This window comes from Coptis chinensis, chromosome 6 (genome assembly GCF_015680905.1).
Source record: "Coptis chinensis isolate HL-2020 chromosome 6, ASM1568090v1, whole genome shotgun sequence".
Lineage (NCBI taxonomy): Eukaryota > Viridiplantae > Streptophyta > Magnoliopsida > Ranunculales > Ranunculaceae > Coptis > Coptis chinensis.
Genome location: NC_141461.1, coordinates 5,962,328 through 6,105,409, shown reverse-complemented (window position 1 = coordinate 6,105,409; position 143,082 = coordinate 5,962,328). Strand labels below are relative to the sequence as shown.

At 36.9% G+C, this 143,082-nt stretch overlaps 14 protein-coding genes, 2 long non-coding RNA genes and 1 pseudogene across 38 annotated transcripts in view; 10 read left to right on the top strand and 7 right to left on the bottom strand.

The window, feature by feature from the left end:
• The window catches only part of LOC147491073 (DNA-binding bromodomain-containing protein), a 7,476-nt gene extending 7,460 nt beyond the window's left edge, over window positions 1-16 (bottom strand). The window contains exon 1 of one of the 2 annotated variants that reach the window (XM_086565791.1): window positions 1-16. This exon is cut by the window's left edge and continues 130 nt beyond it. The gene's annotated coding sequence lies outside the window, so the exon portion shown is untranslated. The other variant, XM_086565792.1, reaches the window with a different exon arrangement.
• A 4,624-nt stretch (window positions 17-4,640) lies between these two features.
• Window positions 4,641-5,474, top strand: LOC147491072 (uncharacterized). The gene has a single exon (XM_086567178.1). It carries the CDS (start codon window positions 4,641-4,643, stop codon window positions 5,472-5,474), a length of 834 nt encoding a protein of 277 aa, XP_086423304.1.
• Window positions 5,475-27,412: 21,938 nt separating this feature from the next.
• On the top strand, window positions 27,413-30,314 carry LOC147491071 (peroxisomal fatty acid beta-oxidation multifunctional protein AIM1-like; annotated as a pseudogene).
• Window positions 30,310-36,169, top strand: LOC147491070 (uncharacterized). 3 transcript variants are annotated; one of them, XR_015198717.1, is made up of 5 exons: window positions 30,320-30,442; window positions 31,244-31,469; window positions 31,555-31,643; window positions 32,505-35,048; window positions 35,143-36,169. It is a non-coding gene; the product is annotated as an uncharacterized LOC147491070 (long non-coding RNA). The 3 variants fall into 3 exon arrangements; XR_015198718.1 differs by having other exon boundaries at window positions 30,310-30,442; window positions 31,283-31,469; window positions 32,505-36,169; XR_015198716.1 differs by having other exon boundaries at window positions 32,505-36,169.
• Window positions 34,037-36,264, bottom strand: LOC147491069 (cytochrome P450 CYP82D47-like). 2 transcript variants are annotated; one of them, XM_086566095.1, is made up of 3 exons: window positions 35,532-36,150; window positions 35,194-35,444; window positions 34,037-34,873 (listed from the first exon to the last, which is right to left on the bottom strand). In XM_086566095.1, the coding sequence occupies exons 1-3, from the start codon at window positions 36,148-36,150 to the stop codon at window positions 34,253-34,255; spliced, it is 1,491 nt and encodes a 496-aa protein (XP_086422221.1). In that variant the 3' UTR covers window positions 34,037-34,252. The 2 variants fall into 2 exon arrangements, with proteins under 2 accessions (XP_086422221.1, XP_086422220.1); XM_086566094.1 differs by having other exon boundaries at window positions 35,194-36,264.
• A 932-nt stretch (window positions 36,265-37,196) lies between these two features.
• LOC147491068 (uncharacterized) lies at window positions 37,197-46,662 on the top strand. 18 transcript variants are annotated; one of them, XR_015198725.1, is made up of 11 exons: window positions 37,197-37,573; window positions 37,669-37,726; window positions 37,849-37,909; window positions 38,483-40,522; window positions 40,865-40,996; window positions 42,890-42,984; window positions 43,138-43,194; window positions 44,441-44,683; window positions 45,185-45,247; window positions 45,351-45,626; window positions 46,281-46,662. It is a non-coding gene; the product is annotated as an uncharacterized LOC147491068 (long non-coding RNA). The 18 variants fall into 18 exon arrangements; XR_015198726.1 differs by having other exon boundaries at window positions 37,274-37,726; window positions 38,483-38,556; XR_015198728.1 differs by having other exon boundaries at window positions 37,276-37,726; window positions 38,483-38,556; window positions 40,928-40,996.
• A 4,819-nt stretch (window positions 46,663-51,481) lies between these two features.
• On the top strand, window positions 51,482-52,315 carry LOC147491067 (uncharacterized). The gene has a single exon (XM_086567176.1). It carries the CDS (start codon window positions 51,482-51,484, stop codon window positions 52,313-52,315), a length of 834 nt encoding a protein of 277 aa, XP_086423302.1.
• A 1,590-nt stretch (window positions 52,316-53,905) lies between these two features.
• Window positions 53,906-54,331, top strand: LOC147491066 (uncharacterized). Its single transcript, XM_086567175.1, has one exon. It carries the CDS (start codon window positions 53,906-53,908, stop codon window positions 54,329-54,331), a length of 426 nt encoding a protein of 141 aa, XP_086423301.1.
• Window positions 54,332-69,782: 15,451 nt separating this feature from the next.
• On the top strand, window positions 69,783-74,418 carry ATO (splicing factor-like protein). Its single transcript, XM_086564229.1, has 11 exons — window positions 69,783-70,015; window positions 70,078-70,188; window positions 70,266-70,513; window positions 70,600-70,696; window positions 71,274-71,438; window positions 72,273-72,344; window positions 72,892-73,053; window positions 73,188-73,265; window positions 73,371-73,499; window positions 73,808-73,954; window positions 74,047-74,418. Exons 1-11 carry the CDS (start codon window positions 69,842-69,844, stop codon window positions 74,191-74,193), a joined length of 1,530 nt encoding a protein of 509 aa, XP_086420355.1. The 5' UTR covers window positions 69,783-69,841; the 3' UTR covers window positions 74,194-74,418.
• Window positions 74,419-74,689: 271 nt separating this feature from the next.
• On the top strand, window positions 74,690-78,643 carry AMK2 (adenosine monophosphate kinase). Its single transcript, XM_086564230.1, has 7 exons — window positions 74,690-74,967; window positions 76,462-76,560; window positions 77,051-77,179; window positions 77,273-77,407; window positions 77,630-77,776; window positions 78,045-78,119; window positions 78,252-78,643. Exons 1-7 carry the CDS (start codon window positions 74,758-74,760, stop codon window positions 78,360-78,362), a joined length of 906 nt encoding a protein of 301 aa, XP_086420356.1. The 5' UTR covers window positions 74,690-74,757; the 3' UTR covers window positions 78,363-78,643.
• Window positions 78,644-80,390: 1,747 nt separating this feature from the next.
• Window positions 80,391-83,280, bottom strand: CCR4 (CRINKLY4 related 4). Its single transcript, XM_086566480.1, has one exon. It carries the CDS (start codon window positions 83,157-83,159, stop codon window positions 80,868-80,870), a length of 2,292 nt encoding a protein of 763 aa, XP_086422606.1. The 5' UTR covers window positions 83,160-83,280; the 3' UTR covers window positions 80,391-80,867.
• Window positions 83,281-85,278: 1,998 nt separating this feature from the next.
• Window positions 85,279-92,771, bottom strand: TIC40 (hydroxyproline-rich glycoprotein family protein). 2 transcript variants are annotated; one of them, XM_086564976.1, is made up of 13 exons: window positions 92,418-92,771; window positions 92,283-92,340; window positions 92,183-92,200; window positions 90,748-91,018; window positions 90,547-90,653; window positions 90,392-90,458; window positions 89,785-89,863; window positions 88,626-88,666; window positions 87,651-87,696; window positions 86,926-87,020; window positions 86,459-86,562; window positions 86,340-86,387; window positions 85,279-85,684 (listed from the first exon to the last, which is right to left on the bottom strand). In XM_086564976.1, the coding sequence occupies exons 1-13, from the start codon at window positions 92,690-92,692 to the stop codon at window positions 85,634-85,636; spliced, it is 1,260 nt and encodes a 419-aa protein (XP_086421102.1). In that variant the 5' UTR covers window positions 92,693-92,771; the 3' UTR covers window positions 85,279-85,633. The 2 variants fall into 2 exon arrangements, with proteins under 2 accessions (XP_086421102.1, XP_086421103.1); XM_086564977.1 differs by having other exon boundaries at window positions 92,149-92,200; window positions 92,418-92,737.
• An 840-nt stretch (window positions 92,772-93,611) lies between these two features.
• On the bottom strand, window positions 93,612-114,416 carry LOC147491061 (tRNA/rRNA methyltransferase (SpoU) family protein). Its single transcript, XM_086565399.1, is given in 36 exon segments — window positions 93,612-94,104; window positions 94,667-94,823; window positions 95,181-95,251; window positions 95,366-95,458; window positions 95,460-95,518; window positions 98,200-98,428; window positions 98,496-98,555; window positions 98,657-98,744; window positions 99,994-100,124; window positions 100,231-100,377; window positions 100,443-100,493; window positions 101,316-101,390; window positions 101,470-101,577; window positions 101,681-101,728; window positions 102,947-103,108; window positions 103,462-103,562; window positions 103,739-103,886; window positions 104,197-104,361; window positions 105,100-105,223; window positions 105,445-105,572; window positions 105,851-106,093; window positions 106,192-106,338; window positions 106,879-107,031; window positions 107,129-107,377; window positions 107,865-108,127; window positions 108,274-108,387; window positions 108,478-108,740; window positions 110,581-110,662; window positions 110,916-111,053; window positions 111,204-111,351; window positions 112,281-112,592; window positions 112,884-113,094; window positions 113,192-113,712; window positions 113,815-113,909; window positions 114,029-114,125; window positions 114,217-114,416. Coding segments are annotated over 36 exon segments (5,508 nt in total). The 5' UTR covers window positions 114,373-114,416; the 3' UTR covers window positions 93,612-93,933.
• Window positions 114,417-124,937: 10,521 nt separating this feature from the next.
• Window positions 124,938-125,930, bottom strand: LOC147491060 (agamous-like MADS-box protein AGL29). Its single transcript, XM_086566206.1, has one exon. It carries the CDS (start codon window positions 125,725-125,727, stop codon window positions 125,065-125,067), a length of 663 nt encoding a protein of 220 aa, XP_086422332.1. The 5' UTR covers window positions 125,728-125,930; the 3' UTR covers window positions 124,938-125,064.
• Window positions 125,931-126,865: 935 nt separating this feature from the next.
• Window positions 126,866-128,014, bottom strand: LOC147491059 (F-box/kelch-repeat protein At3g06240-like). Its single transcript, XM_086567174.1, has one exon. The coding sequence runs from the start codon at window positions 128,012-128,014 to the stop codon at window positions 126,866-126,868; it is 1,149 nt and encodes a 382-aa protein (XP_086423300.1).
• A 365-nt stretch (window positions 128,015-128,379) lies between these two features.
• Window positions 128,380-133,151, top strand: UGLYAH (ureidoglycine aminohydrolase). Its single transcript, XM_086565459.1, has 13 exons — window positions 128,380-128,551; window positions 128,651-128,779; window positions 129,420-129,507; window positions 129,584-129,660; window positions 130,137-130,176; window positions 130,374-130,440; window positions 130,581-130,666; window positions 131,397-131,478; window positions 131,946-132,002; window positions 132,105-132,143; window positions 132,265-132,335; window positions 132,554-132,607; window positions 132,749-133,151. The coding sequence occupies exons 1-13, from the start codon at window positions 128,440-128,442 to the stop codon at window positions 132,816-132,818; spliced, it is 972 nt and encodes a 323-aa protein (XP_086421585.1). The 5' UTR covers window positions 128,380-128,439; the 3' UTR covers window positions 132,819-133,151.
• A 352-nt stretch (window positions 133,152-133,503) lies between these two features.
• Window positions 133,504-136,653, top strand: LOC147491057 (phospho-2-dehydro-3-deoxyheptonate aldolase 2, chloroplastic-like). Its single transcript, XM_086565458.1, has 5 exons — window positions 133,504-134,312; window positions 134,818-135,095; window positions 135,229-135,505; window positions 135,789-136,034; window positions 136,182-136,653. The coding sequence occupies exons 1-5, from the start codon at window positions 133,854-133,856 to the stop codon at window positions 136,458-136,460; spliced, it is 1,539 nt and encodes a 512-aa protein (XP_086421584.1). The 5' UTR covers window positions 133,504-133,853; the 3' UTR covers window positions 136,461-136,653.
• Window positions 136,654-143,082: the final 6,429 nt, after the last annotated feature.

Genomic DNA, 143,082 nt, shown 5'->3' with positions numbered 1-143,082 from the left:
TATCTCTCTCGAGAGTGTTTTTTTAGGTAGAGGTCTCGGGTTTGGACTTTGGGCTTTGGTTTTTTAGTTGGGTTTTTCCGATATATTTCGACCGATATTTCATCTGAATAACAAAATGGACCTAGGGGTGGAATTTGGGTCGGGTTAGTTCAAACTCGATGAACTAAAATCCAATTTTTGTTATTCCCCGTTTGATTTTGTAAAATCAAAACCCGACGCGGTTTTGGATTTGATTCGAGTTAAAATATTAAAAAACCGAAAAACCGGAGCCCATGTCTCCCATCATCAATCAAGTGAGAGTTTTGAGAGTATCCACGTTTACATAAGTAATTACGATAAAATAGGGAACCAAAGCTAATTACGACTTACGAAAATACAGGCCAAAGTTTAGGAAATTATACCGACAAAACAGGTATGCAAAGAAACCAACTAATTGGTTTCGGCCCAAGCCCAACCAAAATAGAAACCGAAAAAAAAAAAAACTTGGGAGCACTCGATCCCGATTTCAGTCATCCTCACCAGCGCACCAGCCCAAGTTCTAGCCACCACCAACTCTTCTCCTCCTCCACTCTCATCCCATCGATTTTTCTCCTTAGGAAAAACCCTATGACTTTAATTAACACAAAAATTGATTTCCTTACATCACTCACTCTTCCCCCAAACTGGATTGCGCCGCCATTAACGCCTCTTTCAAGCTTCAACAACCCCACTCTCCAGCACTCAATCACCCCCACTACCACCAATCATAAGCCAACCAAAACAACAACATTATAAAAGGTTCAAATTTAAATAATATACAAGACGATTTCTTTGGGCTTGCACTGCCATTAACAGCCCATAAAGCTTCAACAGTTCACTTTCAGAGTTTCACAGTTCAGCAAATTAATATGCTAATATTTAACAGGTTTTAGCAATTCGACTGGACTGCAGAATAACTACAGAAGAATAAGCATAAAAAGTCGAAAATCTTGGATAGAAAAATATGTTTGTATACATGTAAAACTATAGGTTCGATGAAATAGCAAAATAACTACTCACCTCTCGTATTCCCGCAAAGAGTATATAAAATATGGCGCAGATAATCCGATCCCAAGCTACCTAAAAGATGTACAATCCGTCCTGTCTCCATTCTTCTTTGTTTTAGCTCGTGTGTTTAGTTTTTGTTTAAGAAAAACCTTTTTTTTTTGAGACCTTTCGAAATAACTAGCTTTCGAACCCGTCCTACGAACGGGTGCCGTTATATTAAATTATTGTAAAAAATATTACCAACTATGCATAACTATGAGATATGAAAATTATATTAATCTGTCATTCAAATTTCTTGCACCACTCTCTATAAAAATGAAGCACCAAACCTTAATAAAACTCATCAACTTCTTTTTGTTGTTAGGTTTAATAATTGAAGTTTGATTGAAGTTTTGTGAGAATGCCCAATAATAGAAGTTTGATTGAAGTTTTGTGAGAATGCCCAATGTGACGAAGATAATATTGAAGCTACTTGAATAGCATGACATTCTTAATCATAATAAAAAAAATTATGATAAACACTACTTAAAATGCAAAACTATATGTGTCGAGACATTTATTCCCTCTACATATAATACAAGCGTGTTTTAGGGTTATTAGTTCAATGCATTTGCATCAAATTTATGATTTTCCATTAATTATTCTTTGAGGTTAGTTCATATAGTACATTGCATTCAGTTTCCAATTTCTCATTAATTATTCTTTGAGGTTAATTCAATGCAGTTGCATCAAGTTTCCGATTTCCCGTTAATTATTATTTGAAGTTAGTTCATTGCAATTGCATCCACTTTATAATTTCCCGTTAGTTATTCATTAAGGTTAATTCAGTACAGTTGCATCCAGTTTTCGATGTTTCGTTAATTAGTCTTTGAGATTAGTTCAATACATTTGCATCCAGGTTCCAATCTCCCGTTAATTACTCTTTGAGATTATTTTAATACATCTGCATCTAGTTTCTGATTTCTCGTTAATTGTTTTTCTAGGTTAGTTTGATAGTTTATAATTTCTAGTTATTTATGCTTTGAGGTCAGTGCGATGCAGTTACATCTGGCTTCTGATTTCCAGTTAACTATTCTTTGAGGTTATTTCAATGCATTTGTATCCAATTTCTGATTTCCCGGTAGTTAATCTCTAATTTTAGTTTAATGCAGTTGTATCCAATTTCTGATTTTTCGTTAATTATTCTTTGAGGTTAGTTCAATGCAGTTGCATCCAATTTCCGATTTTAAGTTAATTGTTCTTTGAGGTTAGTTCAATACATTTGGATCAAGTTTCCGATTTCCTGTTAATTATTTTTTAAGGTTAGTTCAATGCAGTTACATCAAATTTATAATTTCCTGTTAATTATTCATTTAGGTTAGTTTAGTGCAGTTTTATCCATTTTTCAATGTTTCATTAATTAGTCTTTGAGATTAGTTCATTGCTTGCATCCAATTTCCGATTTTCCGTTAATAACTCTTTAAGGTTAGTTCAATACATCTGCATCTAGTTTCTGATTATTTATGCTTTGAGGTTAGTTCGATGCAATTACATCCAGTTTCTGATTTTTCGTTAACTATTCTTTGAGGTTATTTCAATGCATATTTGCATTTAGTTTCTGATTTTTCACCAATTATTCTATGAGGTTAGTTCAATGCAGTTGCATTCGGTTTTTGATTTTATGTTAATTATTTTTTGAGTTTAGTTCAATGCATTTGCATCTAGTTTCTGGTTTCTCATTAATTATTATTTGAGGGTTGTTTGATGTATTTGCATACCGTTTACGATTTTTCGTTAAATATTTTTCAAGGATCTGCACCCAATTTCTAAATTTTCATTAGTTATTCTTTAACGTTAGTTTAATGCAATTGCATCCAGTTTCCGATTTCTAGTTAATTACTTTTTGAGTTTAGTTTATTGCATTTGCATAAAGTTTCGATTTGCCATTAATTACTCTTTGAGCTCAGTTATATATTTGAATCCGGTTTTCGATTTCCTTTTAATTATCCAATGTAGTGTGTAATACCAACTGTGGTGGTAGGATAAGGGACCCTGGAAATCAGCGACGGATGCACCCAGGTTAGCATAAGGTACACAGCCGTGGTTCACAGGATCGAGAGGGGGCATTTGTCGCAGTACGGAAACCCTACACGTGGAAAGAAAAAGGTCGCGAGATGGATGGACAGGTGGAAGGCTAGGATTGAGAGAAGGAAGGATATAAAGACAAAGAGAAGGAGAGAGAAAAGGATAAGGATTCATTATTCCAAGAGAGGAGACCTAAGAAAAAGGGAGGCGACCCAAAAGAAGAGAGGAGTGAATAGTGTTGTTGTAAGAATAGTGTTGGGGATATAGCGAACTGTAGTTGTAATAGTGTGAGGGGTGAAACATTTGGCGCCGTCTGTGGGGAAAAGAGTATAGAAATGGCACCAAAGAAGACAGTGGGTATACCAAGGAAGGTAAGGGTTCAAGAACAGATGCCGGAAGCAGCGATGGAGGAAGGAGAAGATCGAGAGGAGGGCTGAGCAGTAGAAGAAACACGGCTGATGCTAGAAGAGATTGAGAGGCTGAGGGAGGAAAATGAGGAGTTAAGAAGAGAAAGAGAAAGGGTGGAGGAAGAGATCGGGGAAGAGATAAGTGAGGAGTCGGAGAGCGAGAAAGCGGAGGACGAGGAGGGACCTGGACCAACTCTGGTGGAGAACCCAGTAACCGGGTTAACAATGGAGCAAGTCCAGGAAATGATAAACAATGACCGGGAGGCAAATCTTCAACAGACAAAGACTCAAATGGGTGTGGCCAGTCAGGTGGTGGCAGGGCTGAATCGTAACCCGTTGGCAGATGCGATATGGACTTCAGAGGTATCAAAACGTTTCAATCAGCCAAGATTTGAAAGATACGATGGAACAGGAGACCCAGCATATCACATTCATCACTTCAGGCAACATATGCCTCTTTGGCAAGAGGTGAGGTACGATGGTCTGCGGTGTATGATGTTCCCGGTCAACCTGAAGGGGGGAGCTTCGAACTGGTATTATCGGTTGCCTTCAAAGAGCATAACTAATTTCCAAGAGTTGGAACAGGCGTTTGTGGATCACTTTATACATCAGAAGAGGCAGGTTGTGGACATCGCGGCCTTGTTCAATGTTAGACAAAGGTTCGCGGAGTCTGTCAGGGAGTATATGTGCCGATTCAAGGCCGAGACATTAAAGGTGGAGAATTTGGATGAAAGGACGGTAGTGATAGCGTTCAAAAGAGGTCTGCAACCTGGAACGGGGGTCCATCAGTCCGTTGCAAAGAATGAGATTGTGACCTTGCACTAGTTATATATGTGGGTAGAGAAGTATATTAGATATGAGGACACCATGCAGAAGGATTCTAATAGGGGAGCCAAGGCAGTGTCATCGGTAGAGAAAGGGGGGGACCGCAGAAAGACAGAGGCGGGGGATAAAGGCAACGAGCGGTATTACGGTCAGTCATCGCGTCCGAAAAAGAGTAGAGAAGTAGTGCGAAGAGAACAAAGGGAGAGGAAGCCATACTGCGAGCTGGAACATGCACCTTTAAAAAGGCCATTGAGTGAGATACTGCCGTTAATAAAAAATGTGCAAGGGTACTAGGGTCCGCAAACCGTCCCTGCCGAAATGCCAAATAAGTCGTATTGCGAGTACCACCAGGTGCACAATCATGAAACTAATGATTGTTATGCATTGAAATGGTTGGTCCAGAGGTTGATAGAGAAAGGAATGATGAGGGAATTTAAAGCAGAACCCCTAAATGGGGAGCCGGTGCCAGCTCCAGGGAGAATATTGGGAACCATAAATGTTATTTTCAGTGGAGAAGTTTTGAGTCACAACGCCCACAGAGATAAGGTAAGGAGGACTGCAAGTATTCAGCAGGTCAACGAGTCGCCCAGAGGACAGCGATACAGTGTAGAGGCAATGAGCGGGGAAGACAAGATTACATTCTCTAGGGCAGATCTCCGAGCCGTCGATACTCCACATGAAGATGCGTTGGTCATTACAGTGGCGATGGGTAATTACATGGTCAAAAGGGCACTGATTGATTGTGGCAGTGCGGTGGACTTGCTGTTTAGGGGAGCGTTAGAGGAGATGAGGATTGATCCGGGGCAACTAAAGCTGCCGCGATCAAGCTTGTATGGATTTAATGGGAGCGTCACGGAGCCTATGGGAGAGCTTCTATTGCCAATGACGATAAGGCCTGTGATGGTGTTCTCAAGATTTATTGTGGTCGATTCCAACTCCCAATACAACGCGATCCTAGGAAGGAGATGGATACACGAGATGAAAGCGCTGCCTTCAACCTATTATCAAGTTATTCGATTCCCCACCCCGACAGGAATGTACGAGGTCCACGGAGATCAGGTGGCATCCAAGAACAGTCACCAGGACACAGTTAAAAGGATGGTCCGTGAACTTGGAGGCGAACCAACGAACCCCAGGAAAAGGCAAGCATAGCAATTACAGTGCGGGGCAGTGGAAGGGGCGGAGGAAGCCACGGTGGGTCCAAAAATTTTGGATGAAATAGAGGTAGTGAATCTGGGAGAGGGCGAAGAAGAGAAGTTTACATCAGTAGGGTCTAATCTGATGGAGGAGTGGAAAAGTAAGTTGGTACAGTGCTTGTAGGAGAATAGAGATGTGTTTGCATGGGGGATAGAGGATATCACCGGGTTGGACCCTGATTTTGCATATCACCGACTGCATATGAGGGAGGATGCAAAACCAGTAAGACAGAAGATGAGAGGAGTGAGACCTAAGTACGCGGAAGAGATTCGGGAGGAGGTTGCTAGGCTGAAGGGAGTGGGGATCATAAGGGAGGTGGAGTTCACAGACTGGCTATCCAATACAGTCGCGGTCCCAAAGAAAAATGGCAAGGTACGAATGTGTGTTGACTTCACGGACGTAAACTTAGAGTGTCCCAAGGACAGTTATCCTATGCTGCGAGTAGATGAGTTGGTGGACATAACGGTGGGGTTTAGAATGTTCTCATTTATAGATGCATCTATGGGATACAACCAGGTTGCAATGTATGGACCTGATCAGCAAAATACGTCCTTCGTGGTGGAAGGGGGTACTTACTGCTATACAAGAATGTCGTTTGGGTTAAAAAATGCGGGAGCCACTTTCCAATGGTTGGGGGAGAAAATGTTCGAAAGTAAGATTCGAAAGGGAATTGAGATATACATAGACGACATGGTGGAGAAAAGCATGTCAGAGGCAGAGCATTTGGAGGGCTTGAGGGAAACATTGAGGATACTGCGAGCCTACAATTTGAAACTCAACCCAGAGAAGTGCACCTTCGGAGTCACCACGGGAAATTTTTTGGGGTATATTGTGACACAGCGGGGAATAGAGGCAAACCCCGAACATATAAGGTTATTGGTGGAGATGCCATCGCCTCAGACGGTGAAGGAGGTGCAGCGGGCTGGAAGAGTCGTGGCCCTTAACAGATTCATTTCAAAATCATCCGACAAGTGTAGGTTGCTGTATAGGCTGCTAAGGAATACCACATATTTCGCATGGACAGCGGAGTGTGAAAGAGCATTTCAAGAGTTAAAAAGGTATCTGGGGGAAGCACCTTTATTATCGCGGCCCGAATTAGGAGAAAAGCTATATTTGTATCTGGGGGTCACGGAGTATGCTATCAGCTCGGTCCTCGTTCGCGTTGTGGATAAAATGGAAAAACTAGTGTACTTCCAGAGTAAGACTTTGTTAGACGCGGAGACTAGATACAGCCAAGTGGAGAAGTATGCTCTTGCCTTGATATTCTCAGCCCTGAAGCTGAAGCCGTATTTCGAAGCTCACGCAGTGATCGTGGCGACGAATTTGCCCCTTAAACAAGCTCTGAGAGTGGAGAAGTCAGGAAGAATGCTTAACTGGGTCGTGATGTTGAGTTCATATGAGATCCAATATCATATTAGAATAGCAGAAAAAGCTCAGGCAGTGGCAGAGCTTTTGGCGGAGTTCCCTGCGGAGGATCCCACTTGGGGGGAGGAGATGGTTTTGGAGCTTGAGCGAGAAGAGGAACTGGGTCGCTTGAACCCATGGAATGAGAGGAATGGTTGGAGAGTATTCACAAATGGATCAGCAACGGATGCAGGCAGCGGAATAGGCGTGGTGCTGGTTACACCGGATAACAATAGACTAGAACAAACAATGAAGTTGGGATTCGCAACTTCAAATAACGAGGCAGAATATGAGGTAGTGATTGCGAGCATGAGGATGGCTGAGAGCTTGGGCGTGAAGGAACTTACCATTTACTCCGACTCAAATCTAGTAGTATACCAAGCAAATGGAGGGTTCACGGCAAGATGCCCTATAATGGCAAAGTATTTGGGAATCTTGCGCAGGTGGGCGGCGAAATTCACACAGATCCGATTCGTTCACTTGAACCGAGGGGAGAATCACCCGCGAAGATGCTCTGGCCTATGTGGCTGCAGCCATGCCAGGATCCGAGGAGAGGACCATCGAGGTGAGGAAATTGGGCAGACCGAGTACCGAGGAGCCTCCGGAGATATTGAATACCGCGGAGGAGGACGAAGGTTGGATGGAGCCTTTTAAGCAGTTCTTGTCGGGGTGTGAGGTGATTGACCCAAGAGAGAAACGAAGACTGGAACAGGCATCCCGGAGGTACACGCTAATAGGAGGGGAATTGTACATAAGGAATTTCAACAGGCCTTTACTGAAATGTTTGGGACCGAGGCTGGCGCAAGAGGTGCTCGGGGAGCTACACGGGAGAGATTGTGGGAGCCATTCAGCGGGTAGGACAACAGTACACAGACTGTTAACGCAATGATACTTTTGGCCTCACATGAAAAGAGACGCTGTGGAGTTTTCCAAAAAATGTGAGAAATTCCAGAGGTTTTCTCCACTGATATTTGCCCCAGCAGAGCCGCTACACAACGTGTCTAGTCCATGGACGTTCGCGATGTGGGCCCTCGATATAGTGGGACCGCTGCCCATGGCCAGTGGTAAAAGGAGATTCATGTTGGCCGCAACCGATCGACTACTTTACAAAGTGGATTGAGGCCGTGCCGCTGCAACAGGTGAAGGAGGTGCAAGTGGTCAAATTCTTGTGGGAAAACATTATATATTGGTTCGGGCTGCCCTATGCTATTATCACGGACAATGGAACCCAGTTCACGGGATCGAAGGTGAAGAACTTTTTGCAAGCCTATCATTTTAAGCAGGGGTTCTCGGCCCCGTACAACCCTGAGGGCAATGGACGGGCTGAGTCCTCCAACAAAACCATACTTAACAATCTCAAGAGGAAACTAGAAGACAAGAAAGGGGCCTAGGCCGACGAATTAAACCATGTGTTGTGGGCTTATCGAACTACACCGCGGACCACTACCAAGGAGACTCTCTTTTCATTAGCGTATGGCGTAGAGGCCGTGATACCGTCAGAAATGGTGGCGGCGACCACTCAAACCCGGGCTGTCGAGGATGGGTTAAACTGGGGCATCCTGTTCAGGGACATGAATTTGGCTGAAGAGAGAAGAGACACTGCGCGCATAAGACTGGAAGAGTATCATCGCCGCCTCCAAAAGCAGTACAACAAGAGGGTGAGATTGAGGAGATTGAAGGTAGGAGACCGGGTGCTTTGCGAGTGACCACCATCACAAAGAAAGTGAGCGAGGGGAAATTGGGTCCAACTTGAGAGGGACCCTACATTGTGGTTGATATTAGAGGGACAGACACCTACAGGTTACAAACCCTGGAAGGAAAAATGGTGGAGAGACCGTGGAATGTAAGATTGTTGAGAAAGCATGAGTTATTTGTATATATATAAAACCATAACACTTTTGGGATGGACATTGTTGCATGAACTTTGCTTGACCTTCAGAGTGAAGGAAATGGAGGGGAGGAGCCCTTCACGAACGAGAGGTCCGAGCTCAACTGGGGCAAATTCAGTTGCCCCATGGTGGGTATGAGGTCCCATACGAGCCGGGGCAAAATGAGTTGCCCATGGTGGATATGAGGTCCTAGGCAAGTGGAGGCGAGGGGGTTTCCACCTGCCGCGGACCCTACCTGAGTGAGGAGAAAATGATGTGCCCTGGCATAGGCAAAGGCAATCAAATCACTAAGTCAAGGGAGGGAAGGCAAATCGAGTTGCTTCCAGTAGGAGAGGTAAAGGTGTAAGCATGAGTTTCACTGCTATTGAGCCCATAAATAGATAAAGCATAGACGAAAACATATAGCGCAAAGTAAATAACACAACCATCACAAGCAAAAGGAGTCAATCAATCCTCCTCCACCATCAGGAGGGGAAATAAAACAAAATGTAGCATAACAAGTGTGGCAAAAACAGCGACAAATAGAACCAAGAAAGGGCATAACAAAACTACTTTCAAAACAAGGGACATCTAAACATCTTCACAAATCACTGCATCAGCGGTCTCCTCAATCACAGCATCTGCAGCCACGTCAATGGCCCCTACCACTAAGTTAGCTACCTCAGCTACCTCGGAAGCGGGTTCCATGGGCGCCATCGCGACCTCAGACCCAGGGGTAGAGACAGGTGCTTCCAGAATGAGGCGGCCTTCTTTGATAAGCCTGTCGTACTCCACCTTGACCTTTTTAGCCACCCTCTTGTCAGCCTGTGCCCAAAAGTGATCCTGGAGCTCATCCATGTCGGACTCGTGCTGTTTGAGTAGGGCCGCTGTATCTTCCTGGTGCTTCTGGGAGAGATGATGAGATGGCTGCATTGTGCTGTGATAATAGGGTTTCGCGCTGATGACTCAAGCGGTCATTAACCTTATCCATATAAGCCAGATGGGAGGCTTCAGCAGACTTAAGCTCGTCCTGGGCTCTGAGCTTATCTAGTTCCGCGACCCCATTCAGCTGTTCAAGACGGGCGACTTCTTTATCCAGCTGTTCAACTCTGGATCTAGCGCCAAAGAGGCCACGCGGATCATGTATGAGATATCCAAGCTCATCTGAAAGAGAGAACAAGAGTCAGGTTATTTAGAAAAGAAGAGGAAAGATACCTAGTGCGAGGAAAAGGGTACCTTCTCCCAGCTAGTATAGAACGAAGTTCTGTGATTGTCAAAGGAGCCCCCTTCAGCATACGCAAGATCCTTGGGAAGATGAGACCCATAGAACAGGGAAGAAGCCACTGCAGTCTAAGGTCGAATCATTGATATTGATGGTGCGATTTCGACCTTGAAGGCGGGTAAGAAAGCGAGGGCCGGTCGGACCCCTTTGCGGATCGAGCCGCCTCCTTCCCGGCCGCTATTAAATGGGGGGGGTAGGGAAGTAGACATATTGGCGGGATTCTCATCGATCTGAGATGTCCGGGGCGCTTAAAGCCCGTCTGAGGAGATGGCGAGTGGCGATGGTGGGGGCAACCGATGGCATCTTCATCCGAAGTCATTTGTCAAATAGCTTTAAACTTGTTAGCACCCATGTCGGAGTGGGGGGAAGTTGCAGAGGGAGAATGAGGGGATAGTTATTGATCTTCCCAAGTGGTTAGGGATTGGTAAGAGGGTTGGGCTGGGGAGTGGGAGGGGGAGTTGGAAGAGTGAGGTGGGGGACGGCGGGTAAGTACTGGGCGGTATGGAGATTTCTTGGGGTGGTGTCTTTTTCTGGGAGACGGGGAGTTCCGCGGCTTTCGCTCCTTGGGTGGAGGGGGACGAAAAAAGGGGGCACTGTACCCTCCAATAACCTTCAATTGGGGGTCTGACAGTAGTGGAGTGGCTGTGGTAGGATCAATTCCAAGAACCGCGGATTGAGAGGGTCCAAGAGCGTGGAGCTTCTGGAAAATTGTGGAGGAGATGTGGTCGTAGGGTCGCGACTTCGAATCCGGTCGCCAACTTGTAGAAAAGAGTTGCAAGATCAGATGAGGAACCAGGGAACATACACATGGAAGGATAAATAAAAGGGGTACTCACCACTGGGAAAGAAAGCCAGATGAGTAAGGTTCAGTTCGGAAGGAAGATCCGCGGATAGGAAGTTTCCGGAGATGTACAGTGGATAATGGTGCCACACCTTGTCTGATGAGGTGACACGAAGGACAAAATGTTGTTTTCTAGGGCGGACACAGAAAGAATGGTACCCCACGCTGACATCCTTTGTGCTCTTTTTGATATAAAAGTGGCGGTCATGTCGCGAACCGTTATCTTGGGGATTCCAGAGTGGTTGTAATGGTTCGCGGCATACATATAACCCTCCAGAAGTTGCCAATGCCTTGGCAAGGGGGGATGTTAAAATGGTTACACACCTCGATGTCAAGACGGGTGAGGGGTAAGTGGAGGCCGGCAACAATCTACCCTATCGTGGCCACGAGACACCCCGGTTTGTAAGGGACCAAGTGAGGAAAGTAAGTTAGGTCAGGCACGTGCTCTAATATGACATCAGCAAGTATACCGTAAGCCACCTTAATAGCCTCTAAGTTAGGTGTAACGCCCGTATTTAAAATACATATTTATTGATTAATTAATTAATTTAATTATTTATTTAATATTGGTTGGATGGGATTTGGATATGTGGGCCTGGTTTCTGGGCCCGAGTCCGTGTTGGGCTTGGGTTTCAAACCCAAGTATATAATCACATTGTTCTAGAGAGTAGGGTTTTTAGAGAATAAAAAATAATAAAAATGGAGGCGGCTGGTTTGCTCGAGCGTTGGAGCGCGACGACTCGGACTCGGAGGAATCCGTAGGAGCTGTTAATACAGGTGAGTAGTTAGTTTTTCTACTTCACCATATACAGAAACAGTTTACTGTCCCATGTTTTCACTCAATTTTTACTGTTTATTATGCGGCGTCCTATCTGTTGTTAAAACTCTTTTGAAAACTGTTGTGTTGTTAAAACTCGAACTTTGAAATTTGAGATTTGGAACTGTCGAACCTGGTTTGGGCCTGTTAATGGCGTCCCGAGCCCAAGATGGAGAGAACAACCTGCCATTTTGTTTGACCTCTTCTTTGTGGTTTTGATTTGGTTGTTTGATGTTGGGGGGAGTAAGGGTTGTAGGTTTGGCTATTGAGGTTTGATTTGGTGGGTTGTTGGAGTTCTGTTGGAGCTTGGACGGAGACGTTAATGGCGTCGACAGTTGTGAGCCTGGAGGTTCGGTTTGGGTGTTGATTACACTCCAAAGGTTTGGTTGTGAGGGGGTGTGTTTGAGTGGGTGAGGGCGGTCGAATAGGGGCTGTTAAAAGCTTGAAGAACCATTAATGGAGGTCGAAATTATTCTAGATCTAGTTTTGAAGAATATATGGATTGAATGATTTGAGGGTTTCGGTTTTGTTAATGTTGTGGGGTTTTTCCCCCTAACCAATTTCGGTTGGTTATTTTTGGGTGGTGTGTGGAGATTGTGGTGGTCGATTTTGGTGGTGGTGGAGGAGAGAACTATTGGAGAAGATGAACAGTAGGTCGGTTTGGGCTTGGGCCGAAATGTTTTAGTTTTGGTTGGGCCGAAATCTAATTTCAGTTTTTGGGGCCTTAGTTGGTTTTTGGGCCCGATTTTAGTTTGTTTTGTTTGGGCCTTTTCCAATTAGTTTTTGGGCCAGTTTCTAATATTGCTTGGGGCCAGTCCAGAGGACTTAAAAATAGAGATTCAAATGGGTCTTTCAACATGTAGACTTTTGGGTTCTAAGGTTTGGGGTTTAGGCTCGGCTAGTTGGGTCCGAATTGTTACTTTAGTCATGAGCCCATGAGCCATGCACCTTTGCCCTTAGCCATGAACCATGGCTACAACCCTGAACCTGTTGAACATGAAAATGACAGTTTGACTTCGACCATGATGTGTTGACTTTGACCATGACGTGTTGACTTTGACTTTGACCGTTGACTTTGACCGTTGACTGTGGAATGTTGACTTTTTCCAGTTTTTTTACATGTTTAAGAATATGGACAAATGTAGTAATAAAAGATTGTCGAACTTTGTATAACCTTGTTTGTCATTATCTAATTAAGATTTGACGTAAGTAGTATGTAAAACATATAAATATTGGCATGTAACTAGAGGGGAATTCTAGTAATAAGAATTTGATATATATGTTTTTATGAGTATTAAACTACATACGGACTTAGATTCATGGACTTTAGATTTTTGGGATTTGATTGTGGACTATGGATTGTTTAATTGTGCTACATTTTATGTTGTAAATTGTATGGACAAATCAAATGTTAAAATATTGTTGAAGCTTGTATAAATTTGGTTGTCATTATCTAAGAATGATTTGACATTGATATTGTGTATATTTTGACATGTGACGAGATAGAAACTTTAGGAGATATAATATTCCTAAAACGCTATAAAAATGTTATGCGATACGTTTGAAGCAATTGTGACATTATATGATATGTTGGGATATATATATTAAATGCAATAGTTTTGGAGAAATAAATGTATAAACGCTCCATTATTTTATCTGTGAGATGCTACTAGGAGGTAGTAGAGTATTTGTGGATATTTCCCACGGAGTGTGTGGCGTAGTGCAATAATAATATATTGGCACGCGTGAAAGAATGAAAGTGGTTATGAGATATAATTGAGATATTTCTAAATATTGTGGCTTAGTGCAATAAGGTATTTGACCCTTGCGTGATATAGTGGAAATTATTATGAGTCATAAATGTATGACACTGAATAAATTACATACATAAAAAATCCTAGAACCCGACTACCACAACTCATGTGATTTTGCCACTGTGTGGTATATATATGATTGATTGGCCCCTTGTGTAGGGTGTATATATCTGAGATGTTGATTGACCCATGTGTTGGGCAATCGTAGCTGAATAGTGGCTTGATTATTCCGTTAAAAATTAGAACGAGGCCGCGATATTTTATGCCGAATAATGGCGATTACTTACATAATAGCTTTAGGTGTGAGGGTTACCCGGTGTCGCGGCATCCCGCCGAGGTAGTTACGCATACGGAGTGGTTCATTATGTAAGGGGAGGCATGTGGATGTACATGTTCGGTGGGAAGCGGGAAAGCGGGTAGCCCGGGGAAACTAGGTAAGACATAGATACGACGTGATTTTAGGGACACACAAAGAAAGCCTTAATTAATATAATTATGGTAATATGTTGTTTAATGATATATATTTAGATAGATGATTGTATATGGTTTTGCAGAAATGTGGGTCAAACTAATTACTTGGGCAGAGACGACCCACTCTGTAATTGAGCATGAAATGCGGTACGAATATAATATGCTTGGTTGGTTATTTGTTTAGTTAAAACCTAAGGCGCCTCGATGGAGGGACTACATGCCTTATTTATTATGCGTATGGTTTGTTGTGTGGTTAGTGGGAAGTTAAGGCGCCTCAGTGGAGGAACTAACTGCCTTATATGTGGTATATACATTTCGATATGATTGTTTTATTATTGGAAATTTGGAAGCTAAGGCGCCTCGGTGGAGGAACTACCTGCCTTAATTATGATACTTAAGGATGTTGTATTAGTCGTTGGAAGTTAAGGCGCCTCGGTGGAGAAACTAACTGCCTTATTTATTGGGTACATATATGTATTAGTATGATTTGTATTGTAGGGCTCCTCACACCAGCATTTTTATAATGCTGACCCGATTTGCATGTTTGCTTATCGGGTGTGTTCATTAAATGAACATAGTTGATAAGTCTTGACAAGTTTAGTGTTGAAGAAGATTGGTTGCTGCTTGTGGTTTGCATTAGCGTCGCATTTCAAGATAGGCTTTGTTTTCCTTTGAGGTGATATAGATTTTCAGTTAAGATAAGGTTATTTGCATTTTCATTTGTAAATTGTTTTGTAATGAAGAGGACTTTTGTTTAAGTTAAAAAATTTTATTGGTTTTTAAGTATCAGCATATTTAAACTGTTTATGGGTTTTTGGGAGTTGAGAGTGCGTCACACCTCGAAGATCGAAGAGTTGGGAACAAATAATGTTTTTCCGCATTTTGTCGAAATTCGAGGTGTGACATTAGGTCTACTGCTGCGTGGGGGAGGCGGCGGAAGGGCAAAGGGTTGCCCGAAAGTGGATGGAGCCTTGGTCGGATCAAGGAAAGGGGGAGGGGCAACGCCGCGGGAAGGGGAGGAGGAAGAGGCGTCGGATCTGGAATCCGACATTTGGGGAAGAATTTAAAGAAGAAGACACACCGTCACGACAGGTTGGAGATGGGGAAATCTTTAGTTCAAAGGGGAAATATGCAAAATAGCAAGTAAAGGGAAATAATAAGAGAAGAAGACCAACCTGAGGAAGGGGGGAGAGCAGCTGGTATAGGAGCTTGGTCATAAGAAAATCACAAAGAACAACCGCACGCTTTATCGGAGTAGCCAAAAGAGGAGAGGGGGGTGAGTGGTGGTGAGAATAAATTTAGAGGAGAGTAAGGGGCCATTTGTTTTTGCCCCTTGAGGTCTTATAACCTCTTATAAGATGTGGCCCAGTGATTTTGGACATTTTTTTGGTTTGTTTTTTGCCTCTTATAAGAGACATTCTACTATAAATGTCTTATAAGAGGCTCCAATTCTATAAGTACCAAAATTGGATCTACTTCAATTCTATAAGTCTTATAACTTGAAAAATTACTCAAACACCCCCGTCCATATACCCCTAGCCTCATTTTTCTCTTCTTCCTTTTTCATTATCTTATTTTCCAAATAACTCTATTACCCTAGCCACCATCGACTACCACCACCACCACTGCTGTGCTATTAAAACCACCACTACCACCACCACCATCACTACCACCGTACTATTAAGACCAATATCATCACCTCCACTACCACCAACACCGTACTATTAAGACTATCACCACCACCACCGTGCTATTAAGACATCCACCACTTCTACTACTACCACCATCACCATGCTATTAAAACCAATATCATCATCTCCACTACCACCACCACCGCCAATTAAGGTAGTTTCCTAAAATCGATATTCTAATTATCAAAATTGATTTGAAACCGAAAATCAAACTATACATTTGTTTCAAATTAATATATTCAAGTTAAATGTGATGTAAAGTAGGGTTATATTTGTCAAATAACCATCTATAAGATGTCATGTATTTGTTTTTTCTATTTTTACAAGTGCTTATAAGAGGAACTTAAAATAAAAAACAAACCACTTTATAAGACCATCTTATAAGACCCTCTTATAACACATGGTCTTATAAGACCCTCTTATAACTTAACCCAAAAAAAAAAACAAATAGCCCCTAAGAGACTAAATGAGAAAGAAAGAGAATCGAGCTGGCTTTTATAAGAGGGAAGGGTAAAAACGTAATCTGAGAGGAGCTGAAATCGATGAGACAGCAAAAAGAACCAGCCAGGGGATGACGAGTGGGCACACGAGAATCGAAGGGACGCAGGCCACAGGCACGTGGGGGGCGCGTGAATCCAGCGGTGCAAGGGAGGTGGAAGGCCGCGACCAGATGATAGAACAAACTGGACTCTCGACCCCCCGATCGTGGGATGATCGTGGACTCGAGAGGGGGCATCTGTGATGGTAGGATAAGGGACCCTGGAAATCAGCGGACGGATGCACCCAGGTTAGCATAAGGTACACAGCCGCGGTTCACAGGATCGAGAGGGGGCATCTGTCGCGGTACAGAAATCCTACACGTGGAAAGAAGAAGGTCGCGAGATGGATAAACAGGTGGAAGGCTAGGATTGAGAGAAGGAAGGATATAAAGACAAAGAGGGGGAGAGAGAAAAGGAGGAGGATTCATTATTCCAATAGAGGAGACCTAAGAAAAAGGGAGGCGACCCAAAAGAAGAGAGAGTGAATAGTGTTGTAATAAGAATAGTGTTGGGGATATAGCGAACTGTAGTTGTAATAGTGTGAGGGGTGAAACACTAACTTATACTGATCCATCTGTAGTGTCCTTGCAAATATGACATAAAAAATAAATTATGTTTGATTTACTATGTGGGATCATCAAAGATTATCCAGTTTCCGATTTTTCGATAATTATATTCTTTAAATTATACATGACTCACTATGTGGAATCTGCAAAGATTATCTACGAACGAGTGTTGTAATATTAATTATTCTAAAAAATATTTGCAAATATGTAAAACTATTATATATTAATATTATATTGATCACTCATCCAAATTTCAATCTTATAATGTGAAAACCTCACTCTCCATTAAAAAAAAACTCACCTTTGATAAAACCCTTCAACTTCATTTTGTTGTTTAATAATAAAAGTTTGATTGAACTTTTGTGAGATTGCCTAATAAGACGAAATTCATATATATTGAAGCTACTTGAATAGCAAGGAGTTACCAATCATACGGAAAGAGATAAGATAAACACAATTTTAAATGCAAAACTATACTTATCGAGACATTCTCACAACATATAATCCAACTATATTTTGAGGTTAGTTCAATGCGCGTATTTGCATCCAGTTTATGATTTTTCGTTATTTATATTTTGATGTTAGTTCAATGTAGTTGAATCCAATTTTCGAATCCCGTTATTTTTTTTTTAGGTTAGTTCAATGCGGTTGCATCTAGTTTCCGATTTTTCGTTAAATATTTTTTGCAGTTAGTTCAATACATTTGCATCCAATTTCCAATTCCTTATTAATTGTTCTTTGAGGTCAGCTCAATACATCTGCATCCAGTTTCTGATTTTCCGTTAATTATTCTGTGAGATTAGTTTAATGCATTTGCATACAGTTTCCGATTTCTCGTTTATTATTTGATAAAGTTGCATTTGCATCTAGTTTCAGATTTATCGTTAATTATTGTTTAAGGTTAGTTCAATAAATTTGCATCCAGTTTCTAATTTCTCGTTATCACAAAATATATAATATAAAAAAAAAAAAAAAAAAATTAATGGCAAAGCAATAATGACAAATATTTTAAAATATATATAATACTGAATGAAACTAACGTCAAAGAACAATTAATGGGGAACCGAAAAATGGATGCAAATGCATCGAACTAACCTCAAATAATATTTAATGATAAATTAGAAACTGGATGCAAATGCAAGCATTAAACTAATCTTAAAAAGTAATTAATAGAAAATCGGAATATAGATACAACTACATTAAACTAACCTCAAAGAATAATTAACGAGAAATCAAAACTTGGATGCAAATACATCAAACTAACATAAAAAAATAATTGTCGGGAAATTAGAAATTGGATGCAAATGCATTGAACTAACCCTCAAAGATTAAATTAATGGGAAATCAAAAATTGGATGCAACTGCATTGAACTAACCTCAACAAAAAATTAATTATAAATTTGAAACATAATGCAAATGCGTGAAACTAACTTAAAGAATAATAACTGAAAATCAGAAATCGGATGCAACTACACTGAACTAATCTAAAAAATAAACTAGATGCAAATGCATTGAACTAACCTCAAGAAATAATTAACAGAAAATCAGAAACTGGATGCAAATTTATTGAACTAACCCCAAACAATAATTAACGGGAAATCGAAAACTAGATGCAAATGCAACCTTATCAAATAATAAACGAGAAATCATAAACTGGATGCAAATGTATTAAACTAATCTCACAAAATAATTAACGAAAAATCATAAACTGGATGCAAATGCATTGAACTGACCTCAAAGAACAATTAACAGAAAATCGGAAACTGGATGCAACTGCAAAATGAACTAACCTAAAAAAATAAATAATGGGAATCGAAAATTGGATGCAACTGCATTGAACTAACCTCAAAATATAAATAACGGAAAATCAGAAATTGGATGCAAATGTATTGAACTAACCTCAAAACATAGTTGAGTTATATGTTGTGGGAATGTCTAGATAAGTATAGTTTTACATTTAAAATGATGTTTATCTTATCTCTTTCCATATTATTGGAAACTTCTTGCTATTCAAGTAGCTTCAATATATATATGAACAACAAAATGAAGTCGAAGGGTTTTTATCAAAAGTGAGTTTTTTTTTTATGGAGAGTGAGATTTTCACATTATAAGAAATTTTGTATGAGTGATCAATATAATATTAATACATAATAGTTATGCATATTTACAAATGTGTTTTAGAATAATTAATATGGCAACACCCGTTCGTAGATAATCATTGAAGATTCCACATAGTAAGTTATGAATAATTTACAGAATAATTAATGGAAAATCGGGAACTAGATAATCTTCGATGATCCAACATAGTAAATCAAGCATAATTTATTTTTTATGCCATGTTTACAAGGACACTATAGATGGATCAGTAGAAGTTGGTATTATATTACACACCACATTGGATAATTAAAAGAAAATTGGAAACTGGATTCAAATGCATAACTGAGCTCAAAGAGTAATTAATGGAAAATCGGAAACTTTATGCAAATGCAATAAACTAAACTAAAAATTAATTAACTAGAAATTGAAAACTGGATGCAATTGCATTAAACTAATGTTAGAGAATAACTAATGGAAAATTAGAAATTGGATGCAAATCCTTGAAAAATACTGAACGGAAATCGGAAACGGTATGCAAATACATCAAATAAACCTCAAATAATAATTAATGGGAAACCAAAAAATGGATGCAAATGCATTGAACTAAACTCAAAAAATAATTAACAAAAAATCAAAAAACAAATGCAACTGCATTGAACTAATCTCATAAAATAATTGGTGAGAAATCAGAAACTCAATGCAAATGCCTTTTGAAATAACCTCAAAGAATAGTTAATGGGAAATAAGAAACCGGATGTAATTGCATCAAACTCTTGGAATTTAAGGTCCAGATGGAAACGAGTTACATCTAAGCTTATGCGGTGGAAGCTAACTCACACAAGTCGAGAAGCCAACTTTGGAGCGGCTGCAGCAGCAAGGAAGGCCTCAACTTTGGATAGGGATCAAGTGCTTTGGAGTACTACAAAACTGGATTTTATTTCTAGATTGGAATCACCAGTTAGGACATATTACAGGTTTTGTTAAGCTAGTCTTAATGTAATCTCTTGATATCTCTGTAACAAAACTTTATTCTTTAATATACTCCATACTTGCATGCAAAAAGAAGTAATTGCATCGAACTAACCCTCAAAGCATAAATAATCAGAAACTAGATGTAGATGTATTGAACTAACCTTAAAGAGTTATTAACGGAAAATCGAAACCGGATACAAATGCAATGAACTAATCTCAAAGACTAATTAACAAAACATTGAAAAATGGATGAAACTATACTGAACTAACCTAAATGAATAATTAACGGGGAATTATAAATTTGATGTAATTGCATTGAACTAACGTAAAAAAATAATTAACGGGAAATCGAAAACTTTATGCAAATACATTGAACTAACCTCAAAGAACAATTAATATAAAATTGAAAATTGGATCTAACTGCATTGAACTAACCTCAAAGAATAATTAACGAAAAATAAGAAATTGGATACAACTGCATTAAACTAAAATAAGATATTAACTAACAGGAAATCAGAAATTGGATGCAATTGCATTGAAAAACCCTCAAAGAATAGTTAACTAGAAATCGGAAGCCGGATGTAACTTCATCGCACTAACCTCAACACATAAATAACTATAAACTGTAAACTATCGAACTAACCTAGAAAAAATAATTAACGGGAAATCAGAAACTGGATGCAGATGTATTGAACTAACCTTAAAGAGTAATTAACGGAGATTGGAACCTGGATGCAAATGCAATGAATTAATCTAAAAGACTAATTAACGAAACATCGAAAACTGGATACAACTGTACTAAATTAACTTTAATGAATAACTAACGGGAAATCATAAAGTGGATACAATTGCACTGAGCTAACCTCAAATAATAATTAACAGAAAATCGAAAATTCGATGCAACTGCATTGAACTAACCTTAAATAATAATTAATGAGAAATTGAAAACTTTATGCAACGTAATTTATACATTGAACTAACCTTAAATAATAATTAATGGAAAATCAGAAACTTGATGCAAATGCATTGAACTAATAACCCTAAAACATGTTTGTATTATATGTAGAGAGAATAAATTTCTCGACAAATATAGTTTTGCATTTTAAGTAGTGTTTATCATAATTATTTTATTATTATTGGCAATGCTTTGCTATTCAAGTAGCTTTAATATTATCTTCGCCATATTGGCCATTCTCACAAAACTTCAATTATTAAATCTAACAACAAAAATAAGTCAATGGGATTTATCAATGTTTAGTGCTTCCTTTTTAGAGAGAGTGGTGCAAAAAATTTAAATGAGTGGTTAATATAATTTTCATATCTCATAGCTATGTATATATAGTTGCTAATATTTATTTGAATAATTTAATATAACAATACTCATTCATAGGACGGGTTCGAAAGCTAGTCTTTATATATATATTATAGCTCTAGCCTCTTCAATTGAGGAAACACTTCTAGAGTGTCCACGTGTCATGGCTAATTAAGAAAAAATAGGAAACAAATATTTATCTTTATCCTTAGCTATATCCCCCAATCTATTTTTTGGAATAATCGAATAGACTCCATTTTTTTTTAAACTTTGTTACTAATTATAAAAAAATATTATATAAACTATATCTAATTACGAAAAAACAACCACATCTAGAGTTTCATAGAGTCTCTAACTTTTTCTAAACACTATAACTAATTACGAAAAAAACAATCCCATCTAGAGTTTCACATAGTCTCTAACTTTTCCTAAATAATATAGCTAATTACAGAAAAAAAAATATAGGAGATAAAAAATTAAATTGCTAAAAACAATAGTTTCCACTGAAAACGATTTCCCTAAAACCCTTTCGATTTGATGCGTCATCCACTGTGGGATTTAGACATTTATTCATGGTTAAGGATTCCAAAAATCACAATTCCGGCTACAATAATTACGACATATTCCAATTCCTTAGATATATATTATAGTTATACCCTCACCAATCTATTTTTTTGAGCACTCGCAGAGACTCTAGTTTTTTCTAAACTATATTACTAATTATAAAATGTATGATATAAATAAGGAAACAATCTTATCTAATGTTTCACAGAGTCTTCAACTTTTTCTAAATAATATAGCTACTAACGGAAAAAAAATGAGACAAAAAACTAAATTGCTAAAAACAATAGTTTCCACCGAAAACGATTTTCCGAAAACCCTTACGATTTGATGCGCCCTCCACTGTGGGATTTACACATTTATTCATAGTTAAAAATCCCAAAAATCATAATTCTTACCACAATAATTGCACACACACACACACACACACACACACACACACACACACACACACATAATAGTTTTACCCTCTTCAATTGAGGAAGCGTTTCTAGAGTGTCCACGTGTCATGACTAATTAAAAAAAAATATGAGATAAAATAGGAAACAAATATTTATCCTTACCAATATATTTTTTTGAATATTCGCAGAGACTCCAGTTTTTTCTAAACTCTGTTACTAATTATAAAAAAGTATTATATAAACTATAGGTAATTACGAAAAAACAACCACATCTAGAGTTTCACAGAGTCTCTAACTTTTCCTAAACACTATAGCTAATTACGAAAAAACAATCTCATCTAGAGTTTCACATAGTCTCTAACTTTTCCTAAACAATATAGCTAATTACAGAAAAAAAAAAATATAAGAGACAAAAAATTAAATTGCTAGAAACAATAGTTTCCACCGAAAACGATTTTTCTAAAACCCTTTCGATTTGATGCGCCATCCACTATGGGATTTATACATTTATTCATGGTTAATGATTCCAAAAATCACAATTTCAGCCACAATAGTTACGACATATTCCAATTCCTTATATCTATATTATAGATATACCCTCACTAGTCTATTTTTTTTAGTACTCGCAGAGACTCCAATTTTTTCTAAACTTTATTACTAATTATAAAAAGTATGATATAAATAAGGAAATAATCCCATCTAAAGTTTCACAGAGTCTCCAACTTTTCCTAAATAATATAGCTACTTACGGAAAAAAAAATATGAGACAAAAAACTAAATTGCTAAAAACAATAGTTTCCACCGAAAACGATTTTTCTAAAACCCTTTCGATTTGATGCGCCATAAACTATGGGATTTACACATTTATTCATAGTTAAAAATTCCAAAAATCATAATTCTTGCCACAATAATTGTCATATATATATATATATATAGCTCTACCCTCTTCGATTGAGGAAGCGTTTTTTGAGTGTCCACGTGTTATGGCTAATTAAGAAAAGATAGGAGATAAAATAGAAAACAAATATTTATCTTTATCTTTAAATATATATTATAGCTATATCCTTACCAATATATTTTTTTGAATACTCGTAGAGACTCTAATTTTTTCTAAACTCTGTTACTAATTATAAAAAAGTATTATATAAACTATAGCTAATTACAAAAAAACAACCACATCTAGAGTTTCACAGAGTCTTTAACTTTTCCTAAACACTATAGCTAATTACGAAAAAATAATCTCATCTAGAGTTTCATATAGTCTCTAACTTTTCTTAAACAATATAACTAATTACGGAAAAAAATATAGGAGACAAAAAATTAAATTGCTAGAAAAAATAGTTTCCACCGAAAACGATTTCCCTAAAACCCTTTTGATTTGATGCGTCATCCACTGTAGAATTTAGACATTTATTCATGGTTAAGGATTCCAAAAATCACAATTCCGGCCCCAATAATTATGACATATTCCAATTCCTTAGATATATATTATAGGTATACCCTCACCAATCTATTTTTTTGAGCACTCGCAAAGACTCAAGTTTTTTCTAACTCTATTACTAATTATAAAAAGTAGGATATAAATAAGGAAACAATCTCATCTAGAGTTTAATAGAGTCTCCAACTTTTCCTAAACAATATAGTTACTTACGAAAAAAAAATATGAGACAAAAAACTAAATTGCTAAAAACAATAGTTTCCACCGAAAACGATTTTCTTAAAACACTTTTGATTTGGTGCGCCATCCACTGTGGGATTTACACATTTATTCATAGTTAAAAATTCTAAAAATAATTCATAAATTTGTCATATATATATATATATATATATATATATATATATATATATATATATATATTCAATTGATTCAATTGAGGAAGCGTTTCTAAAGTGTCCACATGTCATGGCTAATTAAGAAAAAATATGAGATAAAATAGGAAACAAATATTTATCTTTATCCTTAGGTATATATTATAGCTATATCCTTACCAATCTATTTTTTGGAATACTCACAAAGACTCCAGATTTTTCTAAACTCTGTTACTAATTATAAAAAAGTATTATATAAACTATAACTAATTACGAAAAAACAACCATATATAGAGTTTCAGAGAGTCTCTAACTTTTCATAAATATTATAGCTAATTACAAAAAAACAATCCAATCTAGAGTTTTACATAGTCTCTAACTTTTCCTAAACAATATAACTAATTACGGAAAAAAAATATAGGAGACAAAAAATTAAATTGCTAGTACCGAAAACGATAGTTTCTACCAAAAACGATTTCCCTAAAACCCTTTCAATTTGATGCGCCATCCACTGTAAAATTTAGACATTTATTCATGGTTAATGATTCAAAAATTCACAATTCCGGCCATAATAATTACGATATATTCCAATTCCTTAGATCTATATCTTAATATTAAAGCTCCCAGAAAGGGTATTTTTCTAACTCTATTAAAATTCCATGTCATCTCCTATTAAGATGGGAATTTCTTTCCTATTTAAAAAACGGGAATCTTTTTTTACAACGGAAATTCCTCTCCTATTATAACGGGAATTCCTTTCCTATTAAAACAAATTCTAGCACTTCTGATTAAAGCGGAAATCATTCTCCTATTAAAATAGGAATTCCTCCCCTATTGAAAAGGGATAATCTAACATATCTAATTAAAATGGGAATTATCCTCCTATTAAAACATGATCTCTCTCCCAAATGAAAAAATGGGTTTTTAAAACTTAATTAAAACTTTATTTAAAATAATTTGTTAGAAAATTAAAACGGGTTAGCGACTAAAACGATAGTCTCAATTTTCTAAAAAAAATCTAAATGTTTGCAAAAGAGCCGGTGGGTATGCACGGGCCTAATCTTAATATTAAAGCTCCCACAAGTGGTATTTTTCAAGCTCTATCAAAATTCCAAGTCATCTCCTATTAAAACGGGAATTTTTCTCCTATTTGAAAAATGAAAATCTTTTTTTACAACGGGAATTCATCTCCTATTATAACGGGAATTCCTTTCCTATTAAAACAAATTCTAGCACTTCTAATTAAAGCGGAAATCATTCTCCTATTAAAATAGGAATTTCTCTCATGTTGAAAAGGGAAAATATAGCATATCTAATTAAAACGGGAATTATTCTCCTATTAAAACATAATCTCTCTCCCAATTGAAAAAACGGGTTCTTAAAACTTAATTAAAACTTTATTTAAAATAATTTGTTAAAAAATTAAAACGGGTTAGCAACTAAAATGGTAGTTTCAATTTTCTAAAAAAAATCTAAATGTTTTCAAAAGAGCCGGTGCGTATGCACGGGCTTACAAGCTAGTATATATTATAGTTATACTCTCACCAATCTATTTTTTTTTTGAGCACTCGTAGATACTCCAATTTTTTCTAAACTCTATTACTAATTATAAAAAGTATGATATAAATAAAGAAACAATCCCATCTAGAGTTTCACAAAGTCTTCAACTTTTCCTAAACAATATAGCTACTTACGAAAAAAAAAAAATATGAGACAAAAAACTAAATTGCTAAAAACAATAGTTTCCACCGAAAACGATTTTCCTAAAATCCTTTCGATTTGATGTGACATCCACTATGAGATTTACACATTTATTCATAGTTAAAAATTCCAAAAATCATAATTCTTGCCACAATAATTACAACATATTCCAATTAAATTTATGAATTTATAATTTTTCAATACTGTAATATAATATATATATATATATATATATAAAATGGAGTTTTTAAAACTTAATTAAAACAATTTATTAGGAAATTAAAACGGGTTTTTAAAACTTAATTAAAACAAGTTGTTAAAACAATTTGTAAGGAAATTAAAACGAGATAGCGACTAAAACCGGATTCACGATTTAATATAAAATCCCTATATATATAGTTATGATTGTTGAGCAAGTTTCAAAAGAGTCGGTGTGTATGCATGTACCCTACTTTCTAGTGAGTTATATAAGAACTAGGGTACGTGTTACAATCAATATGAAATTTAGGATCTCATACTAGAAGATAGAGACGGAGTAAAATAACGGGGTTTATATGCCTTCGATATTTTAAAAGTCTTTTGGAAGCTAGGTAAAAGCCTTGTAGAGTTATTATAGTACATAGGAATGTTGGTAATAATTGGGATAGAAAGTTTTATAAACGATCTATTGTTGAGGGGGTGTTAAAAGAGAACATGTAAAAATGGCGTAATGGGGGTTGCCGCCAAATGTGTAGTTGATTAAAACTTGAAACTTTTTGTATATTAGAGGATTTTTAACAAAATTGTGTGTTTGCATTATAAGTTGTCAATTTCACTTTAATTTTATCAGATAATAGACAATTATGAGTCTAAAATTTATCAGATTTTGTGCTTGCATTATTATCTATTATTTATACATCAAGCAAAATATATAAAAGATCCCAAAAAATCTAGTTCTACCTAAAATATTCTATTTTTTCGGAAATATGTTTCTAGACTTGGAATGCTTGGATAGACTTTTATGAGAGGAAGCCACCTAGGAGAGATAAAAGATGATTTTTCATATTATATTAGAGTGCCACCTAGGAAAGAAAAATCTCCTAAAAATCTCCAAGTATATAGATAGTAAATTGACAAATAAATAAATTACTGCATAAAAAAAAATTGACAAATAAAAGTCAAGAAAAATACAAAGCATAATCACATTTTCCACAGACGCTATATCTTCTATTTATCTTCTATCTAATAAGGCTGAGTCCAATGACTCCCTATCCCTTTAAAAGTAGTGTTAAAGTCAATAAAGTAGAGCTAAAGTCAATAAAATAGAGCTAAAGTCAACATATTTTACTTTCTATTATTATTTTTCTATGTATATATACAAAGGATTTTACTCTCTATCTCTATTTTACTCTCTATATAGAGAGTAAAATCCTTTGTATGTATAAAGAGGAAATTAATGATAGAGAGTAAAATCTGTTGACTTTAGCTCTATTTTTAAAGGGATAGGGAGCCATTGGACTCAGCCTAAAAAGCAATTGTATGGGGCCTACAGTGCCTCCATCCAATGGTTGTCATTGTATTTTAACAAGTTGTGACATGGCAAAAAGAACGACTCCCACCTGGTATGCTACTTCCATCCATAACGTCTGGATCCATGAGATCAGATCTTTTCTAATCTCTCTTCCAACATGCCCTAACCGCCGCATCACTCCCTACGTGGCACAGGAGATCCAACGATGACTTCATCACATAGAAGTCCATCGAAAGAATGGGGAAAGTTGGTGTAACGATGGAAGTTGGAAGCGATGGAGTAGCAGTAATCAAGATCTCTAATCCACCTGTTAACGCTTTAGCTCCTATTCGTGGATTGAAGAAAGGAAGTGTTGTTAAAGCATATTTTTATTTTTATTTTCAGATTAATCAAGAATACAATTGTTTATAAAAAAAACGAGTTATTATTGGATTTGGACTTTTGGTGGAAGATAAAGTTAGGGGAATCATAGTGAAACATAACCAAAAACCTACTTTGCCTTGACTCTCATTTTACATCTTAGTTGTGTTTCTGCGTCATTGAAATTGGAATTCACCAATGAATGTGTACATGTTTCCCGACTCTTTTAATCTTCAGCAGTATTTCTGGAATGTGACTGTTAAGTTTTGCAGTAATATTTGCATCCTGGTTTTTATTGTGTTTTCTTCGCTTGTTGCATCAAAGGTGAGGACGGGACATTTTTTGGTGGTGTTTAGGACTGTTCACAAGACTGGTACTTCTTTAAACATCTTACTCTGCGCTTGAAAGTAATGGTACTTTTGGTTTTTTTTTGCCTATTGAGATTTTTTTTTTTGGACCGGCAGGATCTTTCGGCTCTTCCCCGATGTATCCGTCGAGTTTTTGGTTAACATAGTTGAAGGTTATTCTCTTTTATGTCTTTTTGTTTTTCTTGTTTCTTTGCACCGAAGTATATAACGATTTAATGTTGCTTTGCTCAACGGATGGCAAAACCTTCATTCTTTCGCTATTCAAGGTCTTGCACTTGGAGGTGGCTTAGAATTGGCTCTGGTTTGTGATTATTAACTGCGTCTATATCGTTTTATTATGAATCTAATTTTCAGAATCATTTCTAATTGCATCTTTAAATCAATCTCATGAATGGATGCCATGCTCGCATTTCCATACCAAGAGTTCAACTAGGTTTGCCAGAGCTGATGCTCGGGGTTATTCCTGAATTTGGAGGTACATCTCCTTTCTCTATTCCCTGGCTATTCGCCAATGTCATCAATTGTTATGAAATTATTATTTCTTGTGAACGTATACGCCACTAAACATTTCCTTACTTTTTAAGGCACTCAACTACTTCCAAGGCTCATAGGGTTGTCAAAAGCTGTTGAAATGATGTTGGTAAGCCTGCTCCCCATTCTAATCCAACTCTAAATATGGAAGTCTTTAACTTATGCTGCTCTTTGAAAAAGAATTTGCTCACTCTATTTATCCAATTATCCAAAAATTATGATTTTATTCACTATTAGGGTCAACATTTGTCATTTTCTCCTGTTCATTGTTGTCAATTGAGAACAGATCCCAATCGTTTCACCTAGAATAAGATTCTGAATGTAAAACACTCCGCACTTGAAATATTCAACATATCCGCCATATTTTCTGGTTGCTATAAGTTGTTGTTGTTGTAACTGTGCATATTGAGTATCTTTCATCTCTTTGTAATGACTAGCGCGTATTGAATTGTTAGCTATTCTGTTTATCTTTGTAAATATGTTTTTCAGTTCTTGACCTTTCCAGGAAAATCACATTTTGTATGGAGTTTTATGTTGATAATTTTTCTCACTTTTTAAGCTGCAACAATAATCATACTTTCTTTAAAATGCCTTATATGACTATATGTACATCTGACACAAAATGTGTCCTTTATTTTACTTATTACTTGTGTACCCATACAATAGCAATCACATCTGTTTCACAAAATGTGTCATTTATTTCACTTATTACTTGTGTACCCATACAATAGCAATCACATCTGTTTCCATGACTGAATGGTATTGTACTCTTTCTTAGATGTCAAAGTTGATTATGTCCGAAGAAGGGAAGAAGCTAGGTCTTATCGATGCTGTTGTATCTCCTGAAGAATTATTGAAAGTTGCACACCAGTGGGCTTTAGACATTGTTGAGAGGCGTAAACCTTGAATGAGTTCTCTTCAAAGAACAGATAGACTTGGTTCCTTATCCGAAGCACGTGAAATAATAAAAGTTGCTAGACAACAAGCAAAAAAAAACTGCTACAAATATGCCTCAAAGACCATGCATGTCTTGGCGTAATTGAGGAGGGCTTACATCTTTGGAGGTTATGCTGGTGTTTTGAAGGTACCCGCACTTTTCTTTGCTTTATTGTGGTTTTCTTTTGCCCTCCCTCTCTCTTCTTTGTGTGTGTATGTGTGCACGGATAAGGAAAGAACAAATATTTTTTTCCTTATTGATCCTCGTTGACAAGGAGAGAGTCATATTATTGATACATTGTTGACTGTAGTCCCGACGCTTCCAAGTTTCAGTTCTCAAAATATTATTGAGTATAACACCGACGTTCAAAATTAGTTCCTGATATTTATTTCAATAATTTATTTTTTGAGATGCTACGTATATACAATTCATTTTTAATTTATCTTACTATGAGGTTATACTGAGATACGCCAATTGCAGAAAGCAAAAGTGTCCGACGAACTGGTCCTCTCAAGCACTTCAAAAGGTCTTGTTCATGCCTTCTTTGCACAACATTTGACATCTAAGGTAATTAGTTGGTTCAGTGCCATTTATTGCATTGGTTCAGTCTCTTTTCTCTTTCATTCTCTAATACATACTTCATTTTATTTTCCGTGCTGGAATGTAGTATGGATTGAATTATTCTTTTCAATTTTTATTCATCTAATTATCTAATGTTTGTTTTGTACAGGTTCCTAGTGTTACTGATGTTGGACTCAAACCAAGGCAGATAAAGAAAGTTGTTGTGATTGGTGAATGCAAAAAATCAGCAATTTGCCGCTGTTTGATAGGATTTTAACCCAGTGGAAAATATTTAGAAAATTTACCACTCTTGGATTTGGCATTGCGTGACAAAATTTACATAGGGGTGAGCTAACCAAATTTTCCCACGCCAAAATAACACGTGAATTTGCCACAACAAAAAAAAAAAAAAAGCCCGATAACATCTCTCTAACCCACTTCGTCTCTCTTTCTAGAGGAAATAAAATAAAAAAACCCAGAGAACTGCGATTTTCCGAGGAAGCTCAACAGGTTCGTTTATCTCTCTTCTTCTCTCTTTCTATTTGTCTCTATTAGGTTTAGGGTTAGGTGCCAAAACAAATTGTAACTTTTTTTATGTTATTTGTCAAATTCCATTTATTCACAACTCAAATAAAGGTTCGACATCGACCCATTCCAGGTTAGCGTTGATTAAATTGTTGAAATTCGGGTTTAACATGTGTTATGGAATTTTTAATTGGGTCATCTTAAGCAACAATATTTTGTATACTTTCTTTAAGAATCATTTCTTGGATTATTCAGTAGTCAATAACTTGTAAGGATTATTGTTCATGATTGGTATTGATAGTTGAGGTTTTATATTATATGCACTTGGTTGAATTGATCACGTTAACTGATGAGTTCGTTTGATGCTAACCCAGGTCTTGTGTATTTAATTTCTCTTTGCTTACAATGGTTTAGTTGATTCTAAAAAAATAGACAATCCTCCCACATTATAGACCTTGCTCAATGTATGCTGCAACTTGTAACTTGTAATCTTTTTGATAATTAATTCATGTACAAAGTCAATTATTGAATGCCCAAATAATGTTTTCTGCCTTTTTGTTCAATTTAATAAGTAATTGGATAATTCATTAGATTTGGATTCATTGTAGTTGCATTTGGTATAAAGTTATTTTTTTGTCGCTTGTGTTAGTAATCTAGCTGACATGCTTTTGATTGGGTTATGAATTTGGTTTCTTTACTGGTAAATTAAATTGTTGTCATTCTTTGCTCATTCCATGTTTTCTCTTTGTCTTATTTCGTCTCATGCATGATTGTCCATTTAATTAGGTAGAATGCCGACTGACGAAGGGCGTAAATTAACTGCAGTTACCATGATGCTGACAATCATGCAGGCTATAATGTGGTACCAATGGTATAGGAGAAATAAGCGAAGGGTTATAGTTCCTAGGACCATTGTGCTGCTGTGCTGTTGCTGCTGTACTTTTAGGTGAATGAAGACAGATGATATAAGGAAGAAGGACATAAGAATATAAAAGGGAATCTGTGGAGCAAGGTATGCTCTGCATGAGGAAGTGGATGCTTTTATCTGCTTCTGCTTTCTTCACCAGAAGTATTTATGTTTTCTTTGTGTTGTTCAGGCTGGAATGAAGTTGGTTTGTTCAGTTTTGTTGCTGCCATATCCTTTTAAGACTGCAAGGGATCTGGGACCAGTACTATATTTAAACAGGTATTACCTAGTATGAGCAAACCCTTTAGCTTTACAGCTTTACTCATTTCTCTTGATTTTCCAGCTATTAATTTAAAAATAATATCAAATAGTGTCCCTTCTAAATGCTATTTGAGAGTGTTTTTTCTTTTTTCAGTTGTATCCTTTTTCTTATCCTTATGACCTTATCCTATTTTTTTTCATCATTCAACCATGAACATAGTGTGATCATTCTTCTCTTTTATGAAATGCCTAGATCGTCTTGGGAGGAAGAAACACACTGGAATTCTGAGACACTTTACTGATTTTTTTTTTTTCTAGCTCTACTTCTTAAGTCTTAGGAGGAATGTATTGCTAATCCATTGACCTAATGAATAATACTAGTATCGCTACTCAAGTTTTGCTACGCTAGAGAAGTTTGTACTGTATGGATTTCTGCTAACTTAAAGAAGCTGATTCGGTAAGTCACATGCTTATTCCAGGCGAAGATTTTGTATAAAGCTAGCCCTTTCTCAAATTGAAAGTGTTTTATGTTTCTTTAAGCGAGATGTTGTCTAGCTTCCTCTAATTTGACTCCAAAGTTCATCTTGCTTTCATTACACTTTTAATTAAATATGGCCAAATACCTGAGTGTGCATATATTGAAAGCTCCATAATGAAACTATCACCTTCACCAAATACCAGGCCCGTACTCCCGTAGTCATTTGTAATGACTTCCATGAATATGGAAATTAGATAACATGGTCACTGACTCATGGATTCCCATCTCTCTACCATTGATGCCTATACACGGGACATATATTTTAGGGTTCTATCATGGCTTCGCTTTTTCATTCTCTGTTACTCAGTTGTGTTTCTACCTCAATCCCGTTTTGTTAACAGATATTTCGCAGCGCCAGCTGATGAGACTTCAACAGCTCAGCAATATGCTCTCCTCCTAAAGATTTTGGATGGGTCATACACATTCCATTTTTGGAATGGTATAACATCTGCACTTGTTCCAGAGCCTGTCAGCTTGGTAGCAAAGCTTCTTAATCACCACTGCATTCATTGTCTCGATGTATTATGAACTTGGTACTGTGTTCTTATTTTTCTATTCACATGGAGGTCCAACTTTCTTATAACATCCGGTCCTTCACCGAAAAACACGCTCCTGTTCTGTCGTGCCTTATCGTCACACTTAACAATCGGCATGTTTGAGCCTTTGAGGAGGAGCTAAGAGTATACTGAATATGTTTGAGAATGAGCTAAGGTAAGGAGCTAGCTTACATGGTTGAGAATGAGCTAAGGTGAGGAGAAGCTGCCAAGAATTCACAGAAGGAACATGAAGAGATCTGAAAGAAACTTTTTCGATGCATACTGAGAAATGTTAATTACTTCATAGCGAAAGAAATTGGTCTGTGAGTTGGATTATACCTTAATAAGAAAGGGCCAACTCATTTCTTTGTTCTCAAATGTATCATCTCATGTATAACAATAGATAGTTCGAAATATCCAGAAGAAGACTTCACAACGTGCACCTTCTATTTTAAGGATTGATATTTGCAATATGTTTTAGGGTACCGACTGTAGTTTCATACGTTCATGACAGATGGCCCAAATAACTGTATTTGTTTGCACAGGAAATGTTCGACTGTCCGCGGTGTCTCACAAAGATTCATTGCGCTCAACTTGCCCAAATACATCACTAGCGTCCACTTGTCTCTCTCTCTTTCGCTTAGAGGAATCTTGATTTTGTGCTTCTGTGACTTCATTACCATCTGTTGCTGGATGATTTGAATCAGGTGTGAGATTAGCACGACAAACTGGACAAGTAGTATGTGAAGCTAACCAAGCATCAATACATTCAGGATGAAAGACATTATCACATTTCGGTAACAATCTAAGTGTTTCATCATTTTCCAATTCATTTAAACAAACTGCACACTCGAGAGCACCTTTGCCGATTTTTAGACCTTTCACTACTGAGTACCTGAATGTTGGAAACTTTTCAATTACGGTTTAGAAAAATATTAGAAATTAGGGACGATTAATTTTGTAATGTTGGAGACATGCACATGAAGTGTTGAAACTATCCCATTATATGAACCTTTCACTTTGGATTTGGAAGCTTCAAAAATTGTCCCATTATATGAACCTTTCATTTTGGATTTGGAAGCTTCAAAAGGAGATTCACCTGGGATTTTGACTTTAAACGTTTTATCAAATCCATCTACACAGTAAACTTGTGCCTTGCATACGGCGGTAGTAGCTAAGAGATTAACATTGTGTATTTCAATGGAACTATATATAAATAAAATAAATTTACAAATAAGAGTAGCTATAATTTTTAAATCTTAAATATTTTAAAAGCATAAAAAATGAAAAAATGAAATATTTGCCGTGGCAAATTTGGACAATCAAACAGCAGCAAATGGTTGCAAATAAGGACAAATGATATTTACCATAGTATCATCAAACAGTGGCAAATTTAAATTTGCCATGAGTTATTTGCAATTGTCATATAGCCGACATAGCAAATTTGCCAGTGGCAAATGGTGACAAAATTTGCATTTGCCACAGCTCCTATCAAACATAGCCTAACTCGATTGAAGAAACAACTTATTATAACTTGAACCAATTAATGCATATTAATATAGGCTTGAATGGAGACGCGGTGTAATTAGGACATGAAGAGGTGTTGCTTTGAGATTAGTTAATCCTGCGCTCTCAGTCATGTCCACAAATGCATCCGATGGTGTTTCGAAATCAAAGCCTTGTAGCAAACGTGCTAATGCCAATTGCACCACAAGTAGCCCAAGCGAGATTCCTGGGCAGGATCGTCTACCGGATCCAAAAGGAATGAGTTCAAAATGTTGGCCCCTAACGTCGACATTTGCTTGATCAGTGAGAAACCTTTCTGGTTGAAACTCACTAGGGTTGGACCATACACGTGGGTCTCGTTGAATCTTCCATACATTTGTTATCAAGCGCGTCCCAGCTGGGATGTGGTAGCCAGCGATGGTGCAGTCCTTATTAGACTCGTGTGGTGCAGATAGTGGAGCAGCTGGATAAAGACGCAATGTTTCCTTGACGATTGCTTGGAGGTACACAAGTTTCACTATATCTGATTCATCAACTTGTGTATCTTTTCCAACTTGAGTGTCAATTTCAGCTTGCGCCTTCTTCAAAATATGCCGGTTGTTCAGTAGTAACGAGAGAGCCCATGTCAAGGTGATCATTGTGGTATCCGTCCCACCCAACAACATATTCTGCAGAAACTCCAAGAAATGTAGGCTGATTATATAGGACTCGATTTACATGCAGCGGCTTTTCGTTTTGCAAATAAAAATTCGTCTGAGAGTCCAAACTACTTAGTGGAGATACAAGCTTCGTGGAAAAGTAGCTAGTTGTGTTCGAATGAATGAAAAGTTCCATCTCTATGAGGTTCTATCTGTTTTTCATTTTCTTTTCGAGTTAATTTACTGATTTTGAAGTAAAACTAATTGAAGTGTTTTTCTACTTACATAAAATGGTAAAGAAAATTACAGCAGGAGGGCAAAGAAGAATAACGTAATGCATACCAACTTACCAAGCAAGTAGCCTTTGTGACAGCATCGGCATTATAACCAAAGAACTTTTCGTCCTTGAGAATAGACAACATCACATCCATGAAATCTTGCTGCACCTTTGTTCCACCACCAAGTTTATTTCGTCGATGTTCCTCCAACCATCCCCCAAGTATATAATCCACTTCCTTAGCGGTTCTCTTCATGGCTTTCTCGTGGCCCTGAAAATCTAGCCACCCAAGGAAAGGAACGAAGTCCGACACCACAAACATCCCTGTCAAACGGAAGAAATCTTTTATGGCCTGTGAGACTCGCCTTGCCTTGTCGTCCAAAATAGAACTAGTACCAAAGTATCGCTTACCAGCAACCATCCTAACACTTATATTTAGTGTCAAGTCACCAAACCATCGTTGCATCTCCACCAAAACAGATCCGTTTCCATTACTGCAGTTTTCTGTCCACACCTTGTACAATTCTTTCATTGATGTACTAACCTCAGATACTCGAACATGCTTCAGCAATTCAAGCCTATGATTTGAGAGAAGCTCAATCACGGATATTTTACGGAGTTCACGCCAATATGACCCATAAGGTGCGAGGCCAAATAGGGCATAGTTATAGCCCAGTATCTTGGCTGCCTTGAAGCTAGGGCGGGTGGCAAAGACTTGGTCATTTGTAGTAAAACATTCCTTGGCAACCTCCCAACTACTCACCACTAATGCTTTATGTATGCCAAGCCGGAGAGTAAATGCTGATCCATACTTCTCTCCAAGGTTTCCCAACACAGTATGGGGTAATCTAGGTCCAAGTAACATAGGCAAGTGACCTATAATAGGCCATGCCCCAACTGGTTCTGGAGCTGCTCTGATATTCAGAATCCTACTTCTCTTCTGTGGAATGATATAGAGAAAAATTAGTAAGGCAAAGAAACCACCAAAGATTGTAGCAAAATATTGATTAGGCAAATCCATGAATAGCATTCTTATGTACGTGTTCAACACTGAAAGTCTACAATCTACACTACTTATTGACAATAGCAATGAAAAAGACACGCCCACCCAATGACTTAATTCAATTGATTGGCCGGTGTGCATCCTTATGTTAGGCTGAGTCCAATGGCTCCTTATCCCACAACAAGTGGTGGCAAATCCGGCAGTTTTTACCCCCTCATCTCAATTTTACTCCCTATATATTTGAGGGATAGAGAGTTCATTAAGCGCTAGTTGAAGTGGCTCAATATGGCATGTGTCCCCACCACATCTTGTTTTCTCTGTTTTTTTTTTTTAAGTAATTTCATTCTGAAGTGGCACAAGATGTGGGTTTGCAGTGTGCCCCATTGCCTCACCTTTTCTTCTCTCTATCTCTAAAACATTAGTTTATCCGGTTTTACAGATACAAAGTGCTACTACCATTGGACTCAGCCTTAGAAAGTTAGAAGGTTATGTCTTTAGTGGACTAGATTTTGGACCCGGGTTTACGCCCGGGATCTTTTAAGATATTTTGCTTCAAGTAATTTTGCTTCAAGTAAAAAGCTTGATTTTTTGTGCACAAATTTTTAAACATTTTAAAAAACTTGATCTTTTAATATATTTTGCTTCAAGTAAAAGCTTGATTTTTTGTACCCTTTTGGGATATTTTAGATAAATATTAAACCAATTAATTATGATAAAATATCATAATATTGCCAACTTAATCTTGATTACTTGGCATCCATAGCAAAAAAACTCCTATGACATGCACAAGTTTGCCACTGTTGTCTAACAATCAATTTTTCATTTTCATTTGCCCCGCCCATTCCCTGTCATCATCGTTGCTTTATCATTCATGCATGTAAGCCTCAATACTCAATACTAAAGAAGATGCATATATTGGTTAAGCAAATCCATGAATAGCATTCTTATGTGTTCAACACTGAAAGTCTACAATCTACACTACTTATTGACAATAACAATGAAAAAGACATGCCCACCCAATGACTTAATTCAATTGATTGATGTGCATCCTTAGCTTAGAAAGTTAGAAGGTTACGTCTTTCGTGCGGACTAGATTTAATTTGTGCTCACCTAATTAAGGTCCTACCATCACATATCTCTATCATCTACTTAACAAAACAGGGCGGTCTTGATAGCCTACGGCTGGGATTCGATTTGAGGGGGTATAAATCGAGGGCCACCATTCCACCATGTGGATTAGGAATTAATTAAAGGTCTTAATTGTGAAAAACCTGGGTTCTCACTTTGGCTACTTCTCCCCCAGCAGGTTGGATTAGATATTAATTACCAATCTTAATTATTGAAACCGAACAAAGAGAAAATCTTTCGGTCTTCACAATCAACGAATTGGAAAAAAAAAAACTTGTTCCCTTCAAAACCCTTAGTTCTCCAGAACTCGATCATCCGCCAAGTTTGTCTTTTCTCTTCTTCTCCTTTAGATATTTCATATTTAAGCAACACATATATTATTTTTTAATTTCAATTGGAATTGTATTTAATACTCAGAATGTTTCGAATTTATGAATTGCACACTGGTTCTTCACGAAAGAGACGACATCAAGTGGTAAGTTAGTCATATATCCTTTTTATTTTTTTAAGTTCTTTGTCTATTACCATTTTCTTTAATATTACCATTTTTAATTAATTATCCTTTTAAAGTTTAGTGTTTGTTAATGTGATACAAAGATGGAAATGAATATAAACTTTGGATAGCGTTCAATCATTCTTATGAACTTTTATGTTGAAGGTATTCTCAAGCCAATCTAAATATACATTTTTTCATTCATTTCCATTTTATTGTACAATAAATATCTCCAGCTTGAATTTGTGTAATACCCAATCATCCTTAGTAATCTGCCCCATAGGTGTTTGACTAAAGCACAGAACTAGATGCATTCCTTTCAAAAGGAGCAAGCACCACCCATTATGGTATTGAAATGTCATTGTAAATAGATATGCACGGGTAAGTCACTTCAAGGCTTAAGACGATTTTCTCCTGTGTAGCTTAAGGCTTCCCAAGTATTTTGCAGTCGTAGTTATTGCACAACACTAATTCCCCTATCAAATGACACATCTTTTACCTAAGTAAATCATGGAATTATACTCAAAAGAAATGCTACCCTATTTTTGTTGGTGCTTGGTAGTTCATCTTACTAAACCGCATTTTCAGAGTGTTTAAACCCCATTTCTAACATTGTTAAGGAATTTTTCATTGAATTTCAATTTTATTGGCGGGCTAGCTCAAAGGTAATTTTTCCTCTTCTGTTTCAATCATGTCTTTGCAATTTTTCCAGAGTCCGATTTTTTTTTCCTAATATAGGGAGTAGTACAACATTAGACCGGCTGCATCAATATGAAATTTCTATCAAAGAAGATGGCAACCATTTGCACATGGTGAGTTTGTATAGTTCGACATTGTCGTTGAAACTACAATCAACTTTGTGCAGTGAGCAAAGAAATTTATGTATATATTACAATGCTCAATACTACTAAAAGTGTTATTGGTTTTATTGATTGTGGTGGTGTATGGATTTTTTATATATTACATGCATTCATGATTGTATTCTATCATATGATCATTTTCCACTATATTTCTTTGAATCCATTTAAAAAAAAACCATGATACACTTTCACATTTTCCAGCAATTGTGTTGTACAAAGGGCAACCTTTAGTTTGGGTGTGCTAGAAAAATATTAACTAAGTCGGGACTTAAGACTCCTTACGACAACTAGCAAATAAATGTTGGTGCTTCTTGATGATGAACGCACCCAACTTGAATTGTTGGTGGTGATCATGTAATGCTTAGGGTCAAGCTCTTTCCCAACTCACTCTTTTTCCAGTTTCGTCTTGAAATAGGTTATAGGCAGGGCAAATTTAGTGTGACCATAAATGTTTCTAATTTCGGATGAGTAGGATCGGGCTCTTTCATGTTTTTGTGGTGTGTTGTTCATAGGCCATTGTAATATAAATAAGTTTGTGCACTATTGTATGCCGGCCTACTGCATAAATGTCTAATGCGTATTTGAAGTGCTAAATATAAACCTGTATTTTTATTAAAAAAAAATAATAAAATAAAAAATCTATGCTCCAGAGTTCTTTTTTTAATCTATGCTCAGCAGTTCCAGTACGTGGTTGATTCTTTCCATAGCTATCATTGCCAAGACAATCATCCATTTAACATGTTGTTCCACCTTTATTGGCATCATATATTTATATTTTCCCTTGCAGTTCCTTTGTACAATTGTTTTAAAGCATTTGGAAATAGTTTCTTGAAGTTAGACGGAGTTCATTTTTCCTTTGTTATGAGAACCACTAGCTTTAGCTTGCTATGAGAATCGAGGTATTCACAGTAACTATAGGGGAATTTCTGAGTATCCTACGATCCTCCTTTGTGCCGCGTGATGAAGAACTTTGGGATGGAAGAGGGAAATGAGATGAGTTGATTGAATAATCAGGGTTGAACCGCTTTGTGGCTGTCTACGTATCTTCCTATTTGTTTAGAATAATCAAACACTATTTTGTGTAGTTCCTAAGAGCGAATTCCTATTGTTTATATAGGAGGAGTCTTAGGAGTCCGAGGGTTTGGGCTAACCTTACTACTTGTAAGTTTCATCCTCGGACTCTGCTTTCCTATTAGGAATCCTCTCTTCTTAGAAGTCTGAATCTGGACCATATCATATCAGAGATATGTTTCCTTTTAGATCATAATAACCCGTCATATACGGGAAGATTAGGCCCAAAAGGTAACTTCTTAGAGATATGTCATCCTAATTCCTTCATTATCATCAAGAACCGTCCTCTTCAGTTTTCTTCTGTTCAGGAACTATCTATATCAGTTCCTAATGACTTGGCTAACTGTTATCTCCAGAGGTAGGCTGTCACGTGACTAGCACATGTTTATGAAACACTCGTGATGAACACAAGATTACTTATTCCCAGAATTAATCTGATGGTATATTATAGCTATGGTGACCACAGTTAACATCCCATTCGATTGTAGTGTCCACGTGTCATTATTAATTACGAGAAAATAGGAGACAAAAAAAAAAGATACCTAATAGGCTCTTCAATTCAAATTCAAGTAGGAAATAAAATCTTAAGGGTGCTATTACGGTGGACATAAAATAAAAGATTCTCTTGACGACTCCTTATTTCCAAAAAAGAAACTGACCTTAATCCAACAATCGTTTCATCTTCAACCAAAACCCGCCAAACCCCTTTCTGTTCAATCACTCTCTCTCCATTCTCCATAGCCCTTTTTTGATGCCTTGCAAAATCTATCTAACCATCCTGCATATTTGGTGCATATTCGGTATCTGCTCAAGTCAATATATTTCACTTTCCATTGAAAAATAATGGGTATGTTTTTTAATTGGAATTTCTTGGTATTGTGTATTCGTTCACTTAACTTACTTCAGTTATGAATTTGTATATATTTTAAAGTTCTATATTTTTTTTGTTCCACCTAATTGATTTAATTTGTTGCATGTTTGATTCTTTGAGAAACTATTAACTCTACTAAGCAATGATTAATAGGTTCAAATGATGTTTTACTATCTATGTGCACATATATTTCATTGAATTAGTATATATATAAGGTAATGGGGAAAGTGAACTATGACTGGTAGAATTTTTTTCACGTAAAGTAAATTGATTGAGTCTTAGACTTGGCATCAGGTGAAGCTTTTTTTATTTTTGTAGAATTGAAGTATTTTTTAAGCCATTTTGTTTATAACTCATGTTGCGTCAAATGGATCTTCAAAGAGAACTTGGTGGATCAGTTGGCCACTGTAAAAGCTTCAGCAAGAATGAGTACTGCGATATTTGGCCAAGGTGAGCTACTAATTTATCAAACTTAAATATTAATTTTATGCTTTATTGTGTAATGCCTTGGCCCATATTATTTGATCATCCAAGCTATTAATAGAGTTTGAATTATAACATTGGCTTATTGATTTTGCTTTTAACAAGTCACGTATTTGAACATGCTCATTGTTGTCCATGTCTAATGTATCTGCTTGAGGAATTCTATTGTTAACGCTTGGTTGTGGTACTAAGACGAGGTTGGAATATCAATATTACTCTTCTTTCCAGGCATGTGATCAGGGAGAAGAAAATAATACGAAGCAAGAAGGCATATTTTGAATAGAAAATTGATTTTTTGTCTTAAGGGAAGTGTTTCTATTGGGTTTGCATAACTAGGACCGAGTAAAAGTTTCCAGTATATTTGATCAACGTAACAACTCTCTTTTATTTGGAGCCCTTTTTTTTTGTTATCCCTTAAGTGAGTTGCTTTCTCATTTTAGAAGGCAACGTCATAGTTTAATTGGTTGAGAGTTTTTAATCTTAAATATGTGTGAACCATAAGAAATCTTGCCTAGCTTTTGGAAAATGATAAATATTTAGGCCATCCTATCAAGCTATGCTCATAGTTTGAGGTTATAATTGCATCTTATTGTATTAATGGTGTGCACGTACAAAATTGTGGTGATGTATGAAACTAAGGCTAACCAAAAGGGTTGTTCTTACCTAATATCGGAATTTGTTAAGAGAGCTTAAAAAAATGAAGCCATATATAGGTTAACATTTTCTGTTCTCCACCGGAGAGTTGGGCGGTGTCAATGTCAGAAGACTGGGTACATGAGACATATTACTGGGATTTTGTTGTTCATAGTGGAAGTCATGTTGTCAAGCTTAGAAACCATCATTACTTCTCTATCATTACCTCATTTATTTATTTTTCGATGAATTCACTACCTCATTTAGATGGACGATTATCTATGTTATTTGTTTCGTTTTAGTTTGTGTGCTGTGAATTTTGTTGTTGGCTTGATATATATTGTAATTAATCTTGATGCCATGGGAAAGTCTATAGAGCGGATAATGGAAATTGTGACGTAATGTCAGAGGTAGGTTAAAACACAGGTGCAGATTGAGCTTTGAAATATCACCAACCACAGTGCCTTTAGCCTTAGAATTACGCTTAATTTTTCAAGCATTAGAATAAAATACAATAAGTTTTTTTTCCCCTGGAGTTCTTGCTTATTTGAAATTTCAAGTAGGAAGCTAACCTCACAGGGAAATTTCCAGCAGCTTGAAATGGAAAACATGTGAAGTAGTACATTATACAGAACGGCGTTTTATAATTTGATATCATTGTTTACCCTAAGGATTTGCCTTTTCCTTTCTAACTCTTGAACTTCTTTCATTTCATTTGCTATATATAATGGGTCTGAAATTATGTATAATTGAGTATATAATGCTAGAAATTGGTTAAGAAAGTGTGTTAAATGATGAATGAGGATATATTGTCCTTAGTTCTTACACCTTTTACCGATGAGCAATTATTAGGAAGTAGGTAACAACCTACAAAAACTTTTGTTTTAACAGAAAAAATGGATGTATTCATAGTTTGACATTTTGCCACGCACTATCATAAAACTCATATATTTAAGTGGGTGCAGACATGAGTCCAAAACCGGAAAGTAAGCAACGGGCAATATTATAAAATATGAATTGCTCAAAAGTTTACAACGCTGTTGCTAGAAAAGGTTGAGAAATGCCCTATACCGATTCCCAAAAGTCAATGATTTATTATTTCTACTAAAGTTGATACTATATATTGTTAAGAATCAGAAGTTCATGCAATAGAGTTTTGTTAGAGTTAACAATAAATGTTTTTTCCAACTATAATAGTGATTCTTACAGTTCTTCTACATAGTTCAGAGGCATTTAGATCCTGCAAAAAGAGATGGAATGAAGTATTTGGCTTATTGATCCGACAAGTAGACAATATCTAAGTTTCACATTACTCAAAGTTGGTGAGACATTTTGAATATTGAGTCTTAGCTTATTTTTCGTAAGTTTCACATTACATTGACAATTGATTATGTGTGATTTTGATATTTATATGGTTTACCAAACCATAATTCTTTTTTACCACTATTTACTAAGCTTATGGTTTTGTTTAGTAGCTGCTGTGAATGAATGATGGATTCAACATGGAGACAACAATAACACTCACAAAGGAGGTAAGAATTTATGTGACTCATTTGATGGCAGTATATTTTGAATTGGAAATGAAGGAATGACCTTCTTATAACTCACATATGCATTACTACTTGGTGGCCTTCTAAAACTACCCATTGTGTTGATTTAGTTTTGTATCCACTGGAACAAAAGAAAAGGAAGTCCTCTATCTCATATCCGACTTACCTCATAACTACTCTAGACAATCATATTGTTGCATACATCATTCGACATGCTCTAATTACATATTCTGATTTAGTTCAGGTAGTATTGTTTTTTCTACATTTACGCAATCTCTATTAAAATATTTGTTTGAAAAAAGCCTCAAGTTAGAGCTTTCGCCTAAGGCCTCGCCTTGGGTTGAGTCGGCCTTGCGCGTATGCATATTTACTTGCCTTTCATCCTTAAGGTATTGCAACCGTTTTTTCACATGCACGACACCATTTTTTTCTTTTATTAATTATTAATATTAATCCTCTTTTTCCCTGTCATTTTTATATTTTTTTAAAAACAAGTCCTTCAGAGTTTACATTACTCGCTTATTTTGTCCCTTTACTAATCTTATTTTTGTCACTCAAAAAAAATGTTGTCACTCCACTCTAGAAGGTCAAGTACATACCTATTATTTGCTCATTTTGTAGTTATTTTTATCCTTGAGTTACTCCATGTTCTACACCTTTAAATTGCAGTCATTACTCACCTTTGGACTTTATGATCAGTGAATATTTGACCCTCAATTGGACTTGCCCACACATTAGTTGATTAGTTTAACTACTTTTTGAGATTGTTTGTTTCAGTTACTTTTAAGAGCTGATGCATGGTCCTGTTCTGCCTATGGTTGTAGTGTATTATATTTGCTTGAGTCAAGTCTTTGTTGATTTTCAAGTGTGCAGATCCCACAAATGTTGGGCAGTTGGGCTAAATACTTATGTCTGTATTGTGTTGTGACTTGCAATAGGTTATCAATCACTTAAAAAAGATTTGGGACCCTTATCTATGCCTCATATTTGGATCAGGAGATTTGAACATAGACTAATAACCCATGGTGTGGCAGAGATATATCTTGAGCCCCATTGTAATGCTTGACTTTATATGGCTTTTTGTTCGTAACACCTTACTTGAGACAGCTTTTTGTGTTTTACACTCCTCTCCAAACAACGTTTTCTCTCATTTTTTTGGTTCTTATTCAGTTGTACAATGTTTCTATTGCTTTTTTGAAGATTTCTTTTAACTATTTTATCATCTCAGGTTATGCTCAAATCAGGAGACCCACAAACTAAAAACTGGATGCAAGCAACCGAGTTTTAATGTTCCTATTTCTCATAAGATAACTGCTGGCTTGTTGTTTCTTCTTCAGCCCGTTAACGTAGTTTTGAATGGTTTATTTTTATAACTAGATTTATTTGATGATTGTTTTTTGTTTGTTGGTTTTTTTTTTTGTAGCTGACGTTGGGGTAAGTAATGAGGCAGAAATTGTGTGAAGAAAGAAATGTAATTTGGTTTTTGGTTCGATTTAGTTTATTTTGGATATTGCATTGAAGAGTTAGATTATTTTTTGCCTTGATGGATGTAGAAAGCAAAGAGAAATGGGTTAGTTTAGTAAGTCTAGACTGTTTTTCATTTTTTACTTCTTGATTTAAATGGATTATGTAGATTAGTCAATGCTTAAAGGAAATATGTGAGTATCATGTAAGTGTTTGAAAGCAAAGAGAAATGGGTTAGTTTAGTAAGTCTAGACTGTTTTTCATTTTTTACTTCTTGATTTAAATGGATTATGTAGATTAGTCAATGCTTAAAGGAAATATGTGAGTATCATGTAAGTGTTTAATAGTGTTTGATATAGGTCAGAAACTTGGGTTACAACATTGTGTTCTCATATGAGAACAAACTAGAAAAGGAAGCTTCCACTGTGAGATTGTGATATATGAGTCATTTACAAGTTTATTTGTCTCCTTGGCTTAAATTGTGAGTTACGTATTCTCTTAAATGCAGTGGATTTCCAGTTTGGCTCATTTTCATTCCTGGTATCAGTTTCAAGACAATGAGCCTTTCAAGGTTAGGTGTTTAAGACTTTAAGTTCCTTTCCCTCTTTATATACTACTCTTTTTCCCCTTTTTAATTTGGTTAACTTATATGCGGTTTTACGATTATATGATAGGTTGCAATGGACAAATTTACAAAAAAAAATGCAAACATGGTGAAGGCAGAAAAGCTGTTTGAATCTCAAGGGAGAAACATCATATTTTTAAAAACCTCTTAAACTCAGCCATGCCTTTGAGTGTGTGTCTATAGTTAGAGGTTTTGGAATAGTGTCTCCATTAGCAATGTTTGGAATAGAGTTATTAATATTCACGTAGACAAAGTGTTGCAAGGAAATACACTTCATTTGGCATATAGGTGTGAATGTTGCAACACTCCTAACTATATAGGAAAGGTACTATTCAATGTTTCTTTAGGGCTTGGGGAAACAAGTATAGATATATATATGTTTTATTGCAATTTTTATGTTGTTGCTACATAGATCCTGTGATGTAACATTGTTTTCCCAACACTTGCTTTTACAACATATCGGAAAGTTGTTTTTTCATTTAGCTAAAAGATGTTATTAGTGGCTCTAGGTATGAAAGATACAATAGCAAACCTATAGTCCTGTCTCAGTTAAATGACATAAACACCACTACCACCCTATCTTAGTTATATTGCAATCAATTTTATAAATGTTGTTTTCCTTTTTAACAATCACTACTACAATAATCCTCCATTTTCTATTTCTATTTTATTTAATGTCTCCCTTTTTGAGTAGCTGTTGGTGCTGATTATCACGGCTTCCTTAATATTTTCATTGTCAGACTGTTCAAGACCATTAATGAATATAGTATACCATCACACACACACACACACATATATATGCATGCCTAATACATTATTTACTAGCTTGCTTATCTACTGTTGGTTACTTTTTTTACGCTATTATGTAGCGCGGTTTCAGATATTTATAATGTTTGCATACAAATACCCATATTCACCTACTATTGTTTTTTCTTTTATTTATTTTCTTCAGTATCACAATTGTCTATACTGACTGCAGGTGTACATCAACTGCTATTGCTACTGATTTGTTCCTTGGATCTAATGCTACTAGAAGTCTAGATGGATTCATTTCTTGGAAGTGCATGGTCTCGACCATCTTGGCAACATCATTAAGTATTTTATGCTAAGTTTCTACATTAGTCACTTCCCATTAGAAGGCAGATACGAGGAAGCTCACGGAAGTGTATAAGCAATACAGTTTGTCAAAAGTCGAGTCAGCGACAAGATCGAATCCGACACTACTTTTATTAACTATACTAATATTATGTAATATGGATTTAGGCTTCTAAGCTCCAACTCATATTCTACTTTGACTATACGAGTATGTAATAGTGTTTTGATATTTCTTTCTGATGAATAAGAAGAAAAAGTTTTGTCAATTCATAGATTTTCATTTCAGTTCATAAAGTTTTGCTTTGTCTATTAATTTATCGCTATCAGTCTGTATGTAAACAACAATTAATGCAGGTGCAGCGCGTGCCATTCTTTTAGCTACTCAATCGTCTCCCATTTCAGAATCATGGTGGGTATTGTTTATATTTTGTTTCTTAGATTCTTAGATCAAATTGTTTCAGAAGCTATGTGGATTTACGTATTCTATAGTTAGAAATTGATTTTCAGATGTCAATTAATGAGGTGAATTAAGAATGCAAGCTATTCTATTTTGAAATATATGTGTATGCAAGTCACTTCGAGAATAAAAAATTCCAAAGTGTGGAAAGAACCTATTGGTTTAGGATCCTTTGGTAATGGGAAAAAAGTTTGTGAAATTGAGCCATTTATATCGAGATGTTGGGGTTTGGAGCTTCAATTATTTTCAGGTCTTTCCATAGTACCATTGCAGGTCTTTCCATAGTACCATTGGTTATAGGTTGCTACTATCTATAGAACTATTGCAATTGTGTACATGCCAATTGTTGTTTTGTGCAAATTCATTGGACTAACCTAAAAAAATAGTTAACCGAAAATCAGATAATCTTTAATGATCCCACATAGTGAATCATGTATAATTATTTTTTGAGGTCATATTTGCATAGACACAACAGAAGAATTAATAAAAGTTGGTATTGGATAATTAACAAGAAATTAAAAACTGGATGCAAATGCATTGAGCTAAAAATAAAAAATAATAATTAGCGGAAAATCGGAAACTGGCTGCACCTGCTGTTGAACTAACCTCAAAGAATAATTGACGGAAAATCAAGAATTGGAAGCAAATACATTGAACTAACATTAAAGAATTATTAATGGGAAATCAGTAATTGGATGCAAATACATTAAACTCACCTCAAAGAATAATTAACGGGAAATCAGAAACTGGGTGCAACTGTATTGAATTAATCTCAAAGAATAATTAACGGGAAATCGAAAAGTGGATGCAAATGAATGGAACTAACCTTAAAGAATAATTACCGGGAAATTAGAAACTGGATGCAAATGCATCGAACTAACCTCTAAGAATAATTACCTAGAAATCAAAAACTGGATCTAAATGCATCGAACTAACCTAAAAAAAATTATAATTAACAGAAAATCGGAAACCAGATGCAATTGAATGGAACTAATATCAAATAATGATTAACGGGAAATCATAAACTGGATGCAATTGCATCGAACTAATCTCAGAGAATATTTAATGGGAAATTAGAAACTGGATGGAAATGCATTTAAATAACTCAAAGAATAATTAATGAGATATTGAAAACATGATGCAACTGTATTGAACTACTATCAAATAATAATTAACAGGAAATCGAAAACTTGATGCAAATGTATAGAACTAATCTCAAAGAATAATTAACGGGAAATCAGAAACTGGAAATAAATTCATATATTGAAATAACCTCAAAAAATAATTAACGGTAATCGGAAACTGGATAATCTTTGATGATCTCACATAGTGAATCATGTATAATTTTTTTTTATGTCATGTTTGCAAAGACGCTACAAAAGGATAAATAGAAGTTGGTATTACATACCACCTTAGATAATTAACGGAAAATCGGAAACTGGATGCAAATGCATTTAACTAACCTCAAAGAATATTTAACGGGAAATCAGAAACTTGATGCAAATGCATTGAGCTAACCACAAAGAATAATTAACGAGAAATTAGGAAACTAAATGCAAATGCATTGATCGAACCTGAAAGAATAATTAACGGGAAATTTGAAACTTGATACAAATGCACTGATCAAACCTGAAAGAATAATTAACGAGAAATTGAAAACTAGATGCAAATGCAAAGAACTAACCTCAAAACATTATTGTATTATATATAGTGGGAATGTCTCGACAAGTATAATTTTGTGTTAAAAATAGTATTTATCATATATCTTTTCATATGATTGGGATTATTGCATTGCTATTCAAGTGGCTTCAATATGATATTCGCCTCATTGGGCATTCTCACAAAACTTTAATCAAACTTATATTATTAATACTCCTCTATTATTAAACAACAAAAAGAAGTCGAAAGATTTTATCAAGTGTAGGTTCTTTCTTTTTATAGAGAGTGGGGTTTTCACGTTACAAGAATTTTGAATGGGTGATCAATATAATATTTATATAGCTGTTAATATTTTTCAGAATAATTTAATATAGCAGCACCCGTTCGTAGGACAAGTTCAAAAGCTAGTATGTACTTATATCTTTTAATAGTTCTATTGTAAAAAATAAGATTGAGAATCTCTATTTTAAATAGAATAATCAAGTGAGCAGAGCGAACGTTCTGGGCCAAGGGGGAGTATATAGACAAAAGTCATTTTGGTTGGTTTTTGTCTGTCCTCATTTCTCATCTCTTCTCTTCCCCCTTTCCACTCCACGCCCTTTCAATCTCTCCCTCTCAACTAGCCATTTGGCCCGGCCTATGGCCGGACTTGCTATATAGATAGCTAATGACTTAAAAGCCTAAAGTCCACTTGAATAAATAATATATGTATATTGATAGCTAATGATTCATTGCATACTTTGTTTGAAGGGTTTATGTTTTTCTATTTTTTTTAAGAGATTGCAAGCTCTCAAACCTTGATCTAGTAAGTGTAATGCATGCAATTTTTTCTGGCTGATTCATCAGCAATAGCGAAAGAGAAATCGGTGTCAATTTCAAATCTAGATGAATATCATGATATAGATGACAATGAATGTTTGTTTGTACACCATATTGCACCATTTGCAATATTGAAGTTGTAGTGGTAGGATAAGGAACCAAGGATATCAGCGGGTGGATGCGCCCGACTCAACGGAAGGTACATAGCTGCGGTGCATAGGATTGGAGCAAGGTGTGTGGGTCACGGTACGAAAACCCTACACGTGGAAAGAAGAGGGCCTGAGATAGAGGGACAGGTGGAAGGCTAGGATTGAGAGAGGGAAAGATATAAAGAGAAAGGAAGGGAGAGAGAGGGGGAGGGACTGATCAATCTAAGGAGGGGAGACCTAGGAGAAAGAGGAAGGCGACCCAAAAGGAGAGGGAGTGAGTAGTGTATTAAGAGAGGGCAGTGGTGGAGAGACAGTGAGCAATAGTTGTAATAGTGTAGGAGGAAAGTGAATAGTATTGTGAGCTGCAAGAGTGCTTGAGAAAAAGAAAAACTAATTCCCAAGAGAGTTAGAGGTGAAACATTTGGCGCCGTCTATGGGGAAGAGAGTATAGAAATGGCACCAAAGAAGGCGGTGGGTAGACCAAGGAAAGTGAGGGTTCCAGAGCAGACGCGGAAGGCAGAGCGATAGAGGAAGGGGAAGAGCGAGAGGAGGGACGAGCAGTGGAAGAAACACGGCTGATGCGAGAAAAGATTGAGAGTCTGAGGGAGGAAAATGAGGAGTTAAGAAGAGAGAGAGAAAGGGTGGAGGAAGAGATCGGGGAAGAGATAAGGAGCAGTCAGAGAGCCAGAAAGCAGAGGACGAGGAGGGACCTGGACCAACTCTGGTGGAGAACCTAGTGACCGGGTTAACGATGGAGCAAGTCCAGGAAATGATAAACAACAACCGAGAGGTAAATCTTCAACAGACAAAGACTCAAATGGGCGGCCAGTCAAGTGGTGGCAAGGCTGAATCGCAATCCGCTGGCGGATGCAATATGGACTTCGAAGGTACCAAAACGTTTCAATCAGCCAAAATTCGAGAGATACGATGGAACAGGAGACCCAACATATCACATTCATCACTTCAGGCAACAGATGCCTCTGTGGCAAGAGGCGAGATACGATGGGCTGCGGTGTATGATGTTCCCAGCCAGCCTGAAGGGGGGAGCTTCGGACTGATATTATCGGTTGCCTTCAAAGAGCATAACTAATTTCCAAGAGTTGGAACAGGCATTTGTAGATCACTTTAATGTTAGACAAAGGTCCGCGGAGTCTATCAGGGAGTATCTGTGCCGATTCAAGGCCGAGACATTAAAGGTGGAGAATTTGGATGAAAGAACGGCAGTGATAGCGTTCGAGAGAGGTCTGCGACCTAGAACGGGGTTCCATCAGTCCGTGGCAAAGAATGAGATTGTGACCTTGCACGAGTTATATCCGCGGGTAGAGAAGTATATCCAATATGAGGACACAATGCAGAAGGATTCTAAGAGGGGAGCTAAGGCAGTGTCATCGGTAGAGAAAAGGGGGGATCGCAGAAAGACAGAGGCGGGGGACAAAGGTAGCGAGCGATACTGCAGACAATCATCGCGTCCGGAAAGGGGAAGAGAAGTAGCGCGAAGAGAACAAAGAGAGAGGAAGCCATACCGCAAGGTGGAACATGCACATTTAAAAAGGTCGTTGAGTGAAATACTGCCGTTGATAAAAAATGTGCAAGGGTACGAGGGTCCGCGAACCGCCAAAATGCCAAATAAGCCGTACTGCGAATATCACCAAGTACGCAATCATGAAACCAATGATTGTTATGCATTGAAATGGCTGGTCCAGAGGTTGATAGAGAAGGGAATGATGAGAGAATTTGTAGCAGAACCCCCAAATGGGGAGCCGGTGCCAGCTCCAAGGAGAATATTGGGAACCATAAATGTTATTTTCAGTAGAGAAGTTTTGAGTCACAATGCCCACAGAGATAAGGTAAAGAGGACAACGAGTATTCAGCCGAGTCAACGAAGTCACCCGAGGACGGACGATACGATCGCAGTCGTCATGGCGGGAAGACAAGATTACATTCTCTAGGGCAGATCTTCGAGCCGTCGATACTCCGCATGAAGATGCATTGGTCATTACAATGGCGATGGGTAATTACATGGTCAAAAAGGTACTGATTGATTGTGGCAGCGCAGTGGACTTGCTGTTTAGGGGAGCATCGGAGGAGATGAGGATTGATCCGAGGCAACTAAGGCCGCCGCAGTCCAGCTTGTATGGATTTAATGGGAGCGTCACAGAGCCTATGGGGGAGCTTCTATTACCAGTGACGACAGGGCCTGTGACTGTGTTCTTAAGATTTATGGTGGTCGATTCCAATTCCCAATACAATGCGATCCTAGGAAGGAGATGGATCCACGAGATGAAAGCGGTGCCTTCAACCTATTACCAAGTTATCCAATTCCCCACCCCAACGGGAATGTACGAGGTTCGCGGAGATCAGGTGGCATCAAAGAACAGTCATCATGACACAGTTAAAAGGATGGTCCGCGGACCGAGGCGGAGGCAAACCGGCGAACCCCAGAAAAAGACAAGCATAGCAATTATAGTGCGGGGCAGTGGAAGGGGAGGAGGAGGCCGCGGTGGGCCCAAAGACTTAGATGAAATAGAAGTAGTAAATTTGGGAGAGGGCGAAGAAGAGAAGTTTACATCGGTAGGGTCTAACCTGACGGAGGAGTGGAAAAGAAAGTTGGTGCAGTGCTTGTCGAAGAATAGGGATGTGTTCGCTTGGGGGATAGAGGATATCACTGGGTTGGACCCTGAGTTCGCATGTCACCGACTACATATGAGGGAGGAGGTGAAACCAGTGAGACAAAAAATGAGGGGAATGAGACCTAAGTATGCAGAAGGAATCTGGGAGGAGGTTGTCAGACTGAAGGGAGCGGGGATCATAAGGGAGGTGGAGTTCACGGACTAGTTGTCTAACATAGTCGCGGTCCCAAAGAAAAACGGTAAGGTGCGAATGTGTGTTGACTTCACGGATGTGAACTCAAAGTGTCCCAAGGATAATTATCCTATACCGCGAGTAGATGAGTTGGTGGACAGAACGGCGGGGTTCAGGATGTTATCATTTATGGACACGTCCATGGGATACAACCAAGTTGCGATATATGGACCTGATCAGGAAAAGACATCCTTACTGCTATACAAGAATGTCGTTCGGGTTAAAGAACGCAGGAGCCACTTTCCAACGGCTGGGGGAGAAAATGTTCGAAAGTAAGATTCGAAAGGGCATTGAGATATACATAGACAATATGGTGGAGAAAAGCATGTCAGAGGCAGAGCACCTAGAGGGGTTGAGGGAAACATTCAGGATACTGCGAGCCCACAATTTGAAACTCAACCCAGAGAAGTGCACATTTGGAGTCACCACGGGAAAATTTCTGGGGTACATTGTGACACAGCGGGGAATAGAGGCAAACCCCGAACATATAAGATCATTGGTGGAGATGCCATCGCCTCAAACGGTGAAAGAGGTGCAGCGATTGGCTAGAAGAGTCACGACCCTTAACAGATTCATTTCAAAATCATCCGACAAGTGTAGGCCACTGTATAGGCTGTTGAGGAGCACCACAGATTTCATATGGACACCGGAGTGTGAAAGAGCATTTCAGGAGCTAAAAAGGTATATGGGGGAAGCACCTCTGTTGTCGCGGCCCGAAGTGGGAGAGAAGCTATATTTGTATCTGGGGGTCACGGAGTATGCAATCAGCTCAGTCCTCGTTCGCGTGGTGGACAAAATGGAAAAATCGGTGTACTTCCAGAGTAAAACTTTGTTAGACGCGGAGACTAGATACACCCAAGTGGAGAAATATGCTCTTAGCCTTGATATTCTCAGCCCTGAAGCTGAAGCCGTATTTTGAAGCTCACGCAGTGATCGTGGTGATGAATTTGCCCCTTAAACAAGCTCTGAGAGTGGAGAAGTCAGGAAGAATGCTTAAATGGGCCATGATGTTGAGTTCATATGAGATCCAATATCAGATTAGAACGGCGAAAAAAGCTCATGGCAGTGGCAGAGTTTTTGGCGGAGTTCCCTGCGGAGGATCCCACTTGGGGGGAGGAGATGGTTTTGGAGCTTGAGCGAGAAGAGGAACTGGATCGCTTGAACCCATGGAATGAGAGGAATGGTTGGAGAGTATTCGCGGATAGATCAGCAACGGATGCAGGCAGCGGAATAGGCATGGTGCTGGTTACACCGGATAACAATAGACTAGAACAAACAATGAAGTTGGGATTCGCAACTTCAAATAACGAGGCAGAATATGAGGCGGTGATTACGAGCATGAGGATGGCTGAGAGCTTGGGCGTGAAGGAACTGACTGTGTATTCTGACTCAAATTTAGTGGTATGCCAAGCAAATGGAGGGTTCATGGCAAGATGCCCCAGAATGGCTAGGTATTTGGGAGTCCTACGAAGTTGGGCGGCGAAATTCACATAGATCCGATTCATTCACTTGAATCGTGGGGAGAATCGCCACGCAGATGCTCTGGCCTATGTTGCCGCAGCCATGCCAGGATCCGAGGAGAGGACCATCGAGGTGAGGAAATTGGATAGACCGAGTACCGAGGAGCCTTTGGAGATACTGAACACCGCGGAAGAGGACGAAGGATGGATGGAGCCTTTTAAGCAGTTCTTGGCGAGAGTGGAGGTGGTCGACCCTAGAGAAAAACGAAGACTGGAACAGGCATCCCGGACACTGATAGGAGGAGAATTATATAGAAGGAATTTCAACGGACCTTTCCTGAAATGTTTAGGACCGAGGCTGGCACAAGAGGTGCTCGGGGAGCTACACGGGGGAGATTGTGGGAGCCATTCAGTAGGTAGGACAATGGTGCATCGATTGTTAACACAGGGATACTTCTGGCCTCACATGAAGAGGGACGCTGTGGAGTTTGCCAAAAATGTGAGAAATGTCAGAGGTTTTCTCAACTGATATTTGCCCCAGCAGAGCCGCTGCACAACGTGTCTAGTCCATGGCCGTTCGCAATGTGGGACCTCGATATAGTGGGACCACTGCCCATGGCCATTGGTAAGAGGAGATTCATGTTGGCCGCAACCGACTACGTTACCAAGTGGATTGAGGCCGTGCCGCTGCAGCAGGTGAAGGAAGCTCAAGTGGTCAAATTCTTGTGGGAGAACATTATATGTCGGTTCGGGCTGCCCTATGCTATTATCGCGGACAATGGAACCCAGTTCACGGGATCAAAAGTGAAGAGGTTTTTGCAAACCTATCATGTTAAGCAGGGGTTCTCAGCCCCGTACAACCCCGAGGGCAATGGACAAGCTGAGTCCTCCAACAAAACCATACTTAACAATCTCAAGAGAAAACTGGAAGACAAGAAAGGGGCCTGGGCCGACGAATTAAACCATGTGTTGTGGGCCTATCAAACTACCCCACGGATCACTACCAAGGAGACTCCCTTTTCGTTAGCATATGGCGTAGAGAGGCCATGATACCGTCAGAAATGGTGGCGGCAACCACTAGAACCTAAGCTGTCGAGAATGGGTCAAACTGGGGCATCCTGTCCAGGGACATGAATTTGGCTGAAGAGAGAAGAGACACCGCGCTCATTAAACTGGAAGAATATCATCGCCGCCTGCAAAGGCAGTACAACAAGAGGGTGAGATTGAGGAGATTTAAAGTGGGAAACCGGGTGCTTTGACGGGTGACCCCCAGCACAAAGAAAGTGAGCGAGGGGAAATTGGGTCCAACTTGGGAGGGACCCTACACGGTGGTTGATGTGGGAGGGACAGGCACCTACAGGTTGCAAACCCTGGAAGGGAGAATGGTGGAGAGACCGTGGAATGTAAGATTGTTGAAAAAGTTTCACGAGTGAATGTAATGAGAGAAGCTATTAGCTGCATGAGCTATTTGTATATATATAAAATCATAGCACTTTTGGGATGAATACTGTTGCATGAACTTTGTTTATCCTCATAGTGAAGGAAATGGAGGGGAGGAGCCATTCACGGACGAGAGGTTCGAGCTCAACTAGGGCAAAATGAGTTGCCCCATGACGGATATGAGGTCCTAGGCGAGTGGAGGCGAGGAGGTTTCCATGGACCGCGTACAAGGGGTCCGACCTGAGTAAAGAGAAGGTGAGGAGCCCCGGCCTAGACAGGGGCAAGCAAACCGCTGAGTCAAGAGAGGGAAGGCAAATCGAGTTGCTTCCAGTAGGAGAGATAAAGATGTAAGTATGGGCTTCACTACTATTGAGCCCGCACCCAGATAAAGCATAGACAAAAACATATTGAGCAAGGCGAATAACACAAACATCACAATCAGTCTTCCTCAACCGATTAGGAGGGGAAATAAAACAAAATGTAGCATGACAAAATGTAGCATAATAAGTGTGACAAAAACAGCAACAAATGAGACCTAGCAAGGGCACAACAGAGCTAATCTCAACACAAGGCATATTTAAGCATCTTCTCTATGACAGCATCGGCGGCCTCCTCTATGACAGCATTCGCAGCCACGTCAAGCGGGTTCCAAGGGTGCCACCGCGACCTCGAGGAGCGGCAGGTGCTTCAGGAAGGAGGCGGCCTTCTTTGATAAGCATGTCGTACTCCTCCTTGACCTTCTTGGCCACCCTCTTGTCAGCCTGGGCCCGGAATTGGTCCTAGAGCTCATCCATGTCAGCTTCATGTTGTTTGAGGAGGGTCGTTGTATCGTTCTGATGCTTTTGGGAGAGGGAGGAGAGAGCTGCATTGTGCTGCGATAGGAGGGTTTCGCGCTGATGACTCAAGCGGTCATTAACCTTATCCATATAAGGAAGGTGGGAGGCATCAGCAGTCTTGAGCTCGTCCTGGGCTCTGAGCTTATCTAGTTCCGCGGCCAAATTCTGCTGTTCAAGGAGGGCGACTTCTTTATCCAGTTGTTCAATTCTGGCCCTTGCGCCAAAGAGGTCGCGGATCATGTAGGAGATATCCAAGCTCATCTGAAAGAGAGAACAAGAGTCAAGTTACTTCGAAAGAGGAGGAAAGATACCTAGTGCAAGGAAAAGGGTACCTTCTCCCAGCCAGTGTATAATGAAGTTTGGTGATTGTCAAAGATGCCCCCTTCAGCATACGCAAGATCTTTGGGGAGATGGGACCCACAGAACAGGGAGGAGGCCACTGCAGGATTATCCAAGGCCGAATCGTTGATATTGATGGTGCGGTTTTGGACCTTGAAGGCAGGGCAAAAAGCAGGGGCGGTCGCCAGACCCTTTTGCCGGGCGGGAGCCACCTCCTTCCCGCCGCCGCTTACATCGCGAGGGGGCGTGGGTAGGGAAGTAAACTGATTGGCGGATCCTCCTCAGACACAGAGGTCCGCGAACGCTTAGGCGCCGGGGCAGGAGACGAGCGGGTGGCAGGGGAGGGGACAATTTCGGTGACAACATCCTCATTCGAGTCGCTGTCGAAGAGCTTTCGCTTGTTAGCACCCATGTCAGAGGGTGGGGAAGTTGCAAAGGGAGAATGAGGCGATAGGTATTGATCTTCCCAAGTGGTCAAGGATTGGTAAAAAGGATGGGCTATGGAATGAGAAGGGGAGTTGGAAGAGGGAGGTTAGGGGACAGCGGGCAGGCAATGGGCGGTGGGGAGATTTCTTGTTGTGGTGTCTTTTTCTGGGAGGGGGGAGTTCCGCGGCTTTCTCTCTTTGGGCGGAAGGGGGCAAAAAATGGGGAATTATACCCTCCAATAACCTTCAAGCGATGGTTTGACAGTAGTGTAGTGGCTGTGGTAGGATCAATTCCAAGTACCGCTGCGGCTTGAGAGGGTCCAAGTTCGCAGAGCTTTTGGAAAATCGTGGAGGAGATGTGGTCGTAAGGTCGCGACTTCGAGTCCGGACGCCAACCTGTAGAAAGGAGTTGCAAGATCAGATGAGAAACCAAGGAACATACACATTTAAGAGTAAATAAAAAGGGGACTCACCACTGGGAAGGAAGGCCAGATGATTAAGGTTCAGTTCGGAAGGAAGATCCGCGGATAGGAAGTTTCCTGAGATATACAGTGGATAATGGTGCCACACCTTGTCTGATGAGGTGGCACGGAGGACAAAATGTTGTTTTCTAGGGCGGACACAGAAAGAATGATAACCCACGCTGACATCCTTGGTACTCTTTTTGATATAAAAATGAGCGGTCATATCGCGAACCGTTATCTTGGGTATTCCATATCAATTGTAATAGTTCGCATCGTACACCCTCCAAAAGTTGCCAATGCCTTGGCAAGGGGGGATGTTAAAATGGTTGCACACCTCGACGTTAAGATGGGTGAGGGGTAAGCGGAGGCCGACAACGATCTACCCTACCGTGGCCACGAGACACCCCGGTTTGTAAGGGACCAGATGAGGAAAGTAAGTTAGGTCAGGCACATGCTCTAAGATGACGTCAGCAGGTATACCGTAAGCCACCTTAACAGCCTCAAGGTTAGGTCTATGGCTGCAGGCGGCGGAAGGGCAAGGGGTTGCCCGGAGGTGGATGGAACCTTGGTAGGGTCAGGGGGAGGTGGAGAGGCAACACTGCGAGAAGGGGAGGAGGAAGAGGCGTCGGATCTGGAATCCGACATTTGGGGAAGACTTTATGGAAGAAGACGCACGGTCACGACAGGCTAGAGGTGGGGGGAATGGAAAATCTCTAATTTAAAGGGGAAATGTGCAATACAGCAAGTAAAGGGAACTAGTTAGAGAAGAAGGCCAACCTAAGGAAGGGGCGAGAGCAGCTGGTACAGGAGCCTTAGCAGAAGGAAACCAGAGAAGACAACCGCGCGCTTGCTCGAGCAACCAAACAAGAGGAGAGGAGTGAGTGGTGGTGAGAAAAAGAAAAAACTTAGAGGAAAGTGGAGACTAAATGAGAGAGAAGGAGAATCGAGCGGGCTTTTTATAAGAGGGAGGGGTAAAAACGTAATTTGAAAGGAGCTGAAATCGAGGAGACACCAAAAGGAACCAGCCAGTAGGTGACGCGTGGAGACACAAGAAACGAGGAGGCGCAGGCCGTAGGCACGTGGGGGCTCGTGAATCCAGTGATGCAAGGAAGGTGTAAGGCCATGACTGGAAGATGGAACAAGCTGGCGGACTCTTGACTCCCCGATCGCAGCATGATCGCGTTTGTGGTAGGATAAGGAACCAAGGATATCAGCGGGTGGATGCGCCCAAGTAAACGGAAGGTACATAGCCGCGGTGCATAGGATCGGAGCAAGGACGGTGGGTCGCGGTACGGAAACCCTACACGTGGAAAGAAGAGGGCCGCAAGATAGAGGGATAGGTGGAAGGCTAGGATTGAGAGAGGGAAAGATATAAAGAGAAAGGAAGGGAGAGAGAGGGGGGGGGACTGATCATTCTAAGGAGGGGAGACCTAGGAGAAAGAGGGAGTCGACCCAAAAGGAGAGGGAGTGAGTAGTGTATTAAGAGAGGGCAGTGGTGGAGAGACAGCGAGCAATAGTTGTAATAGTGTAGGAGGAAAGTGAATAGTGTTGTGAGCTGTAAGAGTGCTTGAGAAAAAGGAGAACTAATTTCCAAGAGAGTTAGAGGTGAAACAGAAGTATTAAGACAAATAATAGTTATCACAACAAAAATGTAATTTCTTTAGATTCCCAAGTCAATTTGATCATTCAAGTTACCTGCTTTGGAGATTGACATTTGCTCCATCAATTCCTTGTACTTAGGACTACTCCATGAAACTGTTATACATGACAACTGAATTCTATAGTCTTTCGAAGTAGATGCAACTTTAAGAGCTTGTCCTTAAGGCAGTTATTTTCGAGACTGGGTTGTCCTAAGATAAGTCACATTTGCACCACACAAATGTTTGCCATCTCCTTCACTATGCTACTTACTTTCTATGGTTGGTTTACAAACAAACGTCTAAATACAAACTAACTGCATAGCAATTAAAAGTGTCTATATAATGACTTATACTAAACAATGAAAGAATCAACTGCTTTATTTGGACAATAATATGGAATCATTCAAAAGCGGATTTAATTACAAACAATCACCGAACAAATAAAAAACAAATCTATTACAAATCCAACTAATGGAATAATCAGAAAGAGATAAAAGGAAAGAAAAAATATCTTACCTTGGAATGTTTGCTACGTTCTACTTGTGAACCTCCATTATTCTTCGTAAATTATTTATTTACTTTTGGGATCAACCTCCCATTTTTGGAGAAAAAATATTACTTTTTTTAGATGAAGAAAATAAAGAAGAAAAAGAGGGAATTGAAGAGTTTCGTTATTAATGAAACTTTGCCCCTCCCCATGTTTGCATTATTTTATATTATTTTAATCTTTGATGCTCTCTTCTATCTAGAAATTACAACCCACCACTTTTTAGTATTGGTTGTGAGCATTGCACCCTAAAAAAAAGCATAGCATATTATTTACATTAGTTCTCAAACACATGTTGGTTTCAAACAAACTTGAGAAAATATTAAAACACGATGATTTGTGTCTCAAAGAGCCTCACCAATATACAGTCTGTGGTAACTTCTCGGCATTCTCACTATTTGATATAATGCACTCAAGTTTCTTGTTGTGCTTAGTGTTTAATTTGTCTCTACCATAACCACGAACTACACTTTCAAATAGAAATGAAACTTCGCAATATTTCTTCATCTCCACAGCAATGCAATGAAACGTACAAATTTAGAACACCAAGTAACCGAAGTCGTGTGTCAAAATACAAAAGCTAAAGCAATCAAGTTATGAATGTGAAACTTCAATAGTAAAAAAGCACTATGAGTTTGACTTTTTCTTTAACTATCTATCTATCTATAAGATAAGTTGATCTCCATATACTATTATCAAGAAATCAAGTTTTACATAGGAATAGACATGTTATATAGCATCGTCCATTGGTCTTCATCTATTACCGCCCTTTACATGAGTCAAGATCAGTGTGCACGTTCATATACATTCATTCCGCTAAGACTAAGACAGTCCAACCATTCACATATTAAATTTCAAGTAACATATAGCAACATAGTTTTTGTGTGACTGCATAGCACTTCCCATGAGATATCTTTTGGTGAGAACCATCCATGTTTTTTTTCCATTGTACGGTGTCACTTGCGTTATTAGGTAAAAAAGAACATGCATTGAGCTATTTTGAGTAGACCTAAGGACACAGGACCATCGAAACAAAGAAACGTATTCAGATAGACCTTGGCATAAAAGGTGTCAATCCACAAAAGTTCTTTATTATATATATAAAGTCACTCGGTAGAGTGAATAAATAGAAGTTTAACAATAAAAAAAGAGTAGAAATGGAATGAGCAGTTTATAGAATCCCCCGTGAACCAATTTGCAATATAATCACTTAAAAAGTTTAGCCAACATACCTCATCACTAAAACAGATAGGAACTTTGGACGTTAAATGTGCCAAAATATAGGTAGAGAGGAACACCTTGTCAGCTACATTCAATGACTTTTATCATAAATACCCCAAATTTTTTTTTCCCTTATACATTCAGTGGAGGGGCAAAGTTCAAAATAGCATCATCAACCACACTCAAAAACATTGCTAGCAAGTCTAGCTACTGCTTGATTCGTTACCCCCTAACCCATGATGAATCATGTAACAGCTAGCTTCCTACTTATATATTTTACCATATTAAGACAATATCAAGGTCAGTGCCGGCCCTGAGGCAAAGCCACACAAGCAAGCGCTTTGGGCCCCCATTATTTTGGCAAAGTAAGGGCCACCAGTACACCACTAGAGTCTACTGAAACAATTTAACACACCTTACAATATACACTTATTAATAAGAACAATATAATTATAGGCTTAATTGTAGCTTATATATGGTTAATGAAATTATTAAATCTACTTGCTGTTTCACATATTACAAAGTCAAAAGATGCATAAAATCTTATTTGTTACATAAAACAAAAAGGAATTCGACTAAAAAGAGGAGATAACAAATAATAACGCTAGGCAAAAAATGCATCGATTTTTGTTTTTGACATGTGAATTTACACATAGGGCCACATTTTAAGAGTTGGCTTCGGGCCACTAGAAACTCAGGGCCGGCACTGACCAAGGTGCATGTCATCTGCCATCAACTATATATGTCACCCCCCAAATTTCATAATGACTGATTACCAAAGACACATGACATCTACAATCATTATGAAACTCGGACGTGATCGGACCAATTAAGCAAAACCCAAACTAAACAAAGACAGAATAATCTTACAAAAATTTCGGCAAAGTCTCCACTGTATTTTCAACATTTTATAAACTTAAAAATCCTGTCATAACCTAAAAATCATAACAATATATATATCTCATTGTTTAACCCAAGCATTTAACCGCCTCGGCGAATGCCGCGGACAGCTTAAATAACTCTTACGCCTCGAGACAATTTAGTTCCTTCCCTAAGAAGGCATTAGTTTCTCTAGAGCATCTAAAATGTTCTAAAAACATTGTATAATTTACATCATGACTGTTAGTTCCTCTATACAGTGTGAGGCGTCCATTTATCAAAGTTATTCAACAAATAAAATAGATTTACCTTGTCCAAAAATCTTTATGGTAATCTACCCCTACAAAAAGGTTAGTATACTTAACATCTTGCAAAACATATTTATATTGAGTCTGAACTAACCTCCACATTAGTGCAAATCACCTTCAAACAACCATTAGTGCCTGCTTCCCTTGCTTATAGTTTTCCAAGTGAAAGCATGAATTTCATGAATCCTTGTCAATCTGAAGAAGCCTATATACTTAAGGTCAAAGGATCAAAATCACAGCCATCTACATGTATGAAATTTCAAATTGGAACCAAAATAAATGTAAATGATCGAAATAGCAGATGAAAATGGTGAAGGAAAATTATCACAGGAAAATATTTAGAAATGTAACTTTCAAGCGAAGAGCAAAGTACTTAAACATTTAAGTTAAAGAAATTAAAGTTGGAGTGAAGAATTCAACCCCAATGACAATTAAACAGAATTAAAAGTTTATAAAAGTTCCGACTATCCAAAATCCTTAACTTACCCAAGTATTCCTTAACCAAGTATCAAAAGCTTTGTAGACTTTTGGTATGCATTGGGGTTACACTAAAATTATGAAAATTAGGTGTTTCTACAACGAATTAATCATATATCCTATAATAATACATGTGATTTGCATAGAATATGTACTTAATGAAACATCAAATAACTACACAAATTAGTATTTAACTCAAACAACATGCAATGAAGCATTGCTTTCTCAACGGTGGGAGCATACCTGCCAGTGCAGTATGCCGATAATTCTAGGCCTTTTTGAACACCTTCACACAATGAACTGCTTGTTTTCTAGCAAAAAAGAGGCGAGAGTATGAATTATATTTGTAATAAAGCATTTGACATTTTATACTTGGACCTTTTCACTTTCTTCAAGAATTCTTGCAACAAAAGATTTGTAATCATGAGTTCGATGAAGAATAGCTCAATCAGTATACATTTGATTGTGTTTGGACTTTCAGGTGAAAACAAAACCCATAAGAGGAGATTACTTACTTGTGAGTACATACCTTCCAGCGATGGATTGAGATGAATTGCAAAAAATATGTGTGACTAAACTTTGTCTTCTATGGGAGAGAGAAGAAATTGATACTTGCTTTTTAACTACGGGAGAGGTAAGTTTCAACGCTAAACCTTTGAGTTCTATCCGTTAAATAGTGATTTATATTTTATTGTTCGAAGGATTTTGACAATTAAGACCCCAATTATTTTCTAATCCTACTAACACGGTGATCGATGCATTACACATAAATGATCATATGACCTTGGTACACCTACAATGTGGTAACTAAGTTTCCACTGCAACCATTCCCTTGAAATTTGACGAATCCAAATCAAGATACAGAAAGTCAAATATGAACACAATTGAGGTTTACAAAGATCAATGAGTACCTTGAAATACAACTAAATGGTGGTCAAACTCTTACAAAGAAAATAACACTAACTATAGCGAGTAATAATGTTTTCAAACTCTTTCTATAGGCTGACTCTCTGAAGACTTTACTATCGTCCATTTCTATAGCCATTTGAATCACAAAACACGTAACTCCTTGAAATTAAAAATTAGCTATTGCCTTTTTATCTACGTTTGGCTAGCATGTAATGATATGTCCCAAGTTTACTTAATAAGGAAATGAGCAGTGGCATAAAGAAAGTGTCACGGTTTACACCCTACTTCCAATTTCATCTATGATCACCAACTCGCACAATAAGCACATGAGCAGCCTTTAAAAAATAAGTCGGTGAAATGAATATTTAAAGAAATTTGATATAGGATTACTAATTTATATTAGTTAGATCTCATGATTCAGTTACAATACAAATATAGCCAATAGCGAAAGTACATAAAAGGTCTTACCGATTTTCTGAGGTAATGATCACACATCAAGTCCCACCGCCTTCGGAACCTGCATCCTTCAAAAATATATAAAATTAGACCTATAGCATTGAGCCAACGAAAAAAATTGAAGTATTAAACATGTTAAGATATGCGTAAAAGAAATTTTTTGCATGTACTGACGTTTATATACAAAATTTCTCAGAGTAATGTAATGCAAAATTAACAAAATAATTGAGAGATGCAAACCTCAACTGCAAAAAGAATGGAAAACGTTTAATAACAATGAAAATTGTTCGATGTGTTTAAGAACTTGACAAACAATTCTAATTAACAATTAGACGAAGATCTCCCTCCTTGAGCCGTGGCTGAAGATATGACTCTATCTTTGTCTCTTCGAGCGCTTCGTGAGATTGTGCATCGAGATAGTGCTAGAGAAATAGTACTCGCAGGAAGTTGGCAATGAAGCTGAACTTGAGTTGTTTTAGAGTTGTTCGCTCGATGCTCCGAGAACTATTTGTAATTACTTGGAACAATTAATTATAAGTAGCTAACTACCAGGGGTGACATATATGTGATGTGTAACAAAAACATATTGCACTAACACACATTCAATATTTTAATGTTAAAAATACACTTAATTTAATTTTTATTGTAACCATAGTTTCATTCAAAACCTATAGATCACAGATTTTTTTTATTTTCTTTTTTTATAGTCAACGGTAAAAACCAAATAAAACGTATCCGTATTGAAAATTGTGTGAAATACTCTACGTACCTGGGTTTCATTAACAACATGAGGTCGGATTTGCAAATCCAACATTCCTCGTGAAAACCTTATATTCCCTGAGGAGGTTCTACCCCGTGGAAACGTTCTTTAATGGAACTTTAAGTTTAGTTGGTCGTGACCAAGAAACCACCGACTTCGCTTGGTGGGTCGGGAGCGCCCGACTTATCAATTTGTCCGGTAAACTACTCGGGGCTCACATGGCCCATGCTGGATTAATCATATTCTGGGCCGGAGCAATGAACCTATTTGAAGTGGCTCATTTCGTACTAATGAAACCCAAGGATTGCTTTTACTTCCCCACCTAGCTACTCTAGGTTGGGGGGTAGGTCCTGGCAATAGGTTTGGAATTTTTCTACATGATACAATGGTAGCTTAACAAAATAATAATAAGCTAAATAAGACACCAATAAATAAGCATATATCTCAAAAGTAGAATCTTGATATTATAAATTAGACATTGTAAGCGTATGAAAAATTAACATTTACCTAGAGCTGGATTCACTTTAGAACTATAATGGGTGAAGAGTGTTTTTCTTTCTTTTTTAGGTGAAGGAAGAGGCGATGGAAGTTGAGCAGTTTTTTTTTAAGCTGGAGAGAAATAACGCGAACACGTGTAGAAAAACTACGCCAGAAATTTCAGGAAACAAAAGATGACAAAATTGCAAAGGGCACGAACGGCGGCTCATCAAGCCTTTTATATAAGTAGAATAGATAATGATATGATAACTCGCAATGAAGACCAAAAGAGAAGAACCAAAATCAGAAGAACAATTGCCCCAAAAAGTCTAACCAAAATCAGACAAATTAAGTTAAGATAATTAAGAACTCGGTTTACAGATACCAGCTACATGGGGGTGATTGTCTAATCCTACCCTTTCTTGGCATTCACTAATTGTATGCTAAAAAAGTCGTTACTTAAACTCAGGCTACCAAACTTCATATATGTATATATCTCTTATTAAAAACTTTAACCACAATGTGATATTTGCAAGGATTCTAACTGATGCCTTAATGAAAGAAATCTAGTGGAACCATACCTGAGAAGATGCCTTGAAGAAGTAAAACAAAACTGGACAATTTCAATTTATCAATACACGAATATTGCAATACTAATGACATAATACTAATACATTATGGTTGATATGACGTAAGCTATGGATTCTAAAAGTGTCTTTGAATTTTCTAAGAAAACACGTATTTTTTGGCAACGATTCCCTGCAAAAAAAACTTTCCCCTCGACTCAAATTTGTGCCATGAGCCAATGAGAGATGGGAAACCCCTCATCCACCCTAAAGAAAATTTTCCATATTATCCAACATTCCATAAGGAAGACGGAACACATGATTTTCTCATGCCATACGCAGATGTCAGTCCTCAAACCAAAGATACTTCCTACCAATATCACAAATTTATTAATTCAACTCTAATTCATACCTTGGGGCAATGGAACAGGCTCTTCCTCAAGTGCCAAAGACCCAAAACCAATATTTTGGTTATTAATTTCCTGCACCAAACTGAACCAAATGCCATTACAAAAAAAAAAAACCCCTAAATCCAAAACAATAAACTCAATCAAAAACCCAATTTATCACCAATAAAAAACACTCATTGTTCACAGGTTGATTAGTGTGTAATACGTTTAATTTCACATCACTGTTTTAAATAGTTGATGTAGCTAAAAGACAGTTTTGTTCATAGTTCGAGTAGGGTGCAATACGTTCAATATCAATTGAAAAGGTGAAAACCTTACGTTGAAGAATCAGTTTTGTTCAAAGAGAAGATGCATGGTTGGGGCGGTCGTTAGATCGAGGAGTATATATGGTATTCTGGTTTTTGGGCGGGGAGGTTATCAAGTTGAAGGGGTGAGAATATTAACACCCTTGTTTTTTTCACTCAACCATATGAATAATTTAATAGGAAGCAGAAAAAGGAGAACTGGGCAATGGAAGTACCTTTCAAGAGCAAAGCTTCTAAATGGCCTATCATTGAAATTGTTCCACAAAGATCGTTATTGAAAACATCTCTACAACATTAAAATAAAATGATAATAAGTAACAAAATGCAGTCTTAAGTTCCTTCACCCATTTATATGTGATAAAAAGATTAAATATTTGACATACTCATAAGTTTCTTCACCAATTTGCTCTAATTCCTCGAAATAATCAACACTGCAAGATCCCCAAGCCAAGTAATTCATCGAGATTGAGCTTCTCTGGAGCGGCAACAACCACGATTCATTGAGATAATAGGACTAAACACAATTCATCGAGATTTCTTATGCACTATGTAACATCCAAATGATGTCTTTGCTTGTTGTAGTTCATCGTAAAAACACATGAGCCAACTCAAAACAGTGTTTGAACCCCATCGTAAGTGATGGATGCGTGGCAGAACCATTCATATTACCGTTTTTCCTTGATCAGCACATTAATGTTTCGAGGTATTGCGTCTCACACCAATGAAAAACTACTAATGAAACTTGTTCAATACTACTTATTTTGGTTTGTATGGATATGCAAGAGTTGTAGAGTGGCAATAATGGAATTGCAAATATAGTCTTGGTTACAGCATAAGTTACTTCTTGAGGTGACCTATAAGAATCGTCATGTATATAGTATTAACAACAATATAAAAAGTGTTTTGACTCAATGTTACATTTGTATATCATATTATTCCATGCACACTGCACATTACCTGAGGAGATGTGGGATTAGATAGTAGGTACTACACTATAGTTTTATTCGACATAAAACACTAATACATAATCATAATTTAGGATTTACCCAGTCCTTCATTACCTGTTGAGTGTTTAATGTTAACATGTATCTTTATCTCTTGGATACTGTTAAACAATTCTTTAAACATGCTACTTCTAATCCTCTTTGCATGACTAAAAAGAAACAGATTGAAGAGGAGATGTTTCTTTCTGACATTGGACTGAATTTTACTGCTCAGCTGGATTTAATTTCTGAAACTATCCTTAAAGTTAGAAATGAATAAAGTAAACATATCATGTAATTTTTTGTTTCCTGGCATGTCAAAATGCCTTTGGTAGGAAGAAGTGCACTTCTGCTGTGTGAACCAAAAGCCTACGTAACCCCATGCCTCATTTTAATTCAGGCTATGCTTTAACATGTCTATTGTAGCTCGAGGACTTAATTCTTCTTTCCGAGTGAGTCCTTGTCTTCCTCTTTCATATATTATTTAAACCCATGTACACATAGGGTAATTGTAGAAAATGGGCATCCAACTTAAAACCAATTGGTGATAATTGGTGATAAGTTGAAAGGCCCCAAGACTAATATATATTAATGCATGGCTTAACATATCGCATGTGGGACTAAACATCTCAACAGTAATAAACACAGAGATGTTGATGGTGATGATCATTGCTTTCTTTAATCATCTATCATTGTTTTTTGCAATTAATATTAGTATTTTCAAAATTGTGTTACCATATCTATACATTTACACATGTTTTTCAAGTTCATACTTTGACGTGTTGATTTGATGGCTACAATCAACGTGCTTTAACGTCGTCTTGTTGCTTTTACTAGATATACAATCCATATTTTTCTTTTTCAGTTAGTTTATTTACTTACTCCGAGGATATGCTGGAAAACCACATGTTCCGAAGGTTGTGTGATGAGTTCAGTTCGTCATCAGTTAGGTTCTGTCCAAGACATGTGGTCTTTGAGTGATGATCAATCCCTACTTAGATGGTTAAGTGGGAGCTTAGACCAATAATGGTTACGTTCCATCCCAGATTCGTGGTTCCTAAGGTGGGCGTACTGTGAATCAGTGGTAAAAGGCAGGACTTGGTGCAATAATAAAGTTATCCCATTTTGAACGGGATGTCACGGGTTTAAATTGCGAAAACGGCCTAAGTGTAAGGCTATCTGCATCCGCCCCTCCCATCGCCGACATCGGTGGGAGCCTCGTGTATGCTACCCTTTATACGCGTGAATCGAGACAACCCGAGGGTCATCCGAAAAGGCCTAGCCCGGATAGAGGTCAAGATTTTACTAGGAGTTTAATCCCTTAAGGGGTTTAGCTTCCGGCCCAAGACACGTATTCTTAAATAACCATGAGTCTTTACCTATAGTACCCTAGGGCCAAGGGCTTTTAAAGAAATGCCCACATCTATAGAAGAGTGATTAAGTGGATTCAGTGTTTGGTGTAGAGTGGAGTAGGTCTTCCGAATCAATCCTTGCTGATGGACATGCTTAATGATGTCTCCCTTCTCTCAGTCTGCATTATGTTTTGTTAGTCTCTTTTGTATCTTCATATATTATTAGTCTTTTATCTTTAGTGTCCCTGCTTTCTTATGACTTTATTTGGAAGTTTGGAATAAAATCCCAACACGAGACATGCTACTTGTGAAGTTTAAGCATCATTTTTTTGGCTAAGTCAGCAGTTTGGTACTTTGTATATAAGAAAGAGGAATATATAGAAATAATAGAATGTGAGGCAACTGTCAACTGGTATTAACACACTAACCACTGAAACCAAAACACGAAATAGAATAATTTTTTTTTTTCATTTGTGTAAATTGTAAACCTAAAATAATAATTAAGTGATACTTAATATAGAATCGAGCATTTGGCCAGAACCTCGACAGTCGACACGCAGCCAAATACTATACATTCCATGTAAGGACATCTATTGGATTTCATCTCATTTTCTACAAAAAAAAAAGACACACATATCATTAGGAAGCATAGAAAAAGTAAGGCACATTTAAGTGCTTTCATAAAAGAACAATAAAAAATACAGATGCAAAAATGTTGATACTGCTCTTTCGATCAGCACTCCAATAACTTATAAAAACTAACGGGACAAAAAATGAGAAAATAAGCACACCAACACCAAAGCGGACACCACAAAAGTACAATGTAGAAAAGAAACACCATTTTTACATCCTTGGTATGAGATCCTCAACAAACCATGATTTAAATTGGTCACTTGCTTTTCTGGAGGGAAATCCAAACCTAACATATTGCTCTCTTCTTGAGTGAATTGGTTAGAATTGAACGTGCTGACCTGGAGAACTTAGAAAAATTATTGTAAAATCTGATGTGTCGGACGTGAGTTTCTGGGAGCATTCTCAATTACTAGTGAGTATTCATGGTCTTTGATTTCAAAAAGGCTGGTAAAATAATCCAAGTGGTCGGGCTAGGACTTGGGCTGAAAATTTAAGGGCCCCCACTCCAGGGCTCGGGTCGAAGCATTTGAAACTCGGATTAGATTATTATGCTCGAGTTATACCTCAACCCGACCGAGTTCCTGTGTTTATTTTTAGGGTTTGTAGAAAAAGATGTCGTCGACGCTACTCGAAGTGACAAGATCTTCCCATGAAGAAGTGGAACGTCTAGAACGACTAATTGTTAAAGACCTTCAAAAAGAACCTGCTTCATCTCGTGAACGTCTCTTTCAGAATCATCGTGTTAGGAATATGATTGATTCCATCACTTCCACTACTCATAAACTCGTAAGTTTTTTTCTCGATTTTTGTTTTTCTTGGATATTTTTTTGTTGATATTTTGATTGCAGGTTGAGATATATGAGGATAAAGATAGTGCAAGGAAAGATGAGATTGCTGCACTTGGTGGACAGTCTGGTAATACTAATGTTTTCGGTGCCTTTTACGACAGATTGAAAGAGGTAAGTTTTTAATAAAACAATACAAATTAAAGTTTTCCCATATCATTATTCTTACTCTTCCAATCTAAATTTTGCAGATTCGTGAATATCATAGACGGCATCCTAGTGCTCGTGTTATTGATGCCAGTGAGGATTACGACGAGTTACTTAAAGACGAACCACTTGTCGAGTTTAGTGGCGAGGAAGGTTATGGACGTTACTTTGATATGCATGAATTGTACAATGAGTACATAAATTCTAAGTTTGGAAAGCTCGTAGAGTATTCTACATATCTGGATATTTTTTCACAGACTCATGAAATCCCTCGTAATCTGAAGCTGACAGGGTAATACTTCATTTTCCGCTTCAGCTGACTTCTATAGATGTTTCAGTCAAACATGTATTGTTTATCTAATTCATGGTGTTTTGCAGGGCGTACAAGGAGTACTTGGAGCATCTGTTGGAGTATCTAATACACTTCTTCCAACGAATAGAGCCCTTGCAAGACCTTGATAGATTCTTTTCAAAGGTTCGTGAAGCATACTTTTGTCTTGTTTTGAGGAATAAATAGTATAAATTTTTAATTGTATGTAATATAGGAGTGCCAGATATTCTTAATTAGCTTGTAAGAACTGCTATATAACATAACCAAAAAAATCAGTTTTTTGTTTTGATTTGGTTTTAAAGTTGCATGTGCTGATTTAAATGTCTGGACTATTGCTACATTCTGCATCATTCAACGAGTAATACGTACTTCTTAGCCCTATTTGAAGCTTACTAAAACTCTAGTATTGTGAGATTAATGGAGAGGAAATAATGTTGTAATGACCATGTTATCCTTTTCTCAGGTGCATCTTACACAGGTATATAGATCTTTTGACTTGATGTAATATCAGTGTTACAACTATTTTTGAGGCTAACCTAAATAAAGCTGTAGCTATTTTGGTATCTTGTATTGTATTTACGATCTGGGGCTATTTACTCTTATTTCCTCAAGTGTGGAGCCAAGCTTGTCGTAATAATTGTCTATTTTCAAATGAACTCGTGTGGAAGGTCAAAACTTAATTTTAACATCTCCTTACTGATATGTGGTCTGCTTTTGGCAGGTTGAATCTGAGTTTGAAGAGCTCTGGGCCAATGGCAATGTAGAAGGATGGGAGAATAAGGGTCTTGAAAATGGGCATATTTCGTCCCACGAAGCTTTAATAGATCTCGACTACTACAGTACCATGGAAGAGTTAATGGAAGTGGGGCCTGGAAAGTTAAAAGAGGTAACTATTTTTTTACTTACACGCTCAAGATTTTAGATATGCCCTTTTCAAATAGTTATTCCTCACCCCTGTTTGTCTAAGATTCTATTTGAATCTATGGAGTCGGCATACAATGGTGCTCTAGATGTGTGGATCTTATTTTCATTTTATAAACTTGTGTTTTACCTGTTGGCTAATTCTTTACGTGTTTTTCTATTGGGGTTGTACCATTAGTGCAACCAAAGAGTTTGGTTTTGAGGGTCTTTGTTTAGTGGTTGTTGTTGTCTGTCTCACAGGATGAACCATGGATGGGAGTGGATGGTCCATGAAATTGGTTGCTGAGGCCTCATTAATCGGGAGGACCAACTGTGGAAAACAATTGTTGCTATTCTTTAAGGATGAGAAAGAAATGGGTCTTGAAATTCCGTATGACGTCGTTCTTGGATCTAAACTATCACTCCTTCCCCTACCCCACCTTTCATATAGTAATATCATGATAATTATAACAGGAAAAAACTTCTTATCACATTCCTTTGAAATTTCAGTCACACAGTTCGACACCCTAATATACATTAGAAGTGTTATAGAAATTAGGAAGCATGCAAAGTTTGTTCTTTTGTGCCTTAGCAATAACATACATGACAAGTGTTAAACCTATTCCTTCTAATATTGCCATAGCAATAACTTTTGAATGGGGAAATAACTTTGGACAAGGCTATATGGCTTCTATGGTCATTATTATCTTGCTACCTGAACTTTGTTTAACCTTAAATTTTGATTTTATATTTTATCTGGGTTACTTAACTTTTGCATGCCTGCAACAAATTATTTGGATCTTCTGTTTTTTTTTGTCAGGCATTATCAGCTTTAGGGCTTAAGAGCGGGGGTACAGTTAAGGAGCGAGCAGAGAGGCTTTTTCTTACAAAGGTAATTGATTAACTAGTTCCTTTTCTAATTTATGCACTAGTTCCCTCAGCTGGTTGGAGGGTGGAACATACTCTGAAAGAGTTAGATTTAAGTTTTGCTTGTTTGCAGAAGTTTGTGCGCGCGTGTGTGTCGCAAGACTTGTGATAAGAGAGAAACCTTTCTCCCACGATCCGTTTGTGAGAGAGTAAAACGACTAATAAACATGACTAATGTGGAACCACTGAAAAAAAAAGATAAAAAACTAGTTAGATAATCTGTGTGTGTGGAACCTAAGACGGGGTGCCCAACCTCCCAACTCTTATCCAGTATTCCTTGAACAACATAGAAACCTATCTTAATGGGGGTACAGCACACAAAACAGACTGATTTTGTCAAAAGCAAATATTAGATATCTTTTTTGGTAGATACAGTTAAACCTAGATTCGTTGTGCTCTACTTTTGATATTAGAGTATTGTTTGTTGGTGTAGTGGTTTTCAGATATTTACACCAAGCACATGATTTTACTTACATGTACCTAAGTCTTTTTTGTTTTTTACTTCTGGTCAGCATACACCGCTTGAGCAGCTGGACAAAAAACATTTTCTCAAAGGATCATGTGGTGTAAAGCAAAATGGTACTGCTGCAGTGTCGGAACGGACTGGAGATCTGAAAAATATTGCCCTGATGGAGGCCAAATTGAAGCGACTTTGTGAAGATTTGCTAAATGAGGTTGGCTCCTTAAATATTTGCCAATTTTTTTCTCTTTCTATAATTTCTTTTTTCTTTGCTTATTTTTTTTCAAATGATCTCTTTCCTTTCATATGGTACAACTACAGATTGATATATTTTGTGATTATATGCAGATAATTGTGCAAACAAAAGAAAATGTTGAGAAGAAACAGGCTCTTACATTCGAGGAAATGGAAGCAGAAAGAGAAGAGGTAAATGCTATATCCCTATTTAGTCTTATAAAGAGTACATCCCTTATAATGCATATTACGATTGTAACGGTTAGTAACATCCATTGCTCTATGAATTTCAAACAGGAAGAGGTGCAAGCTGACAGTGAAAGTGATGACGATGAGCAGCAGATCTACAATCCTCTCAAGTTGCCAATGGGCTGGGATGGGAAACCCATTCCGTACTGGTTATACAAGCTTCATGGTCTTGGCCAGGTATATTCCCTTGATTATACAAGCCACTGCTCCTTTTTTTTTATAATGCTAGTTTGTTTGTCACATGCCTATACTCCGACACGTTTAGCAGCGGGATGAAGCGTGACATAGGCATTAGCAGTCTTGATGCATGCACAAGGTGCATTTGTCGGGGGACTTGATGTACATATGAATATATGATGTACATCAAGTGTATAGCAGCATATGTTATTCTGTGAATCAGCATATGTACATGCATGAGTGCGTGACTGATATTGACTTACTTTAGTTTTAGATTACTCCAGTCTGAATTCTGTCTTTTGCCCCAGGAATTCAAATGTGAGATATGTGGGAACCACAGCTACTGGGGTCGCAGAGCTTTTGAAAGACACTTTAAGGAGTGGCGCCATCAGCATGGAATGCGTTGTCTTGGTATTCCCAACACCAAGAATTTCAATGAAGTTACTTCAATAGAGGTATGTTTTTTTAAATTATGATTATATTCCTTGAACAAGTGGAAGGTTTTGCCTTGGGATTATCTAAACCACAAAATTTGGCATTTATGCAGGAAGCACAGGAGCTGTGGAGAAAGATACAACAACGACAAGGAGTCAACAAGTGGAGGCCAGAGGAAGAAGAGGAGTATGAAGATAAGGAAGGCAACATCTATAACAAGAAGACATACACTGATTTGCAACGACAGGGTTTACTCTGAAGTGTAACATCCATTCCCTTCAATTCATCATGTCATTTGTTGTACTCTGAAGGATTACGCAAATTTCTATTTGAGAACAAGGTTGCTTTGTTAACTATATATGTACCTACCGAACAAAAAGTGTATGGGGATGGTTTTTGCAGTAGTGTTGAAATTGTAGGATTTGTACTCTAAACTCTAAAGATAACATCTGTTTTGGTGAATCTATTGCAGAGCTATTATCAAGTATCCGTCTATCATTCCTGCTACTCTTTCTGAAATGCCATTTAATTGTATATTCCCAACTTTGTTTAAACATTTACGCTCGGCATAGATCTTGAGAAACAGGTATTTTGAATAATTTCAAACTTCCAGACGAAATGTTGTTAAGTCAACTAATTATGATTAACCAAGATCCAAAAACAGAATAAATAAATAAAATAATGATATTATGATTAGAAGTAATATCCACGTGGATAGACGTGAAGCAATAGAAAACTATAAAATATTAATTAAAAGAAAAATAACAATCCATTGGGCAGCTTCATCACCATTTTGAGTAAGCAGCTGAGAGAGTGAGAGGCCATGGCTGCTCTCTCCATAAACTTTCCATTCTCAGCTACATCCTCATTTCCTTCTCAACCATCTTCTTCTTCTCTTGTTCCTTGTTCCAGTTCACCATTAACTTCTTCTTCTCATATTTCTAAACTTTCTCTAACTCTTACCAGACATGCTCATTCTTCTATCTTTGAATTGCCCAAGAAGAAGAAGAAGAACAAAGCTTCCAATGTATCGGTAAGTCACTTTGCATTTACTCTCTTTTCTGTTTGACTTGAATTGTCACTTCAAATTTCTATACTTTGACTTGTTTGATCAAATTTGGTGTCTCATTACCATGTGGGAAAAACTAAATCTTGCGTAGGTTCAGTGATTGGTATTGATATCATGAGACTTGGGTGGTTGGTTTTCGTTTAGTGATTTTTGTATTTGAATGGAAGTTTTCTTATCAAGTTATATTGCATGAATTGAAAGTCTTCAGAGTTGAAGATTTTTTTTTGTGACCATTTCAATTTGACTTGATGGATGTTCAGTTGTCACTTATATAATTGAATGTAATAGAAAAAGGGGAAAGGAAATAAAGAAACTTTCAACCTTAGAATAGAAACTTAATCTTAGTGCACAACTGCCAAGTGTGTATTTCATTGAAATCCTGTTATGTATTTACGGACTGCTCACAACTGCCTTTCGACAATGTGGGCATAGATATGGGAAAAGTATCATTGCCACGCTTCATGATGGTAGAGGAAATGTTTAAAGGATGTTGCGATTTGTGAGTAATATTGGCTGCAATGCAACCCCAAATCTCAATGCCCAACTACCATCTCTTTTTCATTGAGATAGACATGGCATCCAACTGCTTGCAACCAAACTTATTGTGAACATTTGGAAATAAAATATATGGTTCTCCTTAGCCATCTCCTCCTTCTGTGGATTTGCCTGACCCATTAGTAATCTTCTCATATCCATTCATAGTCATCAGCTTTTGGTAGTACTCTTTGTAAAGATATTGAGTTCCAAAGCCACATTGACTCCCACAAGTTCTTCAAGAATTGTTGAACATAAGTACTTAAGTAGTCCTAGGTGTTACAACATTGGGTCTAATGGCAGTTCAGGCTAGTTCTTAATATACCTTTGCAGTTTCTTTCTACACTTACGCTCTGAGTTTCCAGATAAAAATTCACTGTGCGTGGAAAGTTGTTTTGTATATCAGAGTTCATATATAAGGTCCAGGGTTTAACGAAATGTTTGGTTTTCCTCCCTGAAACCATTATTATTATAATTTTTTATTTTTTCCCACTAAATGTTGTTCAATTCCTAAACAAAAATTTGTTTTCTCTGCCGATGGTTATCCATATTACAGATGAAGATGACATGGTTAAATCCCAGTTTATTTTAGTTGAGTGCACTGCTTTATTATGAAGACATAGTTGAATACAATTTGTACAGAAATGTCGTAATTTTATTATCACATATATCTCAATATTGAATAATATATGTGCTAATTACTAAAGTGAATTGCTTTAACAATGTCAAGCAGAATATAGCGGAAAATCTAGTGTTGAGCATTAGCACTTTTAGTTTGGAATGGTTGTTCCTTACTAACTCATAGTACAGTAAAACTTGCTTCCTTCTAAAATCTGTTGTCATCATCTTCATAAGTTTTGCTTAAAATTTTTAATTGTGTATTCGTATATTGATATTTATCACTGGGATTTCTTCTATGAGCAGATTATAGCATCTGTTACACAACCAGAACCTTTGAAGATTATGATATCTGGAGCTCCCGCATCTGGGAAAGGAACACAGTGCGAGCTCATTACCAAAAAGGTAGTTCTAGACCCAATTGTGAATCTTCTTACTGTGTTTGAAGTAATATAAAGTTGAAAACAGAATAAACATAAATAAATTTCATAATTTATAGGAGAAACATTAGGTACTTAGTAGTACTCATGGTAGTACATGGTCTTAGAATTATGGGCCCTCCCACTTTCACATAGGTAAACCTTCTGAAAGTTAAAACACAAGCACACTGTTGGATAAATTAGCCCTCCCAACCAGACTGGTGCTATTTTCCCATTCTTCAAGTTTTTTTTAGTTATATAAAACAGCTATATTCTTCCAGAAGACTTTTTGGAAACCTCAATTAGTTTGCCTAGAGCGCTTGTTTGCTATCTGCGCTTTCTTGCATGACTTCTCTTGTATTGATATGATTTAAATGGGCTGTCACATGTAAATTGCTGGATTTCACTTCATACTTTATCATGTTGGAATTTACCCTGAAGAAAACCAAACTGAATGAAGATGTAATTGTATGTAGTATGGTTTGGTGCACATTGCCGCTGGAGATCTATTGAGGGCTGAAGTCACAGCTGGGAGTGAAAATGGAAAGCGAGCAAAGGAATATATGGAAAAGGGGCAGTTGGTCCCTAATGAAATAGTTGTAATGGTATGTTCAGCATTCAACACTTGCTGGTTTATCTTTAGTTCTTTACTATCTTATTAATGTTTCAGTTTCATTGACTTCCTTTCGGTTGTCTAGATGGTAAAGGATCGCCTGTTGCAACCAGATTCTCAGCAACATGGTTGGCTTTTGGATGGATATCCAAGAAGCTCCTCCCAAGCAAAGGCGCTCGAGGACCTTGGGATCCATCCAGACCTTTTTATTCTTCTTGACGTAAGCTCCGTCCTCATAATATCTTGGTGAATATGCTCAAGTTTGCTAAACTAAACTAAATTATTGGTAGTCTGCAAGTAACACAGTGGGTTTTCTTGATGTGCCGAAGTACCTCTCTGTATCTCTATCTTGATCTTTGTTATTTGTTGACATTTCTAATATAGGTTTGCTAATTACAGAGTAGCTTTCTAACTGATTGACATGCACTTCTGATGTTTGTAGGTTCCTGAGGAGCTACTTGTTGAGAGAGTGGTTGGTCGGAGGCTTGACCCAGTTACTGGACGGATTTACCACTTGACATATTTTCCTCCAGAAACTGAAGAGATTGCGGCCAGGCTTACTCAACGATTTGATGATACAGAAGAAAAGGTATATTCTTTCTAATCTATTCAGTTAGCATTTTCGTGGCCACTTCTAGTTATAATCTTCTAGGGCTTATCTGCATTTCGAAAAGATAGAAAATAATATTTTCTCTTTCTTTTTCTCCTTAAAGGACTTGTAATCTCTTTAGTCTCTCCTATACAGCGTTTATTTTTAGGCCCTGGTTGAAGCATATAAGTCAGTTATGCTTTTGTTTGGGAACATGAATTAAGTTTCTGACAGTTTCCAATGATTTATCTATTTGGGGTGCATGCAGGTAAAGTTACGACTGCAAACCCATAGTCAGAATGTGGAGGATGTGCTATCAATTTATAAAGATGCAACAGTCAAGGCATGTGACACATGGCTTACTTTTCAGATTGTATTTAAACTTCAAAATATTGTTCAATAAAAATCAAAGAGATGTGGGATCAGTGAACTTCTTCCTAAATTATGAAATTGACAAGTTATTAATTACTTGCAGATCAATGGAAGTGTCCCCAAGGATGATGTATTTGTACAGATTGACAGTGCACTGACTAAACTTCTTGAGCAAAAGAAAGCTGCTTCAGCATCTGTTGAAGCTGGTGTATGATTCATTAATTTTTTTTTAGCAAGGCTTTAGTTGGATTTTTTTTCGTGGATTGTTGTTGCATCTGGTTCAATTGTCTGTTATTACCATTTATCTTTTAGTTTCCGTGTTTGCAATTATTGATTGCTTCCTCGGAACCTCACTTTGACCATCATAGAGCTCAACCCCACCTGGTTGCACATAAGTCGTATATGTTTGCAGGAGGCAATGGAATTTGTAAAATAGTATTCAAACACTGTGTCGAAGTATTATTGCTTGCATAATATTTGAAGTTTCTCAAATAATTGGTCACATCTGTAAAATGTTTTTCACGAGTTGTTAATTTCTTTGTTTTAATGGGTTTGAGGCTCTTAAGTCTTGGGAATTGCCTTGGGCATCAGACTTCTGATGTTGACCATTATAGTGAGCTAGAGTCCTCCCTTTTGTAATGCCTAATGGTTTATACATGCACTAGAAAGAAAGAAATGCTCTGCGAAAATATTACAATGGAAAATGCCCTCAACTATCAAATGCTACATTGCAATAAAATTTGGCTCCCACAATCTTGGGACGTTTTAAGGGTCAATACCTCGTCAATCTTTGCGGGGCAGCAAGACAGCAAAGAGTTGAGTCATAAGTCATAAGTCATAACTTGTGTCATAACTTGTTTCGGACCACGAAACAGACCATATCAAGTCCTACGTATATTTTGGTCATCAGCTGGCCCCAATGCTTAGCGCGTTGCTGGTAGAATGCCAAAACTTCAAATGGATACTTGCTTCTGTTATTTCCTCCTAATGATCTTTCGTCGAAGGCAATTCGAAGCCTGAGTTGTTCTTGCATCCAACATATTTGAAGCAAGTGTCGCAAACTCGCCATTAGTCTGCTTATTGTATTCAAATTTTATAACCTAGCCAGAAGCCCAAAACTACCTAACAGTTTTTAATGAATATCAAGACCATATGTTCTGCTTCTTTTTGAGGAGGTTAGTAAATATCCAATGAAGCCGAATTTTGTAAGACAATCTCCATACAAAGAATTTTCAAATTTGTGAGTTTTCTCCGTAAATGATTATCAATATGAAAGCAGATGGCCAAGTTTGATAAGGTGGAGACAAGCCATATCTTCAGAGACAAGCCAGTTGACTACATGGTCAAGTCTTGCAACATGAGCGTTCAAGCTATTAACTATAGTATAGGGCCTTCTCAGAGCAATTACATGTAATCCTAGCTGATGATGCAAATGGTGTTGTATGCAACAGATTTTGACTTAATATAGGTTGAGGTCCGCCTAACCTCTAAGGCTAAGTCCAATGGTGCGGCAAAACATTAAATGTGACGGAAATTGTAATCCAATGGTACATCAAAATGCTAACCCACCAACGCTATCGGTATAAGTTTACCTATCTATACCTCCAATTTTAACGATATAGCGTATGGTCTGCACACGAATAGAAACGGCGGTTAGAAAATTTGTTTGACCAAATTTATTTTTAAAATCTTTAGTTTTGGTAAATTATATTTGTATCCTTATTATTTTTTTTGTATGCTTAAGGAAAAAAAGGGCAAAATGGGAAAGAAGGAAAAAAAATTTCCATAAGCCTTTGGGAGTGGCGGTTAGGGAATTTTTTTTTTGTTTTATTTGGTTTGTTTACACGCTATTGTCAAAGGCGACTAGAGAGGTGTTTTTATTTATTTTTTGGTAAAAACCATTGGGTGTTAAAACGCTATCCCACTAACGCTATGAACTATTCTATTGTGGTTTGGTGCAATGGAGCCCCAAACCATTGGAATTAGCCTAACTGATTTATATATATATATATCCCAAGCCTACTCTTTTCCATGTGTAGGAGGACCTTATCAATGTTGGATAGCAGAGAGGCTGGCCATCATTTGATTATTCAATCAGTGTGTCATTTTTCAATTTTCTCTAAGCTAATACTTACTCTGTTGATCATTCTGTTTCTATCAGAATTCAGAAGTAATGCGAATGCTAGCAGTATATGATTAGCTGGCTTTATACAATTATGTATCTACTTGAAGATAAAATATGCATTAAAAAAGTCGTGCTAATATTATAAATGGAGATTTAGGTGCAAACAACCACACCTAAAAGTTGATCAGTCAGTATCCCTGAATAGGATCTATGTTGTCAATTTCTAACACTCAAGACTTTCAAGCCACAGCCCTCTATTAAAAAATATTCCTTGTAACTAGCACAGGATTTCTAGCCAAACCTTTTCAAATTTGTGGCTCAATTACTTTTCTATGTTAGGTACATTATCAATTTTCATATACACAATGATTCTTCTTCCACTGAATTCAATTCATGAATGACTAAACTAAGTAAATCAATTGAGTGTATGGACAAAAATGGTTAGAAGACTCTCTCAAAAAGTCTCGAGGCTAAGATGAATACACGTCTGGCATGTGTGTTTGCAATTTGTATACGATTAGAAGGCAGTTTGGCCGGTAGGGCTCTGCCTAATTCCAAGTATCCAACTTATGTCTCACAAAGAAAAATCCATGTTTAGGCCAATGACTCAGTTGATGACCGAGATAAAAATGGTTGTGGCCCACAAGCAGCTAAAGCTTTCTCTAGACTACTTACAATTTCAGTCATCGATGGTCGATCTTTACCTTCGGGACTAACACAATCGGCAGCAAGGTACCCTACGTATACAACTGCCTCGATCTCATCTGGCGTGGGAGGTGGTAGTTTAGGATCCAAAACATGGTGTAGTTCATCGGCTATTATGTGTGGTAACATAAAATCTACAACATTTCTTGGTGCACCATTTTCATGGGGGTGGATGGCCTTGAATCCAGACAACAGCTCTAGCAGCATTACACCATAGCTGTATACATCGCTCTTTGTTGTTAGCTGTTGGAGCCTATAGTACTCTGGATCCATATACCCAACCGTACCCGCTGCCCGCATGGAAAGGTGTGATTCATCATCTTCCGGGCCCATCAACGAAAGCCCGAAATCAGAAACTTTTGCTGTCCATTTAGAATCAAGTAATATGTTGGAAGACTTGATGTCTCTATGTATAACTGGTGGAACAACATATGTGTGGAGGTACTCTATTCCTCTAGCTGCATCTAGTGCAACCTTTAACCGCATGGTCCATAACTTGAGAGGTGAATCCTTAAGCTTGTGTAGATGGTTATGAAGGGTACCATTGCTCAAGAACTCATATACAAGTACTAGTTCACTGCCATCTTCACAGAAGCCATAGAGTCTCACCAAGTTCTTGTGGTTGACACGAGATAAATGCGCCAATTCTGATAGGAATGCATTCTCGTTATCATCTTGTCGTTTCGTTCCAACCCCATACAATGAACTTGTTAATTCCGCTCGCTTGATAGCAACTTCCCTCCCATCATCGAGTTTAGCTTGGTAGACAGAACCAAAACTTCCATAGCCAATTTTATGTTCCTGGGAGAAATTTTTAGTAGCTTGGGCTAGTACTTGCAACGGGAACTCTTCCAACTGACCACTGACCATGTGACTTAGTCGTTTTTCTAGTGTTGTTGGCCGAGGTGGTATGCCCTGCAGACGTAGGCTTGATCCATTCTGAGGCGCAGTTGCCACTTCATCCAATCGCCCAGAGTCATGAATACGGCACCCCCTTCCCTTACAAAATTTGAAGAATGAGAAACATAACACCATTACCAACGCGAAAGTCCCAACCGACCCAACTACTAAGAATGCAATTCTTGCATTATTATTTCTACCCTTGTTATTGTCTCCCCCACTGCTTGAAGATGGTGGCAATGCAGGTGGACTTCCACTAGGAGTTAACGTTGTTTCACAAGATCTACGGCATATAACACCATTGTTGCAAAAGATGCTAGAACCTGGTAATGGTCCATGAGGGCAATTCATTCGACAAGGCCCTGGCAATACGCGCTCAAAAACCATCGAATTGGAACCAACCATATCTCTACCAAAGCAGAACAAGGAATAGTTTGATGTAACAATACCACAAAAAGTTTTTCCCTTAGCTATGAAACTCAGAAACTGAGTGTCTGCCATACTCTCAGGCAGTCTGAAGTCATTGTCCCCCCAGCAAGTAACTGTTCCATTAGTCCGGACAGCGCAACTTCTGTTATTTCCCAAAGCCAATGATGCAAAAGTGCCTACTGGTATGTTTCCCACCCTCACACCCCAACAAGTAATACTACCATTTAAATAAATCCCACAAGCATGATTGAATCCAGCACTAACAAGACTAAAGTTTCCAGTTGGCTTACCTGTAACAATAGCTGTATCATTGCCAAAACACTCAACACCTCCAAACTCGGACAATCCACATACAAATTCTCCACCAACAGCAATCCTAGATATGTTCCGACCAATGCTAGTATTAAATCCTGGCCATTGCCAGCATTGAAGGCTATTAGTCCTATTAACACGCCCGCACATATGAGAATTCCCTGCGTCAAGCTCTTCAAGCATTGGACCTCTATAAATTCTCTTATATGCTGAAGTGGAGTTATTACTAGAGAATCTAAAACAACCAAGAGTTGTCACTAAAGACGCCGTCGGTGACCTTAGAAGGCATTGAAATCCATCACCTCCTGTTATAGCTGAAACTGAGATATTAGGATAGGTATAAGGAAGCTCAGTACTTGTAGGAAAAGTAGTACAGTTTAAGAATGATACTTGTGTGTTAGTAACAGAAGGTACTAACGCACATATAATGGTATTGTTTACATTCTCAGTGATTGATAGAGTTGAAAGAGAAAATGAAAGAATGGGATGGACAAAGAATAAAACTAGAAGAAAAATGAATGATGAGTGTTGAAGAGCCATGAGGGAGTATGGTACATAGTTTAAGAGAGAAAAATGAAGATGCTTATGATGGTTTTTGAAAGAAAGAGAAGAGGGTGATGGTGGAGTAGTTTTAGTTGTGGTTATGTTTTCGTTTCTTCTAATTTTAAGGATTGTGACATACGCGGTTTGTTAAAAAAGTGCGGGGGGGACTGATGACCAGAGAAAATTTTGACATAGTCCTTAGAACGTGCTAAGGGAGAAATATAGAAAATTCATACTTTCTATGTTACAACTTTTTTTTACTCAAACTATAGATCTGGTACATTAGTTTAGTTTCTAATCCACCCTTTTTCATACACGCCCTAAGAGCATTCCCAATGCAGTGGATATAGTGGGTTTGTGACTTTATTCTCCTCTTTTTTGTTCAAAATCTTTGCCCAATGCAAAGGTGAATATGATGGTGACTATTTTCCCAAGTCAAAACGAAGATGAAACCTTCAACTGAAATAGTGGCTGAGTTGTGAACTTCGGACAGGATGTTGGATTGCATCTCGTGTGTTTTAAAAAAAAAAATAGGTTTTTTTTTCGGACGGAATGTTTCATTCCGTCTCGCGTGATTTTTCGACTTTTTTTGTTTTTTTTTAAAATTTCAAACTGGATGTTTCATTACGTCCGGAGCGTTTTTTCAATTTTTTCGTCCAAACAGAATCTAACATCCTGTCCGAGATTAATATTCACCTTTGCATTGGGCAGCCTCACCTTGTTTTTCACCAAAACGGTGGAAAAGAGGGAAAATACTGACTTGCGTGGAGGTGAATAATAATGGCTTGCATTGGGAATGCTCTAATGAACGATCCATGGTTTCCTGGGCATAGTACAAAATATCATAATATGGTAAAATATCGATCCCTGATTTATAGATATGTATCGTGGATATATCCTCTTCTTTAGGGATATCTGACATTGTTTTATACGCAAATATCGTAGATATTATAGATATTTCTTGATAAATAATCATATATAATTTATTTGCAATCGTATATATCTTTAAGTATACTCGTGACATTTATATATCTTTTCTTAAAAATCTCGATATATATCATGATATATCACGATATTTTATACTATGTTCCTGGGTACTGTCAAAATCAATGTCTTGGGCGAGTCTGACGGCTAGACGTATAGCACGAATTGATTCGGCTCAGAGTTGAGTATTCAAGTTAAAGTGACATGAGCGTATGTAGATTGTGCCATGACAAAAACTTGTCTAAGAAAAAAGGTTCAGTCATTTGCGTGTTTTATATGTAGTATGAAAGACTATCTCATTTTTTATTATAATTTCAGTTTTTTATTAATTCTGAATTAATTAGCTATTTGACAAATGGTATCATTTATGTAGCTTTTCAACTTTATTGAATCTGGCGGTCTGGCCATCTGGGCTTTGCCAAAAAGCTATGACGTCTTGGCATTAAAAACAATTCGAGAACAAATAATAAGTTGTATTATATTACAGGAATCTCTTGCATGGGCATATTAGATAATAGATAGTATGTTCTGGTTTACTCGGACCTGAATTGTCAAACTACCATTTTACTTGTAGCAGGTCAAAAATTCAATACTGATCTTGGATGCTCGACTGCTCGTAAAGGACCAGAGCAAATATAGGTTGGGGTGGTTACGAAAAATACACATAAAAGAAGAAATAAACATTTTTAAAGTAGAAATGGAGAAGATGGCCATTCGATCCACCACCACTCTCCCTCGAGTCTTCCACTGCCAATCTCAGTGAAGGCCTCGATTAATTTGCATTTCAAGCTATCTTTACAAATCGAAAATCTACTCAATTTATCAATGTGCTTTGGATGGAGATATTATTTGTTATAGACAGCAGATACGCTAGTTTAGGAGGTTGACAATTTGGAATTGAAGGACTTTCTCGCATGTTGCAAGTTGCAACTTCTGCTGCATCTGTTCGATGTACTGTTTCAGGTGACGGTGTGACAGTATCTTGGGGCACCATGGGAGGCTAGGATTGGATGTCTTTTTCTTGATGTAAAATTTTCCAGAATAATTAGAGTGTGCAGTGCAAGAGCAGAGGAAGTTTTGAGGATCCGCAGTTGATGTTATGGGAAAGCATATGACTCAATTAAAACCATGCTGAAGTTCTAATGACCATTAAAATTAAACCTATAAAACTGTATATATTATCTGTAGAAGTAGAATACTAACACAAAATCATATAGAAACATACAGCCTATCTTGACAGATGACTTGTCTAATTCAACAAACCAGAGACCAGGAGAACGCATGGATGGAATACCTGCTCACTGCTACCAAAGGATGCATTTTGACAACTCATAGCACAAAAACTTCTGAGCAAACTACATTGTCACAGTGCTGGAGAAGGAGCAAAAGAAACACCATTTGTACAGTGATGCACAAGCTGGACAAAAAGCATGGTTATTCCTGAAAATTGTAGTTTTGGCCGCACAGTTGTGCCAAGTATATCAAGATCATGAGACTCCAGGGAAGAGTTCAGATATCTTGTTGAAAACGTCCATAACCTGAGATGATAAAAAAATAAGTTAATTAGTAGTAAATAATGACTTGCTGAAATGTAATACACATTATAAGTAGGTCCCACTGTCACGTCCATTTATGCAGTTTGAGGTCCTGACTGAGCTTTAAGCCATATACTAGCAAGTTAAGGTTCAATATATATTTGTAGTTATGTGCCTCTAGCGATATTATATATATCACAAACCCTATCAAAAAGTACAAATGTAAACAAATTGTTCGTAATTCCTTCTGTCTCCTATCTTATCATATGTAATAGGTTTTCATTTTCTTCTAATGTTCATTAAAGTATGACTTTTGCAGGTTCTACTCAGTATTTGTAATAAACAAAACAAATCGGGAAAATATATATAGTCATGATGAACAGTTTCTATTCGACCATCAATTCACTCAATCGGTCCATTGAATATAGCAACATTTGAATATTCCAATTCCCCAAGAAACTCATTATGTACAAGGATATCTGCCATAACTGCTAGAAGATCCTCATGATGAGATGCAGAACATAGAATTGCAAGAAGCCAAAAAGAAAAGAACAGTTGCTACTCAAAGTGGAAAAATACTCAAAAAGCAATCTGTTTCCAATATGACACTGCTATGTGGATATATTCTTGCATAATACCACATAATATTAATTCTCACCTCCTTGTCGTTTTGGTACTTCGCAATACTCAGAGGATTCTGTGAACACTGCAAAAGCAAACAAATGTTAGTGGTTCAAGATTATATTACAACAAAAACACTTCTGAGTGGTGGCATACATCCATTATGGCAGCTTGTACTCTTGGATTCTGGAATGCAACAGCAATTTCTGGATTGGCCATAATTTTTGATATAACCTCTTCTGGTGTAAGTCCAATTTGGTCTGCAGAAAAAGAAAATAAAAAATACAGAGGAAGAAAAAAAAATCAGAAACATCTATATCCATCATAGTTAATTCACCAGAAGAATCTGATAAGACAGATGGGAGATCTTGCAGAATGTGTTCTCAATTTACCAAGAACGGCAGAGAAGCGAATGAAAATAATCAAACTATCACGTTTTTTACTTCACTTGACTATAATATGCAACTTTGTGGATGAAAAAGCTAACTCTAAGCTGAGTATTGGTTTATTTCAGTAGGAGAGACAGTTAATACTTAATAGCAATATAGGCAATGCAAAGGTGAAGATTAACATGCATCAGAATTACCATAGAACAATGAGAGTCTAATCAACTTCCAACTCACCAAATTGCTGCTTGACCTCCGGACTGCTAAGATCAAAGTTTTTCAAAGATTCCATCATCTTGTTGTCCCACTCACCGCTTCCCCCCATGTTGTTCCTACAACCAAAAGGACAAATCTCCCTCAGAAAACCATTCAGCTGTTAAGGATAAGTCGGTACATAGAAAGCGTCACATCAGCCATTGGAACTAGGAAAAAAAGGAAAATAGAAGATTCCATGAAGGATAAAAGTAAAAGCTGATAACCAACTTCAAGAATATATATAGTCGTTGTCTCGTCAACCCACACGAAGACTCATCAAAAGGTCTAAATAGCTAGTTGAAGGTAAGGAATGGTTCACTACAGACGCAATACACAAGAAGAATGGCGTTCAAAGAGTTCAGCTCTTCGAAGATATTGGGCATCTAGAAGGTCATATGATTATTTGCCGAGAAAATACCCAATAAAAAAGTTGGATTTTGTACATTCCCAATTAAATATACAATGTCCCCGTGAACTCACTTCAGCATTGGTGTTATTGGGAAAATCAACCAGACCCTTAGCGGTTATTCCCGCAATACAATTAACTTAATAAATGATAATAAAATTGGTTTTGGAATAATAACCACAAAAACCTTTCAAAGGATAAAGTTAAAAAGTGAAGGAAATAACATTCCTTTTGCTGAAGGCATGTCAGGAAAATGCAACATTAACTCAAATTCTGGTAAGAAATACAGGAGAGTGCATACAGCATATCTTCCAGCTGTTGACGGTACTGTGGATTTTGAAGCATCCCTGCAAAATGGTATTGTTTAGAATTAGAATTTGTTGCATTTGATGTCCGCATGGTTCTTCATGAAGGAGGGCTTTGTAATTCCTTTCTATTCACCTTTTGTGCATCTCCATTAAGTGGAAAGCCAAAACACTGGTTAATAGTTAATAGATACCAAAAGAATTTCTGGAAACCTATGCTTACGATAGCAACAGAGAAAGGAGAATATAGAAAGAAGGGTTAACTAGGATTACCCCCCAACTAGATGAGCCAATTAGGATTTACCCCCTACTAGATTGGAAATTAGGGTCTCCCCTAGTTACACTACAGATCCTCCTAGTCAACTTGAGTTAACTGTAACTTTGTTGTGTAATTTTTTTTTTTTTTTTTTTGTGTGTGTGTGTCATATTTCCAATCTAGTTAACCCTAGAAAGAAACTACTGATGAAACACATGGCAATACACACAGAATCTAGTAGTTATCTTGTAGACACAATCGTAGTGAAAATTCAATATGTTCATTGGACTACATACCCAAAAAACATCATACGACTTGTACAATATTGTATTGTGGCAAATGTGCCTTCCCAGTGTGGAGCAATTGTAGTACAGCAATCAATTCTTTGGCACAAGTTCTAGTTGTGAAACAATGCTCATTCCACAGTTTTCACAGGCCATATTATACAGCCCATCAAAGTGATACTAGAGGGTCAGATTTAAAGATTTTGAGAAAAGAGAGTCCTAACCACTGAGAGAGAGAGAGAGAGAGAGGATTTTTTTTTGGTCCGAAAATAGAGACCCGTACATCTGTTTGCTTCTTTGATTTTTCCTTCCAATCGGTACTTTCACTTACTATTACAGAAGGCTAAGCAGACACATGTTCAACAGAATAGGCAAACATGGAAAATGATATCTTGGAGAAATGGAGAATACGACTACAATGGATGGCTTACATTTGAAAGTAGTTGGATTCCTCATCTCCTCTGGTAAATAGCTGCAAATATAAAAGAAAAGTTGGAAAGTCTTTCTCACAGAAAAAAATTATCAACAAGAAAATTGAATACACTACCTATATGAAAACAGAGAAATGTTACAAAAACTGTTATTGCTAATTTGAATATAATACCTCAAATAAGTATAGAAAAGATTGAGCAAATTGTTCAAAACATCGATCGAAAAGAAAACTCATAATTACTTCAGCACAATCGAAAAATAAACACGAGGCAGAATAGAGCAATCATCTAGAATAATGTCATTGCAAAAAAGGATATCACAATCTCATAAAAGTAAAAGCCAATGGAAATCAATGAGTAGATCTTGTAATATCTATCAGTATTTCATGAACTAATAAAATTATGGGACTTATCAGATAACAAACCAAAAGATAGAAAAAGATGGCCTACAGGATAACAAAAAATATACAAGAGCCCCAAAATTAGCCTCTAATTTCACAATATTTACCTTCAGTAATGTATTCTGGTGTGGTTAAGTCAAATTGGAAACCAGAAATCAGATGTAGTATAATCAAAATTGAATATCAACCCCAAAACAATGTAGATACTAGGAATGAGATATTAGATTCCTTTTCTTTTTACTCTTATTTGAATCAAAAGGACAATAATTGACAGAACAAACGACATTTTAGTATAATCAAATTTGAATATTAAGTCCGCAACAATCTAGATAGTAGGAATGAGATACTAAATTCTTTTTCCTTTTACTCTTATTTGCTGTTGCCTAACGCTCCAGTAAAACATTCCTCACCTCAAGTGTTATTAAAAATTTCAAATTTTCAAATACCAGACATGCCTGCTTATAAAGAACACTCATGAACCCAGGTCGAAATGCCCTGTACACCAGTAGATAAGTCAAACTGGCTACCAACCGCCCATTGGGATAGATGTACTCCGCAACAGAGTTGTAAAATTCAAAAATGGGTCTAGACACCATGAAAACTATTAACTTGAAGATTTACTTTAAATCACATCTAAATGACAAACGAACAACCCTTTTATAATGCACAGGTTGTGCTGAAATCTTTTAGGGTCGTGAAAATCAATATAAAATAAATCCAAAAAAACAATAACAATGAAATTGTTTGAAGTCACTTACGGAAACACCATCTTCTGCACTGTGGGATCTTCCATCATTTTCTCCAAAGCTTCCACAGAGAGGACAGAACCCGCTTTTCCTGTTCATGCATTACTCAGCCTGTTATTTCCATGTCCTCAATTTTTTCCCCTCAAAGTCTCAACAACTAAAATACTAAATATCTGAAGATTCAGTATACAGAGTTTCTTGAAAAAATATAAATAAAAGGGAAACATATCTGGATGATTTATTGATATGTCGTAATATCAGTAATTAATCACATGCCACCAGAAATAGCAAGTAATAAGATAATATGTCACTCATGTTATAACTTATAACGACGATTCCACAACCTTTTTGTTTCCCTTGTACTCAAGGACTAACAATAGCAGATATTGAAGACCTCAAACTAGTAAGTGTATCCCAGCCAAACAGTTGGAGATACAGGAATCACCTCCAATAGGCAAAAAAAAAAAAAAAGTTACTCTTTTTTTCTCCCTAAAAGATATGACAACATCTTAATAACTAAGTAGAAACCAAGCATATTGCAAATAATGTCATCTCCAAGTTCAAGAGTGTTATGGTGCATTTACGTATCACATGAAATTATAACTGGTTGAATACTCACTGTTAGAATTTGACTGTTCATTGTAACTGCCAGTGTCCCGCATGACAGCTGCTCCATTTTGATAAACCTTCATAAACAATTTCGAAACAATTACCCTACACATTCCAAAAAAATTAAACCTCCCTAACTCAATGCCAAGAGTGACGAGGACTCACTTCCTCTGCTATGTGATCATCTTTCGGTGGACTTGTCTCCTTAAATTCATCAGGACTTTTAAAGGGTTCTTTTTGCACCATTTCTTCTGGAGAAACATCTACAAAAGCTGCATGAGAAAGGTTATTCAGAAATCCTGACGAAAGGAAACATATTATCAAGTGAACATTGTAAAGTTTGAAAAATGGGACTCCAAACTATACCATATCTCTTTGATTCCTCTTTTACTTCTGTCTTGGTGTTGATTTCAGTTGCTGGTGCTGCCTCTACTTTAGTTGCAGGAACATCTACAGTGACTACCGACTGTGAAGGTGAAGAAGAAGAAGTCGTCGGGGGTGACATAGTGGGGTTTGTATATGGGAAAGGAGTTCCTTGAGAGAAGGCACTCTTGCCAAAGGGAGTGTTACTAAAGGGGTTATTTTCTGAAGGCATTTGCCCCATCATTGTCTTGAAAGCTTGCTGCATAGCATATTTCTGAAAGAAGATTTCCACCCCCAGTAGTTCATATCATAAGTAGTAGTAAATCATCAAGAAATAAATATAGTAAACAATCAGGGTAATTTACCACCAATATCCTATCCATAAATAAGCTCTACACTGTGTTTAAATGAATAGATCATACAATTTTGAGACCCTTTCATTACTCTCTTAATGTGTACCCAGGGATGGAGCCAAGATTCTAAACAAGGGAGTGCGAGATTATGTGCACATCCCACCTACTTTAAAAAAAAGTATGCAATTTTTTATTTTTATTTTTTTTGTCAGAAGGTCTAAACAATAAATATCAACAAAATTATGCATTTATTTCAATTCACAAAACTAGAGTGCGTTGACTACTAACAAGAATTTTATATTAACTGATGAAGTTAATTACTTAAACACTTAAATCATTAATTGATACTATTATGTTTATATATATCTACATAATCTAGTCCACAAGTCTACAATAATTCAACAAATTGTTAACTTCCTAGCTATAATGTTATAAATCTATATAACTCAACTATCATATGGAGAAAACTATAAAAGATTAACATTGAAAGTAAAAAATTTATTTATTTTGTTTTATTTTTTATTTTTGTTTTTTTTTAGTGGAAATTTCATTAATAATGATAACGAGTTTTACAAATAATTAGGGCAGGCGTGCAATAAGCTGGGTATGACAGGTAGAGCTTACAGGTTGGGGTTGGGTTTGTTATGGGTGATTAGAATTATACAAACTGACTGTTTGGGCTTTACGCATTTGGTTTATTGGAATGTTTTTTATTAGTTTTTTTTTCATACTATTTTTTTTTTTGATTATATTCTCACTATAGTGAAAGTGAAAATTTTAGAGGCGTTAGTGGAAGTTTGCTAAAAAAAATGGGGATGGCGAGTCTTTATAGTTTGAAGATTTTTTAGACAATTTGTATAGGCAATTAGTTATGTGGTAATGGAGCTTTTCTAATCTCATGCCACCCACCCCACCCCACCCCACCCCACCCCACCCCACATACATATCCCTATATCCCTATATCCATCTATGTGTGTAACTAACAAACCAGAAAAAAAAAGTCTTTAAAAACACAATAGACTAAAGAAGACCTAGGACTAGAAATGGGTACCTTGTATAAAGTGAAAACGAATGAATGCACTCACCTTTAAGTTTGTTACCACCTGGCACAAGTGATTCAGATTTATCAGTACAAAGAAAAAATAAAATAACATATGGGCATGCATAGATGTGGTGGATTCATACCCAAGAAAACAGTGCAGAGAGGCCAACTCCAATTCCAATCCAGAAAAGCGGCGAACCTCTACAAACAGAAGATTTTTTTTAAAAAAAAAGTTGATCTAAGTTAACATAATAGAGTCTTAGTCTTATTAGTCTTACATAGTAGAGGAGGAGGAGGATGGTGGTGGCACATAGATATCCGGTCTGACACCAACCGATGAAGATGTTCCATTGCCACTCGATGACGAAATGCTTGCAAAAATTGTACTAGTTTTACGAGCAATAAGGAAACCGGGTTTACTGCTTCTAGAAAGATTCGGTTGAGTTGATAAAAAAGACGACCTTCTTCTGATTGGAATCAAAGCATTCAAGTTTGAATAATTGGGAGAACCCAAGAGAAGTTTCGGGGTTGAGATTAGGGCAGAAGCTTCCATCGAAACAAATTGAGGAGTCCACTGTTTTTTCTTTCAGGGTTTTTCAAGACTTTGACAAATGGATAATAAAATATATATGGGACCGCCGAGATGCCATGGAATATCGTCCTATTATCGATTCACAATGTGGACGGCCCATTAATTTTATATGAATGGGCTTTATTGTTTTACATATCTCTACAGTCTACACTATATGATACCTGAAGCCTCCTTAGGCAAATTTAAATCCATTTATTTACTTAATTTAGAAACACCTCCCTCACTAAATTTAAAATAAGTTCCACTTTTATTAATATAATTTACATACAGTTTTTTTTTATTAATAATTTAGAAACACTCTTTATCCAATAGTCACTTATAGTCACTTAAAAGGAAGATGGAGGAGTGGAGATGGAGAAGGAGAGGGGAGAGGAAAAGGAAATAATTACTTGGTTTTGTCTTATTTCCCTCCCAAAATTTAAAATTAAAAATAAGCCCCCACATTGAAATTTTTTTATTATTCATAATTTAAAAGAATCTCTCTAATATCACTTAAATAACATAATTATCTCTCATTTTGTTTTAAAAAAATAAAGAGATGAATCTCTCCTATATAATTACAATTACAATTTACAATTATAATCCAAAGAAACCATACTAACTATCGATCTCGAGGGACAAATTTCAAGACTTTAAAAAACCGATGCATAGCAAGATTTGCATACTTGTTGTTATATAAATGGGTCGGTCAGATCCAATCGAGAAGGAAATTGTGGTGATTCAGCAAGAAAATTGGCATTAGTATTATCCATGACCAACTGATTCAGTGAATTAATCATACATTGAGAAGAAATGGACATGCAATAACAATTATTTGAGGACGTTATTGGTATTTTGAACAAGGATCATAGAGTTAACTTGGAGATGCCAAGCTTGATAATAGGACAAAAAGTTCAGGATCCTTGTAATTATGAAGTTTGTAACACTGCTGTTGTTGCTGCTAGTTAATGCTACAGAACAATTACAAATCGAATCTACAACATAGAGTACATGTTGAACTAAAAGGAGTCTATTACTGGCTTCCAGCAAACATAACAAAATTCTCAGTCTATAGTCCTTTCACGAGACTGAAGAAACAAATGGGTACTATATTGAAGGGATTCAGAGTTTCTGTCTTCTTCCAGAATCTACACAAGAACCCCCGACTTCAGGAACTTTGCAGCTTCAGGAACTTGAAACAATATAATAAAATACGAGGTAGCTCAGGACTGTAGTAATCTTTGCTGTCGAGTATATTCCCATAGAGCAATAGCACCACTGACATGAACATTCAGTGACCTCACCACTCCTAATTGAGGAATCTCAATGCACGCATCCAGGATATGGATTATATCCACAGGTATTCCCTCTTTCTCACGGCCAAGAACCAAAACCTGCAACAGATGAAGCAAAAGGCTTCAAAGTTGGCAAACTTGGGATATATCTCGCACAAATGGCTTCAAGATACTTTTCAAACCAAGGAAAACATTTCACGTGTATATATGGTAAATATCAATCTTAGGAAAGTAATCTCTCTAATAATATCTACATGTGTGCTTCGGCTAGAAATTGGTTCTTGAGACAATGAAACATGAAAGATCAAAGTCGATCCTCTTAAACTTTCCTAATCCACTATTGGACTCTATTTTACATGCATGCGAAAAGAAAAACAGAATAATATCAAGAAGTTGTAAAGGAAACTGCAGAAACTAATCAGTCAAATGAAGTTCAAACACTATAGAACAGTAGTGAGCATGCAATAACCTTGAGTTTTGGTTTTTCGTTCAGCAATAACCTTTGATCTGACCTAAGAAAAAAGGATCAAGGTATTCTTCTTCTCATCCTTACGTAACTGTAATATAACTTCTCCCTAGTATATAATGACAAAGAAGAAAACAAAAACAAAGAGGACCAGTAAAACTGAACTAAAATTTCTATTAGTTACAGGGGGTGTACCATCTTTTTCGGGAATGCATACTGATCAAGGGGTACGCTATTTGCAGTTTGCTCTAAACCCAAGATGGAATACCCTTCTTGCTTCTTCTTCCTTAAGAAAACTTTTATGGTGCTGACTGGAACCTCAATTAATGGTACCCACTTTTCTGCTGTCACACTGGCAAGAGAAGGCAGGCATAATCAGGAAATGAAAAATGGCAAAGCTATAGGGATTACCACTGAAAAAAAAAACAACGAGATATGGATGGAATTTATAAGTTGGGTACTAATTTCTGAAATAGAAATTTAGGTGCAGCTGGGGGTATTCCATGAATCCCTCTCCTCGTTTCCCCAACTATCCCTGACCTGCCATGCAGATGAAACATCCTACCAGTGTGGGCTACTTGTCTAAGATTTGCCTGGCTTAGCGCTCTTAGCTTGAATCACATGCCTACAACTGATTGTAAATATGTGCCAGGGCATCAAGGCTTGTTAGCCTATATACTCACAAGTATAGAACACAAACATGACTGACCTGATGAGCTGGAACTGTTTGTCATTTACAATGCTTGCATCAGCAACCGCTAAGCCTGATGCCTTAAATACCTGCAAGGAGGAAAATAGGAAAATAAAACATGCGCAACAAAATAAGTAAAAAACATCAATAAGAATTATCAATCAGTCAAAGTATGAGAAAAGTATGTGCATTGCCTAGCAGACCTCACAAGTTCGCGCTAATCCGGCAAGATTGGGTATGCGATCAAGCAGGGAAGCAACAAGGATAAAATCTTGTCGACTTGCTCTCATTTTTTCCTGCAATTAAACATCTTGCTTGCAACACTTGATTAAGAAGTTGATCTTCTTTCTCCAACTCTGGAAAAGATAATTTCATTGCAGTTAAAACTTCAAAAAAAAACATGCCTACCATCTTCCATAACAAGTTTGGACAATCCTTTTTTATCTAGAAGAAAAGTTCCCCTTGTCAGGCCTGACCACAGCCAAGCTTAGGGCCCACAACATGGTGCCCTCACGGATCTCACCTTAGCCCAATATTGTCCCCAACCAAAGCCACCACCAAATATTGTTCCCAACCTTTGTCACCGCTGAGCTATGGCGTGGGGTTTTAACTCAAAAGGCCTCGACGCTATTTAGGGTGAGAGCTCAATTTAATTAATTGGAGTAGTGTAGCTTCTTTGCTACCTTATGTGGGACTAATCATAGTTCGGTCCACTCACCTAATAATCTCTACCTTGGACCGAACCATCGGCTATGATACCACTTGTCAGGCCAAACCGCAGACAAGCCTAAAAGCCCACACACAACATGGTGCCTTCACAAATCTCTCACCCTAGCCCAATACTGTCTCCAACCTTAGCCACCACTGAGCCCAAGCACAACTGGGTCTCATCTATGGTGAGTGGCTTTAACTCAAAAGACCTCAATGCTATTAATGGTGGGAGCCCACCTTATTAATTGGAGTGTAGCTTCTTTGCTACCAGATGTGGGACTAATCACAATTCAGTCCAGGCACCTAACACACCCAACTACAGAAATGGAAGAGGGTGACTGTTTACGTGTAAGGTCCCTTTTAAATTATAGTTAGAAGTGCTCCCTATACTGAAGTGATTTAATCAGGAAGTATTGGAAGTCAAAGTCTCATACTGAACTATTCATGTTATCATACAAATTTCATCTGGGAGGCATAATAACAAAATTATCAGCAGTGTAATGGTCTTGAAGCCAGATCAACCAAGGTTCGAATCCATGCATAACAAATTTTTACACAAGAGTTTCTAGCTCAATTGGTTGTGTACCCCTCTCCTCATGGGAGAGGTTGCAAGTTCGAATCCCACCAAGTATTAGTTGAGATTTCTTTCTTGTATAATTATGTGATAGGCCTTTGAGTTAGGTGAATCTTCGGGCTAGTAACAAAGGTGTTGCTATGATCGGTGGACTAAGGAGTGAAAGCAAGTCTTTATGGACAAGGTGGAGGCGGTTGGGTCTACTCAAAATGGTGCATCGGCGAAAGCCTTCGGGCTAGGTTCCCTTTGGGGTTGATGAGCTTTCGGGCAATGTAAGCCTTCGGGCTAGTGTGTCCCTCCGGGGTTGATGAGCCTTCGGGCTAGGGTCTTTTAATTTAACCGGTGTGGGTCTGCCTTGACCCTCTAAATATTTCCAAACAAAAAAATAGGGATGTGTTTCGGTCGGATCGGATCAGAATATGGTTTTCGGTTTCGGATTTTTCAGAATATAATATGTTGTGCCGAATCCGATCTTATCTGATTTTTTTCGGAATTTTCAGAAATCAGATAATCGGATGAAAATCAGAATTCAAAAAAAATAATCGGGAAATTCGGAAATCAGATAATTCGGATAAAAATTGGAAATTATTTAAAATTCAAATATTTTAATATTAAATCTATTTTATAACTTGCACAATAAATACTAATTCTAGGGTTTTTAGTTTGTTTATACTATATATTGATTAATGCAAGTTAATCCTCTGTGAATGGGCAAAAAACAAGTGGGGTTATATTAAAACAATTCTAATTACATTTGTATGTAATTCCAAAATAATCATTCGCAAAATCCGATCGGATATGCATCGGCGGATTCAAATCGGAAAAAATTGGAAAATTGGAATTTCATAAATCATCCGATCCGAATTGAATTTTCGAAATCGACTAGTAATATTGATGCCAAATCCAAAAAAAATGGATCGGAATTCGGAAAAATTAGAATTTCGGGAAAAAATGGCACCCCTAAATAAAAGTATAATCAACCACAAGAATTTACACTATTGATTGACAATGCCAACAACCACATACTCCGATTATCTTAAGGTCATTTGGGGCTAGGCACACTTCAAACCTTGTACATTCATAGACTGGAATTCCACACACAAAATAATAATGATAATTATAGTGACAGACATTTTCTTCATACAACTAACCACAATCACAAGACAGCACAGGAGCCACGTTAATAACTGATAACTGAACATTAGATGACCTTTTGTCCTAATTCTCTACAATTTCTTTTCTTCTCTCCCCGTCAATTCGTTGAAGAAAACATTTTAAAAATATCAAGTGTCTTCTCCTAATGTCCTAACAGAAGCTGCATTCCATACTGTAAAAGATGGACATCCAACTGAAAAGCAATTGGTTATAAGTGGAGAGGCTAGGAACTTATATATTTTTATGCAAGGCTTAACATATCCCATGTGGGACTAACATCTTAACACATACACTACATTAGAAGTCAACCCAACCTAAACCACACGACTCTAAAGTAGCTCTCCATATCCCTACTTTTGGTAATGCGATGCGGGCTGCTGGGCGTAATCATAAGAAAAGCTCTGATTTAATCCATTCAGTTCCGCTTGCTCCCAAAAGAAAAAATACTCAATTCAATAGGGACACCACAAACTTTGATAACAAGATGGAATCACACAAAACGTAAAAGGAATTAGATTTTTCGTTTTACATTCTCATGATTGCTTGAAGTCATGGCTTTCATATTTTATAAAAAAATTCTTCAAGGCTGATACATACCTGCAAGCTGTTCGCCAGTAACATCATCGTAGTGCCTCTCATGGTTGGACAGTGTAATTTTCTTTTGAAAATCCAAAGATATTTCTTTAGGAACCTGAGAAGGTAATGCTTCTTTATTGGCCGTTGTTGATGCATTCGTACCATTAAAATTGTCTCCAATAATTAAACTCTCATTCTTGATAGTAACCATATCCTTCGCCATAGAGCATCTGAGGTCTTCCCTAACTTCCTGCAATGCTGAATGATGAGATATGCACCATAACTTACGCAGGGGATAAAAATTAGCCAATGCTTACATTTAAAAACAAGTTCACTTGCTCCATGAGGGATGTTGGAACACATTCAAACTCGAACCCCTTCAACAGTAAAGAAGTGATATATCATATACCAAATGACAAATGAAACAAGGAAACCAGACAAATGCAATAATACAACACAGATCCAAATCAATGCTGACCTCATCACGAGCAGTGAAAATTCCAATTGGAGTAGCAAATGCAATGGGATCAAATGCATCAAGAAAACCTTGCATTGATGCCCTTAATCTGAACAAAACAGAACAAACAAAGGCGCTACTAACAAGAATAATAAAAACCTTCGTTGAATATAAAAAAAAGTAAATGCTATTTTCACGTGTGCACTTCCTTTTATTCCTTTTTATATTGGTTACAAGTACTTCCTATACAAGATAGCTTGTGCCCAGAGAAATATTTGGACCAATGCTGCTTCTTTGATTATATTCATCAGAAACATTAGTAATTGAAGTACGGCACTAGAAATCACTTATCCTCCTGACCAGTTTGAAATTATTAATTTTTAAGAAAATGAAAAGCATTCTACAAGTAGATATAGTGCACACTGTATCAGCACCATACACACTGTATGGCCTCTCCCACCACAGTCATTCATAATATCCAACATTGCTTCAGCTCAAAATCAAGTTTTAGCAGGACAACGTCAAGAAACCCTGTACACTCAGGTTCCTGTTTTCTTTTCTATCTAGTATGTACTATGTCAATGTCAAAGAAAACTGGGTAATTACTTCTGTACCATCGTTCCTCAGATATTTTCTTTGTTCCTTAATGCATTGCATCTTGGGAACACGAGTAGTGGTTTCCTTTCCAGCGCATAATCTTGGGAACAGAGGCATGAATGCCCATACATCCCTAATCCCATACTGTTGAGTCCAACCCCTATAGTTCTCAAAAGTTGTCTTTCACACCCAGGGACGGAGCCAGGAATTTGGGTTAGGGGGGGCAAGGGAAATGAGGGGGCAGTAGTGCACTATCCTGAAATTTTTTGGAGGGGCAAAACCTTATAGATTTAGGAATTTTTGTGGTGATTGTAGTGTAATTTCTTAGTTTTTAGAAATATTTGGGGGGGCAACTCCCCCCCCGTCTCCATCCATGTTCACACCCATAGCTTCAATGCTGAATTATTGTTTATAGTTGTCCACTAAAAGTTGTCTTGTGGTGTATGTGGGTGTAAGTTTGTATCTTTGTAAGCAGTAGGTTGCACCTTTAGTATCTTGCTAGGGCCTATTGCTATAGGGTTTTGTAATCATTTTTGGAAATTGATGTATCTTCCAAAAAAAAGGTTTCAATCCAGTATTCCTCTGACTTGAATGAAGATAGGCAAAAAAACAGAGTTAAAAATTAATTAATTAATAATTAAATGAAGAAAGGTCTGAGGCATCAATCTTGCTATAGTCTCTGAGAGGATGCTTAGTTATTACTTATTAGCATCTCTTATGAACAATCAGTTGGTCAACTCAAGCAGGAGAGATATTAGTACCTTGCACAATCAGAGTTCTTTGCCAAGTAAGATTTCAAATCCTTAAAACACCTCGTCTCCAAAGACAGTATGTGAGAACCATCACAATCCAAGGCAGGGAACATCTTGGACAGAACTTGATACACAAGTAACTGCAGAGAGAACCAACAAGGAACAATACATAGCTAAATAATAAAAAATTGGAAAGTACTCTAGGAAAAGAGACAAACAGGAAATTTCTATAAACTTCAATTTCACCTGAGCAAATCCACGCAAGCTGTGATGATGAGATGTTAATAAAGGAGATATAGGTGGAAGCAGCTCATTCAAATGCCTGAAGCGAACAATCTCCTCAGTTGTATGGAGAATGACATTGGCTGCTATGAATACGTATGAGGAGAGTGCCTGCAAGTGATACCAAAATGAATTTTAAAGCTGAAGATGACTACAGTCATAAACAGTAGCTTTACCTGAGGCCTCATATTGTGATCTTGGAAAATAGGACTCAATTGCTCCTTGACCTGTCAATAAAATCGATTAGGGTGATATTAGTCAGGGAAGTTTTTGCTCTTTATGGGTCAATTGTTAGTCATTCCTTTTTAAGATGGTAGGACTGATGCATTACTTTTTCTAGGTACTTCGTAGAAATCATTCATCCGTATATCAATTTCACCAAGCATTGATTACAAGTACCAAAGGGCTTAGGATAAAACAGGCATGGGAATTCATTCGGAATTAGTACCAGAAACCAGTTACTTTGTCAAGAGTTGCCACGCACTGGCTTTAATGTTCTTTATCAAGAAAGATTTATTAATAGAACAACAAACCCAGAGGAAACACGAGCCATAGACTCATAGTAGCAGTACAAAATTTGATTTTCACAGTTTTTTTAACATTATTTTGCCACTGATACAAATGATATGTTAATGATTAATGCGATAGTACTCAGTAGCAAGCGTTAAATCCCCATCAACAACAGCTACACCCAAATTGTGCCACCAATCCAGTTGCAAGTATGAAACACTAATTTCCATAATAGAACTTGAACCCACAGTCATGAAGTGCCAAAATCTACAAGAGTGGCGTTCATAACCAGGAATATTTATATGACAACTTCGCAACGAATGAAACATAAACTTCTTCCATTCTTCGACTTTTCCCATTTATTGCCTTGAGCAAATATTATTTATATCTTATACGTAGCGGAAATTTCCAACAATAAGAAACCAAACAAGTACACCATTTTCTGTTATGACCAAAACATTGCCCTTGTCTTGCCCTTTTCATTTGTAAAACAAAATATATCAAACTAGAAAGTAGAGAATTGAAAAAGAATTACTTACCAATGATGGAAACTTGAGGTAAATTTGGATAGCAAACGTTTCCAAGTACTGTCGAATAGATGGCATGTTGTTTCTCTACAAAGAAAATGGAGCAACCAGATGAGTTGCCGTTCAACTTTTAAAATAAAATAGATTGTGTTCTACCTGTTCGTACATATATAGTTATGTGCAAGCTCGCTGTTACTTGCTGAACTATGTCTTCATCAACAAACCTTGATAATATACATATCATTTGCCACGCACGAACTTTTCTTCTATGGATCTATTACCACAAGAAAAGTATTAGATATCCTGCAAAAGTTAAGAAGTGAAAAGCAACTAATGACAAAACACGGCGTATAAAATAACATGGCAAAAGTCTTCACCCCACTATACTTCTTGTACAACTCCTTTGCAAGATCTTTGTCATTAACCTGAAGTGGTGATATGCATCAGATTTCAGTTCTAAGAAAACTGGAGACAAAAAGTAAGTTGATATGCTCAAAATCTGTACTAATAAAACTCTAAACAAACACTCAAAAGTAACCTCCCAAGTGGTTTGATGTTTTACTACCCAGGTAGAACAAAACAAGGCCCAAAATATCAAATTCGGTGAATATTTCAGTGTACCCAAAAACCGATATATATCGGATATATCGGAGATATCTCTTTTTTTGTTGACCAGTCAAAATTTTGTTTTGTATGTCGATATATCGGAAATATCGTCAATATATCGGTCAGTCAACAATTTATATTGTATATATCGTATATATCGGTCGATATATATATCGTTATATCGGAAATTCTGATATATATAGGAAAAAAAAGGATTTCAATATTCGGTGGATATATATCAAATATATCCATGTCAGTGTACTAAAAAAATGATATATCGGATATATCGGCGATATTTTGGGCCTTGGAACGAAAAACCTCTAGACTGCATATACACAAAGTACACTGTATTACATTTATATTGTCTCACCTTAACAGATCCTATTATTTTATCTACATAATCTTTTAAGTTTTGTAGTACTTCAAGTAAATGTGTTGAACTATATCACAAAGGAAGATAAAAAAAATCTTTACTTATATGTTTACTTAATATTCCCTGTTTCACTGACCATTTTTCATTTTTCATTTTCATATTCTCTGTTTTTGTATTAGCATTTTCCTTTTTTCTCATTGATGTAGACCCAACTCTCTCCTGAAGTCAGCTGAGCATTTAGGTTTCTAATCCCATGAATAGGCAAGTATAGGGAATCATGCAAGAAACTTTGGGATTCGGTTGCACCAATAATCTACAACCTAAAGGGAACTAGGGATCACCAATAGTACTTGAGCAAGTGTAACACACTAACGTTCATGAGGCATCTCTTGAAAAACTAAATAAATAAAGTTCCACTGACACATGCAAGTAGAAAAATATGAAGCATAAAACAGATAAATTAAGAGGAAAAGAATATAACTAAAAGTCTAAAACGGACCAATTAACATGGAAAATCGTATATTTTTCTTTCAATGTCTTCTCGGGAAGATTTATGTAGATGGAGGATATAGTTTATACCTTTGAAAATCCAAACAATGTCTTCCCAAATTATGGCACAGGACAGAAAATAAATTACTTTGGTGCAGCTAAAAAGAGTTCATACCACAGAATCAAGAAGCTCCAACAGGAAAGATTTTCCGGCATGGAGTGCAGCATGGCGGTCTTCATTTTCCTTTACAGATCCCAATCTATCAGCCCGATTTGCTAGCTCGTGAAAGAGTACAGCGACAGAAACACGCGCATACAATTCGGTGTTCATAAATGCCTAACAGGAAGGACAACAGAACGTTAGAATCTTTTCTACAAAGCAAACCAAAAAGGAATCTAGAGCGTCAATGTATACTCAAAATGTTCTTTTCTGTTTCTGTTTAAAACTTTTTATATTTTTCATTTTGTTTGTGGTTATTTGTTAATGGTCTAAATTGACATTTTACAAAATAATGCAATTCCTTGATAGGTTTTTTTTACTGTAAAAGAGTACATACATAACATCACATAATTGTAATGAAAATTCTATTAAAGGTGCAGCCATAGAAGGTAGCATGCAAAAAAGACGAATATGCATGGTTGAACGAATACTGGCATACCAAACCGTAACTAATAAATTAAATAACCTACTTCAGTTAGCTCAATGTCCGAGCCTTTAGCCAGCAATGATACTTCTGTTCTTGCATCATGACTTTCAGCTAATTCAGCTTCGAAATCCTCATCAAAAGCCACTGTTTTAAGGAAAACTTTGACATAAGAAAGTGGAAAACACAATGTTGAGGAACTTGGCATTGCTGGGCAATTTGTCAAAATAACAAACTGATGCTAAATATCCAAGACTAATGAGAGAATAGAGCAAGAAGAATCAAATTCAGAAGAGGAATTCTCTGGAAAAGGATCCAAGTACCAGAACCGTGAAGCGAAAGCAACTTCAGCTCTTTAACGTAATATCTAATTGTTCTGGGATACATGAGCCACAACCCTGTAAGATGCAAAGCTGCAAGACGAATTGTGCGGGGACTTTTTGTGGCCTCCTCAATAATCTTTTCTATGAACTGCAAGAAAGAAGTTGAGTCACATTAAGAAAATAATAAGGATTTTTAGAATTACATTTCTATTGTTTATAACTCGGTGGAAAAGGACAAATCTTCGACACTAAACTATATAACCAGTTAACTACTCATCATGATTCGATATCAAACTTTATCATGCTTGTTACTATGTTCCTAAGTTATTTACATGAATTACCACAAAATTTTCCAGAATTTGTTGTTAAAAGAATTCCAGAGAATATTCACATTTTTTGGACCCACTAGTAAAGCAAAGGACCTATTCCCACCTAAGTAAATTGTAATTTCCACTCACCCACTTACAAGGACCTTGGGTGTTTTCTGCAGTTTCGTGCATCCTATCATCACAGAAAACAGAAAAATGCAATACAGAGGATAAAAGCGCAGCAATATGTGCAACTTTACGCTTTTTGCAGCTGACATGCAATATCCAAGATGAGCGTACCAGATCCCACATCATCTGTACAATAAAGACAAACCATAATATCATTCAAACTTATGCGATCATGCACACATGAATTATGCCACCTTTTTATCAATCTCGTGAAAAATAAGCTCCAATCTACCAGTACTGATTGTAATATACAAGATAAATCATGCAGAACATCTAATTTGGCTTTTCAATCCCCACTGTCACCAACATCTTACTCCCAAATATTTTAGAGGTTTGTCCATAAATCCCATAAATGTTTTAGAGATTTTATTTTATGTTTTGAATGGCTCTGAGATATAACACGAGATTACATATCTCCTAAAAAACTTGGTCACAATCACACAAATTAACCTAAACTCATTTGAGCATAGTTTGTGCTCAATAACATTAATTTTAATTAACAAAAAGGAGAACCTATTCAACATTTAAACAAAAAGTGACTTCATATCGAGTAATATATAGGAGCAGTATTGGTCTGTCAAGTATCCCTATCCCCTGCTATAATGTTGAACAGTACTTACTAGATCACAAGGTTTACTCTAATCCATTAAGATCCAACTTTCAAGTGATTATCCAATCAAGGTTTGAACCTAGAGTCATAAAACTCCAAGCTACTCCATTGATCAGTTACTGTCCATATTGTGACTATATATATGTTAACCATGAACGAAAAGATGTACAAACATATGTTTGAAAAGCAAGAAAACCTTGCAGTGGGGAGGTATCAATTGGTGCAACCGATCGATATAAGTAGTTGGAGCAAACCTCAGTTTTCATGCCATCAGATGAGAAAACAATGGGACCCAGCCTTTCCGAGGCATATAACCCCATAACCATTCTGACAGATATCAACATAGGCAAAACAGAACTTTCATTTGCATTCTCTAGGCTGCAAGTCATTTGGAGAGAACTAATTCAGTACCAAAAATTCAAAAGGATGATTCAAGCCATCAGTTCATATATGCTTTTGCTTAAAAGAAAACAAGTATGTGGGTGAAATTGGACAAAATTACTTATATAAACTCTAGTCCAGAAATTAATATGCAACAGTTATATTTCCGTAATTCCGTCACAAAATAGACAAAAATGATTATTTATCTTTTTCCTCACCTTCCAATGAGATCAGAAAATATGCAGTTCAATGAAGTGGTTGAAACGAAGGTAGCAGCATTGTCAGGGTGAACTTCATTTTCCATCATCCAACAAAGAATTGACAATAGAGAATTTAAACAAAGCCACTGCATCAAAATAATACTTGTTAGTTGTCCTTCGCGCACTAAAGTAATAAAAGCTTGTAATTTCCTTTAACCATTGGTTATTGCACATACAACTAAAACTTTATAAGCACATTACATGTTAACGGTTCCAAAGGATACTATAATTATTATCACATTTTTTTATTAACTTATTCTTCTTGAAAATTCAGGATTTTCCCACGAGTAGGTAAGAAAATACAGACGTTTCCTGTTCCATATTGGAACCAGTTGTGGGTGAAAAATCATACACTTTAACTCACCTTCCAATTCATCAAAATAGCCCTCCGGCTCCTTGCTAACATTCCAACTGCAAGAAGTTCATTGATGTTTTCAAGAAAACAAATAATCAATGTCTCTAGCCAATGTCGATCTTCAGCTTTTGGCATCAGTGATCTGTCACTGGCCATCACTAAATCGAATATTTTTGGAGTCATGGAAGAGGCCACTGCTTTTAATACAGGGACTAAAGCTTCATACGCTGCTAGACAGATTTCTGCTCCAGTCTGTTCTGGCGCATTTCAAGCAAAGTGTCATATTTCAGAAAATAATCTATCAGACTATCACATAGCACCCATATTTGGAATTAGAATTTAAGTCATACCTCTGAATCTAAGTCAAAGTGTTTTGACAGAATAACCTTGTGAGAGAAACTCCACAAGAAAGTAAAAATCAAATCAAGGGAATCATCATCTCTTTTAAACCGTGTACACCAAGATGCTACAGAAGCAACGGTTTTCATGGATAATATCTGTTTAGCAAACCAAAAAATTAGAGGTACAAAGTAAAAGTAAACTGGGTGGGCTTCAGTATAAGTTATAGGCTTTGATGGATAAATCGATGGATTGAGATAAAAAAATGAAAAGAAAGTTTCACAGAGTGAAATATTTTACAGTAAGAAAACAAATGAACTATTTGAGGAAAACTCAATTGGTGCGGAGAATTTATATTTAAACTTATCTAAGATGTGCAATGATTATACAACTTATGAATATACATACCCCTTTATGGATACTCAAACAGAGCATGAAAAGGAATTTAAAGAATAGTATATCTTCGACGTTACATTCACATGGATGTGTCCGTATGCGACACGCAACGTGTCTGACGCAGAAAAATACCAAAAACTGAGGTATATTACATATAATAATTTGTGTGTGCTGTGTCCAGCACAGAACATAGCACAGATTAAATATAAAATAGGGTTTGCCCATGTAACATAGTATATCTTGTTTAAACAGTAAACCGTATTACTCGAGAGGATAATTAAAAGAAAATACAAGAGGCATACAGCTTCCGAAACGGCACTGGTAGTACTAGAAGCCAACCTTCTTTGACTTGGACCTCCAAGCTTTCCCCTTACAGATGATGGTAAACTTGAATCCAGATTGGGACAGGACCAGAATGCTGAACAAATTGATTTGGCATATGAGACAAGCTCCTCCTTGCATATCAAAAACATAAATGGAAATCGAGTCGGCTATGCACCCAAAAAACAGTTGATAGGGAAAAAAAGAAATATGGGCACTACGGGTCTATACCAATATAAAGAGAAAAGTAAATGTGAACTTCTCGAAGATAATAGAAGCGTCTAATGAACCCAGTCGAGCTGGTCTGTCCAACATGTGAGATTTCATGTTGCTTCTTACTTTAATACCACAACCGATAGATTTCATATGCATGATCTGAAGCTCTTGGACCAAACTTGAGTTGAGAATAAGAAATTTCTGAGGAAGCCACTCCATAAACTTATTCTGTTTGCAGATATTAATGCCACAATCCTGAAGAAACTGCAAAAGAAGGTTCATAACAAAAGTCAAAAACTTCTTTTAGCGAAATCTACCAAAGCATGGAGACTCATACTCGGGGGTGATCTGGTCAATCTCTGACTCCAACAAAACGAAGTGCATATCAACTACAATTAAATAATTAATTGACTTCCTTTTCTGTCCTCTTCCCCTTCTGTCTTTGTTTTTTCTTTTAACACTATGCGTAATGGGTATGAAAGATCCAACCAACATGCGAGGGGAGTCGGGAACGATCAACTCTAAATGCATGATAAATATTCATTACTTTTACAACAAAGTAATACTGCATTAAGAGGTGCTAGGCTGTTAGCCAAGTTGGGAATTTGGGATCCTAAACCCCCTCATGCATTATAATTTGCTCTTTCATTCGTGAACTAATTATTTTTAGTTTTTATCAATATAACAAAATGTTTATTTTTTCTTATTAAAAAAAAGGTAGAAAGTAGAACTGAAGCTTAGAGCCACAGACCTCACAAATCAATTCAAGATGGTGTTTCGTTGTAATGACAAGCAAAAGCACTCTTGCCCATCTCTGAGCCTCAAACTCCCAAGCTTGTAAGTCGCCATCATCATAAGTAACAAACGCTTCTGGTGAATGATGATATTCGGTGTACCTTTTAGGAAAAGCACAAAGACTATGCAAAACATGCTCTCTGGTACTGAAGGATTCAGAATGCTGCAGTGTCTGACTGCACTTAGAAAACCAATTCTGTACTTTTCCTCTCAAAGGACCTAGATTTCACAATATAAAACACATGAACTAATATGATTTTGCAACGTATTGTATTATGAAGAACAAGGGTTATGACAAGGCAGAAAAAAACATATAACCAAAATCAGTAAATCAAAACTGGATTATCAAATGCTATTGTGCATACCGTCATAATCCGTATATTTCCGGGGAACTACTGAAATGAAGTGCATAAGTGTCTCAAGAGGCACATCAGAGGTACATATCACTGATGAAGCAGCCTCAACTACATTTTCACAAACTGAAAGCCATAACAACACCATTTTTCCAAGTTACTTTCATCCTTAGCCGTAACTGAACTATTATAACAATTGTAAGCACTAGTCAATACCTTGATGACGATAATTTAGATTGAAGTGTTGCTTGCAACTCTGGATAAGAAGTCTCAGAATATCCAGTAAATCTGTCTTGCTATTGCACAATAAACTTGCTTCAAAAGATATTTGGTGTTCCACATCACTGGAACAAACTTCACACCATTGCACTCCGCAAGCAGCCGAAGCAATACAAGCAGACAGAGCCATCAGTCCAGCACGCCCAAAAGACTCTTGTTTGACAAGAGATGCTAGGCTGCACATAAATGCTATCCTTTCCCTGCTAACATATTAAAACACTGAATGTTATCCACCATTTACTTAGTATTACTAAGGGAAGACTACCAAGTACCAAAAAAGCACCAACATTAAGATGAAATCTACATTGCTAGTATCCTAAGTTGATTAAAAAAATGGACCACCGATCATGCACTTACTCTTTTAGGCAATAAAATAGTAAACGGGAGATTTCATCTTATTAAAGATGATTGCAGCAATCAATATTAATGAAAAATGAAAGTGAAGAACAAATCACCTCATTTGGGGACCCTAAAGGGTATACAAGCTGGGGACAGGTCCAATGGGGGTGTTATATGGGCTGCTAAAGGCCATATAGCACCCCAAACACAACATAACCGTTCCAATGGGGCTGTTAGATGGGTTCTAAATTTGGCTGGTGTGATAAACCCAGCTAAATTTGTAGCCTTGTCTAGCAGCTGCCAAAATAAGTTCAGGGAGACGGACGACACAATTTATGCCGTCCATGTGTCAAATTCTAATGGACGGCAGAAAATGTGCCATTTGTGCCATAAATTTGCATTTGAGTGTACATTTTAATGGACGGACAGCAGAAATTGTGCTGTCCCTATCAATTTAGCACTTCGAAATAAAAAACACCCATTGGAATGATTTGCAAGCTTTTAGCATGCCAAATTTGGCTTGCAAGCTAAAAGGGCCAAATTTCTGATGTGGCACCCTTTTAACATACCCTTTTAGCATGTCCCCATTGGACTTGCTCTTAAGGATTTGGAAGATAGCACCCAGGGGTATGCTGGAAAGGCACCTAGCCCAAAAGGGATGACAATGCACCAAGTGTTTATTCCCCAATTGTCGGGATTAGGGAATACTCACACAGGTGGTTCCCAAGTTTGCCACTGTAAATTTCTTTAAGGAGAAGTGAATTTTTATGATCGCTCTCTTGTTTTTAGGCAATTATGAGTTAAACTGTAAAGTTATCTGTGAATTCACACAAATACTAAAGAAGTTCCTTTCCTGTCATGGAACTAACAGTTAGTAGATTCCAATACTATCCACATAGACTATCTCTGGTTAATGTTAATTTCTTTGTTTTGTGAATTTCTTTTACAATGGGTGAAAATAACACACACTTCTAGAAAGTCTGATCATGTACTTTGGGTGTTGGTGATCCACCAACTATCACATTACATTCAATTACGTGCTACTTCTAATCAATTCAATGGCGTCTTACCCCTTACAGTTTAGAAAGTACACTAGCTTCTTAAAAAAGATAGAAGAAAGGAAAAGGCACTTTTTGGTTCTTTTCAAAAGTCTCACTTTGATTAACTATTGCAATATCATAGAAAAGAAACGAAAATTTGTTCCCTCTGCTGCAATATCTACAAATTTTGAAAGTCAATGGAACAAATTGATTAACAATTCACTAATTTTTGATGTAGTGCATATAATTGAGCACGTGAAACAGGAAAACCTAGGACAACCAACAGCAGCAATCAATAAACAGCCGTTGATACACATTCAATGTGGAGAAGGTCCAACAGCAGAAGTCAATCAATAGACTTGAAAGAATGTTTGAGTAACTCACGGCTGCCATTAAATCTTTCGACATATGTGATTCTCTTTGATGTTTCGCTATTAAATCTTGCTTCCACACTCAAGGATATATCATTTTTAAACCTAGAAAAATATAAATATGCAACACAACATAGGGGGATAAAGAGAATTAAGCAATTGAAATTATCAGAAAAAGTTAATACAAGTAGTATTGATTTTTGAAAGATCGAAAAGGGATAGAATATCTGTTTAATTAAAAAAACCAAACATATAAAGTACAAAAATGAACAAAGAGTTCACAGGTTTACCTCAAATGGAAGTGCTTACAAAAATGGGATACGAAAGTGGTTGCACCTTCAATTGTTTTTGATGAATAAAATCCTTTCACACCTATAACAGCACAAAATAACAAATACTGAAAACAGAGTCGACAAAACAAGATTTTAAGAGATGCGTAATGGATAGTATCAAGTTTTACTAGACCAGTAATGCAACGTTGAGTATAAAACCAAAATGGTAGGTAATTAAGTTCCAAGTACTGTTAATACGTTCATAATCTACAAATTCTTTTTTGCAGGACATGACAGTAACCCTCCTTGCATTATCTAGGCCAAAAAGAAGAGCAATTTGGAGATAGACTAACCAAATTCTCTGTGATGCACAGTGTCGTTCAACCCTTGTATAAACGGACCAAATATAAAACTTTCAGGAACTATTTCTGCACAATTCCCATGATTCTTCCACTCGACGCTCAAAAATGACTGCATGATCAAGCACCTTACTGCAGTAAAAAGAAAAAATTATGTACATTAGTAACAAAATAACTGCTTTAGAAATTAGGCATAGTTTTTTGATGATAGGGGAGAGAAAAATACCCCTGTTCATAGCAGAGCATAGCAATAAATGACATTGATTGTGAGTAATTGAATACCTTGAGGATTGTCGTGGCAAAGGGCTCTCTCCCATAGGATTGCTAGCCAGCTAAACATTTCCTCTAGAGTCTCCATTTGACTTTGATGAACGCCTCCAATGGCATTACCAGAACGTTGCAGACAAGGTATGTGAAGTAACATTGATATCTGGAAAACAAATGAGCTGATTTTTCTTAGGCATGAATTCCATGATGGGACTATCTTTTCCACCGAAAAATCAATTCTCAATTCATTTTCAAAGTTCATCTTTTGAGCGAGATGTTTACATAGTTTTCCATGGTCCAAAAATGTCCACATATCCATTCCCGATAGACAGTCACTTAAACATAGGTTCTTACATAGTCAAGCCCATTTCTTCTTACAAAATAGTGGTCGGGCTGCTAAGTCCATGATAGTAACTAAGCAAATTATAGGGCAATCAAATTACCCACATGCAACCTTTGTCTACTAAAAGTCTAACACCATGACCACTTTCTACACTCAGCAGTACAAGAGAAAGGAACCCACAAAAGAAAGCTAAATGTCGCATCCATCAGCAAAAATCCAAGGACAATATTTTACTGAAAAAGATACTACGTTGTACCACAAAATTCAGCAAATATCCATATGGTCAGAGGCTAGTCAAACAGCACTCTAAATCATTGAGATTAACAACACAGTAATAACTGATTGACAAAGGATGATAAACAGTTCAATCTTCCAAAAAAAGAAGAAAAAAAATACCGAGCATCACAAGTGTACCTTGGATGCATCAGTTATAGTTGTAAGTTATAACTAGAAAATAACCAAACTATGTCATGTTTTGGTTATAACTAGACACATTCGACTATTCGAAATTTTGAAGAGAAATATAGTCTTCTTTGTTTTCACCATCATAAAGGAGAAAATGAATTCTAAATCAAATCACAAATGGTCATACAATAGAGCTGATCCCAACATATTACCTGTTAGCATTCTTAGTTACTGGCATACAGTAAATGAGGAAAAAGATGCCATATTTCTAGATTTCCAATAGCTTCATAAGTCTGAATAATATGATAATTTAGAGATGGAGTACATGGAATCAAAGAACTGACCTGGTGATTCCAAGCGGCTTCAACTAAGTGGGTACCATATTCTTCAAGCATTTCATATAGAAGTATGAACGCATCCCACTTTTGTTGACCATTTGAACAGGTATCAGTCAAATTGCATATTTGTCCCACACCCAAGGATTTGGCCTCCTTTTCAGCCCATTGTCCCCTCCTCGTCGAACCAATGGATGTTGAATAGTTTTCATCTAAATCCTTCTCTGAAACAACAGCATCTCTTTGAGTTCCATCATGTTTTAACAATGACATTTTCAGCATATCCAATGATTGTTTTCTCACAAAAACCTCCTTATTGACCTATACAGTTAAACAAGAACTGACACGATCACAATATCATCTTATTAACCTACAATGTGTAAGAAAAAACACTTTATCACACAAATAACAAAAATAGTAGTAAAACTATATTATTGCTAATGAAGAAGAAAGGTTGGAGACAAAACAGAGAGAAAAGCTTGATTGATTTTGGCCTTCTCTCACACTTCTTATATAGGAAAATAGTCAGTATGGAAAACATAATTCTGAGTTTTAATTCTATCAGCAAATCAAAGAGATGTCACGAGAATGAACAAGTGAACTGAAGCATACCAAGCCTCTCTTGATTTCATCCCAAAATCCTTGTTCAGCTCTTATATCGAAATCTGGTGCTCCATTACACACACCGATAACTTCACATCCTTCTTCACGAAAGAAAATAGACAAGTACAAAGAGAGCACACTATATGCATCTCTGCGTTCAAGAGATCCTAGAGTAAACAGTGCTCGACAACAGTCCCAAATATTTCTGGAGAAAGAATCCCTGTTGAAATTAAACAATGAGAAGCTTAGTCGACTAACTAAGCACATCCCAGTGATAATGCATATAAAATTAGACTCAAATAGGTTAGACCTCTTACCCAGAGAGTACATGTTTTTGCCGGTGTACTGAGACTTGAAATGAAGTATGACAAGCAAATGTTCTCAAAACAAATGGAAGGAGGAGGTGAATCGTACAGGATCTATGTTCTGGACACTGCAAAAGCATTCGAATAGCCATTCCGCAGACATCCCATAGCAAATTTCTAAAAAAGTTTTCTGCAGAACACCCAACTAACACTGTTTGTTCTAGAGGACTCCGCAGGGCTTGACAATGCCTTAAGGAAGCAACAAGTAGGGAGGTCAAAATATGGCAAGAAATAGCCAGTGGTAAAGTATCATACAAAGGTGACATTGGCTCTTTATCCTCATCCAACCCATTTAACAAGATACCTTCCCCACCTATGACTGAATGTCCACTCCACTGATAAATAGCTGACTCTTCATTTTGATGCATGCCTATACAAAGACCAACCGACCTCAAAGTAAAGGGTACCAAACTCGCTCCTATGACCTCCCATGTATTAGACTTGGTTACAACATCAGAGATTTGTTCTGCAATCTAGAAACGAAAGCATATAAATGATCCAGAAAAAGGCAGGGGAAACATCACTAGAACAAATAAAGAGTCGTCAATGTAAAGCATTTAAAAATCAAACTTTACCAGGCCAAGCAATTCGTGCTCATTTGCATTTACAATCTTCATCACTGGAATAAAAGCTCTCCAAATAAATGACTGTAAATCACTAGGTTGAGTCCCTGCAGTGATAGTTGAAGGAAAAGTCAAACACATCCCCTAATGCCAAATTCACAGCATTCAAACAATTTGCACCTTTTATATTTTCTCGTGCCGGGTAAAGCAACAAAAAAAAACTCACCAGACTTGTTTAAAAGGTAACATAGTGCATTTGTAAAAGACGATATATATCCACATTGAGCTGAATCCATTTTCCCATGATCCTCCTCAAAAAAATTCTGACTCATAACACAAATTAATAAATAAATAAACTGCAACATATCACTATAAATAAACTAATATATAACGTATTGGGACATAAACTTGTACCTTTATATGAGTGGAGAAGTTGTCTAGAAGCGAGTCGAAAAGGGAAGAAGAAGAAAGACCAGTTGATGCTAAAATGCAGTCTAGAATTGATGGAATAGCTGCAGAAGGAACTGTGTTGAAACTTTTTGTTAATGAAGTAACAACAGAAGAAGACATTTTTTTTTTCTCTCACTTTGAGGTTTAAGAAAAACAGAGAGGGTTTATGTTGGCAAAATTTCAGTGAAAATGTCGTTTTTGTCGGAAACTGAAAGTTTGACCTCTTGAAACATTGACTAAAGTCGAAATTTAAGATTTCATTAGAGCATTTGCAATGCATGTGAATAAGGGGGTTTGTGACCAGTTTTGTTGGAAAATGGTTGTGCAATGCATAGGTGAAAAGCTGGTGATTTTAGTCCCCAATGAAACCTTTCACCGAGATAGTGGCTAATTTGTTAACTTCGGACGGGATGTTGGATTCCGTCTCGTGTGTTTTTTTCAAACGGAATGTTTCATTCTGTCTCGCGTGTTTTTTCGGTTTTTTTAACCTTCAGACAAAATACCGGAAGGGATGTTACATTCCGTTTGGATAAAAAAAGGGGCAACTACACCATGGCCCAAAGAAAAACCATCCATCGTCGAAACCATCCGGGTTTAGAGAGAGAAAACAGGAGAGAAGAGATAGAAAGAGAGTTTGAGTTGTTATTTTATTTTTATCAACCAATCACAGTCGACTTCGGACGTTTTTTTTTTTGCTGGGCCATGTGTTTTGGTTCTATCCATAAAAAAACCTCATGACGGAATCTAACATCCCATCCAAGATATTTTATTCACCTTTGCATTGCACAACTTCACCTTGTTTTTCACCAAAACGGTGAAAAGATGGTGAATAAGTGCTGAGGTGGCAGTGATAAGAGGGGGATTATTTTCACTTGCATTGGGGATGAATGCAGGTGAAAAAGAGGGGGATGTGAAAATTTTCACCTCCTTTTGGTTCAAAACTAGTGCCCAATGCAGAGATGAAAAAGATGGTGACTATTTTCCCAAGTTATTCCCAGGGTGAAACTTTCCACTGAGATAGTGGCTGACTTATGAATTTCGGACGGGATGTTAGATTCCGTCTACTGTGTTTCTTTAAAAAATTGGGTTTTTTTTTTCGGTCGGAATGTTTCATTCCGTCTCGCATGATTTTTCGACTTTTTCCGTCTTTTTTTTTCGGGACGGGATGTTTCATCTCGGGCCTCGCATGATGTTTCATTCCGTCCGAGTTTTTTTTAATTTTTCATTCGTCCGAGCGGAATCTAAAAACGCCCGTTCGAATCTAAAATTCACCTTAATATTCACCTTTGCATTGGGCAATTTCACATAAGAAGGGGAAATAATGCCTACGTGGAGGTGATAATTTAAGACGAGGAAAATATTGACTTGCATTGGGAATGCTCTTAGTCGGGTCCTATTTTCATGGCCCTCCGTCAAGAAAATTCTAAGGTCTGTCAATGGAGCTACTGCAACATTAACTAGTATATTGCATAGCAGCGGGGGAGTGAGCGGAGAATTGAAAGGCGTGGAGAGGGAGGAGTGGAGAGGGGAGAGAAGAGAGGGAGAGATTGAAAGGGCGTGGAGAGGGAGACAATGGAGACGAAGAGAAGAGATGAGAATAGACATAAACTAACCAAAAACATTTTGGCCACGTACATCTCCCCCTCGGGCCAGAACTTTCGCTCCGCTCACTCAATTAGTTGTTATTCCTAAATAAAAGAGTTCGAGGTGGACTCAGTGCACACACAAATATATCGTTGCTGCCATTTAACTTGTATGTATACTTAAGTGTGGTATTCTGTTTCTCCTTGATGCTGCATAGAATATTGGTTGGTAGCTCTGTTAAAATAAATCATATGCATAGTAGTATTACAAAATGTATTAATTGACGAAAGTCTTTGGTAGAAGTAAATCACCAATTGGTAGAAGAAATTCTATCGTAGGCATATGTGATTTCTCAATTGTATTGAGATTGGAAATATATCTATAATATTCACTTTGAAGGAATGATCGGGTCTCTTACATTGGTCACAATAGCTTCAGGACTTAGGGTGGCGTCGACTATCAATTTGAAGTAAGTCTATCTGAGACTACAAGAGTCGTGCTACTATTACCTCAGCTGGAGCCTCCAAGCAAACAAATCTCACGCTACCGCCATAGCTCCCTAATTCATACTCTAGGTCTGCCGTTCTCAGAATCTCTTTGTACTTCTTCTGTAGCGCAGAACATCCAAGAATAACTGTTTTAAAATTGATAATGTTTGCTCTGAGAATGACACTCAAGGTTTCAAGCCATGGAATTCGGTCTTCTTTTGAAAGAAGGATATCGTTGCCCATTTAATATACCTTTATTATGTTAGTTGCAATAAATTATGTTCAATGGAATCACTACTGTGCAACTTCAATGGAAGAGGTGAGTTCAACAAGTTTTTATTCTTATTGTTCATAAATTCAACCTTTTAATTTATTTATGCTTATGCTACAAATTTTGGATATGCTTCCAGAATTTTTATTCTTACTGTTCCCAAACATGTGATTGCACTCTTAGTTGAATATTTTGTTTTATTTTTAATTGACACTCCAGTGCTTTGAAAACATTTAAGTTTCTAAGAACAATTTTCTTTGAGGTGATGTCATTCAATTTTTCTTTGTAAGGTTATTTCAAATATGCATGCTAAGCTTGGAGAACAAGGCCAAAAGGAGTGGCAATTGATAGAAGGAGGGTGGTGATGAGAGAAGGTTAAAAATGAAAATTTGCCTACTGAGAGGAGAGTGAGAAGAAAAAAAACACTTTTAATATAGAAGAGAATGGTTTAAAAAGTAGTTTATTAGGAGGGTTGTTCATTTGGAAAAGATCACAATCACCTTATTTTGTGTTGATTTGGACTTGGGATTAGTTTGATGACATCTTAGTTGACAAGTCTTGCGGAAACTTTTGGTGGACAGAGATGAAGTTTAAGTTGGGACACTCTATTATATTTAGGCCTAAATCATGGGGAGACTTGGGTTGCAGGAAAGCATCTAAAATGCACAAGGGATTGTTAGTCAAACATGGCTAAGTTTAATCGACTAGACTCTTTGTGGTTAAAACTGTGGCCACTGGTAGTAGGGGTGGCTCAAAGGAGTCAAAGGGGGTGGTAAACTCCTCTCTTGGGCATCTGTCTTTTGGAGAGCGGTTCATTAGAATCACTGTATTACTCTTAATGAATTGGCTATCATATCTCTTATGCTTAAAAACAAATTTTGAAAGTTAAGGACCCTTGACAATGACATTGGTATCTTGGTTAAACCTAGACATACCCCTGATCAACCGAGATGGATGGATACATTAAACTTCGTCTTTCCATCAGAAAGTATTCAAGAGAATTTGGCTGAACTACAATAATTTTTGAGTAAACAAAAACTTATTATGGTAGCCTCTTAACTGGGGACAAGCTTAGCCATAGAAATTTTCATGGAAACTTGATTGATGAGGCCTTCGGTTTGCCTTCACCACTCAACTTAACTAGGTGATTGGACCGTGAGAGAGTGTAGTTAACACTGATGAGAATGGGGTTGGATTGGTCGTAGGAAAGCTGTGGCATGGAAGCTCCTTTTAAGATATTCTCCGCAGAAGCTGAACTAAGGAGACGCATTCCATGCATTTATAAAAATGTGTCATCATGTTCAGTAAACAATCATAATTGCACGTCTCCATTACATTGTAGATACTTTAGAGAAGACTAATCCCTTAACCATCCCCGGGGCTCAAGTCCGGTTGCAAACAACAATAAATTTAAGGTAAAGGTGGACATGAACCTCATCCAACCCGGCCTGGGGAAAATAAGGGCCTGAAGTGGAATAAAAAGAGCTAAAATACAGAAAATAAAAATGAAACTCATGGCCGAAACAACACTTGCCAACCATACAAATTTGCTCACCACCAAATACACTCCAGCAGCGAAAAGTAACAGCCAACATTGTTAATGCAATGGACAGTAAGACCATGCTCCATCTGAGAGCAAAATCAAACAAATTGAGGTCATCGCCTAAGTGCCCAAATGAGCATAATTGCAGCAACTATGGAGTTGTACATAGCTATGGTGTTGCTTATCACGAAAATATGGAACGTAGATTTTAGTAGAAGAGTTGCCTCATCTTTGTCGGTGTCATCGTTGTTGTGACCTCCTGGCAATGTAAAACCAGCTGGCCAAGGTGATGGTGACAGTTAGTGTTGCCATAAGCACTAGGGTGCTAATCCTGTCCCGGAAGTTTTCCATTGTGGCTTTATCATCTGGTGCATTATCTTGAACATTCTTTTGGAAGAATAGTCGGCGTTGGCTCCTTGGTGTATTAGCATCTTACCTGCAGATTCTATAGAATCTGCAGAAGAGTGAAAACATATTGCTATGAGGGGTACTGAGATATCAAACAGTACATTACATGCTTTTATACCCAATTAACTACTTAATGCATAGTCCATAGTCACGCAGTCCAAGAATAACCAATGCCTTATTCTATGTGTTTCTTTGTAATAGATAAAGGAGGACGAGATCAAATTGAACAATATAGCACGTTCTGACTTCTGAGGTATAGCAAGAAGAATCCCACTTCATTCATTTATTTCATCTTTTGATTATTTTCTTATATATAATGGGAAAACTTGCCCCATGTATTAGTTGGTATATTCTCGCTTTTAATCCATTCTTTTAAATCAAAAGGGTGCCAAAAGTTTCACCCATAAAATTTTCGGATAGTACTACTTCTTAGGGTAAATATGTACTTTTGCTGATTCCCGATTTTAAAAGGAAAAACTCTTCACGAAACAGACGTACTGTTTTGCGGTTTTTCCCTACTTTACCAGATTAAGGAAGGGGGTTAACTATCTCTAACAAAAAAAAAAGATCCTCCCACTGTCTCCTTCTCTTTGGCTTTTTCGCTAAATTAATTCGGTCCTACATTCACACTCTTTTTTATTCAATTGTTTTTATGTGAAATTAATATTAGTTTTCGGGTTCAAATCACATTCTCTCTCCAACGTGCATCCCCTGCAATCGGAATAGAATAGATAAGTTCTGTTACTAAATTAGTTCTTGCAGTTCCTACTTTCAGTGTTCTTATTTGTTATGCTTAGAATTCCTATTTCAATCTTCTCATTTTCAGAGTTATTTTAATTAGATGTTTAATATGCTCTTCAATTTATTGTTGTTTTTTTCCGATTTTTCTCAATCGTAGTTTTAGGGATTCCAAAATTCTTGCCTCATCAGTAGTTTACGAATCTATAGTTTATTTGGAAAGTGTTAGAAACTTATAACCGATTCATGAATTGCACAATGGTTGGGAAATACATAAAAGTCCACATTTGAACACACAATCTTGCTTCTCAACCAAACTGATTCACAATTGTTTAATTTGTGTCTTTGAAGGTATGTTGCTCATATAGATACGACTAGATACCTCACCGTGCCAAATATGCTTTATTTATTTTCTTCATTTTTTGGTATTAATAGTTGATTTTTTGTATTTAGTTTCCCTCATACTTTGTTTATGGCCATAAATTTGTAATGTAGTTCTATGTTATGAATTTAATGTTTTGTGGTACAATTAAATTCTTTATGCATTGATCACTACTAGGAGGTTTTTCCTAGGTTTAAAATGTGTTATTCACTATTGTGTATGGATTAATATATTCCTTCACACATCTATGTGTCACCAGTCATGTTATTGTTTCTCAATTTTAAAAAAAAACATGATGGCACATTGAAGACAAAAAACAATGGAGAAAGAACAATCCCCTAATTCCCTAACTAACGTAAGTTATCTAAGATTTCCATTGGTTTGAACTTTGAATTCCAGTTGTAGTGTGCGTGATGGAATTGTTGTCTCCAAAAACTTACAGATTCAACACACATAAATGTAGCAGTGTGCGTGATGGAATTGTTATCTAAGAAACAAGGATCATCATCCCCGTATTAGTTTCCACTTTCAGATTATTGTTTTTATTGGTATCGAATGTTAATCCGTTAAATGTGATGCCCATTTTGCTTTGTCAGTCTCAAGCCTAGAAAAATGGAGAAAGAAGTGGTGGTATCACAATGTTGTATGAATGAGTCAAGTGCTTCATTATATTTGATGTCAGACCAGCTATTGTGATAGGTAATGATAGTACTTTTATTTCCAGTCTTATAGGTTATTTCTAATATTTTAGGTTTGACTATATGTCATATTCTTCAAATCGTATATGAACTATAGATAAGAATAAGATTTTCTACACTAAGGCAGAAAAGTTATGAACCTATATATTTGTTCATGTTCCTTAAGTATCTACTTCGATCTGTTTGGGCATTCTATCTGCTTATTGAGGAGTTTTATTTTATTTTTTAGTCCTCGGTGCGTGGTATTTTTCCAACTTATGTTTTCGTTGAATGCATTCAAATTCTTATATATTAATTTCTGGTCTATGACTCTATGTGTGGTTACTTACTTCGGGACAATATTTGCGGTAATGATAGATGGAAAGGAATTGATCATTTTAAGTAGTAATTTTCTTCAACAAGGTTTGATTGTTAGCAAGGTAGTGTAACAGTTTGCTTCTATTTAACCGGCAGTGTGATTTTAATTTTCTATGTAGTCAAAGAAGTTGTTGTCCAAATAGTTATGCATCTTCATGTTTAAACTTAAGTTGGAAACGGGGTTAATTGAGTTTTTCTTTTTTCAGTCAAAACGGTGATAAAGATACAACTAACTTTGATAAGGGAGATACGAGAGAAGATTAAGCCAAATGTACATGCATCTTGGAGAGCAAGATAAGGAGTATGACTAAAAAATGACACGATATTAAGGAGTGGATTGAGATTTTCTATTTTACAATTTAATCTTATTAATTAGTATTTTCTCTTTTCAGTTAACACACCAAAAGTGTTTGGTGGAATGTCTTGCATTTGACTTGAAGCAGAAGATGTTTGCTACTTTTTATCATTTGAGTTTTTTAAGTGAGAGGATGTTGCTTAGAAGTATCCCAAGTTGTGGTATGAGCTGCATCATGTTGTGGAAGTTTATATTCATCATTTGGCAGAACATGGAGAATAGCTAATCATTTTTCACTTTAAACCATTGCAGCAGAATTTTGTCCTTTACTGACAGGTAATCTTATTGCAAGCATCACATTCGTGACGTGGTTGAACTTTTTGGTTGGGAGAATTCCGGACTAACATCTTGAGGTAGACGTATAACACACTTTGATCCATCTTCTATGCAGTCTTGATGACTCCCACATAAACTACCTCACACATCGACTCGTAACAAAACAATTAAGGAAAAGGTACTCGAGAAAGTAACCACCCTATACCGAAATGGAAATCATTTTCACAAAACCCAATGTTATTGTTCTTCAAGAACTTACCATTTCAAGGTCATTAGACCTTACTAGATATTCATCTTTGGAAATTGATACTGCAAACCAACGATTGACATCCTTCGCAGAATACCACCATGACCACCATGACGCATCCCAAGAGACTAAATGTGATCGGCTCAGTGGGAATAGTAATCATCATGCCCAACTGGAACAATACGAATACCATCAATCTTGAGTTCCTGTTTATGTGAGGGTATGACAAATTCTTTAAAGAAAATTCTCACAAGTATACGCATCTATGTTTCATCTTATATATTCCACTTTGTATGAAGGATGTTCTTGCTGTTTTTATTTAATTTGGTTCAAAATATTATGCTACCTCTCCAAGACAAATTCGTTGATGTCATTTATTTATGTTTCTCAATCTTTCTTTGAAGTTCATTACAAGTTTAATTATATATTGCCTATACTTTGAAAATTCTGAGCACATTTCTCTGTATTTATTTGTTATGACTGCACAATTCGAAGGCAAAATCAATTAATTCTTTCACTAATTAAATAATTTCAGTCCAAATCATATAAATACTAGCAATTTTGTGACATATTTATAAGCTTCAGACTTGAAAGCATATTTATGAGTGTACGTATGACAATATTGTTGGCTGAGTTTTTCTGTATATAGGAACCATTGTTGATATCATTCATCCCGAACAAACAATTAACTATTTTCATAGCACGTGCAATGCAACCAACAATTCAATCTTACCTATATCATTTTTTTGTTTTCTATGATTTTTCCCTATAATCTTTTTTTCTTTCTATATTTGTTTTATTTGGTGTAAAATTATTCTGCATTCTCTCTCTCTATTTGCAATTATTTCTTAAATAAATCTATTAAAGTTTCAACTTTGTGCGAAGACTATTCAAGAAAGAAAAAAGAAAAAGCTGGGATCATATGAAATAATGTATACAAATCAATAAGATGTGAGAAAAAAAAATTAAAAAGATGCAACAATTTTTATTTGTTAAAGTAGTGTTAAACACTTAAATTCCTTCGGTTCCCTCGCCTTCTCCAACAAAAAGTAGCACGCTTCCATAACTTATTAAAGTTCCTCATCACCCCATAACAAATAATCAAGTATATATAACGCCAACAATTCAATCTTACCTATATCATATTTTTGCCTTTTATGGTTTTTCCATATAATATTTCTTTCTTTCTATATTTGTTTTATTTGGTGTATAATTATTCTACATTCTCTCTTTATATTTGCAATTTTTTGTTAAATAAATCAATTGAAGTTTCAAGTTTGTGTGAAGACTATTAAAGAAAGACAAAAAGAAAAAGTTGGGATTTGTACTGTCTCAATTAATGCTTTCCGTTTTTGTCAACTTTGATTCATAAGCTTGAGTTGGAGTGACACAGATACATAGACGGATAGACCTATCACACAGGATTAATCGAGGCTGTCCTGATAAGTAAAAGAATTTCCGTAATAACTTTTCGATCTAATTTCTACTACAAAATCACAAATAAGAAACACTTTAAGTGTATAAACAACATAATGTATTGTTCTGATTGTTTATATAACAACATAATGTGTAAACAATCATTATTCATAATAAAGGGTAAAATCGAAAAAATATTTATTTAAAATTCGGGTCAGTTATTTTTATTCGAAAATTGGTTTTCCGAGTTTTTTTCACCAGAAAATGGACCAATTTCTTGTAAAGTAAATAGACTTAGAAATTAAAGTGGAAGTCCTTGGCATTTGTTATTTTGTTTTACTTATTTAAAGTTTATTATGCCATAATACAAAATGTTGCTTATGTTGAATTAACGAAATTATAGTGTATAGGGAAGTTGTTTATCATAATCTCATCATATATCACCTTATACCGTGACATTTTGGGAACTTGAGAATCTAACTCTAATTTGGATATTGATATGTTTAACGTATTTCTCAGACATTATACCAAGTCGTTGTAGTATAGTGGTGAGTATTTATGCCTGTCACGCGGGTGGTCAAGCCGCGTTATTATTTTGGATTTGTTTATTTTTTAAACCAAAATGGGCAAAGGAATCGCTACAAAATGCTTAAGACCAAGGCCCAAAATATCGCGAATATATTCGATATATCTCGGTAAATTGGTACACCGATATCGATATTTCCGACATATATCCACCGAATATTGAACCCCTTTTTTCCGATATATATTGGAATTTCCGATATGAAACTTTATATTGCCGATATAATTGATATTTCCGATATAATTGATATATATCGGTTGACTTTTTGACCATTTTTTAATATAAATCCAATATTTCCAATATATTTCCGATATATTTCCGATATTATATTCGATATATCCGATATTTTAAATAGTTTGGACTGGTCACAAAAAAAATGGATATATCCGATATATATCGGTTTTTGGATACACCGATATATGAACCGATATCGAAATTTGGGGCCTTGCTTGAGACGAGGGAAGAGTTTTAAACTTGTAGTGAGCTGTTACAGTTATCATAATTCAAGCCCAAGGCCCAAAATTTCGATATCGGTTCATATATCGGTGTACCCAAAAACCGATATATATTGGATATATCGGATATATCCATTTTTTTGTGACCAGTCCAAATTATTTAAAATATCAGAAATATCAGAAATATATTAGAAATATCGGATTTATATAAAAAAAATGGTCAAAAAGTCAACCGATATATAATTATATATAAATTATATCGGAAATATCGATTATATCGGCGATATAAAGTTTCATATTGGAAATTCCGATATATATCGGAAAAAAGGGGTTCAATATTTGGTGGATATATGTCGGAAATATCGATATCGGTGTACCAATTTACCGAGATATATCGGATATATCGGCGATATTTTGGGCCTTGTTCAAGCCTACTAATTTTTTAAAACCGAAATGGGCCCAGGAATCGCTACAAAATGCTAGAGACTAGGGAAGAGTTTTAAACTTGTAGTGAGCTGTTACAGTTAGCATCATTCAAGCCTACTAATGCCCCCTTCAAAGGCGCCAACGCTTAAAAAACGTATATATAGGCAAATTTCTACAGAAGAATTGATAAGGGGATTTCTTTTGGGTAATGGGATTTGTAATTTGTAATTTGTTGATTAGCAACCCTCTAATTGAAGTATTGAACTCATAGGAAAGTGGCACAACATGATATAATCTGGACATTTTCAATTTACCTTTTTTGTGTGTGTGGCTGGATGGATTGGCTCAAAACTATTTGACTGCTAACAATTTATTTGTCCATTATCAGTTCTCTTGAACGAACTGTCAACAAATCATTGCAAAGGAATAAAAATGTCACATAGAAAGAAGAGAGCAAATGTTTTAAATTGTTTTTATTCGATATTTCATACTTCGTTCAACCTTTTTTTGAAACAAAGACAGAAGTATTATTAATTGAAAACCAACTGCAGAACATAGCAACATATAGATAAGCTAATTAAGCTACTAAAAGGGCCTACGTTGGATAAGAAAATCATATCCATGAGAAACATTGGTAGCATTGTTGTAGCAAGGGTTGTAAGGATCAATCATCCTGACTGCATTTTGATCCAAGATCGATGTAGGTGAAGAGGAGTTCATATTTAACTCATATGCTTGCTTGTAATAAACATTTTTCTTCATTTCTTCCATAGCAGCTTTCAATGTCTCCAGCTCATGCAGTCCCAGTTTATCAATTGAATCCCAACTGAAATGTTGCTCATTCGCATTCATCGACTTTTTAAGCATTTTTTCCCGTTTCTTCTCAGCTTCAAGTTGATTAGAAAGCTCCGTAAATTCACGGTTGAGTTCATGTATTCGAGCAGCACGATGAGCACCAACAAGGTCGCCAGTCAATAAGGATGAGTCACCCGTATTTGGAGATAAGCCTGGGGTGAGGAGTCGATCAATAACAGTTTCTATCAATGGATGGCCAAAAGAGTAGACCTTGCCAGCTGGTGAGAATACTATAACAGCAGTTTCAGCACCACATAAGATGCTAAGTTCACTTGCCTTCTTGAACAGACCAGCGCGTCGCTTTGAGAAAGTAACTTGTCGCGCTGCTTCATCTTCGATCCTTTTGATTTCGATCTTTTGACGACCTCTGCTTGGCCTCTTTGCCACAATCATAAGAAATGAACAAGAAACAAGAGAAGGAAAACTAGATGATGTTTTTGGTTGCTCACTTCATGGACTAAAATTGTGGATTGAAGTTTTTGGAGTGAACCTAATGCCTATTTAAAGCTAGGTGCAATTGCAAGGCTTGAGGCAACAACTTAGCAAATTAGCTGTTCTTTGGTACCTTAACTCATAATTATGTGCTGCCCATATAGAGCTTTTTCTTTCCTTCATACCAAATTTGCAATGTCCTTATTGGAAAACAATGTGATTGGGCAGTGTCGACCGTTGGATACTTGGTGCACATGGAGATAAGTCTTGTCCACTAATTGGATTGCACTACCAACGGTGTACAATGCACCATTAGTTTTTTTCTTACTTTATATTTTGCCGTTACCAAATGTTAAACGGGCATAAATTGCTCCATTTTTGGCTCTAAACATTTAAAACAAGATGAATTTGTACTGTCTCAATTAATGCTTTCCGTTTTTGTCAACTCCGATTCATAAGCTTGAGTTGGAGTGACACAAATACATAGACGGATAGACCTATCACACAGGATTAATCGAGGCTGTCCTGATAAGTAAAAGAATTTCCGTAATAACTTTTCGATCTAATTTCTACCACAAAATCACAAATAAGAAACACTTTAAGTGAAAATCCCTAGTTATTGTATTGTTAAACTCGGAACAATAACTTTAAGGCGCAAACGCCCGAAAACTGGCTCTCTAAACGGACTCCCTAATCGATAACCATGAACTCATATCCGATTATGGAGTTGGAATTAATGGAGAGTCAGATTTAGGGAGTCCAGTGAAGTGCTCTGGCTTTGCTAGTAAATAATAATGCAGTTAAACATCAAATAGAACTGGGAAGAAACCGAGTAGGACTCACGAAAGATAATATAGTACCTATGCAAAATACAGACGTACATCCATGAAGTGTGTGTTTTAGTCTAGCATTGAACATATATAATGTCCACATAACCAAATGTTGCTCCCAAAGGCCACAAGTGAGTTCAATTAGGGTAAGGAATTAAAATATAATAACCAACATAATGCTAGGAAGAATATTAATCGAAGAGAAGCCTATGCACCCAATTGTTGTAAAGCAACAAATTAGACTAAAATTATCTAATGATAGGAAGATATTAATCAAAGAGCAGCCTTCCGCTTGTGTTGAAACTAGTGTCTCCTTGCACCTGCTCATCACTGCACAAGTATCCCTTATTATTTACACCACTTGCGCTTGTGGTTGAGACTAGACTCTCTTTGTAGAAGACAACTTGTATGGATCCAAAATCTTCTATCCTAATAATCTTTTTTTCTCGAGTAAAAAGGTCATACAAGCACAAACAAGTACTATCACTTGTAAAGAGAAACTCTCCGTTCTTCGAAAACCCTTTCTGACGTGGTATTGAAAAGGGTCCAACTGTATATAGTTTAGTCCAAGACTCTTTGACGCCAAATTCATTCATCACCCATATTTCAAAGTCATAGTCCCATGTTGTTATCTCCGGTGTCAAACTACACAAAACAATACAAGCAATGTTTTCCCTTAAAATAGCCAAAACCTTATCCTCAAAACAATGCAAGCAATGTATTGACTTCATACTATCGGGTAAGGGCATAGATCCAAAAACCTGGTTGCCAAAGTCAAATGAAAGGATCATTCTCTGATTACCTTTTAAAGATCCATTTTCTCTCAAGTTACCAGTTCCTAACCAGCAAAAGATTTCGTTCCTGTACAGTGCTTGACTACATGAACGGACACAAGTATCAGGCAAAACAATCTCATCAGTCAAAACAACGTCAATAGTTCTCCAAGAATCAGTACTTAAGCTGTATAACTCAACTAGGAGGCAACTTCCCAACGGAATCCCCTCCATGAAGATAAATCTTATCACCTTGTAATCGCTGTTTTTAGCATCAAAACCAAATCCAAGAGAGACACCAACCACTTTTTCACTGTTCTTTCTCTGATAGGCAGTAGCCGACGGAGAACTGGGGAGAAGTCTGAATTGTTTTGTTGCAGGGTTCCACAAAGAAACATCCGTAGATACTCCACAATGATTAAATGGAGAAATTAAATCATGAAATAGACAAACTAAACCGTTACACGAAGCAATGATATATGTGCAACGATCCTCCTTTAAAATATCTGGTAAATCTATATCTCCTATAGAAATAGAATCTTTAAATTTGTCACCAGATAATAAGGAGAGCGAATTTTTATTATCATAACCAAAAGGAGAGAGAGTGGTATGAATAACAAAGAGACGATCACCATTGTCCTTCATAGGTATTGAAGGATAAAAATTTAGATGTTTGGTGATAAAATCAGAACTTACAATAAGACAGTACCAAGACTTGCAAACTAACTTAAACCGCAAAAGAGACCTCACTGGTAGACATAAAAGTATACTGTAAACTAAGTCTTCTGGCATAAAGCACATGTTTGCCATTACTTTGGTTTTGATACATGCCATGTCAAAAGAAGAACGAGGTCAAAGAAGAAAACGCCGCACTGTGGGAGTAATCCAGTAGACGTGTGTTTTACACTTTTACCTTATATATGGGCCCAATTTTCGAAAAAATATAGTGCAACATAACTAGTGCAACTCTTCAGTCAGTGCATGTGTGCATCTTACTAGATTCCAAAAAAGCTTCGTTGTCAACAAAAGTGGACCTTTCCTAAAAACTACTCTGCCAATGGAGTTTGTGTATGAAACCCACTGACAAAACTATAGAACCCATCAACATTTGCTTCTCTTCTCTCTTTTTTCATCTTAACGACATGCACAACTCACAACTGCTTGTGTTCTTCACACTTTTCAGTATGAACTACTTTTCTTCTCTTCTGTCTTTACTTCATTTCAAGTTGCTTTGAATAAGTAACTGACCCCTTTGTTTGTTTTTTTTTTTTTAATGATCAGGTGCTGTGAAATGGGTCGTTGGAGAAAGTGGTTTTTGTTCAGAGAATGGTTATGAGAGTAATGTTATAGTGACAGAATCTATTTATCATAAAGTTACTAATCCAACACTTTCACCTATTCATCTTCAAGGTTAGTTAGTTATAATACTACGACTTAAAGTTTGTATCTTTGGTATTATATTTTCATTAGAGAAAAAAGAAATGTTGGGGTTGGGGAAGGACTTTTTTTTTTGTTTTGTTTTTAGTGTGAATTGGAAGCAGTATTTAGGTAATTGAATGTTTAATTTAGTTCAATATTCATCACAGTGCTGACATTAATTTGAAAATTAAAAATGCTATAAGAGAAGCTTTTGACTTGGCCAATATTATTGGAATGGTGTGAAGATACATGGGGTTGTTTGTAAAGTGAACATATTAGTATTACAATTAGTGACATATAGATTAGCCATGTAGGCGTGTCACGGATATTTTGAATATATCCCAACAAAGAAGTTCATAAAAAATTCGGCAAAGATAAGTGATGTAGTATAAAAGAAAATATCTGGAAAGACTTAAAGGGTGATCATAGGCATTAATATATGGTTGGTATAATTTTCTTTGTGGAATTGTCTCTACAAGCGACACAATAACACGACTCTAATATCAATAAAGTTCCGGGAATGTACTTAAATGAGTTGGGAGAAGGCTAAGTAGGTATATCCCTGAGAATTGTTATTGCGATGAAATGTTCTCAAAAATATTTTAGCTAAGTTACTATTTAACTTTGACAGACTTGCCGGGTTTTACTCGTAGTGTTTACCGAGAAGATCATGCAGTAATCACACCTGAAAGTCATGTATTCAGCCCTCTCCCCGACTGGTAAGTCCTGCTTTAGTTGATGTCTGGAGACTTAGAAGAGAGACTGTTCATGAATATATGGTTTTGCGTACTGCAGGTCTAATACAATGGGCGCTTATCTAATCACTCCTGCAATGGGTTCACACTTTGTAATGTACCTAGCCAAGATGCAAGGTCTGTCAATTCTGTTGGTTTTACGTGGATTTGCTAAATAGACATGTTTGTAGTTTATTGTCATTGGAAAACCCTGTAGTCAATTTCATGCACTTGAAGAATACACGTCCAACTGAGGTTTGCTTCCTCATCTAGTCTAAGGTTGTGGTGATATGATCTAGGTAGTTTTATTACTTTTGACTTGGACCCTAACCATGTGATTAGAGTCAATGTTGGAGAAATATGATGAACTCTCATTTTTCTAGTGCACCTTTTATCATCACTTCACCTAAAAAAAATGCCTTGACATACTTTGATAGCTTGTAGTTCCAGTTCAAGAAACTGATAATGTCAAAGTCACAGCTTAATTTGGTATTGTGACTACAAAAACTGAACTGTTTTCTTTTATAGTCTTCTTCCTCTCTTCTTTCTCGATATTCCTACGTCAAGTTCTCTTTATGGTCGCATGACTTCTGTTTCTTCCTCTGCTGGTGCAGTGCTTTCGCGGTCTGCCCTACCTTCAGAAGATGTTGAAAGGTGTGGAAATTTCTTTATTTGGGTAGTATCCTATAACATACACTCATGTTGCACCCTCATTTTAAACATAAGTATACCGAGAAGAATCTTATAATTTACACTCCATTGATACTGTCAGATATATCTTGCATTACGAAAACCAGATAAATTTGTATTTTTATCCTGATTGCATATTTTGTGGTTGGACCTTCTTCTAGGTTCCTTTTTGTGCTTCAAGGTACTGTGACACTGACGAATGTGTCTGGGATTAGCCAAGAATTGCTGGTGTGTTCTCTTCTCAGTTGTTAGTTTGTTATGAATTTATACCCAGTGAATTATTTGCGGTTACGTGAATTCTTAAGTATTGTATTTTTCATCCTTTAGAATCGAAGAATAGATTCTGATGTCTTTCATGTTTAATGCAGGTTGATTCATATGCATACCTACCTGCTAATTTTGAGCATTCTGTTAGGTGTGAAACATCAGCTACTCTTGTAGTGTTTGAGCGGAGGTAGGCTTTGATACTCTCATATGTCTGTATGTCTTTTAAACATAGTTTGTGCTCTACTGCAGTCTGATTTGATACTATTGGTTTTAGAATGTAGAGAGTAAATTAAGATCGATATGTTGAAGTGGACTGTTGTTCCTTCCATCTGTCAAAACACTTCAAATTTTTGTCTCATCAAAATCAAAAAGATTTTCATTCAAAACACTATGATAATACAGTAATTCTATGAAGGTTAATGACTTTTGGGTTGAAGAGGCAACTTAGAACAATATATGCATTCCCATAGTTTTCCACTCTTCCAAAGTAGTTGCTAAAAGAAGGGAAAAACTCAATTTATACTACCCCCTGCGGATAATAGCGAGTAGAAATCCATTTAATATATAGCTCCACAAAGGAGGAGAGTAATTCCAATGGAATGAAATTGTTATGGCCTTTTCTTTTAATAAGTTATCAATTAAAGTATGCTTTATTGTGCAATGGAAAAATGGAACAACAAAGGCATAAAATGTAGTCCTTTGAACAAGCCAAGCAGTGATCCACTAATTACATGAAAATAAAGCTTGGGAACTTCTAGTCTTTTCCGGCCTCCTCATCCGAGTATTCGGTTGGTGTGGCACCAATTAGAGTACTTTTGTTACAAGATAAGTTTGGAATTTTCATTTATTTATTAGGTATGTCAATCATCGAGTACTTTTGTCACAAGAATAAGTTCCAAAATTTTGTTATTTATTAGGTATGTCAATCTGCGAAATCTTGTTCCTGAACAGATCGTTGGTTCAACGGCCATGCAGCCACTTCTTGACACCCCAGGCGAGGTACCTTGTTATACGCCTTTGTATTACTCTGACAGGGATTTCCTCGTTCCATTATTGTTCCTACTGTCTTATCGTCTTGCTGTTGTAATTTTCAATGGAAATCAGGACCAAATTTTGTCAATAAGGGTTTGAAAAGGATTTGGGGAGTATTTTTTTGATGATATTAGAAACATAAAAAAGAGAAAACTAGAATCTCCTGTATCAAGCCACAAATTGAGATTCTTGATGCCTTCCTGTAAAAACAAAGTATATACCTTGGGAGACACTCGGAGAAGGGTCTTGCAATATAAAAGCCTTATATGCTACATTGTTTTATTCTCACCCCCTAAGTCCATTTTTTTCACTGTGAAATTACTTGTTGGAATTTCTTTTCGAAATTTTGACATGCTTGATTGTACATCTTGTTTAAAAGCTTTGGAAAAAATCATTAACGTGTCTTCTCTGCTTTTATTTTGCTTGTTCTCAAGATTTTTGAGCTCAGGAAACTTCTACCTACTTCAGCTGCTTATGACTTCAATATACATGTAAGCGCTTTTTTTCCTTTCCACATTGCCTTGTTTGTGAGGATGAAATGATTGCTGGACCACAAATTCTCTTACAAACCCAGTGTTTTGTCGTTATTGTAGATCATGGATTTCCAACCTGGAGAATTTCTTAATGTAAAGGTATGATATCCCAATGTTACAGCCAAGTTGCATTCTGAAGCTGTTTCATGCTGTTTGCATAAACCTAGATGGCAAATGCAATCTATTGCTTCTTTTCTTTACCTTTAGTTTCCCCCCACAGGAAGTTCATTATAATCAGCATGGGTTGTTGCTTTTAGAGGGACAAGGCATTTACCGTTTGGGAGATAACTGGTAAGAACCATGTCTTTTTGTTTCTTGCATTTAGTTGGATCGACTTCTGATGCAACTTTCTGTGTATGATATTCCTACTGTTTGCATCTACATTGGGTGCTATACATTATATGGATTGGCTCACTTTCCTGTGAGCGATGTTGCTGCCATGAATTTTATATTTCATAGTAATCCCTTTCTCTTATATTTTAATTGTTGAAACTGTTCTCTTGAAACAGGTATCCAGTTGAAGCTGGTGATGCTATCTGGATGGCACCATTTGTTCCCCAATGGTAAGTGGTTTCATTAGCTTGGATAGATTTCAGTCTGCATTTTGCATATGGTGGGTGGAGTTCGTTTACAACAAGGTGTAGTTCAAGTCAATTGGCATTGAGTTTTGTACTGAACCTTGGCCTTCTTGTCAACTTTTTCAGGTATGCTGCACTTGGAAAAAACCGATCCCGCTATCTGCTTTACAAGGATGTAAACAGGAACCCCTTATAACTTAGCGCCACTTTGAAATATGCACTTGGGTTTCCAAGATAATTTCCAGTGACAGAAGAGCTCATTTGGGTCTGAAACCAGGTACACGTACAGGATTCTTGGCAGCACAGATATGACGTCTTACATAAAAAAAAATCGTAATTTAATGCAAGGACCAAAATATCGAATTCGGTGAATATCTCGATTTACCCAAAAAACAGATATATATTGGAGATATCAATTTTTTGGTTGACCAGTTAAAATTTTGTTTTGTATGTTGATATACCGGAAATATTGTCGATTATATTGGAAATATCAACAATTATATCAATTATATCGGAAATATCATTAATATATCGGTCAAAGTCAATAATGTCGGTCTAAATCAACAATTTATGTCGTATATATTGGTCGATATATATTGTTATATCGAAAATTACAAAATATATTGAAAAAAAACATATTCAATATTTGGTTGAGATATGTCGGATATTTCCATCTCGGTATACCCAAAAAACAAGATATAGTAGTGATATTTTGGGCCATTTAATGTGCAAAAATGGGTTGCCAACATCAAATAACTCTAGAAGTTCAATTGGATTTAGGCCTTTAGATAATTTCTCTTCTCGGCTTTTTTCACTTAAATGACTCAATTGTGTAGTGCATTCCGGACATACATATAAAACAGGGCCGGCCTGGTATTGGCACCTCATAAAATAGGACTAGCACTCTTTTTGGATGTTATGTAGCGTTTTGACACATCTTATTTTAGTGTTTTGAACAGTTTATTTGGTGACCCGTATCATCCAAAATGGTGCTAGTCTTATTTTATGGGGAATACGGCTGCCCATAAAAAATAACAAAAAAACTATCAAGAATCAAGATTATTAAGCATGGTGATGCCGTGAAGTCCGTGGTGCTACATTTTGACACATCAATCCAACCTTATTTTGACCAATAAAAATTAATCAACAAGCAGTTGACTTTGACGACCAAAACAAACGCCCTTTATAAACTACACAGTTTCAATCTTTCAGCACAGAACCTCCAGCAACAATGGCGCTCACAACTGCACCAACAAATCTAACAACAACAACGTTAACACAAACCCATTTTCAGCTAAACTCCATTTCTTCAAAACCCATTTTCACGTCACCAGAACAAAAAAAGACATCAATATCAGCTTCTAATAATAATAATGCGTCAGCAACCTGGTCAGTTGACACTTGGAAGTCAAAGAAAGCATTGCAAATTCCAAGTTACCCAAACAAAGAAGAACTTGATTCTGTTTTAAATGAGTTAACAAGATTCCCACCACTTGTTTTCGCTGGTGAAGCTAGGAAGTTGGAAGAAAGACTTGGTGATGCTGCACTTGGGAAAGCTTTTTTACTTCAGGGTGGTGATTGTGCTGAGAGTTTCAAGGAGTTTACTGCTAATAATATTAGAGATACTTTTAGAGTTTTGTTGCAAATGGGTCTGGTTTTGACCTTTGGTGCCCAGATACCAATCATCAAGGTCTGCTTTTTATTTTATGTTTTTTTTGGATTATTAAGTGTGCTTAAATTTTTTATTTTGTGGATAATGGTGTGTGTTTTGGCTTGATATGAATGATTTGACCGTCACGCGGAAACCTTTAATGATTAGACTGTATACACAATCTCCATTACTGAGCTTAGTGATTTAGATTAGTGAAAAAGGATAAGATTCGTCCAATCATTTGTCAAGGAGCAATTTAGACACGTTTAAACAATGATGGAATTTGTGTAGTGTGTCATGAGCTTTCAAGAAAAACAGCTTAGAAGGTAAGCCCACCGAGATGCACCCTTGGCAGGGATGCTACTAATTGCAAGACAGGTTTATATATGTGTACGCACCTCTCTCGCATCATAGTCTTTATCTAAATCTCCGTATGTCAACACTTTTTGCAAATAAATATCAGCACCTGAACGAGCCACAATGTAGAAATAACCTCTTGAATCTAGTCTACAATAAAGGTTTTCCTTCTTTCGCCACAAAACAGGTAGGAAGGATGGCAGGGCAATTTGCTAAACCTAGGTCCGACCCATTTGAGGTCAGGAATGGGGAGAAACTTCCCAGTTATCAAGGGGACAATATCAATAGTGATGCCTTCAATGAGAAATCAAGAACACCTGATCCCCAAAGGCTGCTTGGAGCCTATGCGCAGTCTGCATCTACTTTGAACCTCCTCAGATCATTTGCCACTGGTGGATATGCGGCCATGCAAAGGGTCACAGAATGGAATCTTGATTTTGTTGAACACAGTGAGCAAGGGGACAGGTATGTGGACTTACTAACTTGCGCGAGTTATGTAGTTTCTCTTTCTTCAAGCGCTAGTTGCAAGGCCTTGTTTTTTCTTCCCTGTCAAATTACAGATTAGTTTAACAGAGTTTTATTTTCCAATTAATAACAGGTATATGGAGCTAGCGCAGAGGGTAGATGAAACCCTAGGATTTATGGCGGCTGCTGGACTCACTCTTGAGCATCCTATTATGACCACCACCGACTTCTGGACTTCGCATGAATGTCTTCACCTTCCATATGAGCAAGCACTGACCAGGGAAGATTCTACTAGTGGCCTTTATTATGATTGTTCTGCTCACATGCTTTGGGTGGGTGAGAGGACTCGGCAATTAGATGGAGCTCATGTTGAATTCTTGCGTGGCATATCAAATCCTATTGGCATAAAGGTCGCTTGTTGTTGCATTTGGATATTTTTGTTTTTGCTGTTTCACCTGCATATACCTAATAAATTTTGCAGTCTCTGTATTTCTTTTAATCTATTCAAAATTCAATTCTGAGTCCATATGGTGCGTTTGGTTTTTGATCAAGGTCTAAAGCTTCAGTTTAGATACAAGAAGTAACAATATTAGAGGATTTTGTTGTGTATCATCACTCATGGATGATTACATACATTCTTTGGGTTACTTCTCTTTTTTCTAGTTTTCATAGGCATTGGTGCGTGTCTTGCAGGTGAGCGACAAGATGGATCCAAAGGAACTTGTGAAATTGTGTGAGATTTTAAATCCTCACAACAAGCCTGGAAGGTTGACAATAATTAATCGAATGGGAGCGGAGAACATGCGGGTCAAGCTTCCCCATCTGATAAGAGCTGTGCGCCAAGCACGGCTCATTGTCACATGGGTGAGTGATCCCATGCATGGGAACACCATCAAGGCACCATCTGGATTAAAGACACGCTCCTTCGATGCTATCAGGGTAAGAAATCAGAGAAAATGAATACTTGATTTGCATAGAATGCATGAATAATATGTGGGTTTACTATCTAAGCAAAATGTCACACACTCTCTAACTAACAGCCCTCTACCTTGTCATTATTGACTGATGTGTTTTTATTTGTCTTAGTCGGAATTGAGGGCTTTCTTCGATGTACATGAACAAGAAGGAAGCCATCCAGGAGGAGTCCATTTGGAGATGACCGGACAAAATGTCACAGAATGTGTTGGAGGAGCAAGGACAGTGACTTTAGATGATCTAAGCTCCAGGTACCACACACACTGTGACCCCAGGCTCAACGCTTCACAGTCTCTAGAGCTTGCATTTGCCATCTCAGAGAGGCTTAGGAAGCGAAGGATAAGGTCAGGACGTCAGGTTGCACCTCCGTCAGAGACGTTACTAAAGTGAAGAACCAGCCTTGAGTGGTTTCTGCGTGTATAACTTACTGAGTTCCCCATGGTCCCTCGTCTCTATTTGCAGTGACTTAAGTTTTGTAGTTCCCCCTTTTATTTTATGAGCAGTGACTAGGTCATACGTTTGTTCCTGATATAGCGTCCGTGTATCACAGTTTTTTTTTATGGGGAAATGACTTTGCAAAATAGATCTAGGAGTTGGCTGATCGGGGCTGTACCCCCCCTAACTTTGCTCAAAAAAAAATTTATAGTGGTAATTGTTCATAATTTATAACCCCAAAAAAGTTTTTTAAAAAATAGTAGTGTGAATGCTAGTAGCCCCCCTGGTGGAGAATCCTGCATCCGCCCCTTGACAGCAGGGCAAGCTACAACTAAATAGTAATACTAAACCAATGAACATGATGAAGTATAAGCATGGACTCCTCACTCATTAGTTGAATAACCAAGCTACACACATTACTACATTACTATAAAGGTGTGAATTAGTTTGGGCTTTACAAATGTGGTTAAGGTGGAGGAGAAGGGGTTTGTAGATTGGAAAGACCGAGTTTGTTTGGAGCGAATTGTCTACGTATCTAGCTCTCATTTCTGAGGGGAGAGTAGAATCAGGTCTGGCGTAGTTCATGCAGGTAGTATTTATAGTTGTTGAACATGAGAATCTACACAATACGTGTACTGACAAGCATAGATGTATAGTTGAGATTGAGGAGTGTATAGATGGTGTTGGTAGAAATATCAGAATGATGTGGGGGTTATAGTAGTTTGTATTTTGCAGTAATAGATTGTGTAAGTACGGTTTTGGTAATGATTGCATCTAGATGATGGATGATGTCATTAGATGGAACGTTTTGCGTGAGGATGTACGAGTTGAGCTACTTTGGAGCAATCTTGTAGATCGGGTGTGCGAGCTGATGATGTGAGTCGCTCTGAAGCCAGCTTGGAGGACGATGATATGAGGTCGGTATGGTATTTCTGTTATACTGGACACGTGCCTGATATTCCTGAATGTGAATATCACTCCTTCACAATTACAATACCCCTTAAAGCTCTATGAAATCATAACACCATAGGAGTTCACAGTGACAAGTGAAAAGGCATGTAAAATTGTGTATTATATGTAAATGAAACAAGAGGCAAGATAAATGATAGGTGGTTGTACCGGTTTAACCTCCATAATATTGACTAAGAACGTACTGTCTTCACAACTCAGGCCACCAGTGATCGAGGAGAGTGGTTTTAGAGTTGTTGATCTTTAAACCAATAACTTGTGCAAAAGTGTTGAGGATCATTTGCACAATTAACATGGATTGCATCTCCTCTGAATAATAGGAGCAAATCATCAGCAAAACGCACATTAATAATCTTAGTACTTTTACATTTGGAGTGAGCATTGATAAGTTTGGATGTAAGACCTTATCTCAAAAGAATACTAAGAATTTTCATGATAAGAACAAAAAGGTAGAGAGATATGAGATCTCTTTGCCTTAACCCTCTCTACCCTTTAAAATAGCCCTCGGGGTACCATTTACCAAAATAGAATAGCAAGGTGAAGAGTAACACATTTTCAACCACTGCAACATGGTTGGTGGAAAATTAAGACATGAGGAAGCTTTCAATGGGTGACCAGCTGACAATATCGAATGCTACTTTCAGTGAACATCTAGGAGAGACGCCTGAGATCTATTAAATATTTTGTGTGCTGAAAAAGCTTTACAAAATGTCTCACACAAATTTTTGAATTAAAATATATTTTTATTGAAAATAAATCGAAATACGTTAATGAGCAGCGATTATAGTGCATAAGTACTTGGAAACTTAGGGATCAAATTGAGATAGCCTCTTCACTTTATGATTTAGGATATTAATTTATAATTTTCAAATAGAATTATCTTAAACTTGATCTAGCTTGTATAATAGTTTTCTTAGATTTTTGGTGATTTAGCTGCAAATTTTAGAATAAAAATATATTTTTATTTAAAATAAACCGAAATACATTAATAAACAGCGATTATGGTGCATAAGTACTTGGAAACTAAGGGATTAAATTGAGATAGCCTCTTCACTTTGTGGTTTAGGATATTAATCCGTAATTTTCAAATAGAATTATCTTAAACTCGATCTAGCTTGTATAATAGTTTTCTTAGATTTATGGTGATTTAGTGGCAAATTTTCGAATCAGAATATATTTTTACTAAAAATAAACCGAAATACGTTAATGAGCAGCGATTATGGTGCATAAGTACTTGAAAACTAAGGGATCAGATTGAGATAGCCTTTTCATTTTAAGGTTAGGATATTAATCCGTAATTTTCAAATAGAATTATCTTAAACTCGATCTAGTTTGTATAATAGTTTTATTAGATTTATAGTGATTTAGCGGTAAATCATCACTGCTCGGCTTACGTACTAATGTGTACAAATCACTAAAATAGATTGATTGTTTCCATATCCTCAAAGAATACACTACTCCCACTTGAAAAGATTTATCACATGAACGTGTCCTATGAACGAGTGTCGTTATATTAAATTATTCTAAAAAATATTAGCAACTATGCATAGCTATGAGATATGAAAATTATATTAATTACTCATATAAATTTCTTGCACCACACTCTTTATAAAAAGGAAGCATAAAACCTTGATAAAACTCATCGATCGACTTCTTTTTATTGTTAGGTTTAACAATAGAAATTTGATTGAAGTTTTGTGAGAATGGCCAATGTGGCGAAGATAATACTGAAGTCACTTGAATAGCAATGCATTCCCAATCACAATAAAAGAATTATGATAAACACTACTTAAAATGGAAAACTATATTTGTCGAGACATTTATTCCCCCTACATATAATATAAATATGTTTTAGGGTTATTAGTTTAATGCATTTGCATCAAGTTTCTGATTTTCCATTAATTATTCTTTGAGGTTAGTTTAATGTAGTACGTTGCATCCATTTTCCAATTTCAATTTCTCATTAATTATTATTTTAGGTTAGTTCAATACAGTTGCATCAAGTTTCCGATTTCCCGTTAATTATTATTTGAGGTTAGTTCAGTGCAATTGCATCCACTTTATGATTTCATGTTAGTTATTCATTAAGGTTAATTCAGTAGTTGCATCCAATTTTCGATGTTTCGTTAATTAGTATTTGAGATTAGTTCATTGCATTTGCATCTAGGTTCCAATCTCCCGTTAATTACTCTTTAAGGTTAGTTCAATACATTTGCATATAATTTTTGATTTCCCGTTAATTGTTTTTCTAGGTTAGTTTGATAGTTTACAATTTTTATACAGTTTGCATACATGTAAGAGTTTGTTTTTATAAACTCACTTTCGTTTTGGGTTCCTAATTACTCATAATTACTCATGTGAGAAGGCCAAAAAAACCGAGATTTATGCTTTGAGGTCAGTGCGATGCAGTTACATCCGACTTTCGATATCCAGTTAACTATTTTTTGAGGTTATTTCAATGCATTTGCATCCAATTTTTGATTTCTAGTTAGTTAATCTCTGATTTTAGTTTAATGTAATTGCATCCAGTTTTTGGTTTTCCGTTAATTATTCTTTTAGGTTAGTTCAATGCAGTTGCATCCAATTTCCGATTTTATGTTAATAGTTCTTTGAGGTTAGTTCAATACATTTGCATCAAGTTTCCGATTTTCCGTTAATTATTTTTTGAGGTTAGTTCAATGCAGTTACATCAAATTTATAATTTTCTGTTAATTATTCATTTAGGTTGGTTCAGTGCAGTTTCATCCATTTTTCAATGTTTCATTAATTAGTCTTTGAGATTAGTTCATTGCATTTGGATTCAGTTTCCGATTTCCCGTTAATAACTCTTTAAGGTTAGTTCAATACATCTGCATCTAGTTTCTGATTATTTATGCTTTGAAGTTAGTTCGATGCAATAATATCCGGTTTCTGATTTCTCGTTAATTATTCTTTGAGATTATTTCAATGCATTTCCATTTAGTTCCTATTTCCCACAAATTATTCTATGAGGTTAGTTCAATGCAGTTGCATTCGATTTTTGATTTTCTGTTAATTATTTTTTGAGTTTAGTTCAATGCATTTGCATCCAATTTCTGGTTTCCCATTAATTATTATCTGAGGTGTTTGATGTATTTGCATACTATTTCCGATTTTCCGTTAAATATTTTTCAAAGATTTGCAACCAATTTCTAATTTCCCGTTAGTTATTATCTAACGTTAGTTTAATGCAATTACATCCAGTTTCCGATTTCTAGTTAATTACTTTTTGAGTTTAGTTTATTGCATTTGCATAAAGTTTCCGATTTTTCATTAATTACTCTTTGAGCTCAGTTATGTATTTGAATCTAGTTTCCGATTTTCTTTTAATTATCCAATGTGGTGTGTAATACCAACTTCTACTGATCCATTTAAAGTGTTCTTGCAAACATGACATAAAAAATAAATTTTGCTTGATTTACTATTTGGGATCATTAAATATTATCCAGTTCCCGATTTTTCATTAATTATTCTTTAAATTATGCATGACTCACTATGTGGAATCTTCAAAGATTATCTACGAACGGGTGTTGTTATATTAATTATTCTGAAAAATATTTGCAAATATGCATAACTATTATATATTAATATTATATTGATCACTCAACCAAACTTTTTATAACGTGAAAATCTCACTCTCCATTAAAAAAAAAAGAACTCACCTTTGATAAAACCTTTCAACTTCATTTTGTTGTTTAATAAAAGAAGTTTGATTGAAGTTTTGTGAGATTGCCTAATAAGGTAAAGTTCATATATATTGAAGCTATTTGAATAGCAAGGAGTTCCCAATTATACGGGAATAGATAAGATAAACACCATTTTAAATGCAAAATTATACTTGTTGAGACATTCCCACAACATATAATCCAACTATGTTTTGAGGTTAGTTCAATGCATTTGTATCCAGTTTCTGATTTTCCATTATTTATATTTTGAGGTTAGTTCAATATAGTTGCATCTAATTTCCAATTCTAGTTATTTATTTTTTGAGATCAGTTCAATGCAATTGCATCCAGTTTCTGATTTCTCGTTAATTTTTCTTTTCGGTTAGTTTAATACATTTGAATCAAATTTCCAATTTCCTGTTAATTGTTCTTTGAGGTCAGTTCAATGCATTTGTATCCAGTTTCTGATTTCTCGTTAATTATTATGTGAGATTAGTTTAATGCATTTGCATCTAGTTTCCGATTTCTTGTTTATTATTTGATAAAGTTGCATTTGCATCTAGTTTCCGATTTTCCGTTGATTATTGTTTGAGGTTAGTTCAATGAATTTGCATCCAGTTTCCGATTTCTCATTAATTATTTATTGAGGTTAGTTCAATGCATTTGCATACATTTTATTTTTTTTCAGTGCAGTTGCATCAGGTTTCTGATTTCTGGTTTCTGATCTCCCCACCGTCAGTGGAGAGACGGTGGGGAGAAATGCTCATAGAGATAAGGTGCGAAGGACCACCAGTCTGTAGCAGGTAAATGAGGTGCAGAGTAGTCCAAGGCCTGTTCCAGGTGCCGGCAAGGGGAATGACAGGATAAAGTTCATGCTAAGAGATTTGGAGTCAGTGGCCTCGCCTCACGAGGATACACTGGTGATCACCATCGCGATGGGTAACTACATGGTGAAAAGGGTCCTGATAAATTGCGGAAGCTCAGTGGATCTGTTATTCAAAGGCGCGATGGAAGAGATGGGCATTGAAAGCAAGCAGATGAAGCCCCCCCAGACTAACTTGTTCGGCTTCAACGGTAGCATGACAGAGCCGTTAAGGGAATTGGTACTACCAGTGACTGCAGGGCTAGTGACAATGTTTACCCGGTTTATGATAGTAGATACCAACTCCCACTACAACGCGATCTTGGGCAGAAAATGGATTCACGAGATGAAGGCCATCCCATCCACGTATTATCAGGTGATCCGCTTCCCAACTAATGGAGGAACATATGAGATAAGAGGTGATTAGGTCGCGGTTCAAAACATTCAACAGGTGACTATGAAAGGGCTAGTCCGCACACCAGAGAAAGAGGCATCTGAGAAGGATGACAAGTCCGCATAGCAATTACAGACTGTGGCCGGCGAGAAGGAGCCGCTCGTCGGGACCAAGACAATGGATGAGATTGAAGTAGTGAATATCGGGGTCGCGGAGGAAGAGAAGTTTGTGAATGTGGGGACAAGTTTGTTAGAAAGTTGGAAAATGAAGTTGATTGCCTTATTAATTGAGAACAACGATGTGTTTGCATGGACGATTGAGGATTTGGAAGGATTAGACTCGGAGTTCGCATGCCATAGATTACATATGAGGGAAGGTGCCCAGCCAGTACAACAGAAGATGAGGAGCGTGAAACCGCAGCACGCGCAAGGAATTCGGGATGAGGTAAAGAAGCTGAAGGACGCTTGTATCATCCGCGAATGCAAGTTTACTGAGTAGCTGTCTAACATAATGGCAATCCCCAAAAAAAACGGGAAGGTAAGAATGTGTGTGGATTTTACGGACGTCAACAAGGAGTGTCCAAAGGACTGCTATCCCATGCCGCGAATAGATGAGTTGGTGGACTGAACTGTAGAATTCAAGATTTTCTCATTCATGGATGCATCTATG

Bases quoted from the DNA above. Each gene is read 5' to 3' on its own strand.
- LOC147491066 (XM_086567175.1), top strand. From the start codon at position 53,906: ATGCCAGGATCCGAGGAGAGGACCATCGAGGTGAGGAAATTGGATAGA.
- LOC147491059 (XM_086567174.1), bottom strand. From the start codon at position 128,014: ATGAAGGACAATGGTGATCGTCTCTTTGTTATTCATACCACTCTCTCT.
- TIC40 (XM_086564976.1), bottom strand. From the start codon at position 92,692: ATGGAAGCTTCTGCCCTAATCTCAACCCCGAAACTTCTCTTGGGTTCT. The intron at 90,459-90,546 runs GTGAGTCCTCGT...TTGTTTATGAAG, and splicing joins ATGATCACATAGCAGAGGAA to GTTTATCAAAATGGAGCAGC. The intron at 87,697-88,625 runs GTAAGCCATCCA...ACCATTTTGCAG, and splicing joins GAATCCAACTACTTTCAAAT to GGATGCTTCAAAATCCACAG.
- CCR4 (XM_086566480.1), bottom strand. From the start codon at position 83,159: ATGGCTCTTCAACACTCATCATTCATTTTTCTTCTAGTTTTATTCTTT.
- LOC147491069 (XM_086566094.1), bottom strand. From the start codon at position 36,264: ATGCACACCGGCCAATCAATTGAATTAAGTCATTGGGTGGGCGTGTCT. The intron at 34,874-35,193 runs GTAAGTTGGTAT...GAGTTTCTGCAG, and splicing joins TCACAAAGGCTACTTGCTTG to AATATGTTGTTGGGTGGGAC.
- LOC147491067 (XM_086567176.1), top strand. From the start codon at position 51,482: ATGGCGATGGGTAATTACATGGTCAAAAAGGTACTGATTGATTGTGGC.
- UGLYAH (XM_086565459.1), top strand. From the start codon at position 128,440: ATGAAACCCACTGACAAAACTATAGAACCCATCAACATTTGCTTCTCT. The intron at 129,508-129,583 runs GTAAGTCCTGCT...TGCGTACTGCAG, and splicing joins TTCAGCCCTCTCCCCGACTG to GTCTAATACAATGGGCGCTT. The intron at 130,177-130,373 runs GTGTGGAAATTT...ACCTTCTTCTAG, and splicing joins CCTTCAGAAGATGTTGAAAG to GTTCCTTTTTGTGCTTCAAG.
- ATO (XM_086564229.1), top strand. From the start codon at position 69,842: ATGTCGTCGACGCTACTCGAAGTGACAAGATCTTCCCATGAAGAAGTG. The intron at 72,345-72,891 runs GTAATTGATTAA...ACTTCTGGTCAG, and splicing joins AGAGGCTTTTTCTTACAAAG to CATACACCGCTTGAGCAGCT. The intron at 73,054-73,187 runs GTTGGCTCCTTA...GATTATATGCAG, and splicing joins GTGAAGATTTGCTAAATGAG to ATAATTGTGCAAACAAAAGA.
- AMK2 (XM_086564230.1), top strand. From the start codon at position 74,758: ATGGCTGCTCTCTCCATAAACTTTCCATTCTCAGCTACATCCTCATTT. The intron at 74,968-76,461 runs GTAAGTCACTTT...TTCTATGAGCAG, and splicing joins ACAAAGCTTCCAATGTATCG to ATTATAGCATCTGTTACACA. The intron at 78,120-78,251 runs GCATGTGACACA...AATTACTTGCAG, and splicing joins ATAAAGATGCAACAGTCAAG to ATCAATGGAAGTGTCCCCAA.
- LOC147491057 (XM_086565458.1), top strand. From the start codon at position 133,854: ATGGCGCTCACAACTGCACCAACAAATCTAACAACAACAACGTTAACA. The intron at 135,506-135,788 runs GTCGCTTGTTGT...CGTGTCTTGCAG, and splicing joins CAAATCCTATTGGCATAAAG to GTGAGCGACAAGATGGATCC. The intron at 136,035-136,181 runs GTAAGAAATCAG...TATTTGTCTTAG, and splicing joins GCTCCTTCGATGCTATCAGG to TCGGAATTGAGGGCTTTCTT.
- LOC147491072 (XM_086567178.1), top strand. From the start codon at position 4,641: ATGCCAAATAAGTCGTATTGCGAGTACCACCAGGTGCACAATCATGAA.
- LOC147491060 (XM_086566206.1), bottom strand. From the start codon at position 125,727: ATGATTGTGGCAAAGAGGCCAAGCAGAGGTCGTCAAAAGATCGAAATC.